We start from the raw sequence: 108,385 nt of genomic DNA, 5'->3' as shown, positions 1-108,385 counted from the left end.
TGAACTCATTACCCTGAGATCAAAAGTCACGTGCTCTACTGACTGAGCCGGCCAGGCACCCGGCTATTGAGAATCTTTAGTTTCAGCTAGTGAAGTGGTATCTCAGTATGGCGTAGTTTGCATTTCCCTGATGACTAACGCTGTTGAGACAATCTTTTCATCAGGCATATCTAATCTCTTCTTTGACTGATACCGACAAATCCCTTTCCAGAGAAGTTGTGTTAATTTGTAATTCTACCAACAGTGTCACTTTTTTTTTTTTTCCAAGTAAGCTCTACACCCAACATGGGGCTTGAACTCATAACCCCAAGATCATGAGTTGCATGCTCTGAAGACTGAGACAGTCAGGTGCTCCCTAACAGTGTCACCTTTTAAAAATGTTTTCCAGTTTGCTATGTGAAAAATGGCATCTTGTTTTAATCTGAATTTTTTATTACTCATGAAGTTGAACATTTTTTGTTTAGTGCCTTTTATTCTTTTATAAATTCATTGGTCATGGCCTTTGCCCATACCTGTACTGAAAGTTTTTTATCCTGACTTAAGGGATGCAATTATCTTCCTGGTTTTGTGCCTTTTAATTTTTTTTTTTCAAGTAGTCAAACAATATTCTTTTGTGATTCCTTTCATTACTTTTTTTTTTTTTAAGATTTATTTATTTGGGAGAGAGAGAGACAGAGAGACAGAGACAGCACACGGGGAGGGGCAGAGGGAGACAGAGAGAAGCAGACTCTGCCAAGTGAAGAGCCCAATGTGGGGCTGGATTCCACCACCCTGAGATCATGACCTGAGGCAAAATCAAGAAGAGTCCGACGTTTAACTGACTGAGCCACCCAGGCGCCCTGCTTTCATTATTTTTGAGCCTTGGAAGTCCTTATCCAAATTAACTAAGTTGTGTTTGATCCGGGAGGGTAGGGAGCATCAGCATCTGTGGGGATATATTAGCTCTGGAATTACTACAATTAACCAAGTAGGATAACTTCTTCATTTTCTTCTAGATTTTTTTCGTTTTTACATGTAACTCTTTAAACAAGGTTCACTTTATTTTGATGTTATGGAGATTACTTAAAAATAAAATCTTTTTTTTAAGAGTTTATTTATTTGAAAGAGAAAGAGAGAGCGTGCATGTGGGAGCAGGTGTGAGGGGGTGGGGGAGAAGTAGACATTATGGAGTGGTTCCAACTTGAGATCCAAATGGTAATTTTTCCACTACTATTATTATTATTGAAAAATCCATCTCTTCACATTGGTTTGCAATGTTTGCTTAATATTTTTATTTTTAGCTATCCTGTTTCTGTTCTTCCAGATGAATTTTAACATCTATTATGCTGCAGGGACCAGTTTATTTTTGACCTTTAGAGATTTGCTCTGTTTGATAGAAGTGTGGAGTTCTCATTACCTGTTAAACTTAGAATTTCTTCAGGATATCTGAACAATTCTCTTGGGTGGAAGCCTGATGTCAAAACCCAAGAAAACAGAACCAAATTAAATCCAGCTCCCAAAGTGCTCCTGCCTTGTTGGGGTTACTACGAATGGCCTTAAGTCAAAATTCCAAGGCGTAATTCAGGGGATGACTCCAGTATATATATCCCCAGATCTCCCAATACATAAACCTATATTCATGGAGATTAGGCTTTAACCCTTCTAATCTTTTAGCTAGGGGCTGTCCAAAAGAACTTGGTGCTATGACGGAAATGTCCTCTGCTACCAGGACCGGTAAGATAATTACTGAGCACTTGAAATGTGGCTAGTGCACTCCAGGAACTGAATATTCAAATTTTTAATGCTATTTAATTTAAATGTGTGTAACCACATATGACTTATTGGCCACCACAGTGACTCTTAAGACTGGATTGCCTGTTTCTTTGGATCTCAGTTTCAATATTACATTATCATTGCTAAACTCAAAATACTTTTGACTTTGCCAGGTGCTATACTCGGTGAGGGAAGACAGTCACAGTAAGACAGCTTCTATTCTAAGCTTACAATTTAAGGGAAAAGGTCAGTTTTTAACCCAGAGATGAGCTAGATTGTTAAGACTCTCTAGAGACTTGCCCATTGTGTTCCACAGTAAGCATGAGCAGGGCAAGCAGGTACTGTGTCACTGCAACAAAGGGGAAGACGAGGGGGTTGCTTCTAGCAGAGTAGGTGACACTCAGGGCTTATAAGAAGGTCAGTTCCCTGCACATTGGAGGTCTGGCCGAGTGGCTCCCTGGAGCGGCTGCTCTCCCTTCTCTTGGACGTGGAGAGGAAGTGAGGAGGCCACGGGGCCAAGTCTCAGGCCACCCGGAATCCGAGGCCCGCCAACTACTGGACTGGAGCTAGCATGGCCACGAACGTACTTCTCCCTATACCAACTGCACTCAACAAATGTGAACACTAAATTGAGGGCTTCGATGGGTTTGGTGAATGGTAGCGGGAGGGTAACTGTGGAAAGGAGCATGGTCAGATTGACAGGGACTCCCTAGAGACAGAGTGGGCGGAAGACCAGAAGAAAAGGAGGGAGGGCTGCCGTGAGGAGGGTCTGGGAAGACAAGGGCTCCCGGCAAGGTGGCCCCAGGGTGAGGGTGACAGGAGGTTCGCGGTCCCGGGAGCTGCTGCCGGGTCGCGGCGGCCCGGTCACAAGATGGCCGCTGCTTCGCCGGCGCTTTCCGTGCCGGACCTAGGAGCTGGTGGTAGGTGCTGCGGGCCGGGGCAGCGGCAGGCAGCCCAGGGGGAGTCCGCTGCAGGGAGCGCAGGCTGAGGAGAAGGGAAAACTGACCGTCGGAAGCAGGAAGGGAGAGAGGAAGCGCGCGGAGCGGGGCCGCGCGGGCCCAGGCCCTCGCGAGGAAAGAGAAAGACGCGGCGGGCGACTGCCGGGGGGAGGGGGGCGCGAGGTCAGGTGGCCGCGCCGGCCTGGGCAGCGGGGCCGCGCGTTGGGCCTTGGCGCGGCGGCGGCGGCGGCGCGCGCGCGGGCCGCCGGGAAGTTGGGAGAGCGGTCTGTGGGAGCGCGCGCGCGCGCACGCGGGACCGGGCCGCGAGCAGCCGCGGCGGCCCCGGTTGCCTCCCTTAGCCACCCGCGCTCCCGACTCGGCTCCTCAGGAGGGAGCGGCCGGTGGGCCCGCATCCTGTCAGCGAGGTTCGAGGCCGGGCTGCCGCGGCCGCCTCCTTCTGGTACCTGGGCCTCCCGGAGGAGCCGGGGCCGGAGCACGGCGGGCTGAGTGGCCCCGGGGAGCTGACACTGCTGGACACGAAGGCGGAGGCGCACGTCTGGCGGTCGCCTGGAGCCGGGAGGAGGCCGAGGGGACCATGTCCGGGAGGAACCTCCACCTCTCCACCACCGAACGCGTCATCAAAGGTGCCGGGCGGGCCGGGCCCTCCTCGTCCACCCGCGGGAAACGGCCCTCGGCCGTGCGGCGGCGGCCGGACGGAGGGCGGGGAGGCCGGGGGGGGGGCGGGGAGGAGGGGGCGGGAGTGCGGCGGGGGACCCTGGCTGCGTCGGTCCGGGAGGAGGACCTGGGGGGGTGTGAGAGACGGAGGGGGAGCCTCGCGGGGCAGTCCCTGGGCGTTTTCTGTTGCACCTTGATCCGTAGCTAGCTGGAGATTGCTAATTTATCTCCCGTAGTGTGGGACTTGCAGGTCGGGTGGGGATTTTTTCCTCTCCGCCCCAAAGGGCCATGATCCCCATCTTTTTTTTTTTTTTTTTAAAGAAGCGATTCTTCTTTTCTCGTCTTTTATTTGGTGAAGCCATCTAGGGTGATGTAGTCAGGGACTTTAGTAGATTCTTCCAAGTCAGATCTTTCTGCCGCTCCCCTTCTTTAGGATCTGCTTATCTCGCCCCTCCCCCACTCCCCCCCCCTTTTTAAGGACGTTTACCATGTACCTTTTGGCCCACTTTCTAGAGATCGTCACGTCACTGCTGTTATTAAAATACAAATAAATCCATTTTGTGATGTGTGAAAGGGATTTACAGATCTCTTGACATGATGTTGGTGCTTTATTTTATTTTTTGGCTGTAGAGACTTGAAGAAGGATGTTCTGTGATTCAGATGTCTAACCAAAACTAAAATGTTCCTTACTGTAGGGTTTTACGTTGTAGTTGTTTCTGCTCTTAAACTACTTATACTGGTTTAAACATAACCATTAATTTATGTACTTCTTTTGTTCAGCGGTAACACTTAGGTACAACTCTTTGCTCTTGCGTTTTAACTATAGGTTTGAAAGCACTATTTTATAAGAAGGGAATATACACCTAAGCGAGCTGTGTTAGTGGCTTCTGGATAAAGGGGTTAGCTGTACATGGGCAAAACTATTAAAATACTTATATTTTTTTCATTTTGGTAATTAGAAGGAGAAAGGAAACTAAGATTAGTGACAGAATACTTTTTTTTTTTAAGGGGAAAAGTCTATTGAATGTTCAGTGAAGGGGGAGATTTTAGTGTTTTAAGATTTTTTCTCCCTAAAACATGAATCATCATAAATGTTGATTTTCTACACTACTAATTTTAGTGTGTAACTTAGTTTTTTCTCCTCTAAAAAGTCAAGATCATAAGTGATGATCATAAAACACTGGTTACCTACACTATATAAGTTCAGTAAATGTAATGGGGTTTTTGAGATTTATCTACTCAGAGATCGTCTGATATTATTAAGGATCTAAGTGAATTGTTCATATAACTGACATTTAGCCCTTTAACTGTTAAATAATTTCAACCATTTTAATGTCAGTTTTTATAGTATATAACCCATAAAGAATATAAACCTTCTCTTAAGATAAAGAATATACTAAACATAACCTTTTTTGAGAAATCAAGGTCAGTTGTGTACATTAATTTCTGTCCTGTACTGTTAACATGGCTGGTGCATTCTGCTGTTTAAGGGTGTTGGCAGTTTCCTCCTGTGCCAAAATGACCCCTTACTGCTATACTATTTAATGCTTTTGACTGTTTTTTATCTCCTCCAGTACTGTTCTTTATCTGTTGAAATATGCCCTTCTAATCTGCTCTTTCTGAGCTGAAGTAGGCAGGGAAACCAGATAAACCAGAATTGTGTGTCAAGTTAGGATAAACAGAGTATCAGGGAAGCTTAGTGGCAGTCCTCAGACCTTTAGGAATCTCAAATTCTGATCACTATGGTAGCATGTAATTTCCACCATAAGGTGCCATAAGATCTAAAGGAAATTTTAAAATAACCCTTTCAGACCCTTAAATATAGAAGTAAAGTAAAATGAAGCTTGGTTAAAAGGCAGGTGCTGTCTTACTGCTAGGCATGCTCACAGTTAAGTAAACACTCTCAGAGTCTTTGTAATTTGTTTTTTGGCCAAATTATAAATTACTGCATGTTGTATACTTATAAGATTACTCTTAAATAAATGAAATGTAATGATTTCAAGCCCTTACTTAGAATGTGTGGATATATCTTAAATAAAAAACTGTAGTGTAAGAACTTGACCACAGCAGTTTTGGCTTCTGCGTGACTTAAGGTTGCTTTTCTTCTGGGTTTTCCAGAGTTTGAAATCGTTGAGGTTTGTTCTAAGAAAGTAAGGTGTCACTGTTACCTGTAGCTCAGGTCCATTGTATTGAGTACTAAATCCTGATCTGATGTTATCTTGTCTGGCCAGAATTGTCTGCATTTATTCACAGTGGGGAAGTCTTTTTCAGAGGTGAGACCACACCCCAGTTATTTTTGGTTCTGTCATTTCCTGTTAGCTTTAAAGTCTACTTAATTGTTTTGTTTGAACAAATCTTGGAGAAGAGTGGGAGGGAGTGACTAGTATTTGAAGTGTCCTTTAAACAGCAATTTTCCTAAAATGAAGGACTAGACTGGTGGTTGGAAAATCTAGATTTTATTGTATCTGGAGCTAACTTGTGACCTTGCCCTTTTTTTTTTAACCTTGGTTTTTGTTGTTGTTGTTGTTTTTACTTAAACCCTCTCTCTTTTTTTCCCCCCCTCAGTAATCTCATGGGCCAAATAGGGTTAATCATACCTTCTTTGTCGGGGCGCCTGAGTGGTTCAGTCGTTAAGCATCTGCCTTCGGCTCAGGGCATGATCCCAGAGTCCTGAGATCGAGCCCACATCGGGCTCCTCTGCTATGAGCCTGCTTCTTCCTCTCCCACTCCCCCTGCTTGTGTTCCCTCTCTCTCTGGCTGTCTCTCTCTCTCTCTCTCTCTGTCAAATAAATAAATAAATAAATAAAATCTTAAAAAAAAAAAAAACTTCTTTGTCAAGCATCTGAGCCATGCAAATGATATAGCTGATATGAAAAGCTTAAGACAGGCTGTAGTATGAAACATGATAGCAGTTTGATAATGGATCAGTTTCCTCATAAGTGGTTAGAGGAGAAATCATTAACATTTTTTTAAAGATTTATTTATTTATTTAGAGGGAGCATGAGTGGGGGGAGGAGCAGAGGGAGAGGAAAGAGAGAATCCCAAAGAGACTCCGCGCTGAGCACAGTGCCCCTTCTCCCTGAGATCATGACCTGAGCTGAAATCAACAATGGGTCAGTTAACAGACTGAACCACCCAGGTGCCCCTCATTAACATTTTTTTGAGAAATCATTAACATTTGAAAAATACCAGAATTAGAACGTATATGAAATTATAAGTTGGAAAACTGTTCTGGTCAGGAAAATACTTGTTCTGCAATTTATTTTTTTATTTTTAAGTAATTTCTGCTCTCAATATGGGTTTCAAACAACCCCCTCCCATCAAGTGTTGCATGCTCTACTGACTGAGCCAGGCAGGCATCCCATCCCCTTCTATGATTTAGAGGATATCTGGGTGGAATCCCACGTGTAACAACATTAAGAGACTCAGTACAGTTCTGTCTAGTACTTTCTTAGCAGCTGGTTTCTTCCCTAGCAGTTGAAGGTGTTTATTTTATGTTTGAAAATATAAAAATTGTTATGATTTCATTCATTCATTGTTTATGAAGAGCTATCTGCAGTTGTATGCCAACAAGTACTCATTTGTTTCTTTTTTGTTTTTAAAGTAACAGTTCTGTGTGCCTCTCGAATAGTCAATATGCACTGTGGCATCACTGCTGGTATCTAGAGCAGAAAAAAACCAGAAACTCAAATGACTGAATTGTGAAAATCTTTCAGCTTGATTTCTTTTTTCTGGTTTCCAAGTTTTTTTCCTGTTTGAGAGAATTTTTTTTTCTTTGACAGTAATTTTTTTTAAAAAATGTTTTATTCCCCTGGGCTGAATCTTTTCAGAAGCAACAAGGAAATTTCACTAGGAATTACATGACAGATGTAGAGAATCCATTGTTTTTGTTGTTGTTGTTGTTTTTAAAGATTTTATTTATTTATTTGACAGAGAGAGAGACAGCCAGCGACAGAGAGGGAACACAAGCAGGGGGAGTGGGAGAGGAAGAAGCAGGCTCCCAGCGGAGCAGGGACCCCGGTGTGGGGCTCGATCCCTGGACTCTGGGATCAGGCCCTGAGCCAAAGGCAGACGCTTAACGACTGAGCCACCCAGGTGCCCGGAGAATCCATTGTTGGTGGCCCAAATGGCATTTCACAGAAAAGTCAGACTTCTTTTCAGTAAGATGCTGATACATTTCTCCTATTCATTTGGAATTCAAGTGTATTGTATATTCACAGGATGTACTGTGTCATTTGTGGCACACAAATATCCTGCCAATCAGAATAGTATAGCTATGGCTTTCTTAAAAGATTTGAAGAATAGTATGGACAAAAATTGCTATTTTCACAAGATTACCCTGTACCCTGTTTCAGTCTCTGGTACCTAAGTCTCATTTATTTCCATAGCTCTTTTTTTTAAAAGATTTTATTTATTTATTTATTTGACGGAGAGAGAGACAGCCAGCAAGAGAGGGACCACAAGCAGGGAGAGCGGGAGAGGAAGAAGCAGGCTCCCAGTGCAGCAGGGAGCCCGATGTGGGGCTCAGTCCCAGGTGCCTGGGATCAGGCCCTGAGCCGAAGGCAGACGCTTAATGACTGAGCCACCCAGACGCCCCTATTTCCACAGCTCTTGTCCTCCCTTGACTTTTTTTGTATTATGAGAATGGGTTTACCAAGGTTTTTTGTTGGTTTTTTAAAAATTTTTTTTTCTTTTTATTATTTTCAAAGATTTTATTTTTAAGTAATCTCTACATACAACGTGGGGCTTGAACTCACAACTCCGAGATCAATAGTCACATGTTCTCCCAATTGAACCAGTCAGGCGCCTCAATTTTTTTCTTTTAAATACAAGCTTAATCTTGCTAATTATAAAATTTGAAAGGCAGAAAGGGAAAAAAACTAAGGTGTCATATTCCTTCTCTCCAGAAACAAGTGCTCTTACATACTTTTCATGTATTTCTAAGTGTTCACACCTAACCAACGGAGCCACCCAGTTACCCCAGTGTGTTTGTCAACACTATTTAAGTTATGCTTAGTTTACCGTTATAATTACCAAGCTGCCAAACTATTTAAACATTGGAAATCTATGCTATTTGAAAGTCATCCCTCTGAGTGAAAGTCTCAAACCTTGGAAAGAATATCTTAATGTAAATACTTAGTTATTTTTTGAGCAGAAATAAGGTGTCTTTTTTACCTGTATGTTAATGGTTGTGATTAAAGCTTTATTTATAGTAGACATTTGGTAATAAAGCTTTCTTCCATAAAACAGCATATTACCATGTTTTAGTAAAAGGAAAAAAATGTTTTTGGATCATTTGAGAGAAAAATGCTAAGGATTCAGTACTTAAGGTGATGTAAAGAATTGATTAAAATACCTTAAGTGGTATTTGGTAATAAAATATCTTTCCATTAAAAAAACATTTTGAGGGGCGCCTGGGTGGCTCAGTCATTAAGCATCTGCCTTCGGCTCAGGGCCTGATCCCAGGCACCTGGGATTGAGCCCCACATCGGGCTCCCTGCTCTACTGGGAGCCTGCTTCTTCCTCTCCCGCTCTCTCTGCTTGTGTTCCCTCTCTCGCCTGTTGTCTCTGTCAAATAATTAAATAAAATCTTAAAAAAAAAAAGAAAGAAACATTTTGGGGAAAAGCTAGCTTTTAGACCTATCTATGAGAGATAGAATTATTCAGCTAATTCTTGTCATTTGCAGTCATTTTGGGGCTTTGCTGCTACTTAATTGCTAAAGGACCAGTAGAAATAAAGGGGTGTCTGGTAATCATTATCATCCTTTGGTACAATCATTAACAGAATATACACTCTGTTTTAAGTTTTCTTGTTAAATTTTAGCTGCATTTTAAATTACAAAACTGAAATGTTAAAAGTTTCAACTCATCCTTGGCGATATCTGACTTAGTTATCTTTATAATCTACATAATTAGGTGCAGAGAGTACTTTTAGTTTTGTCTATTCAATTTTATTTGGTGCAAACTAGATTTTTATCAAGAAATCTGTTAGTTTCTTGAGTCTTTGTTTATTATTAGAAGAGGGTACAACTTGGTAACTATAATCTCTAGATTGAGTGACAGAAAAATATGCTGTATAAACTGGCCAAGGCAATGTGTATTTCCCATGATCATTATTAGATTTATTGAATGCAAACAATTCATGATGTTTTGTGCGGTCTAGACAGCCCAAGAGATGGAAGTAAAACAAATGAAATAAACACTGGGAGATAATTTAAGAATTCATTCAAGAATTACCTATATAATCCTTGCTAAAAATGCTTAGCCACAGTCAGCCAAATCCAATTTGTGGGGCTTTATATAAGACAACTTGTCTGAACTCTTCAAAAATGTCAAGGTGATGAAAAATATAAAAGGCTGAGGGACTACTCAAGAGGAAAGAAAGTGAAAGAGAAATGACAGTCAAGTACAGTGCCAAGCCTGGACTGGGAAAATAAAAAGTTGTAGAGGCCATTTTTGGAGACAGCTGGGGAAATTTGAATATGGAGTATATATAGGATAATGTTATATCAGTGTTGGTGTCTTCGGTCTGATGATATGGTATTGTGCTTGTAAAGGAGAGTGTTTGTATTCTTTTTTTTTTTTTTTAAGATTTTATTTATTTATTCGACAGACATAGAGACAGCCAGAGAGAGAGGGAACACAAGCAGGGGGAGTGGGAGAGGAAGAAGCAGGCTCATAGCGGAGAAGCCTGATGTGGGGCTCGATCCCAGAACGCCGGGATCACGCCCTGAGCCGAAGGCAGACGCTTAACCGCTGTGCCACCCAGGCGCCCCGTGAGTGTTTGTATTCTTAGACAATACCTGATGAAGTATTTAGGTTGAAATGTCATGATGTCAGCAATTTGCTTTCAGATGGTTCAAGAAAAAAATTATCTATTTGTTGAGAGAGAGAAAGCAAAAGTAGCAGAATGTTCACCATTTTGAATATAGGTAAGGAGCAAATAGGTATTCATGTTACTATTCTTTTATCTTTTTTAAGATTTTATTTATTTATTTATTTTAAAGATTTTTTTAATTTGAGAGAGAGCATGAGCGGGGCCGGGGTGGGGGGGCAGTGGAAGAAGCAGGCTCCCTGCTGGACAGGGAGCCCAATGTGGGCCTCAGCCCCAGGACCCTGGGATCATGACCCGAGCCGAAGGCAGGCGCTTAACTGACTGAACCACCCAGGCTCCTTATTTTATTTTTTTAAAGATTTTGTCTATTCATTTGACAGAGAGAGAGAGCACAAGCTGGGAGAGAGGCAGAGGGAGAGGGAGAAGCAGGCTCCCCACTGGACAGGGAGCCCGATGTGGGGCTCGATCCCAAGACCCCAGGATCATGACCTGAGTCAAAGGCAGACATTTAACTGACTGAGCCACCCAGGTGCTCGTAAGATTTTATTTTTAAGTAATTTCTACACCCAACATGGGGCCTGAACTCAGAACCCTGAGATCAAGAGTCACATGTTCCACTGACTGAGCCAGCCAGGCACCCCTCTTCTTTTACTCTCTTAATAGGATTACAGGTTTTCAAAATATAATAAAGTGGGGGGGGGGAGAGTACAATTAAGAATTGCCTCAAAACAGCTAGGCTGGGGAAACGCTACCATTGTATTTAAGGATTCGGTAGTGCCTTAGGAAAAGCTAAAAAGAAAATGTTTTTTAAAGTATATTATACCTGATGTGAAGTGAAGGTAACTTGTTTAGCAGAAAAAGAAGTTTCAGCTACACGGGGTTTGGAAAAACATGCAGAAGTAAGGATGGAAAAAAGGTATAATTGACTAAGGAGTAGACAGGGTGGGTAAAATTAGAATGTTGAAGATTTGAAAGAGGTAAAAGGAGGAAGAGGAGAAGAGGGATAGCTGAAAACTCCTAGGGCAGTTGACAGTGATTCCATTAAGGGAACAGCAAGATTATTTTGATGGCTATATGTTTTTAAAAAACCCAAAAGTTAATTAGCTTGTAAATGTAACTCAGAATTACAGATGATTCAAACATCATATAAGCAGCTTTTATGAAACTAAGACAGACTTGTTTTTATTTTATTGAAGAGATTTGAAAAAAGTGGAAAAAGTTGGTAGAGGGATGGGGGGCCTGGGTGGCTCAGATGGCTAGGCCTCTGCCTTCGGCTCAGGTCATCATCTCCATGTCTTGGGATTGAGTCCCCACATCAGGCTCCCTGGCTGGCTCAGTGGGGAGCCTGCTTCTCTTTCCCCCTCTTTTTCTCCCCCTGTTTGTGTGCTCTTTCTGTGTGTCTCTCTCAAATGAATATAAAAAAATCTTAAAAAAAATTTTTTTTTTAAAGTTGGTAGAGGGATAAAGTAAATATTAAAAAGCACTAATAAGGGGCGCCTGGGTGGCACAGCGGTTAAGCGTCTGCCTTCGGCTCAGGGCGTGATCCCGGTGATCTGGGATCGAGCCCCACATCAGGCTCTTCCACTATGAGCCTGCTTCTTCCTCTCCCACTCCCCCTGCTTGTGTTCCCTCTCTCGCTGGCTGTCTCTATCTCTGTCGAATAAATAAATAAAATCTTTAAAAAAAAAAAAGAAGAAGCACTAATAAGCAGAGGGGAGATAGAAAGGATTTTCTAAGTGTATTTCCCATCCCTGTTAATCGCACCACTTACCCATTTAGTCACTGGCTCAAATGACAAGCCTGGGAGTCAGGCCAGACTCTTTCCTATCTCTTTCACTTCACATCCAGTTCTACCAGACTCAGTTCTGTGGACTTTAGGTTTGTACAGAACCTTCTACAGCATCTTCCTGTCTGACATTTTGCTTATACTATTGCAGTAGCCTCTTGCTAGGGCTATTTAATCTAATGTCCATGGTGCCATCATGATCTGTGGATAATGTAAAGGATTATTTTTGTGCTTGAAATCCTTCGTGAGCACTTTCTGCCCATAGGATAAATTTTAATTTTGTTGATGTATAGTTATCTTCATGCTAAACCTCTAACCCCTGTGTTACTGTCTCCTCCTTTCATACCCTTGTTCCCAGACTTAGTTTACTACTACTTGTAGTTCCGCAGAATGCCATGAAATTTTCTGTCTGTGAATGGGTTCTTTGCATTATTTTTATGTAGAATCTTGTGCCCCAACTTGACCAGCCCCTATTTATCTTTTACCATTTAGCCAAAAGGACGTCTGAAAAGTTTTTTCTCCTTTACTACTAAGAGGCTATATAGAATAATGGTTTTAGAACATGGCCTTGAAATCAGACATACCTGGATTCAAATTCTGCCTCTTTTAGTAGCAGCCTGACCTTGGACCAGTCACTTAATCTCGTTTTTCCTCAGTTTCCCTATTTGAAGTAAAGGGATAATAGAACCTAGTTTACAGGTTAGTTGTAAGGATTAAGTAAACTCCACAAACTGCAGTGATGGGTGCCTGGTAAGTGCTCAATACATGTTAGCTGCTATCAGCAGTAGCAGCAGCAACAGAAGATATTGTCTCCTATATGCTCCCATGAGCAGTCTCATTGCTTTTCAAATTTCTCTAAATATTTTTATGTTATTTATTTATACTAAACTGTTCTCTTCAAGGGCAAGGACTGTGTATTATCAATACTGAATATATTGCTTAGCACATAGGTGCTTAGTAAATGTTTAAGTGAAAGCATAAGAAGCTTATTTTATGGAAGACGGTGTAGAAAAGGGCACGGGCTCTGCCAATTACTAGCTGGGTGACTCTTGTCGTTTATTTTCCTTGCTTCAAGTTTAAAATGGAAGATAACCGTACCTATCTCAGAATTAAAGATTGCATATCATATTGTATGTAAATTGCTTAGCATAGTGCCCATAGTGGGTGCTTAATAATGTTAGCTGTTTTTATTAAATGAGTTAATCTTGAATCTTAGTGAGATTTGACAGCAGATCTGTTTGACTTTATTATTATTTTTTAGATCTGTTTGACTTTGAGTGGCATACGTGAAATGCGGTTTTAAGAGTGTTGGTTTTTTTTTTTTAAGATTTATTTATTTATTTATTTATTTGAGAGAGAGAAAGAGAGTGTGAGGCGGGGGAGTGGCAGAGGGAGAGAATCTTCAAGCAGACTCCCTCCTGAGTAGGGAGCCCAATTCAGGGCTCAGTCTCACAATCTATGAGATTACAACCTCAGCCGAAACCCAGAGTTCAGAGATGCTTGAACCAACTGAGGCACTGAGACACCCCAAGAGGGTTGTATTTTATACTTTCCAACTGTAGTTTCCTTAGGAGCTTTTGAAAGGACTTAAACCTAAAATGCTTAGTAAGAAAAATGGTGAAAATTTCCTTGTCTATAGTATAGATAGAATTTTAGAAATCATAAACAGATGTGTAAACAAATATTTGATGAATTCCTACGAGAAGCAACATGTTTCTTTTCATACTTAGAAGCTTAAATACTGTCTTGGAAAGGACAGTATAGCATATAATGGCCTCCCAAAAGTGTGACAGAAAATCAGAACTGTGGAGCTTCCAATGACTAACGACACCATGAAAGCTTATGACTAAATGGTAGACTGTATCTGGTATGAAAGGTTTGCTCCCTCACTTTACAAATTAATAATCCTTTCAGGTTTAAACTTTGTTGATCAGTAGCCTAAAGAGGTAAGACTTATTAATTTGTGGGGTTTTGTGTGTATCCATAGGTACATTTTGTTCTTGTGACCTGAGGCTTTTGTGGAGGTTTAAAAATAAAATAGGATAAAATAAAAAACTAAAATTTAAAAAAACATAAATAAAATAAAATAGGATAGTTTTAATGAATGGCCAAAGTAATAAAGGTAATTCGTGGATTTATCCATGAAAGGAGGCTACTTATTTTTGACTTTTGCACACTGTTTTATTGAAAACATATGATGTCACTACAAACTGATTGTTTCTGTCAGACTATCACTGATAATGGTTATTACTTAATTGGTTCTGGGAGGGCCAGTTCCCAGTACTTTGAAAGCATAGCTCTGTGACTGTCAGAGAATAGAGGGAATATCTCAAAGAGCTGTGTCAGATCATTGAAATAAAATTACTTGTTCTAATAGGTAATGAAAGGATCTGAAAGCAACTTATGACTTTCAGTAATAATATTTAACATAACCTCTTCAGCAGTGTTTAACTGGTTCATGATTGGAAAAGCAGGTGAGTAGATTAGGAAATAAGTCTGCAAAAGTAGGGCAGCCTTGCTGGCTTAAAATAGGAATGAAAGCAGGGTTATTTGTAGTGAACAGAGATGGCTATTTAGGTAAATCCTAGTGTCCCATGAGTGTAAGACCACACAATAACCTAAAAATAATAGCTTATAGGCCAATAACTTTTAAGGTTCATCTTTCATACTCACTGCAGGATTAAAGTGGTCATCACCGATGTTTTCTTTCTCTTTTATGCAGATTTGTATCCAATGTTTAGGTATATTTACTTAAGAATATCATTTATGTAGTAGATGCATATTGTAGAAGGATACTGAACTGAGTTTGCCTGTGAAAAGGCTGCAGAATTTCTTCACTGTACTTTAGAAACTTAGTTTTAAAAATGTATGAGGTTTTTACTTTTATAAGAAATGTACAGAGAGGTCCTATACTTCCTCCCCTAGGTCTCTGTCCTCCACAGTATCAACATCCCACACTACCACTCCCTATACCAAACCAAGAAATTGACATTGGCACGGTCCACAGAGTTTATTCAAGTTTCACCAGTTATACGAGAACTTGTGTGCACATGCTTGTGTCTGTAGCTCTATGCAGTTCTACCTGTGTAGACTTGCATAACTACAACCACAATCAAGATGTTTAAGTGGAAACGTCACCACGAGACTCCTGTGTTACTGCCCCTTTGTAGCCACACCCATCCCCTTCAAGAAACCAATTTTATTGTTTATTGTTTTGATCATATGCACACTTGGTTTAATTAGGGTTTTTGCTTCTGAGTTGGAAGCACTGTTAAATAATTTTTATTGAAATAAGGTACTCTAACAACAACTGACTCATGGTAAAAAGCTAAGTTAAATGTGTTACCAGGGGCACCTGGCTGGTTGAGTCAGTAGAGCCTGCAACTCTTGATCTCGGGGTGTTGAGTTCAAGTCCTATGTTGGACATAGAGCTTACTTAAAAATAATAATAAAATGTGTTAGCAATTTTGGAGCACTGAAGGCTTTCTTGGAGAATATATATATGCTTAGAATGATAATTCTCAACTCTGGTTGCCAATCAGAATCAGCTGTGGAGCTTAAAAAAAATGGGAGAAAAATGGGTACTGTGGCCCCATTTTAGATTTATCTGGAAAGCAGTGGTGAGTGTAAAAATGCAAGTTAAACAAAAGGATACACAGTATGATACCATTTATATAAAATTTAAAATATACTATGTTGTGTACAGATACATTTGTAACAAATTATATACTTGTGGGAAGGATACACAACTACTTAAATGTAATTACCTCTGGACAGGAAGGAATCAGATGGAGGTTGCTCAGTTATATCTGCAGTATTTTAGCTCTTAAAAATATTTGAAACTCAGGACTCTTGGGTGGCTCAGTTGGTTAAGCGTCTGTCTTCGGCTCAGGTCATGATGCCAGGGTCCTGGGATCGAGTCCTGCATCGGGCTCCTGGCTCAGCGGGGAGCCTGCTTCTCCCTTTGCCTCCCGCTCTCCCTGCTTGTGCTCTCTCTGTCTCTCTGATAAGTGAATAAATAAAATCTCTAAAAAAATCATAGTATTGTTATTAGATTAAATGAGAATATATATAAAGCCGTTAGCATAATGCCTGTTGTATAGTTAGCATACAACTAGTAAACATCATGATCACTATTATTATTATTATTATTATTATTATTGCAACTCCAGGTAAGAAAATTGTAATCTAAAATCTGTATTGAAACCTATATTGAAAAGGTTTTGTGGATGTCATTGTTTTGACAATTTAGCACAACAGAAGTAATTACTTATGCATTAGAGATTTTTAACTAACTTGTATCAGCAACTTGAGTGTATTAGTAGTAACAACACAATTGCCAAGTAGGGTATATCCCAGGAACGCAGAGTTGGTTTGAAAATCAATCAGTATTATCTACCATATTGACCACATAAAGGAGAAAACTCATATGATTACTTCAATAAATTCAGAAAAACCAGTTGACAAAACTTCTACACCCATTCATGATTTAAACAAACCTCAGAAAGCAAGGAATAGGATCAGGGGAGCTTCCTCAACTGATGATCATCTAAGAAAAACTTACAGCAAATTCATACTTAATGGTAAAGTATTGAATGCTTTTCCCCTAAGATTAGGAGTAAGTTAAGAATGCCCTTGTTTGTCACTTCTGTTCAGCATTGTAACTGGTCATCCTAGCCATTGAAATAGGGCAAGAAGTAGAACTAAAAGGTGTACAGATTGGAAAGGAAGAAATAAAATTGTCTCTGTTTACAAATTGCAAGATTGTTTATATTAAAAAATCCTAGGTAATCTGCAAAATAACCATTAGTAATTGAATTCAGCAAAGTCAAAGGATATAAGGTGAATATATAAAAATCAATTGTATTTTTATATACTATGAGCAAACAATTGGGAAATGAAAATTTTAAAAACTTTATTTAGAATATTTCCAAAAACCGCAAAGTACTTAGGAATAAATGTGATAAAAATGCATAAAATCTCTTTACTGAAAACTGTAGGACATTGCTGAGAGAAATTTAAGACCTAACTATAAGGAGAGTTATATCATGTTCATGATCAGACAATGCAAAATTGTTAAGGTATCAGTTCCCCAAACTGATTTATAAATAAATGCAATATCAATACAAATCCTGGGATTTTTAAATAGAAATTTGTAAACTGATTCTAAAATTTATATGGAGGGGCACCTGGCTGGCTCAGTTGTTAGAGCATCTGACTCCTGATTTAAGGTCATGATTTCAGGCCCTATGTTGGGTGTAGAGATTATAATTTTAGAAAAAAATAAAGTTTATATGGAAATAAAAAGACTGAGAATAAGCAAACCAGTTTTCAAAAGGAAGAATAAAGTTGAAAAACTCAAACTACCTGATTTAAAGACTTAATATTATGAAGCTGCAATAATCAAGACAGAGGAGAAATCTTTGTGACTTTGGGATAAACGAAGTTTTCTTAGGTCACAAAAAAAATGAACCATAAAAACTGATAATTGGACAATATCAAAATTAAAATGTTTTGTTCTTCTAAGTATGTTTCATTAAGAAAATGAAAAGGCAAGGGGTACCTGGGAAGCTCAGTTGGTTAAGTGTCCAACTCTTGATCTTGGCTCAGGTCTCTATCTCAGGGTCCTGGGATTGAGCCCCACATCGGACTCTGCGCTCAGTGGGGAGCCTGCTTCTCCCTCTTGCTCTGCCCCTCCCCCTGCTAATGCTCTCTCTCAAATAAATAAATAAAATCTTAAAAAAAAACTTGTATCAATAATATATGAAGAACTTAAAATTCACTGATAAGACAATCAGCAGAATTTTTAAAATGGACTAAAGATTTGAACAGATAAATCACAAATGAAGGTATGCAACTGGCCAGTAGCATATAAGAAGACATTCAACATCATTAGCTTCTGGGGAAATGCAAATTAGAACTACAGTGAAATACCACTACATATCCATTAGAATGTCTGAAGCTAAAAATTTCTAGTTTTGACAAGGATGTGAAGTAAGTGGAACTTTCATACACTGCTGGTAGGAATGTATAAAGTTGTATAACTACTTGGGAAAATTATTTAACAGTTCCTTAATATGTTAATTATGCCCCTTTCATTCTACCCTGGCATTCTACTCCTAGATATTTACCAAAGAGAAATGAAAACAAAAGATTTATTATGTGTATGTTTATAGTAGCTTTGGTCATAATAGCCAAAACCAGGAAATATCCAGCAGGTAAATGGATAGCCATAATATGGTGCATCCTCACAATGAAGTACTACTTGGCAATAAAAAGACACAAACTTCTGATATGTGCAACAGCATAGGTGAATCAAAAAAACATGCTTAGTGAAAAAAGCCAGACGTAAATGACTGTATACTGGACAGTTCCATTTATATAAAACTAGAAAAGTGCAAATTTATCTAGTGACAGAAAGCAGATCAGTGGTTGTGGTGCTGGGGGCAGAGGAGAGGATCTTTTGGTAGTAATAGAGGTGTTCTGTATCTTGATCAGGATTGTGGTTTTGACAAATATATACATGTGTCAAAACTTACCAACTTTTACACTTCAGTGTATGTAGTTTATTGTACCTAAATAAACCTCAATAAAGCTTATTTAAAAAAAAAAAGAAGCTATGAAAGCTATACCCTAAAATTAATTCAGGATTTAGTGCAAACAACTTATCTTGGTTAAAATGAGATCTTAAATTAATAGGCTATTGCAAAATTGTACTGAAAGCCTGAAAGAAGGAAATTAATAGAGACTCCTTAGGTACTAGGGACTAGTAGTTTGCTTTAGGAGGATAAAATTTACTTTAAGATACTGCCTGGGGGCACCTGGCTGGCTCAGTTGGTGGAGCACACAACTCTTGATCTCCAGGTTGTGTGTTCAAGCCCCACGTTGGGTGTAGAAATTGCTTAAAAATAAAATCTTTTTTAAAAAAGTGAGATAAATAAAATACTGCCTGGAGTTGGGGTGCCTGGCTGGCTCAATTGGAAAAGCATGCAACTCAGGACTCCTGGGTGGCTTAGTCGGTTAAGCGTGTGCCTTCGGCTTGGGTCATGATCATAGGGTCCTGGAATTGAATTCCTCAACAGGCTCCTTGCTCAGCAGGGAGCCTGCTTCTCTTGCCTGGTGCTCCCCCTGCTTGTGCTCTCTCTGTCTCTGACAAATAAATAAAATCTTTAAAAAAAAAAAAAAAAAAAGGAACAGCATGTAACTCTTGATCTCGGGGTCATGAATTGGAGCCCCACATTGGGTGTAGAGATTACTTAAAAAAAAAAAAAATTTGCCTGGAGTTGAAATGCCTTTTAAAAGTGTGATTTAGGGAAAAAAATATTTGCACTTTACTGCTAGCTTTAATATGTGGGTGTGTTTTTAGTCATCTTTTTATACTTAACTGCAAATCACAGAAAAAAATGAGCAAAGGATATGATGTTTATAGATAATTTATAAATTAATACATTTAAATGGTTGATAAACGTGAACTTATAATATATGAACAAAGATATTTGTTGCTATATTATTCGTAATAGCAAAGAAAAAATAACTGCAATATTTAATAATAGGTTAGGTGAATTGTATTATCTCTATGATGCAGACTCTGAAAATTATAGAAGAATATTTGTTGGTCTGAGAAAATTTTAGTAGTTTGCTACAAAATTCAAAAAACAGATTATGGGAATATATAATATAACTAATTATAAAATAATATGTTTAAATGTTTAAAATTTTAAGATATATACCAAAATTTTAAGTGCTTGTCTTTGGAATTCTTGTTTGTTTGTTTAAAGATTTTATTTATTTATTTGACACAGAGAGAGAGAGACAGTGAGAGAGGGAACACAAGCAGAGGGAGTGGGTAAGGGAGAAGCAGATACACCACTGAGCAGAGAGTCTGATGTGGGGCTCCGTCCCAGGACCCTGGGATCATGACCTGAGCCAAAGGCAGACGCTTAACGACTGAGCCACCCATACGCCCCTGTCTTTGGCATTCTAAGAGATTTGTTTTTGTTTTGTGGTATTGTTTTTTGTGCTCTGTAGTCTTTCTTAGATTAGTATTTTTTTTTTTTATTTTAAGTAGGCTTCATGCCCAACATTGGGCTTGAACTCGTGACCCCAAGATCAAGGTGCACCTGTGACCTTTAGTTTTTAAAAAAATCTTTTGCATTGAGTTGTAATGTAGTATCTTTGATTTGGAGAAATCTTTAAAGAATACTTTGAAGATTAGCAGAAGGTTGATAATTGTTGCTATGTGGGTATTCATAATGCTGTTCCACATTGTATAATAAAAATGTGTTCACATAAGATGCAAAGCTAATTATCACTTCTGACTGCTGGCTGATTTAGATTTAGCTTCCAAACAGAAAGAGATTTTGAATTTTGACAAAAAGATCTGTTGATAACCCATTGATGATCCATTAATGGTCTGGAATCTTTTTAGGCTTTTTGAAACAGGTAGTGAATTCTCCTGTCTGCTGATAGCCAGCGATACTCTGATTCCTGGATGAGTTGCAGCTGATTGGATATTGGTAGTATTACTGTTGCTTGACTTGTTTATAATAGAGTTATATACATTTGTAGATTCTCATTTTATTTATTCATTTAAATAGGTAATAACATGGTATAAAATTTTAAAAGGTATATAGCATAAAGTCTTCTTCCTATTCCTAATTCTGGGCCGCCAGTTGCCTGCCTTGAGGATGTTAAAGCCTATGGTCAAAGACCACCAGGAACATATCTATAGTCAAAAATAAGTTCACATTTATTTAGCTTGCTACAGCAGGGAATAACACACACCAGAATAACTGGGGCATCTCAGAAGGAGGGAGTTAGCAAAGAAGATATAAAGGTTTTAGGAGCTGGGGTTAGTCATAGAGTGATTTTAGGGTGGAAATTAGTAGTTTGGGTGGAGGCTGGCTGGAATCTGTAATTTAGGTGAGTTGCAGGAATAGTCAGTGGTTTTATCTTTAGAACACTGAGTCCCTCAGGAGTTACAGTTATATCAATTTGTCTATGGTGTTGGAATATAATGAGCTCATGTTTAAAAAAATTTGAGCTGGGATAATATGTAATGCACATTGTGGTTTGGTTTGGTTCAGTTTATCTGTTTTATAAATCATAGTGTTTTTCTGAGTGTTTGTGAGCAATTTGTGGTTTCTCTTTCAATTCTCAGTCTCTGCTTTTGATCATTTGTTAACGAAGTTGGAGGACTTAACATTTAGGGGAAGTGATCAATCAAGATCTGTATCATTGTTAGATAGGTTGTGAATGTTTTTCAAGCTTTTGATGGTTGTTAATTTTGACCTTTATAAGCACCAGGCCACTTTGTTCTGTTTCTTAGATGATCATTTGTTAAATCATCTAGCATGATAGTATGTGACTGTAGCATTTAAAACCCGGAGATCACACACACATGGCATTTGCAACAAACAAAACCTCAAACAAGAGTTACTATTAAAGTTTGAAATAGTGTTCTATATATTCCATATCTATTTGGATCTTACTTTAGTAACCAAGTCATTTTTTCCCCTTTAATTTTGGATATGGATTATTCACCTAGTTAGTGTCTGAACAATTAGTCTTATGCGTGGTGATTGTCAAGGATAAAGGTCTTGGTAGTACTAAGAATAAAGGACAGGGTGTTTATTGGCATCTGGAATCTTGAACTGGCAGAGAGAAGAAAATAGCCAAGAGAATAAAGGGCAAAGTCATGCAAAATACATGGTAATCAGTGGCTTCTGGCATCTCAGAGGTTGTGTTCTGATGATCTTAAAAGTAAATAGTCTGTTTACATTGTCTTCTGCTTTTGGACCAAAACAGTTCTGGAAATCCAGACTCAGCCACGATGTCTGACCATAGCCATGATGTCAGCAATACACATAATTTATTCTCTGTAGTATCAATAGTTATGAGTGCGATACATACCTTTACAGAAGTTCTTTTGATACATCTCCACAAAGTTCAATTCCTGATCTTTAGAAATTACAGCTGGCCACCTTAGGTATGTAAGGAAGAAGCAGAAGCCACTTGTGGATGTTGAGTCTAGGCTTCAGTTAATTTATTATATTAACCAGCGTTGTCAGAATGGAAGAGATTGGAAGTAGAATCTTCTACTAAAGTACCTAATCAGTTTATAAAGAGTTAGTCACTGATTATCCTGAAAGTTAAGAACATACTGTGAACAAAGGAAATTGACAAATCACCAGGCCTTGGGTTTATCCTATAAAATGTATTATAAATTTCACCAGTATAAGCTTATTTAAGCCCAGAGATAAAATCTTTTTGTAGACGGCTATTATGTCATTCTTTGTATGTGAATGTTTGTTTCCTTTAACCTGAAAGATACACAAACATTGAAGCATATTTACTTTTTTTTTTTTAAAGATTTTATTTATTTATTTGACAGAGATAGAGACAGCCAGCGAGAGAGGGAACACAAGCAGGGGGAGTGGGAGAGGAAGAAGCAGGCTCATAGCGGAAGAGCCTGATGTGGGGCTCGATCCCATAACGCCAGGATCACGCCCTGAGCCGAAGGCAGACGCTTAACCGCTGTGCCACCCAGGCGCCCCGAAGCATATTTACTTTTAACATATTTTACTTACACATGATTAACTTAGAAAGACTGAACTCTTTATCAGATGGTTTTTTCTTTTAACCCAATTTTAATGAAGCAGAAAACTCTCATAATAGTTTTGAGTTAATGAAAAGTTGGAGGATGCCAAACAAAGCTGCTAATTTCTGTAATCCTTTAAAAACATTTTTATTTATTTAAAAGATTTTATTTATTTAAGAGAGAGAGAGGAGAGAGAGCATAAGCTGGGGGAGTGGCAGAGGGAGAAGGAGAAGCAGGCTCCCCACTGAGCAGGGAGTCTGACATGACTTGAGCCAAAGGCAGATGCTTAACCAACTGAGCCATCTAGGTGCCCCTAAAAGCATTTTTAATAAGATGAGGGACCAAATCTTTATGTTGCCTAATGGTCATTTATAAACATAAAGATATTGTAGGTGTGAGAAACATCTTAATAGTTTTATTATTCTGAATTTAGAGAAGAACAAATTCAAAAGGAATTGTCATTTGACAAAATATAAGTCATAACTATCCAAACAAATAGTTACAGGCAATATCTTTATTTAATTTCTCTAGATTGTATTTTGAAATTTTCTTAAGTAATTGCTCAAACTCACGTCCCCAAGATCAAGAGTCCATTGTTCATGCCTGAAACAATTGTGTGCTCAGGAAATATTTGCTGAAAGAATGAATGTTAAAATGAATGTTGAAAATGAATGCAAATGAATCTTGAAAGAATGAATTCATGGAAGGTGTTTCAGAGGAGAAAAGGGTTATAATTATACTTGAGGAAAACAGAAAAAGCTGCCTACAGCAAAGAAGGGTGTGTGGGGGGGGGTCAAAAAAAAGACCTACGTAAAGATGAAAGAATGAATATCATGACTGAAGAATAAGAGGTTGAATGGGGAGACAGAGACCAGATCTAAAGTCTGTGTGCAGCACAAAGGAATTAACATTTAATCTTACAAAAAGCAGTGTGTATGATGGCCATTTATTTCAATACAAAATGAGAATTTATGTTCCCAAAATCCATGTTTTGAGATTTGATTTAAAAAGTAAAGAATGTTTTTATTTTGTTTGAATAAAACAAACAAAAAAAGAGTCAATTGTTCGCTGACTGAGTCAGCCAGGTGCGCCCAGGCAGTATCTTTAAAAACAGTGATTATTAGAAATGTTAACTTTTCCACAAAAGTAAAGAACTTTTTAAGTTTTTTTTTTTTTTTTAAAAACAAGGGGCGCCTGGGTGGCTCAGTCGTTAAGCATCTGCCTTCGGCTCAGGGCGTTATCCCGGCGTTGTGGGATCGAGCCCCACGTCAGGCTCTTCCACTGGGAGCCTGCTTCTTCCTCTCCCACTCCCCCTGCTTGTGTTCCCTCTCTCGCTGGCTGTCTCTCTGTCACATAAATAAATAAAATCTTTAATAAATAAATAAATAAAACACAAGATTTATGAGTATTTCAAAAAGCACAGAGAGTTCACAGAGTATTTTGATGATTTAAGGGATGTCTTATCTGGGCACCAAATAGTTTTGCTTTTTTGACAAAAAGGAAATTAAATTCTAGGGTGGGGGGTTGGGGTAACCTGGTGGTGGCTATTAAGGAGGGCTGCGTGTTATACATAACTAATGAATCATTGAACACTACATCAGAAAATAGGGGCGCCTGGGTAGCGCAGTCATTAAGTGACTGCCTTTGGCTCAGGGCGTGATCCCGGCGTTCTGGGATCGAGTCCCACATGGGGCTCCTCCGCTGGGAGCCTGCTTCTTCCTCTCCCACTCCCCTGCTGTGTTCCCTCTCTCGCTGGCTGTCTCTCTGTCACATAAATAAATAAAATCTTAAAAAAAAAAAAAGAAAATAATGATGTACAATACAGTGGCAAACTGAACGTTAAAAAAAGGGAATAATGTGGGAAAAAAAAGGAAAGGAAATTATATCCTAGTTTTACTCCATTTATTATTCATGAAGAATTTACATTAAAAGAATTTATAAGCCCTTATTTTTAAGCAATTATTTTATTTTTTATGATAAGCCTCTCACATTTGACTAATTTTGTCAAAAATTTTAACATACTTTATTTCTCCCTTCTTGCAGCTATTACAAACCCAGACAAATAAAGTGTACTTCTCTCAGACATTATACCCTTATAGTATACTGTCAATTTTTTTTCCGCTATATTCTTTCACATCTTGGTGCAACCAGAAATTTCTTTTTTTTTTTTCCAGCTTTACTGAGGTATAATTGACATATAACATGTAATTTAAGGTGTACAATGTTTTGATTTGTTACGCCTGTATATAATGATTACCACCATAGGATTAGCTAACAACCTGTAACACCATAAAATTACCATTTCTTTTTTGTGGTGAAACACACATTTCTCATTTAAGGCAAAATTATTCTCTTTATTTCTAGATAAACAAAAGCGCATCTGATACTATGCCTTCTCATTCCCTTGTCTTCACACATATTCTTTTACATTCCTTCAAATCAGTATAACTGCAAGATAATGTTGTAGTTAAGGGCCAAGTGAAAGGGGATTTCTGAAAGTGTTAGAAATTTCTACCACCTGAATAATCTCATAACTTCCAGAGAATTAAAAATTATAAGGGCTTTTCATTGTTTCTTTTCTTTTTTTCTTTTTAAGATTTTATTTATTTATTTGAGAGAGAGCGCACGAGTAGGGGAGTGGCAGAGGGAGAGGGAGAAGCCGACTCCCTGCTGAGCATGACCCTGGGATCATGACCTGAGCCGAAGGCAGACACTAAACTGACTGAGCCACCCAGGCATCCCAAGATTTACTTAGTTTTAGAGAGAAACAGAGAGAGTGCGGGGGTGGGGGGTGGGGAATAGAGAATCTCAAGCAGACTCCCCGCTGAACATGAAGCTGATTCAGGGCTCCATCTCAGTGAGCTGAAATCAGGAATCAGTCACTTAACCAACTCAAGTGCCATCCAGGTGCAGCGTCTCTTTTCTTCTAAGGTGCCTTTCAGATAATCTTGTTCATGTCAATAGTTCCTCAAGAGGACATTTGTAATTCAGAATTTTTTCTTGGTAAAATTATTCCATTTGTTGAGTTATATTCACAATCTGAAAACATGAAAGAAGTGGATAGAGGAGGCACAGAGTGGACATGGATTTAGAGTGAGAAAACTCTTAAATGACCTGTAGTAAGGATGGTAAGGATGGTGCTTTTGCAACCACCTCTCTTCACAAGACAGGAAGTGACACCAAAGATCAGCTCTCATCAACTGAGGACTTGTCAGAACCTCTGTTCCAGGCAGACAGAACTAAGCAAAGCATATCTTAAGATTATAAGGACTAAGGAAAGTCCTTAGGAGGTTTTAGAAAACATGACCCAGGGGCGCCTGGGTGGCACAGCGGTTAAACGTCTGCCTTCGGCTCAGGGCGTGATCCCCGCGTTATGGGATCGAGCCCCACATCAGGCTCCTCTGCTGTGAGCCTGCTTCTTCTTTTCTCCTACTCCCCCTGCTTGTGTTCCCTCTCTCACTGGCTGTTTCTATCTCTGTCAAATAAATAAATAAAATCTTTAAAAAAAAAAAAAAAAGAAAGAAAACATGACCCAATACAAAGTTTATGTGAAGATGCTGGTCTGATGAGACCTTCTGAACTTGTCAGCTTTTGGAGATGGCTGGAAGATAGACGTATCAGGCCTATGTCTGTTCTGTGCTGTGGACTTCCTTTATAGATGAATGACACTCAAGATACTGAACAAGGGGCGCCTGCCTGCCTCAGTCGGTAGAGCATGTCACTCTTGAGCTCATGGTCGTGAGTTCAAGCCCCATGCTGGGTGTAGAACTTATTTAAACAACAACAACAACAACAACAAAGATACCCAACAAGCAGGCAGATGATAGGAATGCTGTTAATTACGTAGAAGTCAAATTTCACTCATGAACAGTATAATCTGATAAGACTTACAGTCAGAGAACCCAACTTTCACCTTGATCCTGAAGTGCTCAACAAAATTGCTGAAGCTCAGATACCTCGCTGTCGCAGGCAGGGTGGCCTTAAGCAGGTAGAAATCAAGTGGTCACTTAGGTGTACACTATGACAAAGCCATAGGTCTTTCCAGAAACAAGGAGGTCAGCTGAATCTTAGTGGAAATGCCAGTTGTTAAATAGTAGGACATCCATAAACTAAAGATCATCAAGGATTTATTTGTAGTTAAGAAAAAAAAAACCCCACCAGGTTTATTTAACTTATTGAAACAAGCAGAGAGAACCAGAGGAATGAGGGATCGTCTCAAAAGAGGGGGACAGTTAAGAAAATCTGCTCATTGAGGACTGTTGTTAGATTAGGGACTGTTGTTAGATTTTAGGGTGGAAGTTTGTAATCTGAGCAAAGATTAGTTAGAATTTGTACACTAGATGAATTGCTAGAACTCATGAAGTTCTAGTATAAGATCAGATCTAGTGTCGGGGCACCTGGGTGGCTCAGCTGTTAAGCGTCTGCCTTCGGCTCAGGGCCTGATCCAAGGGTCCTGGGATTGAGCCCCGCATCGGGCTCCCTGCTGTGCTGGGAGCCTTCTTCCTCTCCCACTCCCCATGCTTGTGTTCCCTCTCTCCCTGGCTGTCTCTCTGTCAAATAAATAAATAAAATCTTAAAAAAAGATCAGATCTAGTGTCTGTGCAATTACTATTAAATTAGTTTGTATGAGGCCTTATCTTGGAACATGTGGATTTGAAGTCTGGTGCGAAAAGGAGTTTGAACTCAACACCAAAAAAAATCTGATTAAAAAATGGACAGAAGACCTGAATAGACATTTTTCCAAAGAAGACATACAGATGGCCAACAGACACATGAAAAAATGCTTCAACATCACTGATCATCAGGGAAATGCAAATAAAAAAACCACAATGAAATATCACCTCCACCTGTCAAATGGCTCAAATAAAAAGCATAAGAAACCACCAATGTTGGCAAGGATGTGGAGAAAAGGGAACTCTTGTGCACTGTTGTAGGAAATGTAATTGGTACAACCACTATGGAAAACAGTATGGAGATTCCTCAAAAAGTTAAAAATAGAAATACCATATGATCCAGTAATTCCACTACTGGCTGTTTACCCAAAGAAAATGAAAACACCAACTTGAAAAGATATATGTATCCCTATGTTTATTGCAGCATATTTACAATAGCCAGGATATGTAAGCAGTCTAAACCTAAGTGTCCATCAATAGATGAATGGATGAAGAAGTGTATACACACACACACACACACCCCACACACAGGAATATTACTTGGCCATAAAAAAGAAATTAGATCTCACCATTTGAGAAAACATGGATGGGCCTAGAGGGTATTATGCTAAGTGAAATAAGCCAGACAGTGAAAGACAAATACCATATGATTTTACTTGTATGTGGGCTCTAAAAAACAAAAACAAATGAATAAACAAAAAAATAGAGAGTAAACTGGTGATTGCCAGAGAGGAGGTAGGGAGGAAGGGTGGGTGAAATAAAGAAGAAAAATGAAAAAAAAGAAAAAGGAGTTTGAGTTTAGATAGTCTGTGATGCATGTTGTGGTTTGGTTTGGTTCAGTTTATCTGCTTTGTAAGTCATAGCACAGTTATACGTGTGGCTTTTTTTTTAAATTTATTATTTATTTATTTATTTATTACATGTGGCTTCTGTTGCAATTCTAAGAGAGCCTGTGTTAGTTTCTTATGTATTTAAAACTGTTATTTGTAATTGCTGAAAGGCCTTAGAAAAGAATTTTGACTTCAAGAATTCTGCATTAGTTTTCTATTGCTGTGTAACAAATTACCATAAACCCAGTGGTTAAAAACAGCAACCAGATTTTAGCTCAAATTTCTGTGGCGTGGACTTCTCTGCTCAGGGTCTCAGAGGCTGAAATCAAAGTGCCCAACAGGCTGAGTTTTCATGTGGAGCCCCTAGGGAAGAATTTACTTTTAAGCTCATTGAGGTTTTGTCAATTCCTAGTGGTAGTAGGAATGAAGTCCCTATGTTTTGCTGCCTGTCAAGCAGGGGTCACTCCTAGAGGCTGCCTGCTTCCTTGCTACATGGTCCCCTCTATCTTGAAGCCAACAATGTAGAACTTGCAAATGAAATCTCTCTCATACTTCAAATCTCTGAAACCTTGTACGTATGTTACCTCTAGATTCAGATTTAAAGGTCTCATATGATTAGATCAGGCCCACCTGGGTAGTCTTATTTAAAGGTCACCTGATTTGGGACCTTAATTATGTTTGCAGACTTCCTTCACAGCAGTACCTACATTATTGTTTGATGGAATAACTGGGAGAAGATATGTGTATATCATGGGCCAGAAATTTTGGGGGGCCTACCTCCTGCCTACCATAATGTCTTTTTAATGCTTTGAAGCATAAGCCTCTGTGTCATTTTAGTAACTCTTGGTGGTTTTAGGTGTAACTTAAATTTGAGGTTGAATTTTTCAGTATTACTGGTAAGAGTCAGTTTGGGATACAGCTCTGCTGATCTGAGAAAAGTCTTATTTATAAAACTGATTACCATAGAGAAAGCTAGTGCCAATGGGTTGCTTTTTTTTTTTTTTTTTTTTGGCCTTGGCATCTGTTACCTTTCTTTCAATAAAGTCTATAAAAACTTGGAAAAATTGGAATGTAGGGCAAAGCAGATAGGAAAAAACCAAACCCATCTGTAGTCCACACATTCTTCCTTACACTTTTCATCATTTTCTTCCAGTGTTTATTGTTCAGTTTAAAGAATATCATTATAATCATATAGTATGTGAAATAATTATATATACTGACTTCTTAAGTATATGTTTTTCTCTGATTATAAAAGTAATACAGTCATTGGAAAAAGTTTAACAAAATAGGAAAGTAAGAAGAATAAAATAATTTAGAATCTTGTTACCCAGCACTAATACTGAAGTATATTTCCCTAGTGCCTTTTTTAATGTGTTCTTTAGTCACAGTTTAGATCCTATTGTATGGATTTATTTTTAAGTAGAGTTAACACTGGAACACTTATAGATTTTAAGTAAGAGGTATTTGACATACTATATATTGCCAAGTAGTTTTTTGTGTCCTAACCTTTAAAAATGACTTCACTGGGGCACTTGGGTGGCTCAGTTTTAGGGCATCCAACTCTTTATTTCGGCTCAGGTTATGATCTCAGGATTGTGGGATTGAGCCCCATGCTCAGAGGAGAGCCTGCTTGAGATTCTCTTTCTCCCTCTCCCTCGCCCCCCGCCCCGGCATGCACACACACTCTCTCTTTCTAAAATAAAATAAATCTTAAAAAAAAAAAAAAGACTTTATATGAGTTTTAGATTCATAAATGTTTCTTTTATTTTCAAAATTGTACATATGTATGTATGTGTATATATTTGTTGTGTATATGTATTGATATAGATTCATAATCAAATTTAATGAATAGTTTAAAAAACCCGAAAACCCAAAAAACTCCATTGTTTGTCCAAATTGACTCACTCCCTAAGGGTCCCCTGACAGCTGAGTTTTCACTGTTATCATCAGTGGGCCAAGGGTATCAACATTTGCACTGGCTCTTCCATCTTATCGCTTGGGACAGGATGCCCTGGCTTTGGCATCCATATACAGGAGAGCAGCTCGAGAGAAGAAAATGCTTTGAAAAGAGGTCTTTTTCTTTTTTCTTTTTTTAAAAAGTTTTATTAAGTAATCTCTACACCCAATATGGTCTTGAACTTGATCCTGAGATCAAGTCGCATGCTCTTCTGACTGAGTCAGCCAGGAACCCCAAAAAGACGTCTTTTTTTTTTTCAAATAAGTCATTTATCTTTTAGAGGGAGAGAGCATGTATGTGCAAGCAGGAGGAGGGGCATGGAGGAGGGAGAGGGAGAGAATCTTAAGCAGACTCCTGAGGGTAGAGCCCCAATGCAGCTGGATCTCATGACCAAGATCATGACCTGAGCCGAAAACCAGAGTTAGACACTTAACTGACTGAGCCACCCAGTCACCCTCCCCCCTCAAAAAAGAGGTCTTAAAAAGAACATTCTAGACTTAATAAAACAGAGCACTCTGTGCCTCCTCTTACATCTTCTCCAGGTTTCTTATACTGACTGTCATGCCAGAATGTTTCAGCTGAAGGTACAGACTGATATCAGACCTCAGTGCAGTGTTGTTCTGCAGAAATACTGATAGACTGGGCTCTTTTGCTATGTAAATTTTTAAAAAGATTTTGTTGATTTATTTATTTGAGAGAGAGGGAGAGAGGGAGCATGCAAGCAGGGGGAGGAGCAGAGGAAGAGGGACAAGTGGACTCTGAGCTGAGCCTGGAGCCTGACCCAGGGCTCAGTCCCACAACCCTGAGATCATGAGCTGAGCGGAAGTCAAGAGTTGGCCATTTAACTGACTGAGCCACCCAGGCACCCCTCTTGCTATGTGAATCTTTTTTAAAAAAGATTTTATTTATTTATTTATTTATTTATTTATTTATTTATTTATTTATGAAAGAGAGAGCATGAACGGTGGGGAGGGGCAAAGGGAGAAGGAGAAGTCAACTTCCTGCTAGGCAGGGAGCCTGACATGGAGCTCCATCCCCGACCTATGAGATCATGACCTGAGCTGAAGGCAGATGCTTAACTGACTAAGCCACCAGGCACCCCTTGCTATGTGAATTTTTAAAGAATACAGAAAATCATTATTTGAGTTGCCTGGCAATGAAAATAGTTTATTACTATACTTTTACTTTTGAGGAGAGAGGAGAGGTAAAGACAGGTATTTTGTTACGTTATTTTCCTTGCAGAGTGTCCAAAATGTAATTTGGATGTGGTTATCAACCATATCTGTTAACAGTGGGGTGAAAAAAAAAAATCATTCCAGAAGCTCCTTTCCTGGGTTTGGAAAGGAACTGAAACAGAAGATGTACGCACAAGGCAAAGTTTGAGCTCAGAGTTGCATAATCTTGAAATCAGCCTGGACTTCGGAGTCCAGGGTTCAAAGTGAATAAAGCTTGATTTGAAAATCTTTAGTACCATGATGTCTTCATTTTAAACTGGGAATTTGACATTTTATTTTGAACCAAGTATTTTTAAAATATTTGCTTTTTATCAATAGTTTATTTTTGTATTTTTATCCCTTCTTATTTTGAAGAAAAAATGTTGATTTTTTTTAACAACTAGCAAATCAGAAAATATTTAGTTTATGCAACTTCTAATATAGCACCCTAAATTATTTTTGAAACATTTGGGAATGTATCTACTTTAGTGTTTTCTCTATAATACGTGAATAAATATTCTCATTTGGGAAATATAGGATGGACAATTTAAAAAGAGCTCTGATTTAAAGGTATGGTTAGAGGCATTGGTGACTTTTTTTTTCCTTTGAAATAGAATATGACAGATTCTCTTTTTCAAGAAATGGCCACAACAATATTTCTAGTCTTACATACTCACAGAATTTTGCCACTCTTCATCACCAGGTGGAATCCATTTCCTCTCCCCTTGAATTTGGGCAGGCATGTGACTGTTCCAACCAGTTGAGTGTGGTGGAAGTGATATGATGTGACTTCTGAGGCTAGAATATAAAAAAGATACAGGTTCCTCCTAGCTTTTTCTTTAGCGTGGGATCCATGTTCTTGGAACTCAGTCACATGAGCAGGCCATATGTAGATATTCTCATCCAAAACCTGAGCTAAGACTCAGCCAATAGGGGCGCCTGGGTGACTCAGTCGTTAAGCGTCTGCCTTTGGCTCAGGTCATGATCCTAGCGTTCTGGGATCAAGCCCCGCATCGGGCTCCCTGCTTGGTGGGAAGCCTGCTTCTCCCTCTCCCTCTCCCCCTGCTTGTGTTCCCTCTCTGTCTGCCTCTCTCTCTATCAAATAAATAAATAAAATCTTAAAAAAAAAAAAAAAGACTCAGCCAATAGTCAGTGTTAAACCACTGGATGAGGGAGGGAGTGAGTGAGCTTTCAGATGATTCCAGCACTTGGCGGTCGAGTATCCAGTGGAACTCCAGACATCATGGAGGAGAAACAAGTCAGCCCCACTGTTTCCATTGTCTGAATTCATGACGAGAGGTAACAATAATTATTGTTGTTTTAAAGCCACTAAGTTTTGGGGTGCCTGGGTGGCTCAATTGGTTAAGTGTCCGACTCCTGATTTTGGCTCAGTCATGATCTCAGGGTTGTGAAATCAAGCCCTGCATCAGCCTGCTTAAGATTCTCTTTCTCCTTCTGCCCCTCCGCCCCTCTCTAAAAAGAGAAGGGAAAAAAAAAAAAGAAAAAAGAAAGCTACCAAGTTTTAGGGTAATTTGTTAACAACAGTAAATAATTACATGCACACTTTAGACATCTGTTGTAGGGAAACAATCAGATTTGGGCAAGGACTTATATACCAATACAATATAATTTAAAATTGTATATAGTTTTTTTTGAAATAGCCTGTCAGTAAAAAAGTAGTTAAATTTATGATACATACATTATTTCCCCAAAGAAATTAAGTTTCTATATTTTCAAAAAAAATGTTTGAAGAATTTCTACATAGTCAATTCTGTTGTAATGGTTGTCAGAACTAATCAAATTGTATGCTTATGTAAGTAAAGATGATTAAGAAAAAAGTATGTATCTGATTAAGGACACGTGCCCAGAATATGTAAGAACTTTTGTTAGTTAATGGAAATAATACATTAAGTAAATTTTTAAATGACTAAAAAGATTGATTAGACATGTCCCAAAAGAAGATAGTAGCTAAATGGCCAATAAACAGATGGAAAAGTGCTCAACATCACTATTCATCACGGATATGTAAATTAGAACCACAAAGGGATACCTGTAGACACTATTATGGAATAAAATTTAAAAACTTACCAATACCAGATGTTGGCAAGGGTATGGAGAAACTAGAACCCTCACACGTCACTAGTATGAATAAAATAGTATAGCCCTTTGGTAAACTGTTTGACAAAACTTATGTCTATCCCCTATCCTTGTGGTCCCACCCCCAGATATACACACAAGAGAGAGGAGTGCTTATGTCCACTGTAAGACAGGTAGAAGAATGTTCATAGCAACTTTTATTCATTTTATTTTATTTTTTTAAGTAATCCCTACACCCAGCATGGGGCTTGAACTCACAATCCCAAGATCAAGAGTCACAGGCTCACTGACTGAGCCAGCCAGGTGCTCCCATAGCAACTTTATTCATAATAGGTCAAAGTTGGAAAGCCTATCTAGTAACACATTTTGCTGTTTCTAGCCTAAGGCTTAGCATGTAACTATCTGCTTTTAGTTTAATATGTGATATTAACGAAAATTAATGTAGGGCATCCCACTCCCCAGTTTTCTTTTTCTTTTTGTTATGTTCAGTTAGCCAACATCATTAGTTTTTTATGTAGTGTTCCATGATTCATTAGTTGCTTATAACACCCAGTGCTCATCACAACATGTGTCCTCCTTAATACCCATCACTTGGTTACCCCATCCCCACTCCCCCCCCCTTCTGTAACCCTCAATTTGTTTCCTAGAGTCCCGAGTCTCTCATGGTTTGTCTTTCTCTCTGATTTCTTCCCATTCAGTTTTCCCTCCCTTCCTCTATCGTCCTCCGTGCTATTGCTTATATTCCACATATGAGTGAAACCATATAATTGTCTTTCTCTGCTTGACTTATTTCACTTAGCATAATCCCTCCAGTTCCATCCATGTTGATGCAAACGGTAGGTATTCATCCTTTCTGATGGCTGAGTAATATTCCATTGTATATGTTAACCACCTCTTCTTTATCCATCATCTGTTGAAGGGCTTCTCGGCTCCTTCCACAGTTTGGCTATTGTGGACATTGCTGCTATGCACAGTGGGGTGCATGTGCCCCTTCTTTTCACTAAATCCGAAAAATATGGAACACTACACGAATTTGCATGTCATCCTTGATCAGGGGCCAGGTTAATCTTCTCTTTGTCGTTCCAATTTTAGTATCTGTGCTGCTGAAGCGAGCACCCAATTTTCTAACTTCTAAAACTGTTTTGAAATTTCTTAAAATCTTTCTGTGATTTTGATTTTGGAGGACTAAAAGAAAGAACTTGTAGATTGCCCAGAACACTAATTATAAAAATGCCAACTTTTTCTCTATATTCAGCTCAAATATTCCCTTACTCTTGGATCATTCTTTAGTTTGATTATTTTTTTTTAAAGATTTTATTTATGTATTTGTCAAAGAGAGAGAGTGAGAGAGAGCACAAGCAGGGGGCAGCGACAGACAGAGGGAGAAACAGGCTCCCCACTGAGCAAAGAGCCCGATGTGGGTGGGACTCAATCTCAGGACCCTGGGATCATGACCAGAGTTGAAGGCAGATACTTAACCAACTGAGCCACCCAGGCGTCCCTAGGTTAGTTTTTGATTAGTTTTAACTGCTCTTACACTTTATTTTCTTATTTGAACAGTGTCATTCATTCATTCATTCATTCATTCATTCATTCATTCATTCATTCATTCATACATTTATGTAATCTCTTCACACACTGTGGGATTCACACGACCCCAGGATCAAGAGTCACATGCTGTACTGTCTGAGCCAACCCCTATTTCTGTTTTTTTGTCTTTGACTCATTATATTAGTTAAATTTAATGCTGTTTGTTTTTCAAGTAGACACTTTAGAGCAGTGCTATTGAATATAACCTTCTGAACTGGTGGAAATCTTCCATATTTATGCTGTCCGATATGGTAATCACTAGGCACATGAGGTTATTGAGCATTGAAATGTGGCTAGTGTAACTGAGAAGCTAAATTTTAAATTAAAATAAATTTAATTTTTAATTTTTTAAAGATTCTGTTGATTTATTTGAGAGAGAGAGATCACGAGCAGGGGGAGAAGCAGGATCCCATAAAATTCTTATGTCTAATGTACATATAATAAAATAAAACCCGAGCCAGTTGCCTGGGACACCTGTTAACAATGCAAATGCCCATGGAGGATCTCCAAAAGTTTTGATTCTACCAGTCTGAGGCCCAAGAATCCACATTCTAAACAAACACCCCAGCTGATTCTGGTGAATATTGTTCCTGCGTAGGTGATTTAAATCAGGATACTTGAGGGTAAAAGAGGATGCTATTAAATCACATTAGGACAAGATAAGTAATCTGAGAATATCCTAATTGGCATACTCGGACATATGGTTGCTGTACCTGGGGCATATTTTTTAAAAAAAGAAGTTTAAAGTTTACTTGAAAAGTTCCTTCTATTTCCTTTCATGACTAAACTTAGCTAGATTTCCTTTAGTCTTCTCAGGAGGGTGGCTGTTCCCACTCTTTATGAATCAACCTCAACTATAGTGTATATACAACTTTCTAATAAAGGAAGATGGAATTCAGAGCTTCTAAACATAGCTAGGAGTAACTTGAGGGGAGGTAGGATCTTCTCCTTTAAAGTTGAAGATTCTTTTCTTCTGAGTTGAAGGAAATTGATTTTATTTGCCCTTAGCTAAAAACTTAGGACTCTTCTGGAACTTTCTGTTACATATGTTGTCTCAAGACAGTCTTAATTCCTCTTAGTGTTCCTGGCTCAGCTGTGTCCCATTTCTCTTAGCTGGGCATAATCCCCTTGATCCATTTCAACCTTGCTTTTGTTTTCATTTAATTAAGTGATTTGTTTACTTGTTTTAAGTAAATTACAACTGAAGAATTTTAGAGAAAGAAAAAATAACGTTCTAAATTTCTTTCTCAAGAGTTCCTTAGGTTGTTGTCACCTCTTCTTACATAACATATATGATATATAGAAAAAATGGTTTTCCTGCTTTGTAAGCTGTTACCTGATTACAACTGAGTATTGCAGGAAAATTATTTTTATTAGTAGTAATAATACTGCTACTAGAAGTCAAATAATATCTGTGGATCTCTTGTCTCTGGTACTACCTCTATTATAATACCTTTTTTGTCAATTCCAACATATTTGATTTTATATTATTTCATTTTGTTTTTAGTTTGTTGGCCAATTTCTTTTATTTACAAAGTGGGGATTAAAAACAAGCAGGCTTTCTATGGGGTTCATTTCAAAATGGGGAAGGGCAGATTAACTAGCCAGAAATTGAGAGTACGAGTTTGAAAACCAAAAAGAGGTAAATTAAGTATGAAAAGGGGAATGATTAAATGTGGAACCTTCCATTTCTTTATTTTTCTGGATCAAGATTTCAGAGGACTTGGGGTTCTCTGAAGTCACATACAAGTAGCTCTTGATTGAACCTTATTTAAATTTCTCTAGGGGCGCCTGGGTAGCGCAGTCGTTAAAGCGTCTGCCTTCGACTCAGGGTGTGATCCCGGCGTTCCGGGATCGAGTCCCACATCAGGCTCCTCCGCTGGGAGCCTGCTTCTTCCTCTCCCACTCCCCTGCTGTGTTCCCTCTCTCGCTGGCTGTCTCTCTGTCACATAAATAAATAAAATCTTAAAAAAAATAAAAAAATAAAAAAAAATAAATTTCTCTAAAGAAAATTTTTCTAATACTTATACTGTTCAGTTTGGGTAATTTTTCCACTTTTTATTTATTTGAGGGAGAGAAAGAGATAGTGAGAGAGAGCACTGAGCTGGGAGGAGAGGGAGAAGCAGGCTCCCTGATGAGCAGGGAGCCCGATGTGGGGCTTGATCCTGGGACCCAGGGATCATGACCTGAGCCCAAGGCAGACGCTTAACCGCCTGAGCCACCCAGGTGCTCCAGTTTTTCCACTTTTGAAAAAAATAAGTATTTCAAACATATTACAACAGTAGAGAGAACATTATAACAGTAGAGAGATGTTCAAGGGAAGATCACTCAGCTTCAACAGTTAGTAACTCACTACCGGTCTTTTTTTCTTCTGTACTGCTGCTTATTCCCTACCTCCCATTATTTTGAAGCATATCCCAAATAGTATATAATTTCATCTGAAAATATTTCAGTAAGAATCTCTAAACTATAAAGGATTTTTATTGTTGTTAAACACCAACCATCTTAGCATTACGTTACGTTACAATCACTCTGTTTTAGAGACTCACCAGATGAATAAAGATTCATCATCATATCTTATTTTGTTTTATTTTAGAAGTAGATTATTTTACTAAAATAATGTATCCCATCCGAATAACACAAATTAATTTATCCTTCAAATTGGAATACTTTTGAGAGTGAAAAGGGGCTCTATTAACAGTTATGCTAGGAGAGCAGTGGAAATCTGGGACTGTCCTACATGAACTGGGATTTATATGGTTCCCTATTTCAAGATAATATTTGCTGGTTGAATAGGTACTATAATTTTTTCAGTAAGCTTTGAACAGCCCAAATGAATCAAGATGTAGCTAAGAGCATGGTGAACTTACAGGATTTTTAAGTATAAAATTTTTATAGTGCCTGTAGATTTCAGCTTGGATCTTTTTTCTTTTTCTTTTCTTTTCTTTTCTTTCCTTTGTTTTCTTTTCTTTTCTTTTCTTTGAGAGAGAGTAAGAGTGAGGGTGCACACATGTGTGTGCAAGCTGGGGGGGTAGGAGGGGCAGAGGGAGAGTGAGAACCCCAAGCAGGCTCCACACCCAGCTCAGAGCCCAACATGGGACAAGATCTCAAAACCCTAGTTCATGACCTGAGCCAAAATCAAGAGTTAGATGCTTAACCAACTGAGCTACCCAGGTGCTCCCCCCCTTTTTAAAGTTTATTTATTTATTTAAATAATCTCAACATGGGGCTTGAACTCACAGCCCCAAGATCAAGAGTCACTCACTTCTCTGAGCCAGCCAGCCAGGAGCCCCTCACCTTGGTACTTAATAACACTTCCATAAAGCTAGAAGTAGAACCACCTGGCATAAATCACAAATTAAAATGAACCCTTCTGGGGCGCCTGGGTAGCGCAGTTGTTAAGCGTCTGCCTTCGGCTCAGGGTGTGATCCCGGCGTTCCAGGATCGAGTCCCACATCGGGCTCCTCCGCTGGGAGCCTGCTTCTTCCTCTCCCACTCCCCTGCTGTGTTCCCTCTCTCGCTGGCTGTCTCTCTGTCACATAAATAAATAAAATCTTTAAAAAAAAAAAAATAAAAAATAAAATGAACCCTTCTTTTAAATGTATAATTTATAGGCTTGTGGATGTTAGAGCATAGATAATCTAAAATTGAGTACATTATAAAGTAAGTAAATGAGATGATGACCCATTTTAAAAGGTCAGAAATTTTTTTCTGTTAAAGTTGCTAGTTCACCATATTACATGAACTTTATATCAAGCATAAACTGAAGTTAGTTTTTAGCATTTCCAGATTAGAAAACACAACTAGACCTTCCTTATCTGTTCTCTTCAAGTTCATGCTGTAGCAAGTAATTCTCAGGAACAGCTTCATTCAGTTCGTAATGTGCTTGTTATCAGTAGTGTTTTAAGCAACTACCTTTTAATAATAAAGTATACAACTATGATTCCCATGATCAGGAGCTGAAGTCAGACTTCTAAAACATGGTTCCATTATGTCAGCTCCATGGAAAAATAAATGCCCTTTAGTGTTGTGATTTCTTTCCCTTCATTTTAACTACAGTTTCATTTTTAACACCTTTTCTATAGATAAAAGATACTCATATCATCTAGTCCCTGGTCTTTTAGTTTATTTTCTGAATCAGCTTTAAGTCTTTCATGTTTATATGTAAAACATTATAATTCATAGATACAGACACACATATACATCTTTTAAATAACTTTAACTGTGGCCTTTTTAAAAATTAGAATCTATCATCTATAACATATAGTATCTTAGATTTCTTTCCCCACATAGTTCTGGTGCTGCAGATGTGAAATCATAGTGATGTATTAGGTTTAATTTGTTACATGAAAGAAATGGGTTCACGGTTCTCTATATGTTTAAGTATTTTAAATTACTTTTTCTCTCTTTTTAGCTGTTCCCTTTCCTCCAACCCAACGGCTTACTTTGAAGGAAGTGTTTGAGAATGGGAAACCTAAAATTGATGTTTTGAAAAACCATTTGGTGAAAGAAGGGCGACTGGAAGAGGAAGTAGCCTTAAAGATAATCAATGATGGGGCTGCCATCCTGAGACAAGAGAAGACCATGATAGAAGTAGATGCTCCAATCACGGGTATGTGAAGTAATTGCACGGTGGCACTTAGATTTGAGCTAATTTGAAAAATGATTACAAATAACCAACTAAGCTATGTGATAATTTTTCTAGGAATCATGAGATAGTCTTAGGGATTGTTCAGTATGTTTGTTGTTCATTGAAGAAATGCAACTTAAATTACCTAATATTTCCAGGAGGGCTATTCAGTATTGATAGATTGACCACAATTATAGAACATTCCAGTCAAAAGCTAATGTGATTTAAGTTAAAAGTTAAACTGTGATCTTGTTGGTGTACTGCCCTTTCTCTTGTAAGACATAATTTTTCACTTCATCTTGTGTCCTTTTTTCCCTAGTGTGTGGTGACATTCATGGACAGTTTTTTGACCTGATGAAGTTGTTTGAAGTTGGAGGATCACCTAGTAACACACGCTACCTCTTTCTGGGTGACTATGTGGACAGAGGCTATTTCAGTATAGAGGTAAAAATTAAACTGGATACATTAGAACGATCATATTGTCTTTTTTTTTTAGGAATTTGCTTTCCGTTCTTCAGTAGAAGAAATTAAAATGAGAACATTGGCAGAATTTGTAAACTTTGTTACTTTCAGCATTTAAGTATTAGAGAAATGTTTTCGTTTATATAAGAAGGATCTGTTCCTTCTTGTAGCTTCTATATGTAGTAGACATATAGAAAGCTGTATTAACCCAGCTTTGCAAATAAGTTAAATGCTTAAGAACCTTTCCTCTTGAACGTAGTGTATAAGCTGTGTATAAATGACATAAATTGCTATTCACCCTAAATAGGATTTGAATTAGAAGATCTTAATTATAAAACCATAAGCTGCTGGGCTACGATTTACTTTTAGATTAACTTCCAATGCTAAATAAGCAAGCACTTAGCTTACTGTAGGAATAATGTTTTATATTATTGCACAGAGTAAGCAGTTAATAAATGTTCATGAAAGGAAAAATGATTAAAGTTAATGAAGTTAATGGAAACTCACAGTTTACTTAAATATATTTTGAAAATTGAATGATGAGAATTAAAACAGGGGCGCCTGGGTGGCTCAGTTGGGCATCCGCCTTCGGCTAGGGTCGTGATCCCAGTGTTCTGGGATCGAGCCCCGCATCAGGCTCCCTGCTCAGCGGGAGGCCTGCTTCTCCCTCTCCCACTCCCCCTGCTTGTGTTCCCTCTCTCGCTGCCTTTCTCTCTATCAAAATAAATAAGTAAAATCTTAAAAAAAAAAAAAAAAAAAGAATTAAAACAAAGTACGGGCACCTGGGTGGCTCCATTGGTTAAATGTCCAGCTCTTGATATCGGCTTGGGTCATGATCTCAGGGTTGTGAGGTCGAGCCCCATGTCATGCTCCGTACTGGGTATGGAGCCGCTTGGGATTCTCTCTCTCCTTCTCCCTTTGCTCTTCCCCCTGCTCTCTCTCTCTCTTTCTCTCTCTCTCTCTCAAATAAATAAATAAATAGACTCTTAAAAAAAAGAATTAAAGTATAAGCTATTGTGTATAAAAGATAAAACTATTTTAGAACCTAATGCAGAGACTTGAGAACAGTGAAACCAAAGCACGTTCATATTTAATGTCCATTGATTCAGCTATATGTGCTTGGCAAATAAAAGAGAAGTAACTTTTGAATAGTGCAGGTAATTACATGTATAATGTGCCCAGAATAAGCATGAGATGAGAAATTGAGTCTGCTTGCTGTTCTTGTAGTCTTTAGTTCTGCTTCTTCCTCATAGTGTGATAGTCTCACTGTACTTAGTGTGTTTCTGGTGGTTAAAGGGTTATTGTTTGTGCAGCATCACGCCTAGATTCAAGTCAGCTATCCTACCTTGTGCTTATTCAAAGCAGCAGCAGTTGTTCTAAAGCTGCCAGAAAAATATACAAGGGAAATAGATTGTCCTCTTCAGTTAGATGGGTGGTCTAAAGTCATGAATCAGAAAAATTCAGGGTTACCTGCCAGTGCCTCAGATTAATTTAGTGTCATCTATGAGGACAAAAATTAGTGCTAGAAGCTAAGAAAATAATCATGTTTCCCTGCGGCTCAGTAAATTTCCAGGGTCTCTAACTAGGTACCTGGGACGGGTGGAGGTGATAACCTGCATTCTGTATCATTGAAATGTTTCTGTATTCCAAGTAACCTAAGTGTCCATCAGTAGATGAATAGTTAAAGAAGATGTGGTCTGTATACATAGAGTATTACTCTGACATAAAAGAGAATGAAATGTGGCCATTTACAACAACATGGATGGACCTAGAGGATATTATGCTAAGTGAAATAAGGCAAAGAGAAATATGGTATGATTTTACTCATATGTGGAATCTACAGAACAAAACAAATGAACAAACGAAACATAAGTGGACTTGTAAACACAGAGAACAAACCGGTGGTTGCCAGAGGGGGCGGGATGTAGGGACTTGGGGAAAGTAGGTAGAGGGGATTAAGAGGTACAGAATTCCAGTTATAAATAAGTCACAGGGATGAAATATACATCACAGAAAATATAGTCAATAATACTGTAATAACTTTGTAGGGTGACAGGTGATAACTATACTTATTGTGGTGAGCATTGCATATTGTATGGGGTTGTTGAATCACTACGTTGTACACCAGAAACTAATATTGTATATCAACTATAGTTCAATAAATAAAGAGGGAAGCAAACATAGCCTAAGAAAGAAAAGCTTCCTAATTCCTATTTACATCATATTTCAATAGACAGTCAAAAGACTGGATGTTTGAAAGACACATTGAATGTTTACTTCTTTGTGTATTTGTTAGCATGAAGATGTTTTAGAGGCTGAAGAGAATACAAAACTTGGAATTTTTAATTTGTCATTATATTTAGTGAAACAATTTGTTAAAAAGATAATATTGTGCCATATCATCTTCAGATTGTTAACTTACACATTTACAGATAGTTTCAGTGCATCAATATATTTAGTAAAGCACACACTGAAAAAATCCGTAATGATTTTTATACACACACACTATATTCAGAATATTTTCTGTTGTGTATTTTTTCCTCATTCATCGACAAATGTTTCCTGATTGCCAACTTTATGGCAGGCTCTGAGGATAAAATAATGGATAAGATTCATGCTTTCTATTTTTTGTTTGTTTTCTTTTTAAGATTCATGCTTTCAGGGCGCCTGGGTGGCTCAGTCAGTTAAGTGTCCAACTCTTTTTTTTTTTTTTTTTAATGATTTTTTATTATATTATGTTAGTCACCATACAGTATATCCCCGGTTTCCGATGTAAGGCTCGATGATTCATTAGTTGTGTATAGCACCCAGTGCACCATGCAGTACGTGCCCTCCTTACTACCCATCACCGGTCTATCCCATTCCCCCACCCCCCTCCCCTCTGAAGTCCTCAGTTTGTTTCTCATAGTCCATAGTCTCTCATGTTTCATTCCCCCTTCTGATTACCCCCCCTTTCTTTATCCCTTTCTTCCCCTACCGATCATCCTAGTTCTTATGTTCCATAGATGAGAGAAATCATATGATAGTTGTCTTTCTCTCCTTGACTTATTTCACTTAGCATTATCTCCTCCAGTGCCGTCCATGTTGTAGCAAATGTTGAGAACTCGTTCTTTCTGATAGCTGAGTAATATTCCATTGTATATATGGACCACAACTTCTTAATCCAGTCATCTGTTGAAGGGCATCTCGGCTCCTTCCGCAATTTAGCTATTGTGGACATTGCTGCTATGAACATTGGGGTGCATATGGCCCTTCTCTTCACTACATCTGTATCTTTGGGGTAAATACCCAGTAGTGCAATGGCTGGATCATAGGGTAGCTCAATTTTTAACTTTTTAAGGGACCTCCACACTGTTTTCCAGAGTGGCTGTACCAACTTGCATTCCCACCAACAATGTAGGAGGGATCCCCTTTCTCCACATCCTCTCCAACAATTGTTGTTTCTTGCCTTGTCTATTTTTGCCATTCTAACTGGCGTAAGGTGGTATCTCAGTGTGGTTTTGATTTGAATTTCCTTGATGGCTAATGATTTTGAACATTTTTTCATGTGTCTGTTAGCCATTTGTATGTCTTCATTGGAAAAGTGTCTGTTCATATCTTCTGCCCATTTTTTGATTTGTTTATTTGTTTCTCGTGTATTGAGTTTGAGAAGTTCTTTGTAGATCTTGGATACCAGTCCTTTATCTGTAGTGTCATTTGCAAATATCTTCTCCCATTCTGTGGGCTGCCTCTTAGTTTTTCTGTTTCCTTGGATGTGCAGAAACTTTTAATCTTGATGAAGTCCCATAAATTCATTTTATCTTTTGTTTCTCTTGCCTTTGGGGATGTGTCATGAAAAAGGTTGCTTTGGCCGATGTCGTAGAGGTTGTTGCCTATGTTCTCCTCTAGAATTTTGATGGATTCCTGTCTCACATCAAGGTCTTTCATCCATTTGGAGTTTATTTTTGTGTATGGTGTGAGAGAGTGGTCAAGTTTCATTCTTTTGCATGTAGCTGACCAATTTTCCCAGCACCATTTATTGAAGAGACTGTCTTTTTCCCACCGGATGTTTTTTCCTGTTTTATCAAATATTAGTTGCCCAAAGAGCCGAGGGTCCATTTCTGGGCTCTCTATTCTGTTCCATTGGTCTATGTGTCTGTTTTTGTGCCAGTACCATGCTGTCTTTGTGATCACAGCTTTGTAGTACAGCTCGAAATCCGGCATTGTGATGCCCCCAGCTTTGTTTTTCCTTTTCAACAGTTCCTTGGAGATTCGGGGCCTTTTCTGGTTCCATACAAATTTAAGGACTGTTTGTTCCAGTTCTTTGAAAAATGTCCTTGGTATTTTGATCGGGATAGCATTGAAAGTGTAGATTGCTCTGGGTAGAATGGACATTTTAACTATGTTAATTCTTCCGACCCATGAGCATGGAATATCTTTCCATCTTTTTATGTCTTCCTCAATGTCTTTCAAGAGTGATTTATAGTTTCTAGAATATAGGTCCTTTACGTCTATGGTTAAGTTAATTCCAAGGTAACGTATGGTTTTTGGTGCTATTGTAAATGGGATGGATTCCCTAATTTCTCTTTCTTTGGTCTCGTTATTCGTGTATAGAAATGCAACTGATTTCTGAGCATTGATTTTGTATCCTGCCACGTTACTGAATTGCTCTATAACTTCTAATAGTTTGGGAGTGGCTTCTTTTGGGTTTTCCATATAGAGTATCATGTCATCTGCAAAGAGAGACATTTTGACTTCTTCTTTGCCAATTTGAATACCTTTTATCCCTTTTTGTCGTCTGATTGCTGTTGCAAGGACTTCTAGTACTATGTTGAATAATAGTGGCGAGAGTGGGCATCCTTGTTGTGTTCCTGATCATAAGGGAAAGGCTTCCAGCTTTTCCCCATTGAGAATAATATTTGCAGTAGGCTTTTCATAGATGGCTTTTATGAGATTGAGAAATGTACCTTCTATTCCTACACTCTGAAGGGTTTTAATCAGGAAAGGATGCTGTATTTTGTCAAATGCTTTTTCGGCATCGATTGAGAGGATCATATGGTTCCTGAGTCTTTTCTTGTTGATATGATGTATCACGCTGATTGATTTGCGAATATTGAACCACGCTTGCATCCCAGGTATGAATCCCACTTGATCGTGATGGATAATCCTTTTAATGTACTGTTGGATTCTATTAGCAAGTATCTTGTTGAGGATTTTGGCGTCCATATTCATTAGGGAAATTGGTCTGTAATTCTCCTTTTTGATGGGGTCTTTGCCTGGTTTGGGGATCAAGGTAATATTGGCCTCATAGAATGAGTTTGGTAGCTTTCCTTCTGTTTCTATTTTTTGAAATAGCTTTAGGAGAATAGGTATTATTTCTTCTTTGAATGTTTGGTAGAATTCCCCAGGAAAACCGTCCGGGCCTGGAGTTTTGTTATTTGGAAGGTTGTTTATCACTGACTCAATTTCTTCATAATTAATTGGCCTGTTTAAGGAATCAATTTCTTCCGGTTTCAATCTTGGTAGTTTATAGGTTTCCAGGAAGGATTCCATCTCTTCCAGATTGCTTAGTTTATTGGCATATAGCTGTTGATAAAAATTTCTAATAATCCTTCCAATTTCAATGGTGCTCGTCGTGACCTCTCCTTTTTCATTCATAATTTTAATAATCTGGGTCCTTTCTCTTTTCTTTTGGATAAGTCTTGCCAGTGGTCTGTCAATTTTATTGATTCTCTCAAAGAACCAGCTTCTAGTCCTGTTGATCTGCTCTACTGTACTTCTGGTTTCTGCCTGATTGATTTCAGCTCTAATTTTGGTCAACTGCTTCCTCGTGTGTGGATTAGGCCTGTCCCTCTGTTGCTGTTCCAGCTTCTTGAGGTGAGAATATAAAAACTGCATTTTAGATTTTTCTATTCTTTTGAGTGAGGCTTGGATGGCTATGTATTTCCCCCTTAGGACTGCCTTTGCAGTATCCCATAGGTTTTGGACTGTTGTATTTTCATTCTCATTGGTCTCCATAAATTGTTTAATTTGATTTTTGATTTCCTGGTTTATCGAGTCATTCCTGAGCAGGATGGTTCTTAGTCTCCAAGTGTTTGAGTTTCTTCCAAATTTTTCCTTGTGGTTGAGTTCCAATTTCAGAGCGTTGTGGTCTGAGAATATGCAGGGGATAATTTCAGTCTTTTGGTATCGGTTGAGACCTGTTTTGTGTCCCAGAACATGGTCTATTCTTGAGAATGTTCCATGGGCATTAGAATAGAATGAGTATTCTTTGTTTCTGGGGTGTAGTGTTCTATATATATCTATGAGGTCCAACTCGTCGAGTATGGCATTCAAAGCCTTTGATTCTTTGCTTGGTTTTTGCCAGGGTGTTCTGTCTATTTCTGAGAGTGGAGTGTTGAGGTCCCCTACTATTAATGTATTTTTATTTATATGTCTCTTTATTCTGGTTAAGAGTTGGCTTGTATATCTTGCTGCTCCCCTGTTGGGGGCATATATATTTATAATTGTCATATCCACTTGTTGAATACTTCCCTTAAGAATAATATAGTGCCCTTCTGCGCCTCTAACTATAGTCTGTAGTTTAAAATCCAATTTATCTGATATGAGAATTGCTACCCCAGCTTTCTTTTGAGGTCCATTTGTGTGAAAGATGGTACTCCATCCCCTTACTCTCAGTCTGAATGCATCTTTGGGTTCGAAATGAGTCTCTTGTAGACAGCAAATGGATGGGTCATTTCTTTTTATCCAATCTGCAACCCTGTGGCGTTTTATGGGATGGTTCAAACCATTTACATTAAGACTGATTACTGAGAGATATGATTTTAATGTTGCCATGTTGCCAGTAAAGTCTTTGTTTGTATTGGCTGTGACTTTCTGTTCTGTATCACTCTTGGGGCCTTTTTACTTTTATAGAACCCCCCGTAATATCTCCTGTAGGGTTGGTTTCGTGGCTACAAAATTGGTTAGTGACTGGCGATTCTGAAATGTCTTTATTTCTCCATCAATTCTGAATGACAGCCTTGCTGGATAAAGGATCCTTGGCTGCATGTTTTTCTCTGAAAGAGCTTTAAATATGCTCCCCCAACCCTTTCTCTCATTCCAGGTCTGTGTAGACAGGTCTGACGTAATTCTGATGCCTTTGCCTTGGTACGTGAGAAATTTCTTTGCCCTGGCCGCTTTCAATACTGTATCCTTGCATCTAATATTTGCGAAATGCACTATGACGTGACGTGGCGTAGGTTTGTTGTGGTTGAGCTTGGGAGGGGTCCTCTCTGCCTCTTGGACACGAATGTTTGTTTCCCTTGCTAGATTAGGGAAGTTTTCAGCTACAATTTGTTCAAATATCTCTTCTAGACCTCTGTTTTTCTCCACCCCCTCGGGGATGCCGATGATTCTAACATTGGATCGTTTCATTGAGTCAGTAATCTCCCGTAACCTACATTCGTGGGCGTGGATTTTTTTAAGACCATCTTCTATTTTCATTTTTTCCTCTATTAACCCATCCTCCAATTCACTAACCCGTTCCTCTGCTTCTGCGACCCTGGCCGTCAGAGCCTCTAGTTTTGCCTGCATTTGGCTCATAGAATTTTTAATTTCTGTCAGATTCGCTCTCATTTCTGTCCTTAGGGATTCTATATTCTCAGTAACCTTTTCGTTAATAGTTTTTTCAATTCTACTCATCATTTTGACCATCGTTACTCTGAATTCCATTTCTGATAATTTGGTTACATCCATACCCATTATTTCTGTGGCAGAGGCCACAGACTCACTGTCTTTTCTTTGCTGGGGGGGGCTTCTCCTTCTTGTCATTCTGATGAAGAGAGGTTGCGGGGTTTCCAGAGCCCAAATTATTGACTGGGTCCCAGGCCGTGCCCCTTGTTTTATAGGGATCTTAGGGATGTGGGCTTCTTCTTTAAAGATTTTATTTATTTATTTATGTGGCAGCCAACCAGCGAGAGAGGGAACAGAAGCAGGGGAGTGGGAGAGGAAGAAGCAGGCTCCCAGCGGAGGAGCCCGATGAGGGACTCCTTTCCGGAACGCCGGGATCACGCCCTAAGCCGAAGGCAGGCGCTCAATGACTGCACCACCCAGGCGCCTGGGTTGTGGGCTTCTTGATTTTTCAGCCTGCCTTCTGGGGGAGGGGCCTGCCGCGCCGATACTCAGCAACCCTGTTTGGTTAGAGTCTCCGTGTCCCCTGCGAGGGGGGATGGGGATGGGCACTCCCTGAGCCGGTATTTCCAGGCTTTTGTTCTCTGGCGGCTTTCCCTGGCGGTTTGCTGTGCCTCTTCTGAGAGTCAGAGCAGCAGCGGCCGAATCTCAGCCTCTGTCACGGAAGAGAAGGATTGCGGCCCGTTCTCTACTAATGTTATGGCCACTTTAACTCTGTTTCTGTTGGTGCTGCTCAACCCTGCAGCGTCCCGGGATGTGCGCCCCACACCCGGCGTCCCAGCCCTCACTTCCAGGGCCGGCGCGTCTCTGTCCTTTGTGTTTCTAACGCCGCCAGCCGCCGGCCGCCCCGCGCGCGCTCCCGGATCTCCCGGTCTCAGTCTGGATCCGGTGAGCGCACTGGGATTCCGCGAGATGCCTGGTGGCGCGCGTACCCGGCTCACGGTCTCAGTCTGCTGTTTTGCGGGTGCCGTCCGCAAGCCCCGCCCGCTCTCCCGTGCAAGTGGCTACCGCTTCCCGGCACCCGAACGCGGCGGCTCCCTCCCCCTTCCGTTTATCTTCCGATATCTGTGCGCGGTTTCATGGCTCCCCGCTTCGTACCTCAATACTCAGCGCTGGAGATGTTCATTTGTAGAGATCCAGATGCGTCTTCCTGCGTCTCAGGCTGGTTCTGTGGTTGTTTAGGCTGGTCTGGTACCTATCCAGCTCGACTCGGGGGACCGGCTGAAAACGGTGTCTCCTACTCCTCCGCCATCTTAACTCCCCAAGTGTCCAGCTCTTGATTTCTGCTCAGGTCATGGTCTCAGGGTCATGGGATGACTCCGTGTTCAGTGGGAAGTCTGTTTGGGATTCTGTCTCTCCCTCTGGCCCTCTATTCCCTGTACCGCCCTGTGCTCACCCGCTCTCTCTCTAAAATAAATAATAAATAAATCTTTAAAAGAAGATTTGTGCTTTCTATAGAAACTGACAGTCTATTAGAAAAGATACACTCACAGGGGCGCCTGGGTGGCACAGCGGTTGGGCGTCTGCCTTCGGCTCAGGGCGTGATCCCAGCGTTACAGGATCGAGCCCCACATCAGGCTCCTCCGCTATGAGCCTGCTTCTTCCTCTCCCACTCCCCCTGCTTGTGTTCCCTCTCTCGCTGGCTGTCTCTATCTCTGTCAAATAAATAAATAAAATCTTTAAAAAAAAAAAAAGAAAAAAGAAAAGATGCACTCATGAACAGATATTTCAGTATAGTACAAAAGTGTTGGCTTAATTTTCTGCAGTATTCTTCATATTAGGACCTAACATAGTGCCTGACACATAGGAGACACTCAAAATCAGTATTTGTTGGATGAATGGATGTTAATAAATCATATTTTGTATATGGCTTTATCTTGTTATTTTATGTTTGACTAACTTAAAGGGTTTTTCTGGAATAGCTTAAGAGATAAATGGATCACAACTTTAAGGTGACAATGCCAGGGATGCCCGTGTGGCTCAGCCATTAAGCGTCTGCCTTCAGCTCAGGTCATGATCCCAGGGTGCTGGGATCAAGCCCCGCATCGGGCTCCTGCTTGGCGGGAAGCCTGCTTCTCCCTCTCGCCTTGCTTGTGTTCCCTCTCCTGCTGTCTCTGTCAAATAAATAAATAAAATCTTTAAAAAAATTTTTTAAAATTAAGTGACTGTGCTATTTTATACAAATTTTAAACTAAACATCAGGTATATGTAGTGTTAGTTGGAAGTTACTTACTTATAAACTACTAAGGTTATAAACTTCTGTAGGCAACAGCTTAGTCCAACATAGTACAAGTATATACTTGAGCAATTTTTGTATCAGTGTCCTTGATAAGCATGAATATGATGTTTTTGTCAAATGGATAAAAATAGGTAATAGAGCCCTTATTACATTTTGTTGTTGTAAATAGTTCATTTTTGTAGAAAAATTAGGAAATGTAGAATCTAAGAAAACAAAAACTTTTTAAGTCATATATAATCAGTGTTAACATTTTTTATTTTCTTTTTTTTTTTTAAGTAATCTTTACACCCAATGTGGGGCTCGAACTCACAACCCCGAGACCAAGAGTTGCATGCTCCATTGACTGAGCCAGTCAGGCGCCCCAACATCTTGTATTTTCTTGCATTCTTTTTTCTTCTTTTACATTTATATATATATATATATATTTTTTTTTTAAGAAAATTGAAATCATTTTGTACATTTCCTTTTTGTAGTCTTCTTTTCCCCACTCAGCATTGTATTGAAAGCATTTTTCTCTGTTACTAAAATTTCTCCAGAAGTGTGGTTAATGGTAAAAATACCATAATTTCACCATTCTCCTGCTGTTGGATAATTAGCTTTGTAGCAGGTATTGCTTGTTGTCCATCTCTTCTCTCCTTCTTCCTCACCATCAAAATCCCTATTTTGTTGAGATAAATGAGATTGGGGGTTCAGAGAGAACCTTTGATTTCAGGAAAGGAGGCCCTTAACCCAGCCTCAGGAAATGAATTCTCATCGGTCTGAGCTAGTCATGTAAATTCATTCCGTCTTCAGTGATTGGCGTAGGGTAAACATGGGATTCTGCTTTGCCCAGTATTATGTAATGGGAACTCTGCTGGGTGTTTTTTGGTGTGAATGTGCCCACACACACACAGGCACTTTGGAACACTTTGTTTCCAGATGAAAAGACTCTTGCAAGGTGAAAGTTTTTGAGCCCCTATTTCACTATGTCATTTCACATGTGGGTGTGTGTACTGTAGCAGCCATTTTGTGACCATGAGGAGGCGCTAAGGATGAAAAGCAGACCTGCTATGATCAAAGAGGGAGAGAGGACATGGTTTCTTGGTGACAATACTGAGCTGGTACACTACACCTGGACATCTTACCTCCAGACTTCTTGTTTCTTCATAAGATACTTAAATGTCTTTAGGGCTTAAGCAATAGTTAATTTGATATTTATCACTTACACCGCAAGTGGTCATTTTCTGTTTATTTACATTCTGCATATTGCTGCAGTTAATATCTTTTTGAATACATTTTTAATAGCATTTCTGATATTTCCTTAGGTCAGATTCTTATAAGTAAAAGAAGTGAATGAAAGAATATGAATATTTTAAAGACTTTTGATACATATTGCCTGACTGTTTTTACAGAACCTTATTTCACTTTATTTTCTTTCTATACTTAATAATTTCTCTTTCCTTGAGCCTCTATGAGAAAATCAAGGCATGATGATTATTTTCATGCCCAGAGGAAGAATTCGTCTTTCCTGAAACAATGTGGGTTTTGATTAGTACACTAGGGACTCATCCGAATGTCCCTGATAAAATGCAATAGTAAAGTTGCACTTCTTCCTGAGCTTTTTGATGTTCCTTCTTCTTTTGTATGTATTATAAACTACTTGCTCTGAGGTAGGGGAAGCTAAATTTTAGTTTCTTTTGATTGATTTTACAATAAGAGAAAGGATTAAAGGGAGTATTTTCAGCATAGGCTATGTTACACTAAATGTACAGGCATCACCAAAGAGAAAATGTTTTCAGATGTCTAGGTAATGTAAATGTTATCAGATCAGTTGTTGACACGTTGACAACTAATGAATAATTTTTGATATACAGAAAGGATTGTTGAAGTGGAGTACAAATTCTGTTCACACGGAAATAAAGAAGTGATTTTTGAATGTCTGAACAGATCTGATAATCATGAGCCTGTAACTGAATTGTACAAGGTAATTGTGTAATTGCATCCAGATAATATAAGGAAATAAAACTTGAGATTAGAGGCCAAGAAGTTTATCAACCAAATTACCCCGTAGTATGGATATGAATTGTGCTTTTATATATTTCATTACTTCTAAAAGGTGAGTTGGTCTTTTCAGGAGTCAGAAACAAAGACCTAGATAAATCAAAAGATAGATCATGCTCTTGGCTGGGAAATGTAATAGAAAAAAAGAGAAAGTGCTTTCTAAGTTTACATATGAATTTAATGTCTTTTTTTTAAGTATAGTTAACACAATGTTATATTAGTTTCAGGTGTACAACATAGTGATTCAGGAAGTTTATAAGTTATGCTATGCCCACCACAAGTGTAGCTACCAGACAATGCTATTACAATACCATTGACTGCTCCCTACGTGGTATCGCTTATTTCTGTGACTTATTCATTCCACAACTAGAAGCCTATACCTTCTACTCCCTTTCACCCATTTTGTCATTCCTCCCACCCACCTCCCCTCTGGCAACAATCAGTTTGTTCTCTGTATTTATAGGTCTGATTCTGTTTTTTGTATGTTTGCTTATTTATTTGCTTTGTGTTGGATTCCACACGTAAGTAAAATCATATGGTATTTGTTTTTCTCAGCCTGACTTACTTCATAAATTTAATGTAGAATTTACATTAGAATTTAATGTACTTTTTCTTTGGATTCTGTGCAAGTTGATACGTCAAAAACAAAAGTTAACAAAAAAGAAAGAAAGAAAAAAGTGATCCAAGTGTGTTTATATGTGTCTGCATACTTAAGTTTCATGTTTGTTTTGCAGTGTCTGTCTCGAAATGTACATATATTTTGATCCAACAGTTCCATTTTTGAGAAATACTGCAAATGTACACATAATTATGTACAAAGACATAAATGAATAGTTTGTCACAATACTTGAGAGGTCCTCCTGGTATTTAATGAGCTGGGTCCAGGGAAACATACATCATCCAATATGCAGGAAACTCCTAAACAACAAAGAATCATGCTTTTCAAATTGTCAGTAGTACTTCTGTTAAGAAACACTGTTAAATTCTGGGGATGGAGATGAACAAGCAAAGCCAAGTCCTGTGTTGTGTTTTCTGTTGAAAAGGACAGCATCGTGTATTTGTTTATGCCTATGAAAATCACATCTGGGTAAGGAGCTAAAAGAGCGTCAAGGATAGCTAATTTAGATGGAGATTAGGGAATGCCTATTTGAGGAGGAGGTAACCTGTGAATAGAAACTTGAATGACCTGAGGGAATGAGCCATGCCTCCGTGGTGGGGGGTGAGGGAGGGCTGAGTACATTTCAGCAGAGGACTTATCGAGTATAAAAGCTCTGAGGTTGGAGCAAGCCTAATGCAGTCCACGAATAATAACAAGGCCAGTTTGGCTAGACAGAAAAATGAGTAAGGGGAAGTTGTAGGCGATGTATCAGAGAGATAGGCAGGGGTTAGATGATGTCAGGCTTTGCAAACCATAGTAAGGAGTTTGGGTTTTATTCTGAACGTAGGAAGCCATTGGAGATTGTTTGTTTTGAGCTAGGGAGTGACATATTCACATTTATTCACATTTTAAAACACTCTGTGGGCACCTGGGCGGCTCAGTTGGTTATGCATCCGACTCTTGATTTCGGCTCAGGTCATGATCTCATAGTTGTGAGATGGAGCTGAGCCCGTGTCAGGGTCCTGTGGGACTTGGAGCCTGCTTAAGATTCTCTCTCTCCCTCTGCCCCTCCCCCTCCCTCTCTAAAACAAAACAGTTACTCTGGCCGTTGTGGTAAACTGAATGGAAGCCTAAGAGTGGGTACGGGGAGGCCAGTTAGGAATCTAATCCAGTAAGCATGGGCAAGAAATGTTGGTGACTTAGATTAGGCTTATTGAGAAGCACCTGGATTTAGAATTTTAAAGTCTTTCTTTTTTGGGAGGTGGGAAAAATCTCAGTTGAATTAATCAAGCTCTTCAGGTCATGACACATTTATACTAGTCATTGCAAAGTCCCTCTCTGTTTTTTCTTCTTATCTGTGAACTCTATTTTTTTTCTCCCTCTTGCCATTATATGTGTTTCTGTTATGTTTAGTATATATCTCAGAATACATATAATACATTACATTAATTTTTTAATATATAAGGTTTGGTGGATAAAGTATTTTAAATTTTACATAAGTATTATGGTGCTACTCAGTGGTCCTCAAACTTTAGCATGCATCATAATTTTCTGGAGCAGTTGCTTAAAAACAGATTGCTGGGCCCTACCCCAGAATTTCTGATTCACTAGATCTGAGATAGGGTCTGAAAATCTCTGTTTCTAGCAAGTTGCCATGTGATGCCAGTGTATCACACTTGAGATGAATGTGACCATACTGAGAACCGCTGCTGTAGCTTTGTTTCTGTTGATTTGGATGTTTTCACTTATCATGGTGTTTTTAAGATCCATCTAGGTTGCTCTCTCTCGGTCATTGCTTTCTGCCTGCTGTATAGTATTCCATAGTATACATCTATGGCATTTTAGTTTGTTATTCTCAATGTTGAACACCAAGGTTGCCTGCAATTTCTTTCTGCAGTGAATGTTGCTGTGATGAATTTTTTTTTTTTTTAAGACTTTATTTTATTTATTTGACAGAGAGAGAGACAGCCAGCAAGAGAGGGAACACAAGCAGGGGGAGTGGGAGAGGAAGAAGCAGGCCCCCAGCAGAGGAGCCGGATGCGGGGCTCGATCCCAGGACTCTGGGATCACGCCCTGAGCCGAAGGCAGACGCTTAACGACCAAGCCACCCAGGCACCCCTGTGATAAATATTCTTACATAAATCCACTGATGTTCTCATGTTTTAGTTTCTCTGTGGTTTATGAACAAGAGTGGAATTGCCAGGGAAAAGGGTATATACCTTCATACTTGAACTGACAATCACAGGTTCTTCTTCAGAATAGCCGTACCAATCTATATGCCTGCCTGTAGCACCTAAGAGTTCATATTTCCTTATAGCCCTCTCTCCAGAATTTGGTTTTATCTCATTTTCTAATATTTACCAAAATGATGGGCCTAAAATAGTATGTTATTGTTTCAATTAGTATTTCTCCAATTACTAATGAAATTGAGCATCACCTCACATTCCACTCTTACAATCACTGTTAGGAGTTTCTTGTATGACCTTTAAGATATAGATTAAGCTTTTACAAGCATATTTCCATATCTGTTTTTAAAAAATAAATGTACTTATCAGTGCGTATTGCCCTTTAAGTGCTGCTTTATCTGGGTCCTGCGGATTTTGATATGTATGGTTTTTATTATCATTTTGTATTTTATATTTTAAGAATTCTCTTTAACGCTAGGACAATAAAGTAGTATGTTTTTTGTTTCCAGTCATGCAGGATTTTTTTTTTTTTGTAGTTAGTATTTTGTTACTGATTCTAATTAATGTAATTTAATTAGAGAACATAACCTGAATAATGTTTATTCTTCGGAATTTTTTGAGACTCCATTTATGATGAGATACCTGGTAGATTTTTGTGACTACTTTTTTTTTTGATGTAATCTCTATACCCAACATGGGGCTTGAACTCACAACCCTAGTAAGATCAAGAGTTGCATGTTCTACCAACTGAGCCAGCCAGGCGCCCCTTTGTGGCCATCTTGTATATACTTGAAAATAATGCATTCTCTGTTCCCTGTAACTTTCATTATTTTTGTCTGCTTGAACTAGGAGTTACTTTCGAGTGTGTCAAAATTGCCAACTACAGTTATTGATTATCTGATTCTTACTATAGTACTGTTAATTGTTGCTTGTATTTTTTTTTTTTTAAGATTTTATTTATTTATTCGACAGGATAGAGACAGCCAGCGAGAGAGGGAACACAAGCAGGGGGAGTGGGAGAGGAAGAAGCAGGCTCACAGCAGAGGAGCCTGATGTGGGGCTCGATCCCAGAACGCTGGGATCACGCCCTGAGCCGAAGGCAGACGCTTAACCATTGTGCCACCCAGGCGCCCCTGTTGTTTGTATTTTGAGACTGTGTGAGATATGTATGTTTCATGATTAGTATATATGATCAATCATTATTTGCAGATTCTATATTTGCATATATGCCTTACTGCTAAAATTTATTTGTAGTCCCAAAATCAATACACATAGTGATTCTGAGGTCCTCCGCCCTCTCAGCAGGAGCTAGGAAATATATATAAGCATACTAACCTGCACATATACCCACATTTTTAATTGTTTCTATATCTATCTGTATATACCCTAAAAAGAATAAGTTTTGATTCCAGTCCAGCATCACAAGATTCAGTCTAGTCTTCCTCCTTTCCCACTCCCATTGTCTACAATATAGTCACTTGTCTGTTCAATCCTAGGATACCCATAGAATAGGTACATAACAGCCAATTGATACGGTGAAAACAGATTTACTAACTAGAGATACAGTGTTTGTGTACGTTTCTCTATGTCTTTAGCCTTGTAGTGTGCAGTCAAAATGCTGTTTTCCAAAGTTACTTGGGTTAGTTCTTTTTTTCCCATATCCTTTTTTGTTGCTTTGTTATCTATTTATAATACAGTTAGATTTGTTACTGTTTGTATTCTATTTGGGGTTTCTTTCACATGCTGGTTGATTTAATTATTTATTTGGGGGGGGCATATGTAAAACACTGCTGTTGTTCTAGAAGTCAAAGCTATCCAGATGGTTATCCTTTGAGAAGTATTGCTCCTTCCTCAACCCTCTCAAACTGTTCCCAGTGCCCCCTTCTTTCCACCCCTTTGCTTTGTGCCCATTGTACAACTTTAGTTTCTGATTTATCTTTCCTGCATTTCTTCTGCACAAAGGAGTAAATACATGTGTATTTCTTGTATCCCTTCTTTATTACTTTGCTTTTTTCACTTTACAGTATATATTAGAAATTGTTCCAGATCAGTTTATAGAGACTTTCTCTCTGGTTTGGTTTTTTTTTTTTTTTTTTTTTTTTCCATAGCTTCATAGTACTTTATTGTGTGAGTGTGTCATAATTTGCTCAGCCTTCTATCCTATGTATGGTCATGTAGGTTGTTTCCAAAATTTTGCTATTACAGGCAATACTGCAACTTTGTGCATGTGTATTTTCTTATTTTTGGAGATGTATCTTAAGGGTAGGTCAAAAGTTAATTTATCAGTTTTTGCCAAATTTTTTTACTGTACAAGTTATTTTTATTTGTATATAGTCAAATTGATCCATCTTTTTTAAAAAAAGATTTATTTATTTGAGGGAGAGAGAGCACAAGCGGAAGGAGGGGCAGAGGGAGAGGGACAGTGGGGAGCAGACTCCCCACTGAGCAGGGAGCCCAACTTGGGGCTCGATTCCCGGACCCTGAAATCATGAACTGAACCAAAGGCAAATGCTGAACCGACTGAGACACCCAGGTGCCCCTCTTTTTTTTTTTTTTTTTTTTTTTGCCCTTGGATTTTTTTTGTCATTAGTTAAGATAAAGTTTTTCCCTACACTAAGGATAAAGAACTTACCACTTGCTCTTTTATTTATTTATTTTTTAAGATTTTATTTATTTGAGGGAGAGAGAGAGAATGAGTGGTGGGGAGGGACAGAGAGAGAGAGAGAGAGAGAGAGAAGCAGACTCCCTGCTGATCAGGAAGCCCGATGCAGAGCTCAGTCCCAGGACCTGGAGATCATGATCTGAGTTGAAGGCAGATGCACTTAACCAACTGAGCCACCCAGGCACCCCTCACTATTTTTTTCTTATAGAACTTACATGGTTTCATTTTGATACAGTTAGCTCTCTTGTTCATTTGTCATTTATTATGTCTTATGTGAGTTATAGATCTAATTTTTTTGAAATGACACCAGTTGTCCTAGAGACATTTATTAAGCAGTCCAGCATTACGGGCATCCAGTGGTTCAGTCAGTTAAGCAATCTGACTTCAGCTTTGGTCATGATATCAGGGTCATGGGATTGTGGGATCAAGCCCCGTGTGGAGCTCCACATTGGGCTCCCTGCTCAACGGGGAGTCTGCTTGTCCCTCTACCCCTTCCCCTGCTTGTGTGCATGTGTGCACTCTTTCAAATAAATAAATAGTCTTAACAAAAAAAAAAAAAGGAAGTCCATCGTTACTCCTAGTGATTTAGGATGCTACCTTTATTATATACCAAAATTCTGTATGTACTTGAATTAATCTTTGGATTATTTTATTCCACTGATATATTCCACTGATATATATTTTATTCCACATATATCTATATATGTGCCAGTACCACTGTTTTAATTATAGAAGCTTTATAGTACCTTTTAATGCCTAGTAGGTCTAGTTCCCGCCTCCCCATATAGTTCTCTTTCTTCAGTGTTTTTTTCTTGGCGGTTTCCTGGCTGTTCTTGCATGTTTATTTTTCCATAGAAATTTTAGTATCAACTTGTCTAACTCCATAAAATAGCTTGTTGGTATTTTTATTGGAATCGCAATGATTTTATAAATTAGGAAGAACTAATGCTGAATCATTTCTATCCAAGAACAACAAGGAGTGTTTTTCCATTTGTTCTTGACTACTTTTGTGTCTCTCAGGAGTGTTTTAAAGTTTTCTTGATATTAATTCTGCACATTTCTTACTAAATTTATTCTTATATGCTTAATCTTCTTTGCTGCTATTGTAAATGGAATTTTCTCTACCATGTGTCTTATTTATTATTTGTGTATATGAAGGCTATTGATTTTATATATTAATTTTATATCCTGCCATATTACTGAATTCTTTTATTATTTGAGTTAGTTTTGTCATTGTTTTTTTTCTAGGGTTTTTCAGGTATACTATCATTATATCATCTTCAGATAGAGTTGTTTTATTTTTTTCTTTACCCATTCTTAAACCTCTAATTAATTTCTCTTGTCTAATTCAATTAGCTAATACTTCTGGTACAGTGTTGAATAGTAGCAGAAATAGTGGATATCCTTGCCTCGTTCCTTATTTTAGCGGAAATGTCTCTGGTGTTTCTTAATTAAATAAAGTACAGATTTTAGGACCAAGGGGTGTGTATGTGTATATGTGGGTGGCTTTGTCACAGAGTTCTAGATATTTGGATAAAACACAGGAATAGAAATTAAGGAGACGTATGTATGAAGCTTACTGTCTGTCACATTCTAGGGCAGCAGCATGTCACATTCAAAAGCTGGAAGGTTTCATGTTTCAATTTGGGAATAGCAGTGAGGGATATGCCATTATAGCAAGTCATTTGAATTCCTATAAATTGTCTTTATGTGTTATCATGGTCACATATAAAAATTTATCCTTATATTTGTCTTACAGTGTGTGCTGTTTTTATGGAGTTTAAAGATTAATCATCCCAAAACAGTGTTTCTGCTTCGAGGAAATCATGAATGCAGGCATCTTACAGAATATTTCACCTTCAAACAGGAATGTAAGTATAATCACTTTTCCAGAACTTTTTTTTTTTTTTTTTTTAAAGTAAACTCTACCCCTAACGTGGGGCTTGAACTCACAGCTCTGAGATCAAGAGTCACATACTCTACGGACTGAGCCAGCCAGGTACTTCCATAACTTTTTTAGTTACCCTGTTGTCAGTCCCAAAATGAATCAAACATATACAGAAAAGAAACTAATGGAACTCAAATGCTTCTTCCTGTTGTTCATTTTCTGGTAAGAACCAAGATTCTGCCTTTTACGATGTTTATTTTGAAAATAACTTTTGTGGTTTCCCCCAGTGTATATTAAAGTAATACATTTGGGGTATTTGGAAAACATAGAAGAGTCCAAAGAAGACAAAAGTTGTCCATAGTCACACCACTTAAAAATAATAACTACTACCCCACTATTTGAGAGGTAGTCTTCTTTTCTGTACATATAAAAGCCTATTATGAAATAGTTCAAATGCATATGTATCTGTACATATTTTCAAAATAAAATTGGGCTGTTATATGCACTGCTTAATAAATTGCTCTTTTCACTTTATGTAATAAAATTTTTCTGTACCATTAAATATTTTTGAACATGATTTAAAAGTGTTATTTTAATATTTTTAAAGTATCCCATCTTATGAATGCACTATCATGTAGCCAATTTAGTAATAATTGTATGACATTTCTGTTGTTTCTAACTATAAATAATACTGTAATAGTAAAAAGGCTTATTTTTAAAGGTAGAATTTTTGAAAGTCAGAATGTTGCTAGCTGTTGGAAAAACAAACAAACCTCACAGATTTCTTTGACCAGAATCTAGGTACTCACAATTGGCTCTTACCTAACATTCAGTGTGTTGATAATGTGTTGGGCTTGTTTGAGAGAACTTACCCCAGGGCATTTGCACTGAGTGTTTCCTAGATAGCTATCTGTTCATAAGATCTACATCCTTACTTCATTCATGTCATCTGAGAGACTTCCTTCCCTGGTTGCTTTTTCTGAATTAAATATCTCATCATTTTACTCTCATACCCTGATTTTTTTTAAATAGTATTTATAAAAACTAGTATATCAACACCTGAAACTTTTATATATTTTTATATAAAATTTATATTTTAAAAATACATTTGTTTATTATTTTTCTCTCCTACCATAATTTAAATTCCATGACAGCAGGGATATGTTTCATCCACTATTGTTTTTCCAAAACAGTATCTAATAACTCATAGGAGATGCTTAAAAATATTGGTTGAATTAATTTGTTGAATGAATGATCATCTAGGATTTGTAGTTTGGCACAGATTCTCAGAAGGCAAAGGGCATGAACATTTATTTTAAAGACTTTGGATACATACTCTAGCCCTCTAAAAAGATTATGTATCAATTCATACTTTAAGGAATTTTTGTATTTTTAAATAAAGTGAAAGGAAAATAGTGAAATAAAACCCAAAAATTTTAACATTTTTGATTTCTAAAATGCTTGCATATTCTTTATAAAATAAGGAAGTTGAACTAAATTCTAGGGTACTGGTGGGGCACCTGGGTGGCTCAGTCGGTTAAGCATCTGCTTTTGGCTCAGGTCATGATCCCGGGGTCTGCCTCGGGCTCTTCTGCTCAGTGGGGAGCCTGCTTCTCCTTCTCCCTCTGCTGCTTCCTATACTTGTGCCTTCTCTCATTCTCTGTCCTGCTGTCTATCAAATAAATAAATAAAATCTTTAAAAAATAAGTAAATAAATAAGTTCTTGGGTATTGTCTGGTTCTAAAATCTACCTCTTTTCCCAAATAATACTGAATATATATAAATGCTTTAATGGTGTGTAATTGATGGTTTGATGATGGGTTTTACTTTGTGTCCTATTCAGATTTCTCTTTAGCTTATTATCTTGGAAGAATATATCATAAAATATTTAAAGTTTTATTCCCAAAAGAATATTCAGAGTTGAAAAAAACAATTTTTAAATTTGTTTTCCGAGGCTCAAGAGTTTATCCAGTCCTTCTCCCCACAATTCCTTTACTTATAGGTAGATTACAACTTGATAGTGTTACATATGCTCGTAGTAACTCTTGTTATTGTAGCTTCCTACACTGGAGTTGGCATTTGTAATAACAGTCTTTCTCTTGGTAGATCCTGAAAGAAAAGGTGGTTCTCATTACAAAAAATTTTAGAGTATGACCACTTAAAAAAATTCTTCTAACAGAACAGTCAGCTACAAGTGGGCAAGATACAGATCATTGCAGCCCTTGGGACTTAGAATAAACTGTTTATCCTAAGTAGGTAACACCCAGGAAAATAAAAAAAAAAATCAGATCTGTTGGGGAGTGTTTAAACTGGTATAAGGTATCTGAAGAGCAATTTTGGAATGTCTGTAAAAATTTTTGACCCAGCATTTTGGCTTCTAGGAGTTTTCATGCAGATTATATACATTTTTTAATGCCATATAACAGATCGCCACAAATTTAGCTGTTTGAAACAATACATTTATTATCTCACAGTTATTATAGGTCAGAAGTCCAGGCAGAGTGTGGCTCAATTCTCTGCTCAGGTTGTCCCTGAGCTGAAATCCAGGTGTCACCAAGGCTGCAGTTCTCATCTGGAGCTTGGGGTCTTTTCTAAGCCTACCAGTTATTGGCAGCCCTTGTGACCGTAGGGTTAATGTTCATTGTTTTCCTGCTACCTGTTGGGTAAGGGACTGCCCTCAGCTTCCATAGATTGCTTGCTGTTCCTTGCCACGTGGCCCCATAGGCAGTTCACAGTATTTCGATGTTTGCTTTCTTCCAGGCAGCTCAAATGTACCTCTCTGCCTTCCTCTTCTGTGATCAGCCAGCTGGGGAAAATCCATTGCTTTTCAAAGGCTCACCTGATTAGGTTGGGCCCACCCAGAAGAATCTCCCTTTTGCCCTAACGATATGTAACCATGGCAGTCTCAACATATTAACAAATTCCACCCACTGAAAGTGGGCGTAGATTATACAATGCTGTAGGTCATTGCTGATCATTTTAGAATTCTGCTTACCATACTGTATACTTGCAAAAAGACAATAGGATATGGATGTATGAGGATGTATGATAATTATGGTGTTACTTGTAATAGCAGAAAAAGAAAACAAAGAAAAAAGATAATTTAAGTATTAAAAAGTATCAAAAATAATTTAAATAATACATTTTCAAAATGTATTAATACATTTTCAAAAATGTAATACTAGGCAGCTGTTGAAAGATCAAGGTGGGCCTTGATGTACTGATATGGAGAGATGTTCAAATACTTTGTTAGGTGAAAGAAGCCATTTGCAGAACATGTATAATGTTATCTCCTTTGTAAATTAAAAATATATAATGTGCATAAAATTGAAAACAGTAATTACCTGTGGGGAGTTGGGTCAGCAGGACTTGTGCTTTTAATTTTATATCTTCTTGTGGTACTGTTGGAGTTATCTTTTATCACCACCATATACTCCTATTATAATAAATTTTTATACTGGTAATTTCAAAATCACCTGAATGGGCCTCAACCATTTAAGAGCCTTTTTAAAGCACCCCAGATAATTGTGCTGCATGCTGCTGGTTTAGAACACCTGCTCCAGAGGCTTGGAAAGTATTTACTATTTGTCATTTGAGAACCATTTCACCAAATAGTTTAAAAATTGGAAATATTTTGCATTGTTTTTATAGGGCAAATATGGGGATATTACTCATTACACTTCCTTTTCTTTACCTGGGAAAATTAAATAATGCATATCAAGCAGTTGACAAAGGCCCTGGGACGATCAGTGTTTAGCAGTAAATAAGTCGTAAGAAAGCTGCCTATGGATGCCTCTGTTCTGAATTAAGGGTCAGGTTTTTTTAAGTAACATTTTTATCCAGTTTTTCCTGTTTTCTCAGAGTTCCTTTTTTTTTTTTTTTTTTTTAAGATTTTCTTTATCTATTTGAGAGAGAGAGCACAAGTAGGGGAGAGGGGCAGAGGGAGAGGGAGAAGCAGGCTCCCCAGTTGATTGGGGAGCCCAACATGGGGCTCGAACCCAGGACCCTGGGATCATGACCTGAGCAAAGGCAGGCACTTTATTGATCGAGCCACGCAGGCACCCCTCAGAGTTCCTTTTTTGACTAGTATGAATTGTTCAGACTATTTTTAGAAGATGGAACAGTAGGTTCGGGGAAACATTTTAAGTATTTCATTTTGCACAGAATTTCTTACCTTAGGTTTTTATTTGCTTTTCACATGTTTTAATTAGTCAAACCAAGTTTCTTTCTTTTTCTTTTATTTTCAGAGGTACTCCTGTTTCATTCTAATGCTGCATCTGAAATATGAATAAATCTTGGAACAAGCACAAAATACAATTTCACATTTTATTCTTACGAGCAAAGAGTATGTGTGCTCCTTTGCATGGATGTTTTCACTGATAAGCTGATCTCTCTTAAAGGGCCACCGTGGCTTTTAGAATCAGCGCCTTAAAATTATGCTAAGTGATGCTTAGTTCCAGATTGTGCAGCTGCAGTCTTGTGACTATTTCTGAGGGTGGCAGGTGGAGGTGGTTCTTTTTTTACATAAATTCTTAAATTGCTTTACATTACAGTTTTTTTAATATTCCTTTCAAACCCAGAGATAATTTGAAAGGCAAAGAAAAATAGAACGTTAATTTCTGACATATCATTTATCTTTGCAAAAACATTGCTTTATTGTTCGATACTTGGAAAGTAAACCTAGTGCTTTCATGATTCCATCCCATAGCTCTGGGTCCAAATTTCTAAAGTAAATTAATTTTTGTTTCCATGAGCCATTTTTTGATGTTTAATTAAATAGCTTACTGACAGGTTCTGGAAACTCCTGTAATTTTGCTAATGTAAACAATATTGTTATGACAGGTTTATTTTTAACAAATAAATATTGCTTGTTGTATCAATGCTTACAGTATTATTTGTAGTACTAAGAGATTTGTGTGGTTAGATTGTGGTATATCCATGAAGTGAACTACTGTGTAGACATAAAAAATTAAATTACAAAGCTCTTCACATAAAGATGTGGCCTGATCTCCAAAATATGTCGAGTACAAAAAGCAGGTGTTGTAGAACAGTACATATATGCTACCAGTTATGTAAAAAACAAAAGGATGTTTTGAAAAGAGAATAAATGCACATATCTGCATGTGTATGCATCTTTGTAAAGACCCCCAGAAAACTAGTAATACTGGTTGCCTGCAGGGGGTGGGTGGGAGGAGTAGGGGTTTGTAGACCTGTATAACCTTTTATAGCTTTTGTTTTGAACCATGTGAATGTAATTTTTTTTTTAAATAATGACAGCAAATGTAAATGAAGATAAGTATATAATCAGTGGCTAGACCAGGTCATGATTTCTAGCAAATAGTGCTGACTCTCAAAGTTACTTTGAAAGAATATTGTTGAAATTTTGTTTTGTTAATGTTGCATTATTGGTACTGGTTAGGACTTATGTCATCAGTGTGATCCTGTGATTGAGGTACATTTTCCTTTGTTACGGAAATGATTGTTTTATGGGATGAAGCTGAAGATTTGTCATGAAAATAAAAGATTAGCCGAGTCAGCTAATTTAACCTTTGGTAATTTGTATATTTGGCTATTTAGATTCTCCTATTAAACATTTAATTTGAAATACTGATTGCGAAGAGAATTGCATGGTATTAAGAGCATGAACAGGTTCAATTTCCAGTCCTACCACTTACTAACTTGTGACGTCGGGCAAGTAGGCCCAATTTCTTCACCTTTTTAATGAAGATAGTGATGGTACTTGTTTCATAGGGTTTCTGTGAAGATAAAATAAGGTGATTTCATTAGTTAACACTTACATAGTCCCTGCCGTGTGCATTATTCAAAGCATTTTACATATATGAATTCATTTGATCTTCACAGCAACCTTGTAATACAGGTATGTATTGTTATGCCCATTTTATAGATGACAAAATCAAGGAACAGGGAGCTAAGTAATTTGTGCTGAGTGTCACAGCTAGTGAGCCAAGCTTCAGATCCAGGCAGTCAGGTTCCAGACTCCGCTCTCTTGACCACCACGCTGTGGGGAACACTTAACTCACTGATGGCACAGATACATTGTGAGCCTTCAACACATTTCAATAAGAAAGGTAATATAAGAACAAATATTACTATACAAAGTTATATAATTCATCAGAGAAAACACAGGTAAACTAAGTCAAAGAAGAATATAGATATCTTCAGTCTAACCCCTCAGATAATAAATATGTTGGTATTTTTATACCTATTCATATACTTTAAGAATATAACATTTTGTAAACTATTTTGGTCATGTGTTAATATAACATTAACTTCTTTTTGCTTAATTTGATTCATAACCTCCTGGTTCTTAAAAAATTTTATGAATTTTTAAATTTTAATTCCAGTACACATGAAGTGTTATATTAGTTTCAGATGTACAACATAGTGATTCAGCAGTTCTGTACGTTACTCAGTGCTCATCATGATAAGCATACTCTTAATCCCTGTCACCTATTTCACCCATCGCCCACCTCTCCTCTGGTAACCATCAGTTTGTTCTCTATAGTTAAAGAGTCTGTTTCTGGGTTTCGCTCTCTCTCTCTTTTTTTTTATTTTTATTTTTTTAAAGATTTTATTTATTTATTCGACAGAGTGAGAGAGAGAAAGCCAGCGAGAGAGGGAACACAAGCAGGGGGAGTGGGAGAGGAAGAAGCAGGCTCATAGCGGAAGAGCCTGATGTGGGGCTCGATCCCATAACGCCGGGATCACGCCCTGAGCTGAAGGCAGACGCTCAACCACTGTGCCACCCAGGCGCCCCTCGCTCTCTTTTTTTTTTTAATTTTTTAAAAAGATTTTATTTATTTCAGTTTTAGAGAGAGAAAGAGAGAGTGAGCACAAGCTGGGGAGAGGGGCCCAGGAAGAGGGAGAACCAGGCTCCCCACTGAACAGGGAGCCCGACATAGAGCTTGATTCCAAAACCCTGGGATCATGACCTGAGTTGAAGCTTACCAACTGAGCCACCCAGGCTCCCCTCTCTTTTTTTTCTTTGTTTTGTTTCTTAAATTCCACACGAGTGAAATCATATGGTATTTTTCTCTCTCTAGCTGACTTACTTTGTTTAGCATTATATTCTAGCTCCATCCATGTCCTTGCAAATGGCAAGATTTCATTATTTTTGTGGTTAAATAATATTCCATTGTACATATACATGTAACATTTTCTTTATCTATTCATCTATCAGTGGACATTTGGCCTGCTTCCATTGTTTGGCTATTGTAAATAATGCTGCAGTAAACATAGGGGTGCAGATATCCCTTCGAATTAGTGCTTTTGTATTCTTTGGGTAAATAAATAATCAGTAGTGTGATTACCTGACTGTAGGGTAGTTCTATTTTTAATTTTTTGAGCAACCTGCATACTGTTTCCCACAGTGGCTGCACCAGTTTGCATTCTCACTAGCAGTGCAGAAGAATTCCTTTTTCTGCACATCCTCGCCAACACTTGTTTTCTATGTAACTTCCTGTTTTAATGTACAAAATGGGGTTAAGACACTGTATTGATTGCCATCTTTCTGCAGACTTGGTATCCTTTTGGAAGTAGGCTAAGGAATTCTTTTGAGCCATTCATAGACATTTCTCCAAAGAAGACGTCCAGATGACCAACAACACATGAAAATGCTCAGCACCACTCATCATCAGGGAAATGCAAATCCAAACCACAGTGAGCTACCATCTCATACTAGTCAAGAGTGGCTAGTATCAAAAAGACAAGAAATAACAAGTTGGCAAAGATAGGGAGAAAAGGGAACCCTTGCTTACTATTGGGAATGTAAGTTGCCGCAGCCATTATGGAAAACCGTATGGGGTTTCCTTAAAAAATTAAAAATAGAGGGGCGCCTGGGTGGCACAGCGGTTGAGCGTCTGCCTTCGGCTCAGGGCGTGATCCCGGCGTTCCGGGATCGAGTCCCACATCAGGCTCTTCCCCTATGAGCCTGCTTCTTCCTCTCCCACTCCCCCTGCTTGTGTTCCCTCTCTCGCTGTCTGTCTCTATCTCTGTCGAATAAATAAATAAAATCTTTAAAAAAAAAAAAAATTAAAAATAGAAAAAAAATAAAAATAGAAGTATCATATGATCCAATAATTCTGTCACTCAGGTATTCACACAAAGAAAATGAAAACAGTAATTTGAAAGATATATGCACCCTTATGTTTATTGTAACATTATTTACAGTAGCCAAGATATGGAAGCAACCTAGTATCCTCTGATAGGTAAATAAAGATGTGGTGTGTACACACACACACACACACACACACACACATGCAGCAATATTTTTTTTTTTTAAGATTTTATTTATTTGAGAGAGAGAGAAAGCAGGAGCAGAGGGAGAAGCAGACCCCCTGCCGAGCAGGGAGCTTGATGGCCAGTCTGGGATCATGACCTGAGCCGAAATCAGGAGTTGGCCACTTAACCGACTGAGCCACCTAGGTGCCCCCATACACAGCAGTTGTTACTCAGCCATAAAATGAATGAAAGCTCTTCCTGTTTGTGATAACATGGATAGACCCAGAGGGTATTATATTAAGTGAGGTAAGTCAGAGTAAGACAAATACCATACGATTTCACTTATATGTGGAATCTGAAAAACAAAACAGAAACAGAAACAGACTCATAAATACATAGAGCAAATATGGTTGCCAGAGGGGAAACAGGTGGGAGAGTGGACTAAATGGGTTAAGGTGATTAAGAGGCACAAACTTCCAGTTAGAAAATAAATATAAGTCACAAGGATGAAAAGTATAACATAGGGTATATAATCAATAATATTGTAATAACTATATGATAAGGATATATCATATATCACCACTTATGGTGAACATTACATAATGTATAGAATTGTTGAATCACTATATTGTACTGAAACTAATGTGACATTGCATGTCAGTTATACTTGAATTAAAAAAAAACTGCCTATACTCAAGTTTAAGACTCTTACAGAGGAATTTTTTATTGACATTGGCAACAGAGGGAACTCTGGCTCCAAAAATTTCCAGAGAAAAAGTTAATCACTGGCCACAAACAAAAGGAGTTGGGTTTTTTGTTTTTTGTGGGTTTTTTTGGTTTTTTTGTTTGTTTTTATTTTTCTCCTCATATAGACTTTATGGCCAATATGGATCTACTTTTGCAACACCCAAAATTTATAGTGTTCAAATAAAAAGCAGAATATAAGGATGTAGTTGTAAGGCGCGCAAAGATGCATAAGGTGTGGCTCTTATTAACTTGGTTGTCCTAGTAGAGTTAGCATATGTTGTGAAATAGATTATCTTAACTGTGGTCATGGTAATACAAAATGCTCTGAAGTTTTTAAAGGAAACCGCAAACTCCATTAATGCCCTCAAACGTTGGCAATAAAGAGAAGATCCTCACATTCAGGAGTGGAAAGTCTTATAACCTCAAATATGGTCCCTTTATTTATACCTACCCTTTAGGAATGTCTCTCCAGACATTTCTGCCATCTATGTTCTGTACTCTGGCCCAAATCTGGACCATTACCCTTCACTTTATTCTCCAAAGTCTTGCCACGACCAGGCTCTGATACTTAAACACATCTTTTCTAAAAGCTTGAAAATTACAAGGAAGTAAACACAGAAATAATTATCAGCTAGATAGTCTGACTCACTTGCTATAGCTTTGTTCTCTAGGTCCTGTAGGCTTGTCTCATCTTCACAGAATTTTGGAAGAGAAGGAGCTCACAGTTCTGTGGGCCTGCCTGCCTGTGTGACCTCTGGCCTTCTCTACAACAGACAGCAAAACTTGACTTTATGAAATCCAAGGCCAAGGAAGAAGAAAATATTCCCTTTCTCTTTAAACTAAAGCCATCTTTCAGCTTTCCATCTCTTACTTCATGACAGATTCTTTCTGGATAATTGTGGACACCCCACCTGCTCTGTCCACTGGAATGTTTCCTTGTTCTTTAACCCCAAAATACAATTCATAAAGATGAACGTTTTTATATAAAATAGAATAGGGACAAAATTTGCTTAAAGATCTTAAAAATCATAGCAAAAGATTATTGACATTTTATCGATTACTCTTAAAACTTCAGTTTCCATTTATATATCTTCACTACCCCCAGGGAGTCTTTTTAGACCCATCAAAATATTCAGGCTTGCGAGACTACCATGGGCCATATTGGCGTTTATCTACTTAGAAGGATACAGTCCAGGAACGGGGGCAGCACCAGGCATCCCTTTTCAATGGAGTAGTCCTCATAGGAGTGGGTATAGCAGTGCCTCTCACCTCCCCCTCCAAGTCACAGTTCAGGTGCAGGGAAAAAATATCCATATTGGGCAGATCAGGGAGCCACTGTGGCTTAGAAGCCTCATGTAGCACAGTTGTCAGTATCGCCCCATGAGCTTTATTGGTATAGATTCCAGGGTCCCACAGGGACCTACCTTGAGTCATCGCACTCAGAAGTCCAAAGCTATAGCTACCTACCAGGTAATTCAGTAATTTTTACCATAAGCAATGTTGCCTAATAACACAGCTGATACTTACCTTATCAGGTTTCCAAGGCAACAGAGCTAGAAAGTTAATCCAAGGTCACACTTGTCTTTAGAGGAGATTTTGTTTACCTTTTATCCACAGCTTTTCAAGAATATTTTTATAAAGATGATTGTTTTCAAATTTGCCTGAAATAAATGGCTTTGAAGTAGCTTCATAATTTTCTGTCCAATATCCATTTTCATATATGATAAATTGTAGCTTTTCTTCCTTTGACTGTTTTTCTTTTTTGATAGGTCGAATCAAATATTCTGAACAGGTGTATGATGCGTGTATGGAGACATTTGACTGTCTTCCTCTTGCTGCCCTCTTAAACCAGCAGTTTCTGTGTGTACATGGAGGGATGTCACCTGAAATTACTAGTTTAGATGACATTAAGAAAGTAAGTAATCTTTCATTAGTCTCATGGAGTATATGTATTTTTAGTTTTAGTTTTTAATATAGTCAACTAATATCCCTCTATTGCTGAAAATGTTTATATACAGATAATCAGAAGTAAGAAAGTGGAAATCACCTGTGATCTCATTATTGGGAGACAACCACTGTTAACATTTGGCTAAATATCTTCCAGAAAATGTCTGTAAATTTTAATAAAATCTGTACTTTCACCTACTGGAAACATAACTTGTTTTGAGTATAGCCCTGAAGCTTTAAATTCTGTAGCAATACGGAAGGAAGGAATCAGGGTTCTAATCCCTGTCCTGTAATTAATTGTGTAATCTTGACCAAACCACTTAACTCTTAGTCACATTTTCTTCTCTGAGAAATGAGGAAGTTACAATGGATGGTCTGAGTACTTCCACCTCTGAAATTCACTGACTTTGACATTTTAGATGATAGAGTTTAATTGCTACATTGTGTGAGTTGGTGATTGTTATTTTCAGAATTTTCTACAAAGATGATCAGTCTTTTTTTCACTTCTGTTCTACATTATCATCTTTTCTCTACCTTTGTATTCTTCTACCTGTCTCATGTAGGTACTGAAATTAAAGGTTTTTCTGTTTATAAAACTTTTCTCTGAATTAAAGTTACTCTTCTCAGGGTAAGAGGATATGCCTATATTTCTGCTGCCTTATGGTCTTTAAAATAACCAGAATTTCTCTTTTATATTGTAAGTCTTGAATTTTGCAATTCTGAATCAATTGTATTAAAAACCTCCCCTTTCACTTAGTAGAAGTCCTCAGCGATTTTAGTTACTGGTTTTGTCTTGGTTTTTATGCTACTAACCAGAGCAGCAGTGACTAAAGGCTTAAATTAATAACTTACATTGAAATGCCTGCACTGCATAGAATGGAAAGGATGAAAGTCCTTTACAAAATAAAACTAGAGATCTCCCTTGGAATGAGGTAAACAACGAACAGAACCATTGCAAAACCTTTCCTGCTCTGATGGTATTGTTAGCTCACCTAGGCAGTTGAACTTTACATAGCCTTTCTCAGTAATAGTATAGCTCCATAGTGGTTGATTTCACATATGAATTAAATGAGTACTGCTTTTAAGACTAGGACATAAAGGGGGCCCCTGGGTGGCTCAGCCGTTAAGCATCTGCCTTACCCATGATTCCAGGGTTCTGGGATCGAGCCCCGCGTCAGGTTCCCTGCTTGGCGGGAAGCCTGCTTCTCCCTCTCCCACTCCCCTTGCTTGTGTTCCCTCTCTCGCTGTCTGTCTCTGTAAAATAAAAAAATAAAAAAAAAAAAAGACTAGAATGTAAAGGAGTCCTTTTCTATAGTATGGTTAGATGACAGGGATATTTATAAAAAATTTATTTCAAAAAAAATAATAAAAACTGTGTATCCAAATTTGTTAAGTGCTCATTTTCTTCCTGAAGGAAAAATTCTTTATGGGGCTTGCTGCTTTTTCTCCTAATACATTCTTGTGGGTGGGGGGGTTTTGTTTTGTTTTGTTTTGTTTTGTTTTGTTTTGTTTTGTCTGACACACACCAGTTTTCAAAAGCTCTTTCGCCTTCATGATTTTTCTTCTTTTGGCTTTTGTGTGTTTTCTAGTTAGACCGGTTTAAAGAACCTCCAGCCTTTGGGCCAGTGTGTGACCTGCTTTGGTCTGATCCTTCAGAGGATTATGGCAATGAAAAGACCTTGGAGCACTATACCCACAACACTGTCCGAGGGTGCTCTTATTTTTACAGGTAAGCTAGTCCTCAAAGTTATAAGATTAGGAAAGGCAATTATAATATGAGTCATCAAATTATTTATAAGTACTTTATATCTCTACTTTGTGTAGTATAAAGACTTTTAATTTTTTGCTTAATAGAAGGCAGAAATTCTTGTTTATTTTTTAATATTTTAATAGGTATTATGTACCCTCATAATATATATGAGTACCTTCATTAATACCTAAGTGTAATATACTGAACATGATTGAACAGAACAGAGCATCTTGCAGTGCTTAAATGTTATTTTCTGACTCTAAACGATCTCGATTATTTGTTCCCAAACACCTTTGAGCTTTTTTAAAAATAAAGATTTGTTGGCTGTTCCGCCAGAGATTCTGATTCAGTGGGTCTGAGACAGGAAAATCCTGTTATTTTTTTAAAAAGCTCTCTAGCATTTGGAACCACTGCTATAGGCAAAGATATAAAAAGAACAGGACATTGTGAACTAAGCCCAGGACATTTCCTGGAAGTTGGCTGTTGTCTTAAATCTCGTATGTGAGCTTTTATTGTGTTCTGCCATTCCAAAATAGGGAGACAGAGGTTTGAAGTCTAAATTTTTTTTAATCCCAGTATTTTACTGTGACAAGTAATGCATATATTTAGTTCAAATCTCTGTTAATTGCCTAGATAATGCATTTATTAAATGAAACCCACATATAATAAGTAAAAAGCCTTAATATTGCCACAGTTTTAACCTTCTTCTAAACAACCTCGTTTTAATCCTTTCTGAGTCATTTAAATTTTACTTCTCTTTTTTAAAAAAAATTTTTTTGAAAGATTTTACTTAATTTGAGAGGGAGAGAGAGTACATGCACTTGCTGAGCAGGGGGATGGGCATAGGGAGGATCTCAAGCAGACTCCGCACTGAGCATGGAGCTCAACACAGGGCTGGGTCCCATGACACTGAGATCATGACCTAGCCAAAACCAATAGTCAGATGCTCAACTCACTGAGCCCCTAAATTTTACTTCTCTTCACATTGCTTAAAATAAAGAGCACATAATACCCTCTTATTGTTTGTACAGCGTAAGTTGGTATGATTTCTTTGGAGATGAGCTTGACAACATCTCTCCATTATAAATGCCCAGGGCCTTTGATCCAGAAGTTCTTCTTCTAAAGTGTAATCCTGTGGCTGTACAATTGGTCCTCGTTATTTACGAATTCTGATCTTCAAATTCGCCTGCCTGCTAAGAATTACTTGTAACTGCAAAGTCACCACTCACAGCACTGTCACGGTCATTCAGGCATGCACACATGCAGAATGATGACAAATTTGTCACCCCATGTGTGCTTCTGAGTCTAATAAGGAGCTGCTTTGCCGTCTTGTTTCAGCTTTCATGCTGTAAGATTATTATTATACCATTCTTTTTGTGGTCCATTTAGTGCAATATTTTTCACATTTTGTATTGGTGATTTTGATGTGTAAAATGGCCCCCAACATAGTGGTTAAGTGCTACTATTTCTACGTGTAAGAAGGTTGTGATGTGTCTTACAGAGAAAATACAGATATGTTATATAAGCTTTATTTGGGAATGACTTCTGGCATTATTGTGCATGAGTTCCATGTTAATCAATCAACAGTGTATGTTAAATAAGATGTTCTTACACAGAAGCACACATAAAACAAGGTTATGTATTGATTGGTTAATTAAAATGTGACCAGAGGCTCACAGGACCCTAACTGTGTGTTTTCTCTAGGAGCAGTGGTTCAGTTTTGACTAATGTAGTATTTACAAGTTAACTTTATAGAACAGAGCTACTGCAAATAGCAAGAATCAACTTTGTAAATGTGCAAATGTATAAAACGTATATACAGTTGACCCTTGAACAACACGTATTTGAACTGCACAGGTCTACTTAAACACGGATTTTTTAATACAAATATAATATAGTACTATAAATGTATTTTTTCTTGCTTATTTTTTCTTTTTTAACATTTTCTTTTCTCTAGCTTACTTTAGTGTAAGAATACAGCATATGATATATAGAACATATAAAGTATGTGTCAGTTGACTGTAATGGGTAAGTCTTCTAGTCAACAAGCCAGCTTTTGGGGGAGTCAAAAGTTATATACATGAGGGGTGCCTGGCTGGCTCAATTGGTAGAGCATGTGACTCTTGATCTCAGGGTTGTGAGTTCAGGCCCCATGTTGGGCATGGAGACTACTTAAAAAAGTTACACACAAGAAAAAAGTTATACACAGATTTTTGACTGTGTGGGGAGTCAGCAGTCCCACATTGTTCAAGGGTCAACGGTACGAGGTTATTCACTGCTGTATTATTTATGATAAAAAATTTATTTTTTTTAAGTAAGCTCCACACCCAGCAAGGAGCCCAACATGGCGCTTGAACTCACAACCCTGAGACTCTGAGATTTAGAGTGAGATACTTATCCAACTGAACCACCCTGGTGCCCCTATGATAAAAGATTTAAAACAACCTAAATGTTCAATAGAAGACTAGTTAGTTAAATACCTTGTGGTACATTCAGTCAATGGAATGTGCCACACTATGCAATGAGGCTATTTTTTTAATTAAAAAAAAAAGAAACAAACCCTTTATATATGGATATAGAATACAGGCATACCTTATTTTATTGCACTTCACTGTGTTGCACTTCATAGATACTGAGTTTTTACAGATTGAAGGTTTGCGGCAATCCTGTGTTGAGGAAGTCTCTGGGGTATTATTTTTCCAACAGTATTTGCTCACTTCATGTCTCTGTGTCACATTTTGGTAATTCTCCCAATATTTCAAAATTTTTCATTATATTTATTATGGTGATTTGTGATCTGTGATTACAACCACTGAAAGCTCAGATGATGGTTAGCATTTTCAGCAATAAGGTATTATTTTTAAGTTAAGGCATGTACATTATTTTTTTAGACATGATGCTGTTGCACACTTAGTAGACTACAATATAGTGTAGTATAACTTTTATATGTACTGGGAAACAAAAAAGTTAATTTGACATGCTTTTTTTTTTTTTTTTTTAAAGATTTTATTTATTTATTTGACACAGAGACAGCCAGTGAGAGAGAGACAAGCAGGGGGAGTGGGAGAGGAAGAAGCAGGCTCCCAGGAGAGGAGCCTGATGTGGGGCTCGATCCCAGAACGCCGGGATCACGCCCTGAGCCGAAGGCAGACGCTTAACGACTGAGCCACCCAGGCACCCCTAATTTGACATGCTTTATTTCAATATTTGCTTTGTTGTAGTGGTCTGGAACAGAACACACAGCATCAGGGGCTCCTGGGTGGCTCAGTCTGCTTTCGGCTTAGGTCATGATCCCAGCGTTCTGGGATCGAGCCCCGCATCAGGCTCCCTGCTCAGCGGGAAGCCTGGTTCTCCCTCTCCCACTCCCCCTGCTTGTGTTCCCTCTCTCGCTGCCTCTCTCTCGGTCATATAAATAAATAAGATCTTTAAAAAAAAAAAAAACCCACAGCATCTCCAAGGTATGCCTGTAGAGTATCTTTTAAAGGATACTCAAAAGAAACCAGGAACATTGGTTGTTCCTAAGGTAGCAGGAAGATAGATCTAGGAAAAAGGGAGGCATTTAGGGGCGCCTGGCTGGCTCAATCAGAAGAGCGTGCAACTGACTCTTGATCTTGGGGTCATGAGTTTGAGCCCCACATTGGGTATAGAGATTATTAAAAAAATAATAATAAACTTTAAAAGAAAGAAAGAAGAGAGGCATTTCACTGTATAACCATTTGTATCTTTCAATTTTATACCATGTATAAAATCTATTTTAAAAGCTAATTTTTCTAGTAAGCATAATAAGAAATAAAGATTTAAACATAAATAATTAACACTTGGATAGTTCTAGGATAATATGATATTCTCCATTCTCCAGTTTCTTCTATCAGGTAATTCTTTTTTTTTCTTCTCTTCCTCGCCCCCCCCCCCCCCCCCCCGCCCAGGAGAGAGGTTGGGGGAGGGGCAGAGGGTGAGAGAGAATCTTAAGAAACCTGAGTGGAAATTAAGAGTGCGCCTGAGGTGCTTGGGCTCTGACTCTTGGTTTTAGCTCAGGTCTTGATTTCAGGGTCATAGGATCCAGCCCCCCTGGGCTCCATGCTCAGTGCAGAATCTGCTTGAGATTCTCTCTCTCACTCTTTTTTGCCCCTCCCGCTCGTGCACGCTCTCTATCTCTCTCTCTCTCTCTCTCTCAAAATAAATAAATAAATCTTAAAAAAAAATAGAGTCAGACGCTTAACTGACTGAGCCACCCAGGCACCAGAACCTATCAGGTTTTTCTAAATGTAGAAAGATAATAATACCAAGAGAAAATGTTAGGAGTAGATGCAAATATCAGATCTTTCATTAGAATACAGTTGGTGTAATATTTGCATGTACTCCTGAAATATCCCTGCATAATGTCACCTTGGCGTTGGTATTACCTGTGAAGCTGTGAGTAGGTTCTTTAACTTTTCTAACAATTTGATAATTTTAAAATTGTGTGATCAGTTTTTAGCACCTAATCTCTCTCTCTCTCTCTCTTTTTCTCACACACACACACACACACACACTACCTTGGTACTTTTTTAAATAACAGGACAAGAAAAGTTTTGGTGTTATGTTAAGGGTTAAGACAAAAATTAAAAGGTAGGGGAGCTCTTTTCCTGTCCTAAGGTTGTGTGTAACCTGCATATTTGATCTGGAATGAGGTATATTAGTGAAGTGGAAAAGCAGTGATGATTGCTGAGCCATTAATAAAAGTTCAGTGGTATGTCAAACCTATAATTTTGAAACAAATTCAGCATTATAATAGCATCTTGACTTTTCCCCTTCCTCCTATTAAAACACCAATTGTTTTAGTTCTGGGTTTATGTTTTCTAACTTTCTTTTTCAGTTACCCTGCAGTCTGTGAATTTTTGCAGAACAATAATTTGTTATCAATAATCAGAGCTCATGAAGCCCAGGATGCTGGGTAAGTTATATTAAAACTGTACCAGTTATCACTGCAGAGTTTTTGCCTTTTATATCAAGACAGACAGACTGTTATCTCTCTTCCAGGTATCGAATGTACAGGAAGAGCCAAACAACAGGCTTTCCGTCACTCATTACAATTTTCTCTGCCCCCAATTACCTAGATGTCTATAATAATAAAGGTAAAGGAATCCAGTGATATTTGAGTTTGAATTTGTGAGTAAATGTGAGCTCTAATTTAATTATATGTATATGTATGTATTTTATATATAAGAAAAGAGGTCTTAATTGAAACAAAGGCCAAGAAACTTAGAATTTGGGCTACTGCTTGGTTTTCATTTGCTAAGAATTATTGGGCTCTTTGTAAATATAAATAATGATCATAATAGGTCTGATGTGTACTCCTGAATCAAGATATCAGAATAAGGGCACCGGGGTGGCTCAGTCAGTTGAGCATCTGGCTCTTGATTTCGGCTCAGGTCATGATCTCATGGGTCATGGGATTGAGCCCTGAATCAGGCTCTGCACTCAGTGGGGACTGTTTGAAGATTCTCTCCCTCTGCCCCTCCCCCCAACTCCTCTTTCCCCCTCTCTCTAAAATAAATAAATAAATAAATCTTTAAAAAAATACGTATGAAGAAGAAATTATTTCAGGTTCAAGTTAGAATAGTCATCATAAAAAAAAAAAAAAGAATAGTCATCATAAATTATTACTTCTGGTAATTTATTTGTAACAGTACCTCAATAAAATGTCACTATTTGGAGTTTAAATGTTTATAAATTATTAAGCTGTTTTTGCTTTTCTTGAGGAATGGTACAGGTAGATGAATACTGTACAAAAAGTCAGAAAAATCATTTTAGTCCAAGCCCTGCCAGAAACTAATAGTGTGATTTTAGGCAAGTCACATTGTTTTTCTAAACTTCAATTTCCCATATAAACGAGAGGATTAAATATAAATATTCCTTCAGTCCAGCAATTCTCATTCTAAGACTTTATCCTATTGAAATTTTTATTTTTACATTTAACCAATGTGGGGCTTGAACTCATGACCTTGAGATCAGGAGTTGCATACTCTACTGACTAAGCTGGCCAGGTACCCCAAAATCTTTTTTTTTTCTTTTAATTTTTTATGATTCATAGTTTATAAGTTTTGTATCAGGGCAAACTTCTCTGTAACATGCCTCTAACTATTTTGTTGTTTATAAAATATGACTATAAAATAATAGAACTTGTATACAAACATGCCAGAACGTATATATCCAAGGAGTATTGTCCCTTCACAGTAGTTACCTTGGGAAGCTCTATGCTTATTCCAACAATGCTGCCATTGTTCAAAGCGTGTTTGGAACTCCTCTTTTGGCATTGCCTTCAGAGTCTGCGACACATTCTTTTGATTATCCTCAGTGATGGGAAATCTTCGTCCTTTGAGGGTGGATTTGATTTTTGGAACAGCCAAAAGTCATTTGGAGTCAAGACTGATGAATAAGGTGAGTGATCAAGATAGATGGTACCATTTGGGGTCAGAAACAAGGTATGATTATAGGGTAATGAGACTGGTTTTTCTTGTGTTGCTTATAAAATGGGTCTGGAGGCGATTCCAAAAGAGGAGTTCCAAAAACGTTTTGAGTATTGGCAGCATCTTTGGATTAAATATACGGTAAGGCCGCAAGGTGTATTGAAAAGAGCACTAAGCTAGGAGTCAGAAGTTCTAGTCTAGTCCTGCTTCACTTTTAAATTCACAGCTAACATGACACTTAATTTCACGTTTAACAAGACACTTAACTTCTCTGAGCCTCGGTGTATCTTTAAAATACCGGTAATATAGGGTTGTTGAAGATAAGTTGAAATACTAAAAATAAACATTAAAAGCATCCGTCAAACTAAATTGCTATGATACTATAACATTTTACTGTTATTGTGCCTAGTGTGATTATATCAGAGGACCACACTCATCTCATATATAAGGTCTGGTGTGTTTGTAGTTAGTGGTTTTTAAGTCTCATTACTTTATAGTCATACCTTGTATATGCGGCTGGGGAGTCAAGTTTAAAAGAGGTCCACAGTATACTTACTATGTAGCCTGTTTAAAGGGAAACTAAGGAATGGCACATCTCATTTCAGTCTGATTTGAATCAGTCATCTCAGTGGCTTATATCCATTTTAAAAAACACTTCTTTGACCTCCGTTCTCTCCCAGCCGTCTAGTTTTTTACATCTCGTCATTCTTTTCTGAGTCTTAGCTATCCCACAACACTCTGCTTCTCCCTAACTCCATTCTTTCTTACTTCCTTCTTCCTAATATTCCCAATACGTTAGAGACTTAGTTTTCTTCTTATTTCTTCCATTATGAATGGTATGTGCTGCTTGTGTTGGCAACTTCCTCAAGGACACTTTGTGGCCCTAGTGTTCATATTTGGGATGGAGACATTCCCTTCTCCCTTGTGCAGGCTCACTAGGAAGAGTGTCTGTTGACTGCACAGTGGATTATCAGTGCACCCAGCTGAAACCTGCCACCCAACACAGCAGTCAGTCCACTCGCTCACTAAATGCCCACTCGTTTTCCGGCCCGTTCTAACCTGGTTTTGATCTTGATTATTCCTTTAGTGAACTTTTAAGTCACAGTCCAGTCTACCAGAGTTTTCTGTTGGCTTTGACATAATTGATAACTTTATCTTGAAACATTCTTACTTTCCTTGGTTGTTCCTCAAACTTTTTTTTTGTAGGAAAAAGACAGAGTGGTATATGAAACAGTATCTGCTGGTACTCAGATACTCCCCATCCAAGTACCTCTTTCTTGAAAATGACAACCCTCTCCTCCTTTCCTTTTTCTCTTTCTTCTTCCGTTGCTTTTCTTTCTTACATATTGGTACCAACAAGTATTTGTTAGTTCCAGTGATTATGGAAAGATCCTTAGTCATGATTTTTAAAGATTTCTATTCCTTTTTCTTGTGTCCACTGGGAACATACCCAAAAGCAATTTTTTATGCTCTCGTTTCTAATCATCCACTGTAAAGACCCACCTCTCACTTCTTTTTCCTGTGTAGATTTGAGGGAATTGTTGAATAATTATGTATTCATCTAACCTAAATAAAATATATATACATGAAAATAGTGGGACGTGTATATTATATCCAGTGTTAGGTTTTCAAGAGCCGGAGATCCTACTTTAATGTATTTTCTTTATAATCCGTGGTATACATTTTAGACACTCAGTAACAAATTTTGAGCCCATGAGGCTACCCTTCAATAAGCAAAGGAAAAGGAACCAGGAAATGACCTATATCTGTCATTTCTGAAGTACTTCATACCCAATTCTATTTATGATCACAGTAAGACTAAAGAGAATAATGCAGACAGCATTGCAGTGCTCGTGCTCACGGTGAAGTCTAAGAAATTGGATTTTAAAACTTTTAAAGTATAAAGAAAATTAGTTTGGTACCAAAGCATGTGTACAAATACATGAACTGGTTAAGTTAAACATTCATATGGTGCTAGCAATATACTGACTCTGTATAGGAGAGATGGATATTTTTTAATCCTCTATATAATATGCAGAGATGATTTAATCTACTTTGGAGCCATGTGAATTGCTCCAAGTTTACTAGCTGTATCCCCCACTATGAATTGATAATTGCTATGTTATAAACTCCCAGAGAGTTTATAAAATCATTGGCTCTGGATAATGACTAGCAAAACAGGCTGTGTTCGCTTAATGAAAAATGTTTGCCTTCAAAAGAGAGCTGTAATTGTAACCATTTGGCCTATAAAGGGAAATTATGACAAAATTTTTCTATGTGGAACCTGAGATTTCTTTAGATGGTTACTGTGCAGTGACCCTTTGAAGTTTCAGAGCTCAGTTTCTTTTGTACTTTTATTATATGAGATCTTCAGGTAACTTTGTTCTTTGGGATAATTCTTAAAAGAATAAGCTGTATAAAATGCTTCAAGATTTTCCATCTGCTCTTAAATACCGCGTCTGGGACTTACAAATGGAAAGTACGTTCATGAATTCTGTTCAGTTGGTACACTGCTGTACAAAGCACACCATTTGCCATGTCGTGTTCCTCTGCGCCAGATTTTCCTGCTCTTTCCTTTCTAGCTGCTGTGCTAAAATACGAAAACAATGTCATGAATATCAGGCAGTTTAACTGTTCTCCACACCCCTACTGGCTTCCGAACTTTATGGACGTTTTCACATGGTCTTTGCCATTTGTTGGGGAAAAAGGTAAGAGAACTGGACGATCATTTGTCTTAATTAGTGATGGAGCACACTTATATTTGCATGAGTCCCCTGATGGTTCAGAAATGTTTTTCTTAAACTTAAAGAAGTAAAATAAATAAATAAATAATAAAGTTATTAGAAGTATTTTCTAATTTTCTTTGTTCTCTACAAAGATTTTTAAATGGCACTTAATTGGTTTTTTATTTTATTTTTTATATTTTTAAAGTTTTAAAATTGGTTTTCAAATTATAGTTCTAGTCAGTTGTGCTCTTGTTGTAAATTTCAATTTAAGGTAGCTATCCTACTATGATCAGGATGTTAAAATAGCATAAGTCACTATACCATTCCTTCAGTGATTTCTTCAGTGATAAAGAGATTTAAATAGGAAATAGTGTCCTGTAGAATTTTGTTTGTGCACCTGTACAAATAAGCCATGCAAATATAAAATAAATCTGTTGGGCAAAGACCTGGTGGCTTAACTTCTTTGTAAAGTGGGAGGAAATCTTTTCATGTACATGTCAGTGAGGAAAAGGCTCCAGACAGCAGTGTCATGAAATCAAGTAATTATGCAATAGAAGCTTCAAAGACCAGACTTTTACTGAAGCAAGTGATTTCCCCAAATTCTATATAAACCTGAAGGTCTTTATTTAATGCTACTCTTTATAATTACTCTTAATAGCATAATGATAAATCGTTTTTGTCTGTTTATTTTACATGTGTGTTTACTTAGACATCCACATCATTTTAGAGAGAGTACCTTAATACATTTTGTATACCTTGTATACATTTTGGGTCATTTTGTCTTATCATATAGTCACAGAGATGCTGGTTAACATTCTCAACATATGCTCTGATGATGAATTGATTTCCGATGATGAAATTGAAGGTAAACTTGCCTTTTTCTCATTTGAACTAGAAACAAAAGTTTTGGTTTTTGTTTTAGTTTGTTTTGAATAATTTTCTTTGTCTTACTAAAAAAGAATTGTGTTCATTACAGAAAAATAAAATTTGAAAAATACAGGAAACCATAAATAAGAACAAAAAAGTTACCTGTAATCCTACCATCTCATAGATATCAACTGTTCACACCTTGATATAATATTGTGTTACCTGTCTTATATCTTTGCATATATTTTCCTCTCTTTTTCCTTTTTAACAAAAAATGAGGTCATGTATTAGTATCATAAACATTTATAGTTCTTTATAGACTAATTTTTAACAGTTATCTAGTTGTCTTTTTTGATGATTTTTGTTTTAATCAATCCTCTGCTGTTGAATATTGGACTTTTTCCAAACTTTTTTGTTTTAAAACCCTACAGTTTTAAACATTCTTATAGATAAATCTTTACACATTCTGTCAACAACTAGTATTTATTACATGCCTAATATATGGCAAGTACTACTTAGGTCCTTGCATGCAATAAGCTTATATCCTAGTGGAGGGAAGACAAACAATAAATAAGTGCAAGTCAGATGTTGATATATGGTATGTAAGAAAGGGAAGCAATATTAGGAAATTGAGAATAACATTTTCTTGATTATTCTCATGGGGTTAATTTCTAGAAATTGAGTATCTGTGTCACTTAGTACTTACAATTTTAAATCAGAAACAGGCAACCTCTAGAAAGGCTGTACCAGATTACATTTTTTGTGTATGATGCATAGTTCACAGTGCACTCTCCAATACTGTTTACTATCATTTCTATAGTCTGGTGTTTTTTTTAATTTTATTTTGTATTTTTATAACGACTAATGAACATTTTTTTATTGACCACATGCATTTTTCTTTTGTGAATTGTCAGTTCATACCTTTTGCCCATTTTCCTACTGGGTTATTACCGTGCATGTTTGTTTGTTTTTTCTCTTCTTCTTATTGGCCTGTAAGGGATCTTTAATAGTAACATTTTGTTACATATGTAGCCATGTATTTTTTTTCCTAGTGTGTTGTGGGCCGTTTGATTTTAAAGATAGGTCCTAACTTACCTGAGAATGCAGAAGACTCTGGAAAGATGGTGGCACCCGAGTTCAAACCTCTGGCTGTCTCGTTTTCAAAGCTCTGTGCTGAAGTGATTCATTCAACTGTTAGGATAAAACCATCCACATAGTGGAAAAATCCTAGCTTACTTTGGGCAGATAGAGGGGAATCCTAAACATAGTTATGTTTTAGATTGCACATTGAAGGTGAAGAGCAGATGGAGCATAGCTTGTGAGTATCTTTATGTATGAGATAGGAGATCGCTATAAGGAGCCAGTTCTTCTCAAGGAAATAATGCAAACAAGAGAAAATTCAAACGAAATAAAGAATTTTTAAGTTAGGGGAAGATGAAAGATATAAGAAATAGATCTAGTAGAATTTATATTCAAATCTAGGTGGATATGGAAATTATTGTGAACTCTATTGTATGTACTAAGAAAGGATTCTTAATTACCATAAAGATATGCTTACAAAATTATGCCAAAAGTTATATATGGGAATATATATTAAAGGATTGTCATAATAGCAACAGATTCAAAATAATCTAAATGCCCCTCAGTGGAGAGGTGGGTAAATCAATTATGACATATCTCCATATGATAGATTCTCTACATAGAATATTATTTTCCCTATGCAAACCTCCTTTTCCCCCTTCTCTTCTAGTAAGCTCTTGTTCAGCTTATTGTAACATCCTCATGGAAGGCATTTCTGACCTCCCTGACTAGATCCAGTACCCTTGTCATGCTGTCTCATATCACCATGTACCTCTCCTTAGCATTTGATAGAATTGTAATTTTGCATTTATTTATATTATTATAAGAGTAATATATTTTACTCCCACTCAACTGTAAACTCCCCAGGTGCTAGGACGCAGTTGGTTTTTGCTCACCAAAATAGCCTAAAGCCTAGAATAGTACAGTGAGAATGATAAGTAAATATTTGTTGAGTTAGATTGAGTGATATTAAGTGCAACTATTAAAAAAAGAATGGAGTAGAGCTATCAGTGCTAATATGGAAAATGTACTAGATATTCTGTTAAGTGCAAAAGTAAATGAATAGAATCCTCTCATTTCCATTTTTTACAGGGTGTGTAGATATAAGCTGATACATGCTTTTTAATTTTTTTCCTGAAAGGAAATGAAGAATAACCTTTTATAGGCTATGATGGTGAATTGAACATGCTTCTAATTCCATTCCTTTCTGAAACTACACTAAAACCACAATACAATTTTGGTTTTATTTAAGTGATATAAACTAAAGATTTCCACTTTAGTAATGCCACACTAGATAGCTTAAATCAACCCTGACTTAAAATAACTGTAAAAGCTAGACACAATATTCTAAAATTTGCTTTACAGGCATTCAGAAAGCTAACAAAGTAAAATAATTACCAAGTTGAGATCTGGAAAAAAGGCATAAATCCAGAGAGATAAAACCAAAATTTGGGACTGTTTCTCTCCTGGATATTCATGAATTTCAAAAGAAGGGACTAAGAGGTTGAGCAGCCCTCTTGGTAGAAACTATAAAGTTAGGGCTTGGGACGCCTGGGTGGCTCAGTGGGTTGGGCATCCAACTCTTGATCTCAGCTCAGGTCTTGATCTCAGGGTTGTGAGTTCAAGCCATGTGTTGGGCTCTATGCTGGGACGTGGAGCCTACTTAAAAAAAAAGTTAGGGCTCATGGCTTGCCAGGGATGATGTGAGGGCTGGTAAGTTTCTGCTCGTTGGTTGGGGACCCCAGAAGATTGCATCTATGTAAGAGTAAGGGTAAACTGGAAATAGAACAGCCCTGAAAGGCACTATAGCCTACCTTCATATCATTTCAATCCATGAGATTTAAATAAAGTAGCCCTAGGCACCTGGCAAAAGCAAACCTCTCTATAACTCTCTCTATATATTATCTCTAAGATAACATCGTGTAACACTTTAAATTATTACAGATAGTCTTTGAAATATAATATGTGACTCACAACCAAAAATAACTAGGCATATGGGGAGATATAACAACATGAATGAGAACCAGTAGAAACAGCAAAAAATAAAAACAGATGCCAGGTTCTCCAGACATTGGCTTTATCAGACTGAACTTTAAAACAGCTATAGTAAAAACCAAACCAAACCAAAACAATGCTTGCTGTGTTTGAGAACATAAAAAACTGCATCGAAAGTTTTGGCAGAAAATTGTGAATTATAAAAGCAGAGTTGATAAAACATCAAAAGAAAATGCTAGGAATGAAAAGTAAAATAAATTTTTAAATTGTGAAAGATGAATTAACAGATTCAGTAAAGCTAAACAAAGAATAAATGAACTAGACAATAGGTCGGGAAAAAGCAATCTAGAATGGATCATGAAAAGAACAATGAAATACCAAAAAAAGCCTTAAGAGACAGAGGATACAGTGAGTAGGCTTATCATCTGTGTGTGTGGAGTCCCAGAGAAGAGATAGAATGGGATAGAATCATTATTTGAGGAGATAATAGATAAAAATTTTCTAAAATTGACAAGCATTAAGCCACAGATTGAAGAAGTGCAGTAAACCAACGCAGAATGAATACAAAGAAAATAACACCTGAGTACATCATAGTAAAAGTGTTTCAGATGACAAAGAGAAAGATCTTAAAACAACCAGAAAAAAAGAGATTTTCAAAAGAGACCAGTTAAGACAGTAGAAGCAAGAAAAATGGGATAACATATTCAAAGCACTGAAAGATAATAATTAGTAACCTAGAGTTCTATACCTAGCAGGAATGCCTTTCAAGAATGAAGAGAAAAATAAGCATTTTTCAGATACTCCTCCCTTAAAAAATTTACTTGGAGAATTACCAAGAGACCCACACTAAGTGAAATTTTATTTTATTTTTTAAAAGGTTTTATTTATTTATTTGACAGAGCACACAAGTAGGGGGAGCAGCAGGCAGAGGAAGAGGGAGAAGCAGGCTCCCCACCAAGCGGGGAGCCTGATGTGGTGCTCCATTCCAGGACCCTGGGATTATGACCTGAGCCAAAGGCTTAACCGACTGAGCTACCCAGGTGCCCCCTAAGGGAAATTTTAAAAAATATTACTCAAGCAGAAGGAAAATATCATATGGAAGCTTAGAGATTCAAGAAGAAATAAAGGGCAAAAATAGTAGAAAATATGTGGGTAAATCGAATGTAAACCATATTACACAACAATAATAATGTTTTATTAGGTTTAAAAGAATTAAAACATAAGACAATAATAATTGGCAGTGGGATAAATAGAGATAAAGTATGTGAGGGGCTGCATTATCTGGGAAGAAGGGGAAAGTAACTGTTAGCATTATACTGGGTGGGGGACTGGCTCAGTTGGAAGAGCATGCGACTTTTGATTTTGGGGTTGTAAGCTCAAACCCCAGGTTGGGTATAGAGATTACTTAAGTGTACTTTAAAAAATTGAAAAAAAAAATTATATTTTGGTAAGTAAGAGATACATGTTGTAATCTAGAGTAACCTTCAAGAAAAGAGGTTTTTAAAGTATATCACTTTTAAATTACAGAAAAAAGTGGAATGATAAAAAATAACCCACAAGAAGGCAAGAAAGGAAGGTACATATAACAATAAGACAAATAGAATAAATTATCATGATAAATATTTCAGAAATTTTATTAAATTTTAATATTTAAAAGACAAATTGTCAAGTAGGATTTTTTTTAACTTTATGTTGTATAAGACAATCACAACATCAGGATACAGAAAGTTTGTAAGTATAAGGAGTAGAATAAATATATAATGCAAACACCAACCAGAGAAAAGTTTAGATAAATATTACGTGAAGTAGAAACTAAAAAATAAGATGTAACAATTTTATGAGTGTATGCAATTAATAATATGGCTTCATAATATATAAAACAAAAAATAACAAGTACAATGAGAAGTAAAAATATTCACAGTGATGGTGGGAGAATTTAACAAATATCTCTCAGTAATTGATGGAACAAGCGCACAAACAAAATTAGGAAGATTGTAGAAAATTACAATGGTAATTAATGAACCTGACCTAATGGACATATAAAGAACACTGCATCCAACAGGTGCTGAATATACCTTTTTAAACACAAGTATCATTTACAAAAATTGACCACGTACTGAGTTAAAAGCAAGTTTCATATGTCAGAGTATTTAAAATCATAATGACTGTGTTCTTTGACCATATGCAGTTAATACATACATCAGTAACAAAAAGATAATCTAGAATATCCCCATATTTTAGGAGACTTGGGTCACCTGGGTGGCTCAGTCGGTTAAGCATCCAACTCGTGATTTTGGCTCAGGTCATGATTTCATGGGTGGTGAGATCGAGCTTCAGTCAGGTCCACACTCACTGAGGAGTCTGCTTGAGATTCTCTCCCTCTGCCCCTCCCCCCACTCACACTCTCTCCCTCTCTCTGTCTCTAAAATAAGTAAATTTTTAGAATAAAATTTCATACACACACACACACACACATGATAGGAGTGGCTGGCTGGCTCAGTTGGTAGACTGTGTGACTCTTGATCTCAGGGTCATGAGTTCAAACCCCACATTGGGGCTAGAGCTTACCTTAAAAAAAAAGTGTATGTATACACACACACACACACACACACACACACACATACTTGGTAACCCATGGGTCAAATAACAAATCACATAGAAAATCTGAAAATATTTTGAGCTGAATGAAAACGAAAAGTAGTGCATATTAAAGTTTGAGGACAGGCATCAAGCAGGCAGGCCTGGGCCTGGGGCTGGAGCCTGAACCTTGTGGCCATGTCAGCAGATGCTCACTGGTTGACAGCTTCTGCTGCTTCTGAGAGGAATTAAGTTATACTTGATCTTAAAGTAACAGGATCGTCAGAATTAATTAAAATAGATGCCATCTACCAAGAGTACTTCAAAAATGTTAATCAGGCATTTGCCTTCATATTCTGAGTCACCCTACAAGCAGAGAAATGAATCATCACCCAGAATGGTTCAGTGTGTACAACAGGGTCCAGAAAACTCTCTCACCTTGAATAACTGTGGTGGACTGACCAAGAGCAATGTGAAAGTGGTCAAACTTATTGACAAAGCAGCTGCTTCTGTGTGATGTCTTCCAAAATGCATATAAAATCTTATATACGGCTTAGTTGCAATGTATCTTGAAGGCAGTTTCCATGAACAAATTAAGTTGTAAATTTAGTTCACCTTCATACCTCATTTTGTGATATAAAATCAGTGCTTAAATACAAATTGATTTAAACTTGGGGAAAAAAACAACAAAAATTGGGGGATGTATCTAAAGCTGTGCTTAGAGGAAAATTTATAGCTTTAGATGAATATACTGGAAAAGAAGAAAGGCGGAAAATCAGCATCCATCTCAAAAAGTTGACAAAAGGATAGATAGTAATTTAAACCTAAAGAAAATAGGTGAAATGAAATTAAAAATTAAGAATATTAGTTACAAAATAGGAAAGAAATACAGAAGTAGTAATACCAAAATGTGCTTTTTTAAAAGACTAGTAAAATTGATAAATCCCTGGTAAGACTTACCAAATAAACAAGATAAGACAAAAATAACCAATGGTAGTACTGAAAAATGATACATCAGACCCTATAGACATTAAGAAAATAATGAGAATAAATTTATACCAATGAATTTTAAAACTTGGGTGAAATGGATAGATTCCTGAACAATGTAACTTACTCAAACTGACACACTATAGAAAATCTTAATAATTACATGCCTACCAAGAAATATGATCTGTAATTTAAAATCTTCCTATGAAGAAAATGCCAGGTGAAGATAACTTCACCAACAGATTTACCAAACATTTAAGAAAGAAACAACATGGACGCCTGGGTGGCTCATCGGTTAAGCATCTGCCTTCGGCTCAGGTCATGATCCCAGGGTCCCGCTCGGGCTCTCTGCTCAGCGGGAAGCATGCTTCTCACTCTCCCTCTGCCTGCCACTCTGCCTACTTGTGCTCTCGCTCTCTCTCTCTGTCAAATAATAATAATAAACTATTAAAAAATTTTAAAAAAGAAAACACTAATTTTACACAAATTCCTCCTGAGAATAAAAAAGAAGAAATGCTCCCCAGCTCATTTAGTGAGGCTAGTATAACTATGATACTAAAATGTGAAACGACATTAATATAGATACAAGAATCCTAAACAAAACAACAGATTGAAACTAGCAATATACATAAAAGAATTATGTCTCCCAACCAAGTTGATTTATTCCAGAAATTTTGGAAGATTTGGCATTCAAAATTTAATCAGTATATAGTAATGTAAGATTTTTTTTTAATTTTTTTTTTAAAGATTTTTTTTTTTTTTTTATTCGACAGAGATAGAGACAGCCAGCGAGAGAGGGAACACAAGCATGGGGAGTGGGAGAGGAAGAAGCAGGCTCATAGCAGAGGAGCCTGATGTGGGGCTCGATCCCATAAAGCCGGGATCACGCCCTGAGCCGAAGGCAGACGCTTAACCGCTGTGCCACCCAGGCGCCCCAAGATTTTTTTTTAAGATTTTATTTATTTATTTGACGGAGATAGTGAGAGCATAAGTAGGAGAAGCAGTAGGCAGAGGGAGAAGCAGGCTCCCCGATCAATCCCAGGACCCTGGGATCATGACCTGAATTGAAGGCAGCCGCTTAACGACTGAGCCACCCAGGCGCCCCAAGAGCTTTAATAAAAGCAGAAGCTGGGTGAGGGATGTATGTGAACTCTATAGTGTCTTCACAACTTTGCTGAACATCTAAAACTATTCTAAAATAAAATTTTATTTAAAACAGTATAATTCACTGCATTAAAAAGGAGAAGGAGCATATCTTAGTAGATGTAGAAGCAGCATTAGGTAGAATTCATCCTTCTTTTGCAATAGATCCCTTAAACTCAGCTTAGAAAGGAATTCTTTAATCTAACAAACACAGCTATAAAAGCCTGTTGCAAACATCATATGGCAAAATGTTGAAAGCTCTCCTTAGTGATTGGGAACAGACAAGAACACCAGTTATCAATACCTCTGTACAATATCGTATTAGAAGTTGCACCCAATACAATAAGGCAGGAAAAGAGCAACATAGGGTATAAAGATTGGAAAGAGAGAAGCACAACTATCATTATTTATAAATTTAAAAGAATCTATAGATTGTTAAAATCAACACGTGCATGTAGCTGAGCTGCTGGATACAAAGTCAATAAGCAAAAATCATTTGTATTTCTATTACCAGCAACAAACAAAATGAAACCTTAAGAAAGATGCCATTTACAATGTCCTCCCTAACAATAAATCTGACAAGTGTGTGGTACCGCTAAGCAACAAACTGTAAAACATTATTAGAGAAATTAAAGGAGGTCTGAATAAATGGAAAGAAATAAAATGTTCATTGATTTTTGGAAAACTCCATTTTGTAAAGATCTCAATCATTCCTAAATTGATCTATGGTTTCAGTGCAAAGTCAAGTATTAACAGCCCATTCGATTCTAAAATTCATGTGGAAATGCTGAGGATAGATTCTAAAATTTGTATGAAAATGCTATGGGTAGGTACCAAAATTAGTATGGAAATAGCTTAAGTCTTGAAACAGGGTGGGAGGACTTGTTTTTTATATCAAGATTTACTCTAAAGCTAGAGTAATTAGAATTATTAGTGCAAGAACAGATGAGCACTGAAACAGAAGAGAGAATCCCGAAACATCACAATGTGTGTGGACACTTGATTTACATCAGAGGTGGTGCTGCCAGGAGTAGTAAGAAAATGATGATAATAAGTGATTTGGGAATATCTGAGAAAAAATTAAACCTGACCCATATCATATTTCAAACCCCAACGTAATTTCCAGATGGATTAATACACTCAAATATGAAAGGTAAAACAGTATAAAGCTTCTAGGATTTATAATATAGAATATCTTCATGACCTTGGGGTAGAGAACAATTTCTTAGGACACAAAAAGCACTTCCATACAGGAAACTATTAATAAATTAGACTATGTTAAAATAAGAACTTGTGTTTACCAAGAGACCTGTTAAGAGTGGGAAAAGACAAGGTGCCAAGTGGGAGAGCGTATCTGCAACACAATCCACAAAGGGCTCACTTGCAGAACAGATGAAGAACTGCAGGCCAGTTAGATGAGACTTGCACAAGCACCTCACGAAAGAGAGTATCCAAATGGCCTGTAAAGATACGACAAGATATTCATTCACATTAGTAATTGTAAAAATGCAAATTAAAACCACAATGGATGATTCTGTACACCCACCAGATTGGCTAAAATTAAAGATGCATTAACAAGAACACACGTGCTGGCCTGGATGTGTAGCAACAGGAGTATTCCTACACTGAAGTGTAAAGTAGCACGTCCACGTGAGTAGATAGCGCCAAGCTGCTGTTCAGAGTTGAACATCTACATCATAATAACTGAGCATTCTAACTCTAGGAATATAGTTCACGGAAATAGCAGCAAAGAAAAATGCATAGGAATAGTCATAGCAGTCAAATTCACAATAGCCAAAAATTGGAATCAGACCAATGACCACTGACAGTAAAAAGGATGAATTGTGGCATATGTAGTGGAATTGTATGCAGTAATGACAGGGAGCTACAACAGGCAAAACACAGGTCAGTCTTACATACATAATGTTGAGCAAAAGAAACCAGGCACAAAAATACGTATCTGATTGTTCCAGTTACGTAAAGTTCAAAAACAAAACCATAGTGCTTGTGGATCCACACCTGCTTACATGGTAAAACTATGAAGAACAGCAGGAGAGTGATTTCAATAAAGGTCAAGATTTTCTTTGGGAAGAGAGAGGCATTATACATTTGTGTACTTTATGTTTCTCATACTTGACAATAAAAAAGTTTAGAAGTTACAAACCTACAAAAACGTGGAGATTTTTGCAGGAAGTTTTAGAAGCTGGAAAACGAATTAATCTTCCTCACTTGGCTGATTCAAGAAAGTTAAAGTAATGGGGAATGCTGAGTTCCAGCACAGAATTCTCAAAAAGCAAAGGAATTGGTAGTGGCAGTTTCTAGAATTGGGGACTGTGGGTGGGTCGGGGGGAGGGGGGACATGGTCACTGAGCTAATATAAGACTAGGTGGAAGCTGTTTGAAAAGCAGTTACAGTCCTGGTTGCCACTGGGCAACTGCCTCTTCTCCAGCTCTGGAGGCTAATCCCCCCAAAAAAGGGTAAGCCAAAAGAATTTCTGCTTAGGTATACAACTGAGGGCATCAATACCTTGCCCAAAACAGGTGAATTGAGTGGCCATGTGCATCCGCAATCTTGATACAGAGAACTCCCTCACAAAGGCCCACCCTGATCACTACCTGTAAAACTGCCAGTCAGCAGTCCACCCAGCAACTTTTCGGCCCCCATTCTCAGTCACAAGCAGACACCAAGGATTACCAGCCAGCTCAGGAAGTCTTGAAGAGAACAACACAGACAGCAAAAAGCAATGTGAATGAACTTGAGATTCTGAAGAAAATATAAAACTGAAAAAGGGAAAGCCTATAATATCTCCAAAAAGAAACAGGAAGATAGTGACTCCATTCAACATAAATACATGGCTTTAGTAAGAGATTTGTAGGCTGTTTATTTTGCCCTTTGTTTTTTGTTCCCTGTTTTCAAGTCATTTGTTTCCCAAATATCTTTTTCTTTGTCCGATTTTATTTGCATGACTTGTGGGGATAGGGTATTTTGGATGACAATAGGTGTAAATTAATGTAAAACTATAAACTTTTAAGAAATGGGAAAACTGCTTACAGGAAATCTATAATTTAATACTCTGTCATGCTACCAAGGATGCCTCTTCTGAGCTGATAAAGATAGTAGCCTGCTTCTCTCATTGCATTTCACTTTGATTTTTTTTCTCTCTTTCATGTCAACTTAAATTTCTCTTCCCATATTTCTATTTTCATCTCCTTGTTTCTTGGTGTCTCTTCTTGCTGAAGATCACTACATTTCAAGCTATCGGAAAGGTATCCGACTAAAATGTGCTAAGAGCTTAATACTCGCTGTCTGTCCCACCACAACCTATTAATTTTATTAGACCTTTTTAGTTGCAGTTGAGTGATTTCAGACAGGCTCTCCATCCTCCCTTTCTGTCTTAGTATAAATGTTTTCTTTGCACCTGCCATATAATTCTGCAGGATATCGAGAGCTGGAGGGGTGAGGAAGGAGAGGCCACGTTTCTCTTTCTGACTTTTGAGTGCGGTCACCTGGTGCATGCCTGGACCTTAGCTTCTCATGTGTGAGCTGTTCCCTGAATCTTAGATGAGAAAAGGCCATACAGTGTTGTGGTAACTTTTTTGGTGTTGCTTTATAAAGACCTTCCCTACCATCATAATTTATATTGCACAGTTGTCTGTGGTAGGAAATAACTCACCAGTGTGTGAGTGAGTGAGGATTATAGAATGAAAGCAGCCCTCACTAAGTTGAGGAGAGCTAGCTCTGTGTTGTGTTTGCCTGCAGAAGACAGCTGCGTGAATCATCACTTGCCAGTTGGCAAGCCAAACCCCGCATCCTGAGGTGGCCCACAGCATTCTCAGAAGAGATTTTTGCTGTAGTGACTGTCTTTGTTGGCACGTGTATGTTTCATTCTTCACTGTGCTCTGTATTTCAGAACCACAAATAAGTTCCCACCTCTTGTAGGTCCGTCCAGTCTGTCTTTGTTGTGACCCCCTCCATTTTTTTCATCTTGTTTTTCCCCTTTTCTGGGTGTTTTTTTCTCTTGCTCCTTAGAACTTCCTGGGATTTTTGTTTGTCTAAACAAACTTAGGCCTTGATTTCTTTTTTTAAAACAACAGTTTCTTTAACTTAGAAAAATACTTCATCCTGCATTTTTAACAACTAACCTGTTAATACATTCTTTTAACTCACTGAGTCTTTGTATTCCTGAAGGAGGCACTACAGTTCGAAAGGAAATCATCAAGAATAAGATCAGAGCCATTGGGAAGATGGCACGAGTCTTTTCAATTCTGCGGTAAGGATAAATCTGTCATTACAGTATGGAATCAGCACTTGGAGAGAAAATTAGAAGTTGATTTTAGAACAGTTTTTTTTAGAATTGGAGTTCGGTATGATTGGATAGGTCTTCAGAGTCAGAGCTGAGTGCACATTGAATCTGACCTATATGTTAAAGTGACTAGAAATGTTTTGACAAACATTCATTTGGTACAAGTTTAGATATAGTGAATGGAGTGATTTAGTGTGGATTCTGGAGCCACATTGCCTGCGTTCACATCCTGGCTCGACCTCTTCTTAGCTGTATGATTTTGAGCCTCAGTTTTCTTGTCAATAAAAGTGCAGTAATAACAAGACCTGCCTTATACAGTTATTAGGAGGATTAAATGGGATGATATAATGGAAGAATTAGAACAGTACCTGGCTATTAAGTACCTCTAATTGAAAAACAAGAACCTGCTGGTTGTTTAAAATTGTAATACTTACAGAAAACATCTTTCTTTGGGTCAGGGAAGGGTTAGGAAGAAGGAGAACCTTTCCTCCATCTCTGCATCTTTTCTTAACTTCCCTTCCAGTATCTTTGAACTGAACTGCTGCGCAGTAGACACCCTGGCATTAATGTAGGGCTTTCACCTTCCTTTGCAGGGAAGAGAGTGAGAGTGTGCTGACTCTCAAGGGCCTGACTCCAACAGGGACACTCCCTCTAGGTGTCCTCTCAGGAGGAAAACAGACCATTGAGACAGGTGAGTATGAGAAATACTCCTTTCATGGAAGGTGTGCTCCCATTACCCAGCAGTCAACATAAAATTTAAAATTAGGCCTTCTTTCAATAAATGATACTAGAGCAATTGGATATCCGTATGGGGGAAAAGTGAATCTTAACTCTTCTCTCTATATACAAAAATTAATTCAAAATTATTATAACTTAAATGTAAAAGAAAAAATAAAACTTACCAAAAAAAGTATGGAGAGTATTGGAGTAGATAGAGTCCTTAGCTAGGACACAAAAAGTACTAACCTTAAAAGAAAAAAAATCAATTAATTAAATTTCATTAAAACTAAGAATTTCTGTTCACAAAAATACATACTTAGGAAAGGGAAAAGGCAAGCCATTAACTGAGAGAAGATTTTTTGCAATAGATATGTCTGACAAAGGGCTTAAATTTAGAATCTATAAAGAACTACAAACTCAATAAGAAAAACACAAACAACCAATTTTTTTAATGGTCAAAAGACTTTAACAGGCACTCACAAAAGACAGTATCAAAATGGCCAATGAGCATATGAAAAGATGCTTAATATATTAAAACCACAGTGGATTCCACTACATATTCACCAGAATGGCTAAAATTAAAGTCTAACAATACTAAGTGTTGGTGAATTTGTGGCGAATAGAACTAGATACATTGCTGGTGGGCATGTAAATTGGTTCAACCACTTTGGAAAACTCTTGGGCAGTAAAGCAAAACATGTATCTCCCCCATAAGCCAGCAATCCCAGACCTGGTATATCAAAGAGAAATAAGTGCATATGTCCATCAAAGGATTTGCATAAGAATGTTTACCATAGCTTTATTCATATAGCCCAAAACAGGAAAGAACCCAAAGGTTCATCAATAGTAGAACAGATAAATGTGTTCTGTTTATACACTGGAATACAACACAGCAATGGAAAAATAACATTACGAAGACATGCAAAAACATGATTGAATCTCACAAATATTATGGTAAACTAAGAAAGCTAGGCACAAAAGATCACAGACTCTCTGATTTATAGGATGTTCAAGAATAGGCAAACTAGGGGCGCCTGGGTGGCTCACTCGTTAAGCGCCTGCCTTCGGCTCAGGGCGTGATCCCAGCGTTCTGGGATCGAGCCCCACATCGGGCTCCTCTGCTGGGAGCCTGCTTCTTCCTCTCCCACTCCCCCTGCTTGTGTTCCCTCTCTCGCTGGCTGTCTCTCTCTGTCAAATAAATAAATAAAATCTTAAAAAAAAAAAAAAAAAAGAATAGGCAAACTAGCCAGAAGTCAGAATGGCACTTCCTCTGGTGGGAGGATATTGACCCAGGAGGAGCAGAGGGGACTTCTGGAGTAGTGGCGATGTTCTGTATCACTATCTGGGTAGTAACACAAGTGTATTCACACACAAGAACATATAGAGCTGTGCACATGATAGGTCTCACTTATGTATGGTTTTTTTTTTAAGATTTACTTATTTTAGCAAGAGAGCGCTCGACTGAGGGTCAAGGGAGAGAGAGAATCGCAAGCAGACTTCCCGCTGAGCACAGAGCCCACGAGGGGCTTGATTTCACAACCCTGAGATCATTACCCGAGCTGAAATCAAGAGGTGGATGCTTAACTGAGCCACCCAGGCATCCCACTTATGCCTGTTTTATTTTGGGGTGTTAGAATTTCTCAGAGAGGCTGTTTGCCTCTGCCTGCGAGCCATATCCTACTCCAGTGCCACAGTCACCTCTCCAGTCAGGGTGTCAGTTCTAAAAGGCACATAGACGCTGGCTTGTAAGGAGAGGACTTTATGGAAGCCTGGAATGAAAAGGTTGATGTTTGTCAGAATAGATGTAGATCTGGTCAAGCAAGATGACTGATTCTAGGCACAAAAACTGCAGTTGAAGCATTGGCAACTTAAACTAGAGTTCACTGCTTTTTCCCTCTTGTTTATTAAATTGTTTCTATTTAAGGTTTTCTTTTTTCTTGTCATCCCGTTATTTATAGGAATCCTTTGCTTTTTGTGGTAAGTCTACTGATATTGATTAATAGGAACAAGCCTTTCCCCCCCTTCTTATAGGATTGGATTCCTCCTTCTCTTTCAGATTAAATCTTGGAATATTAGAGTTTAACTATTTAGAAGGGGAATGAACATTTTCTCCTTGGAATTACGTAACTAATTTTCTTAACTTTTTTAGTTTCATGGAAAGGATTAGTAAACCATTTCAGGTTGAATTATTTTTCTCTCAAAAGTACAGTTTCTTGTAAGCAAAATACTTCCCACCATTACTTTGTTTGGTAACGTGAGCTACTCTGAGAGCACTTCTGACAAGGCAGGTTGGAATTAGTAGGAAACCCCATGGGTGAGGAAAAAGGGAATGTCTTCTATATCCGTACTTGAAAAGTTTTGGAAACTTGCTGATCCACAAAGTTGTTGTCGTTGTTTGTTTGTTTGTTTGTTTCTTTCTTTCTTTCTTTCTCTCTTTTTTTTTTTAAGTTTATTTAAGATAGGGAGAGAGAGTGAATGAGAGAGCAGGAGCAGGGCAGGGGGAGAGGGAGAAGCAGAGGGAGAAGCTCCCTCCCATGAGCAGGGACTCCGATGCAGGGCTTGATCCCAGGACGCTGGGATCATGACCTGAGCTGAAGGCAGACGCTCAACCCTCGGAGCCACGCAGGCGCCCCAAAGTTGTTGCTTCAGTCTGGACCTCGAGAGCAGGTCTGGGATGAATAAAGACGAGAACTGTATGGATGTGCTACTTGGGGAGTTGTTTGTTCATAGTCTTTTGGTCTGCCTTTTGTTCTCAGTCCCAAGTATGTATTATAGTTTCTCTTCATTCCTAATTGGAATAAGAGTGTTTTAATCAAATAGGATTTTTTATCGATACTTTTGAAATTGATAGACGTCTTCAGGAATGCGTAAGAACAACACTAAAGTTGGAGCTAGCTTTTTAGAGCTTCTTATGTCTCTCCTTGATTGACAGAAACTGAGTTTATTTGTCGTTTTCCATCAGAGTCTCAGTTCTACAGGTTCATTGGCAAACGGGAGCATTAGCTAAAAAAGACCTTTTATTGTTCCTGTAACTTTGCTTGGAGAGCTTTCAACCAACAATATCCCATATGGCTTTATAGCATATATTCATTTATGCCTTACCTTGTTCCAAGAGGGATTTGAATAAGTTACAGTATACATATAACACAGTGAATAAAATAAATATGCTTGAAATTTGGAGCACAAAGGAAAACAAACAAAAAGCCAATAGACAGCCACAAATTTTACTCCCAAGCTTCCTAGTACCGAAATGAAGAGGAATGCCAAGAACTGAATGAGATTCACAAAGACCATAAAATAAAAAACAAATCTGTTATAAATTGGACTACATCAAAATTAACATTTGTGCTGCAAATGGAACCATCATCAAGAAAGTGAAAAGACAACCCAACCCATAGGATGGGTGGAAATATTTACAAGTCATAGGTTTGATAAGGAACTGGTATCTAGAAAATAGAAAGAACTCTTATAATTGAATAATAAAAAGACAACCCAATTAAAAAATGGGTAAAAAAGTTGAATAGACATTTTTCCAAAGACATATGAGTGGCCAATAAGCATGGGAAAAGTTGCTCTATATCATTAGATGTTAAGGAAATACAGATCCAAACCACGATGAGATAGCACTTCACACCCATTAGGATGGCTGTGATCACAAAGACAGGGAGTAGCAAGTGTTGTTGAGAATATGGAGAAGTTGGCCCCTCCTACCCTGCTGGTGGAAGTGTGAAACGGTGCAGTACTTCGGAAGCCAGTCCGGCTGTTCCTTAGGTGATTAAACGTGCAGTTGACCTTACGACCAGCTGTTCTGCTTGTAGCTATATACCCCAGAAAAATGAGAGTGTATCCACACAAAGACTTGTATGCAGATATTCACAGCAGCATTTTTCGTTAGAGCCAAGAAGTGGGAATGGCTCAGGCGTCCATCACCTGATGAGGTGGCTCTTCACACAGTACCATACTATTCAGGCATAAAAAGGAATGAAGTGCCGGTACCTGCTTCAGTGTGACTAAACCTTAAAAACATGCTGAGTGGGGGCCTGGGTGGCGGAGTCGTTAAGCATCTGCTGTTGGCTCAGGGCGTGATCCCAGCGTTCTGGATCGAGCCCCACATCAGGCTTCTGTGCTAGGAGCCTGCTTGTTCCTCTCCCACTCCCCCTGCTTGTGTTCCCTCTCTCACTGGCTGTAAAATCTTTAAAAAACAAACAAACAAACAAACAAACAAACAAACATGCTGAGTGAAAGAAGCCAGTCACTGAAATCACATACTGTGCAATTCCATTTATATGAAACGTCCAGAACAGGCAAATGTGTAGAGACAGAAAGTTGATTATTGGTTGGCTCTAGGATTAAGGGAAAGGGATGGAGGTAAACAGCATTCTTTTTGGGGTGATGAAAATGTTCTAACCATAGATTGTGATGGTTGTACAACTCTAAATATATTTAATCACTGAATCGTACACTTTAAACAAGTGAATTTTATGGCATGTGAATTATATTTCAGTAAGGAAACATAGTAAAATAAAAATAAATATATATATAAATTAAATATAAATAAATAAACCAGTTTCTCAGTTTTTTGTGACTGTTTCTTATAATGCCCCTTAATGCAGGCTGGTATCTTAATACCCGGTGCAAAAAAATAAATTCTAGAAGGACCCTAAACAGTGTAATACTAGTCCACATTTTACCACGTAAACTCTAATTAGACCAACAATCTGTATACAATTTCAGCCTATGCTTTGTTCTTCAACTTTGTAACAGCAGCGGTGATGTACTGTTTAAAGGTACTGTTGTTTTCTTGTGAATGTTTATTCTATTTGAGGAGATTAGAGAGGGTGTGACATTGCTTTACCACAGGCCTACATATGGTTGACAAACTTAAGCACTGATAAGTTGATTCCAAGTTTCCATTTTTCACACTGTGATAGGAACTTAACTGTCAGTTCTTCCAGTTTCTCCTCTCATTGATACACAAAACCTCAGGAACAGCATTATTTTTCCCTGACTTCTTGTAAAAATTGGGATGGAGGAACTGAGAAGGTTCTTCTAATAAGATCTTTCTTGCTGCAGCCTGTAACCTTTTCATGTGTTAGGCTTTAAAAAGATGATGCAAGGACGTTTACTTGTTGGCAGTAATTTTTAAATTACTTCCTTTTCCATCACCGAAGGAGAAGTCCCTCTTAGTAATTGGCCTGCTCTCCTGCACAGTGAATGGAAGCTGTATGGTTTGGAAATGGCAGCTTCTCCTAGATCTCTAATCCCAGATGGTACGGGAATTTGTATCCAGTATTGAGTAGTTTTATGTCTTTGCCAGTTTAGTACTCCACCCCTGGACAAGAAATAACCGCTCACTTAAAACCCATGTTTCTCTCCTTCCAAATGCTAGTCTGTTATTCAAAGCCCATTCTTTTTTAATTAAGTAATTTAAAAAGGACAGTTGGACCCCACATAAATTGCTTAAGAGCAGTAAGAAGTAGTTTTAAATAACTGTTTTGAATAGGACCCAGCAACAGCTCATGTAATACCATCTGAGCTGTTAGAAACTAAAGAACAGTTGTAATGTTAAATTATTTGACTCAAGTTATTTTGATATGTGAATGTCAAAACGTAAATTAGCAGCTGGCTATTTAAAAATGAGGAAAGCAACATAACTCTTGGTTTCTTATAGTCAGCTTGACTGACCCATTGTCTTAGCTATAGATGCTATTAGCTAAAAAGGTTCCCATGCCACCTGAAATGTTAAAAGTATTAGAAACCCTCGCCACCTCACATTTCCCCCCAATTTAGTGTTTTGCAGTAATCCTCGCTTCTCGAACTAGTTGACTTTTATTATGGATGGGAATAGGCTGAGGTGGGAGCCTGGGTTGTCTGTGCTGGCAGCAATGCTGTTGGTTTACTCACTCTTTTTCTGTCTTCATTTTTGCATGCCACTGCTCCTGCCTCTTACAGCCACAGTAGAAGCGGTAGAGGCCCGGGAAGGTATGGCCATATTCCTATGATAGATGTGATCATGTGTCTGTCTACTAGTTTTAAAGAGCTATGTCAACATTTGAAATCTTCTATTATTGCGTCACCAGAACTGTAACAGTGAGGAAAGGAATAAATATTTCTAGGCATGCTCACAAAGTGTTTCCTTTGTGTCCTATATTTGTGTTAATTTAAATGACCCTCTCCACAGCTGAAGTCCTCTCTGGGCTCTCTCAGTTTTAATGCAATGGTTGAAGCTTAAGCAACTGGTCATGAGGAATCAGGTAGTTTAATCCTGTAGCCCTTCCATATAGAAGTGACTTCTGTGTGATTACTAGAGACTCAAACAGGTCAGCCTCTTTATCTAATGATTCTAAAGGATATCAAGAGCAGAGGCAAAAGTAGGCAAGGATTTAGTTTGACTCATTTCTGAGGTTGCCCTAAGGCAGTCAAGCTAAATTATCTCTGTTTCTATGAAAACAAATTTCAAGTAACAGATCATCTATGAATCTGACAATGAAAATCATTGGAATTGATAAACTTGTGTTATTTATTCAGTTGTTTTGTTAAGTAAGGTGGTTCAAAACGGGAATGCCTTTCCTTAGTGCTACTGAAGTTCAGTTAGAAGGAAGATATCCAGAAGCTGTTTTTCAGATGCCTTTTAACTTACATTCAGCTCCTGGTTGTGCACGAGAAAAAGCTGTCCTTCTAGACAAAAAGATGAGCTCTTTTATTACTTTTTTTATGGTCAATATGGTGTTCGTGCTATAGTTAACTACTCTGTTTAACTTGTTTTATTATTCTAGTGTTGCCTTTTCTCTTACATTAAGCATATTTCAGGCCCATAAGAAACCCTTTCTCAAATGTATTGAGGTTAAAAATGAACTTGTTAGCGATTTGTCAGGTATACTTATGCCATGATTAATTGAGCTTCTGTGAAAATCGCTTCCACAGTTTCAACTGCCCTATGAGCCTTAAGGAAGCAGTAGCTTCAGACAAGGCTGATCCAAGTCAAATATTGCCCGTTACCTTCACCAGACATGTGCTCCAACCCTTCTATGGTTTTCTCTAGGAGGTTGCTGTATGCTAAAAAACTTGAAGCTTGTTGCATTGCTGTCTAATCAGGCTCTTCCCTTTCCTGTTTTCCCATAGCCATCAGAGGATTTTCGCTTCAGCACAGGATCCGGAGTTTTGAAGAAGCCCGAGGTCTGGACCGAATTAACGAACGGATGCCACCCCGAAAAGACAGCCAGTACCCTGATGGGCCAGTGAAATTGGTTGCCCCTCCACAACCCAACGCTGCGCACAGGAACGACAGGGGGAGAAGAGCCAGTAATGACGCAGAGCCCTGCTGTGGCACAGGTGGATCCAAAACTTAAGAACAAATTTTATTTATTTATTATTGGAAAACAAAACACAAACAACTTTAACAACTTAAACCTGGAGGTGCATTCATAATTCAGTCTGCATTTATGCTGTAAGAAAGGTGACCATTTTATAAATTGTTTTTAATTTATGTTTAATATATATAAAAAGTGCATCTGTTTTGTTTTTCCCTTTTTTTTCCTAATTTTTAAGAACTGATCTGATTGTCTGATAAATATGTGAAGTCTTGTGCTACAAAGGGGACCTTCCCCTAATAAAAGGGCCTTGGAAACCTCCACCCTGGGTTTCTGACTTGAACTAGCCAGCCTTTTCTTCTGTTCTTTTGGAAGGCGATAGCTTTCATTTCAGACTAATAATAGTTTTTCAAACTTAAGAGGATGTTTTTCTTTTCCCTTCCTACAGGGTGCCATTGAAGAAGATTGCTCAGATTTCAGTGGCTAAAACTTTTAATGGAAAACTTGATTAGTGTAGAACTTCTAAATGAATAACCCAAACCTGGTGATTTGAGGGCCAAGGAGAATGTTTTCCATATAACCTACTTTTGGACTCTCAGTTCTCTCTGAATACATTCTAGTAAGATAAAATAAAAAGCAGTGAGGGATTTTCTTAGAATTACTCAAAATTTCTTCTTCCAACCATGGGCATGATTGATTTAAACTTCCCTTAGAACTTTGGAGGTTTCTCAACTGTTCCCAGATCCTTTTGCTTTCATTTTTGAAGCCCAGGTGATTTACCCAACTGCAAGGGAAGCTACATTTCTAAATATTTTATAAATGCCCTCCATAGAGCTTTCAACAGTAAGAGGTGTTTATGTCCTTCTGTGTGACTGCATCAGCTATTGTGTCTGTTCTCCCCTTTGTCCTTCTGTTTTTCTGTGTCAGTGTTTTAAAAACCAACTGGGGTAATGGAAACTGACTAGGGTAGAATGATTCCCTTATGAATTGGAAGTCTTGCTAAAGGGCATTGGATGATGAGGATTTCCTATTTTCTGTATCAATTACTGGGGTGTTTCTCCATCTTTAAGCACTCATTGGGCTGGACTCTGTGTCAGTCTCCGTCAGCATATTTTGGAACATGAAAACAAGCGTTCAGGTACAGTGTTTGAATAGTCTTCTCTTAGTTTTTCAAGTAACAACCAGTGAGGGAAAGAAATTTCGGTGATCCTTGGGCTCCCGTTTTTGGTTTAGTCTGGTGACAGGTGCCATGTCATAATACTCATTGGTCAACTTTGTAGTGAATGTGCATGTCTGGGCAATACTACACCAAAGTGCTTATTTACGGAATTCTTAATATCATTTGGGATGTAGGAGTCCAGCATTGAAGCAAGTATCTCTTGACAGTACTACTTTATGTTGTAAGCTTTAAGGACACCAGAAACCTTTTTCAGAAAAAACAAGAAACCCCCAATACCCCACATAATTTTACTAGAAGAATGAGGATTTAGCCCATCTATCTCTGTTTTCCTATACCTTTTGCTAACAGTTCCCAATTTATGACAGAGATCAAAGCATTTTGGGGCTTGGAATCTGGTGGCATGGATTACTTTGTCAGTAAAAACGATAGGAAGAATATGGGGGAAGGAGATAAAAGACCTCTTACTGGGTTATGAGTAAAACCTATGAAAGGAGGGAAACAAAGTCTTGAGTAGTTATCTTTACCGATGATTTTTTTATACTCAAAGAGGGAATTCTTCACCTGGATTTCCTCACACTCCACCCTCCCCCAGTCCCACTCTAGAAAGGACCACTGTTTTGGAAATCTCACCTAAAATGAAGATCAGTCGACATGACAGATTTGATGGATGAGTCTCCATCTCTTTCTCCTTTTCTCCTAGCTGAGGCTGTTATACATACATAATCTGCAGGTAGAAACCACTCTTGGGGCGCCTGGGTGGCACAGCGGTTGGGTGTCTGCCTTCGGCTCGGGGCGTGATCCCGGCGTTGTGGGATCGAGCCCCACGTCAGGCTCCTCTGCTGTGAGCCTGCTTCTTCCTCTCCCACTCCCCCTGCTTTGTGTTCCCTCTCTCGCTGGCTGTCTCTGTCTCTGTCGAATAAATAAATAAAATCTTAAAAAAAAAAAAAAAAAAGAACCACTCTTAAGGGCTTCAGTCATCAGGCAAGTAGTGAAATAGTTACTGAAAATCTTTACAAGCACAGATGCTGTTCTAGTAAAAAGGATTATTATTTAGGAATGTCTTAATTATCTTTTCAAAAACAAGTTGTACAGTAAAACAAATTTCCTTGACAGAGGCTTGGCAAAAGACCTATAAATACAGAGAAGAAACTGAGGGTTGCCACGGTGGAGAGGGGATGGGCAAAATGGGTGAAGGCGAGAGGGAGATCCTGGACTCCAGTTATGAATGAGTAAGTTGTGAGTATAAAAGGCACAATGTAAGAAATACAGTCAATGATACCATAGTAGGGATGTAAGGGGACAGATGGTAGCTACACTTGTGGTAAACATAGCATGATGTATAAACTTGTCAAATCACTAAGTTGTACATCTGAAATGTAACGTGTGTCAACTATACAAAAAAAAAAAAAAAAAGGGATGTATTTTACAGGTACCCTGTGAGCTGTGGGGGGATCAGCCAGAGAGGTAAGAAGTCATGATTCAAGAAAATCAGAGTGAGTTTACAATAAAGCAACAAGGAAGTTAGGTTTGAAAATTCAAATTCTGTTGAATTCTGAAGGTATAGGTATTTCTTATGTTCTATAGAAAGTTGGGGTGTGTGTTTCAATAGTTTAGAAAGTTGTGTATAAATGTGTCTCCATGTGATACAGGTAGCTTCTGAAGGTGAGACGGTCAATCTATACTGTCATCTGTATTTGCACCTATGACTCAAGACGGTTTAGAAGGCATGAGCTTTGGGGACATATACATATGTATATATGTATATGTATATATATGGATGTATCCATATATGAATATACGTATTGTGATAACAGTACTTGTTCTTCACATTAGACTTCATTAGAGGGTTTTTAACATATTTTCGAATGTTTTAATCTAAGCAGTAGCTCCTGGGATGGCTGGTTTCCTGTTCCAGGTTTGCCTAAGGCCATCATTTCAAATACTTTAATTGCTGTCAGAGCTCTGCAATATCCCCATTTTCAAAGCCTCTTCTGTGTTATTAAATCTTCCCCCGCATGTTTTAAAGATACTAAAAATACTTTTATCTTGTTCTCCTTCACTTTAAGGTCCATAGGGACCTTATTTTCTTCAACTCCTCTCATCTGGGGGGAGAAAAACACTTCTCACATCAGTTCCCCACACATGTTGGAGGACCCTTTTGTATACGTTACTGAAATATCACTTAAAAAAATGACACTTCCCAAGAACCAGTTTTTCTAATTTTGATTTACATCTACATCATATGAAATTTCAAATTGATCAGATGACTTTTTTTAAGTAAAAATTTGAAAACTCATTAACACAAGCTTAAAACATACATCCTTTTTAAATCTGTGTGTCCTGAATATTTAGAGCAAAAACAACCCAGGAAGCCAAGGGGGTGTGTGTGTGTTTAATGGAATGCTAAATAAAAGCAGCCTCAGTTTTCTTTAAAACCTCAAGGCAAACACTTGGTTATGGGACAGACAATTGCTGATTTGTTGGCTTTTTGTGACTGGATACTGACTGACAAAGTGAAAATTGCATATCACACTCTGATGGGCTTGATCTGGCCCCTTGTCTAGGGATAGGAGAATCAGACTTTCCAGGAATATCAGTATTTCTCATATCCTTCAATCTATATTTACATTGCCTTTTCTGTTCCTACACAGATGGTTGTGGTTCAGTGAAGCAAGTTTCTGTCAATAGCAGAGATTTGGTTTCTTCTCCTAGTAACTTAGGTATGACTTCCTGACACTGTTCAAAATAGGAAAAGAAAAATCCTTTTGTTTGTTTTGCCAACAGAATATTATTATTTAGGGGCGCCTGGGTGGCTCAGTCGTTAAGCGTCTGCCTTCGGCTCAGGGCGTGATCCCGTTGTTATGAGATCGAGCCCCACATCAGGCTCCTCCGCTATGAGCCTGCTTCTTCCTCTCCCACTCCCCCTGCTTGTGTTCCCTCTCTCACTGGCTGTCTCTGTCAAATAAATAAATAAAATCTTTTTTAAAAAATATTATTATTTAATGTCATTTAGGAGCAAGGGTGAGATTTCTAAAATTAGATAACTTTGGGGCTTTTCAGCCTTGTCTTTGTCACATAGATCCTCTTCTAAGTAATTTTAAAACACAAAGTTTGAGGCAGCTGCTCTTCGTAAGAAAAATATTATAAAACATGCTTATGTGACATGCAGCTGGGCTTACGTGGTCATTACTCAAGAGTCTCCAGCCTCTCAGAAGGTGTAAGGCTGAAATCACTTCCCTCCACCCTTGTTTTATGTAAATATTGTAGCTGATCTCCAGAATTTTTGACCTTATTTATCTATAAATAAAATTAAAGCTCTTGAGAATTAACTGTCTAAGTTAAACAGTTTAGGTTTAGGAAGAGCTTGCCCCAGATTGACTAATTTGTAGTTTTTCTTTGTATTATCAGGTTTTTCCCTCCAGTTTTTATATTGAAAATTATTTCTGAACCCATAAAGACTTATTAAGATATCATTCTAGAATCTCCAATGTTTATTATAGTTGTTATAGTAACAATGGAACCCATGTTTTTTTCAGAACATTATTCAGCTTTTCATACCTAGGCAGAAACATTTCAGAGGGAAGGTAATCCCGAAGCCCCAGTTATGGTAATGAGGCTCCAATTTCCTAAGTCATTTGTGGTTATAATGATGGATACCATCTTGCCTGGCACCTGGTCCACATCTTTCCCGAAGTCTGCCATAAGAGGGAGTAAAGGGCAGCCAGTGGGGCCCCAACAGGAGCCAGAGGAGGTTCCGGGTGACCTGAAAGGTAGTTCCAAAGCACTGTGTTGCCACAGTCCCTCTTCAGCACTGCTGTGATCAAACACTCATAGGAAAGCCAGAAGAAAGAGCAGATGTGTATAGAGGAAGAAAATTGTGTAGTTGAAAAAAAAGGGTTATTACTCTTGAGTTGTACAGAGAACTGTGTTAACAGTAGAGCTTTGTGCCGTTGCCAGAGTGTGAAAGAGAGAACCTGTGTTACTCTGAGCCTCATGGCCTGTCCTGCCTATGTCTCGCCAGCCAGAGTGAATGGGGCCAGGCTTAGCTGCCTTCGTCTATGCAGTCACAAAGGTAAAGATGATACTGGCAAGGATATTCCCTCCTGGGAGGCCTTGGCTGCACGCCCCAGCAACCTTGGCAAGACTTGCTAAATAACACCTTTGTCTGAGACAGGGTTATGCATCTTCTCCTCTTCTACACCCTCATGACAAGTCAAGGTGGCTTAAGATCAAGAAGCAAGGACATGGATGTAGACCATCCCTCTGAGCAGCTCTAAAGTAGAGCCATGCACACCGCCTTCCTGTAAGTTCTTGCCCAGATCCCCTTCACTTCCTGACATAGCTGTCTCCGAATAACGTTTTATGGGGGGTTTTTTGCATGTTGAACTGAAAGTGCATGTAATAAGAAGGAGGCCTACCATGGATTTTGATTTGCAGCAATAAAGACAGGTTTTTTGGTCAGTCAGAGAACCTTTTCGAAGATGCCATCATGAACGCCTTTCTTTCCTTTCTCAATGCACTGTGACCAATAGTATTTTTCCCAGTGGAAATGTTAGCAGGCATTTTCCAAGAAAGGATCCTGGTTTTGCTTCCTAAATGAGGTGGTCAGACATAGATTAGCTTGTGATGTCATTTTTTAAAAGGCTTTTCTGAGTGATGGATTATTTGCTTATTGCTGAGAGATTACTTGCTTTTTCTTGCTTTTGGTTAGGTTAAAGAAAATGGTGGAAATGTTATTTATTGGCAGAAATTAATAAGTCTTTTTTGTGATCAAGAAATTAATTTGTTAAAACTTTCTTATTGTAAATTGGAAGTCATCTTTAAAAAAAAACTTAAAATTAAATGATAACTTTATTGGCTTCCTGTGTCTTTATTTCCTTTATTTCCTGGTAGAGTCACTTATATTTGGCTCTTACCCATTTAATAATTCCAGAAATCAGGGCGATGTTTGATGTCTGGTCTGGTCTCTAGTAAAGGAATCTCATCACAACAAAGAAAGACCTCTTTCCCTTACCTCCTCAGCCCTTTCTTTAGTTTTAAATAGGCCTTGGGGGCTGCAGG

The 108,385-nt window shown here is 38.0% G+C and overlaps 1 protein-coding gene and 1 non-coding gene across 5 annotated transcripts; one reads left to right on the top strand and one right to left on the bottom strand.

Annotated features, from left to right (window-relative positions):
- Window positions 1-3,200: 3,200 nt before the first annotated feature.
- PPP3CC (protein phosphatase 3 catalytic subunit gamma) lies at window positions 3,201-104,279 on the top strand. 4 transcript variants are annotated; one of them, XM_045774137.2, is made up of 15 exons: window positions 3,201-3,334; window positions 39,362-39,559; window positions 39,897-40,021; window positions 59,174-59,285; window positions 70,060-70,205; window positions 71,827-71,966; window positions 76,843-76,920; window positions 77,007-77,101; window positions 81,019-81,144; window positions 81,956-82,027; window positions 93,051-93,077; window positions 94,000-94,081; window positions 94,708-94,805; window positions 100,787-100,816; window positions 101,957-104,279. In XM_045774137.2, the coding sequence occupies exons 1-15, from the start codon at window positions 3,286-3,288 to the stop codon at window positions 102,181-102,183; spliced, it is 1,605 nt and encodes a 534-aa protein (XP_045630093.1). In that variant the 5' UTR covers window positions 3,201-3,285; the 3' UTR covers window positions 102,184-104,279. The 4 variants fall into 4 exon arrangements, with proteins under 4 accessions (XP_045630093.1, XP_045630095.1, XP_045630096.1 ...); XM_045774139.2 differs by lacking the exon at window positions 93,051-93,077; XM_045774140.2 differs by lacking the exon at window positions 100,787-100,816.
- On the bottom strand, window positions 34,367-34,473 carry LOC123777466 (U6 spliceosomal RNA). The gene has a single exon (XR_006775651.1). It is a non-coding gene; the product is annotated as a U6 spliceosomal RNA (small nuclear RNA).
- Window positions 104,280-108,385: the final 4,106 nt, after the last annotated feature.

Source organism: Ursus americanus, chromosome 13 (assembly GCF_024610735.1).
Source record: "Ursus americanus isolate L20-20 chromosome 13, mUrsAme1.1.p, whole genome shotgun sequence".
NCBI lineage: Eukaryota > Metazoa > Chordata > Mammalia > Carnivora > Ursidae > Ursus > Ursus americanus.
Note: the sequence above shows the minus strand (reverse complement) of the source record. Positions and strands in the feature narration are given on the sequence as shown.

Coding starts and splice junctions, on each gene's coding strand:
- PPP3CC (XM_045774137.2), top strand. CDS start 3,286: ATGTCCGGGAGGAACCTCCACCTCTCCACCACCGAACGCGTCATCAAA. Junction 81,145..81,955: donor GCCATTTGTTGGGGAAAAAG/GTAAGAGAACTG, acceptor CTTATCATATAG/TCACAGAGATGCTGGTTAAC. Junction 100,817..101,956: donor AGCGGTAGAGGCCCGGGAAG/GTATGGCCATAT, acceptor GTTTTCCCATAG/CCATCAGAGGATTTTCGCTT.